Source organism: Poecile atricapillus, chromosome 2 (assembly GCF_030490865.1).
Source record: "Poecile atricapillus isolate bPoeAtr1 chromosome 2, bPoeAtr1.hap1, whole genome shotgun sequence".
NCBI lineage: Eukaryota > Metazoa > Chordata > Aves > Passeriformes > Paridae > Poecile > Poecile atricapillus.
Genome location: NC_081250.1, coordinates 125,573,731 through 125,681,681, shown reverse-complemented (window position 1 = coordinate 125,681,681; position 107,951 = coordinate 125,573,731). Strand labels below are relative to the sequence as shown.

At 39.9% G+C, this 107,951-nt stretch overlaps 5 protein-coding genes and 1 long non-coding RNA gene across 8 annotated transcripts; 4 read left to right on the top strand and 2 right to left on the bottom strand.

Moving 5' to 3' along the window:
• Positions 1-6,784: 6,784 nt before the first annotated feature.
• On the bottom strand, positions 6,785-22,689 carry CHMP4C (charged multivesicular body protein 4C). Its single transcript, XM_058833482.1, has 5 exons — positions 22,323-22,689; positions 15,653-15,830; positions 14,352-14,466; positions 11,679-11,787; positions 6,785-9,505 (listed from the first exon to the last, which is right to left on the bottom strand). The coding sequence occupies exons 1-5, from the start codon at positions 22,516-22,518 to the stop codon at positions 9,441-9,443; spliced, it is 663 nt and encodes a 220-aa protein (XP_058689465.1). The 5' UTR covers positions 22,519-22,689; the 3' UTR covers positions 6,785-9,440.
• A 1,107-nt stretch (positions 22,690-23,796) lies between these two features.
• ZFAND1 (zinc finger AN1-type containing 1) lies at positions 23,797-31,710 on the top strand. Its single transcript, XM_058833616.1, has 8 exons — positions 23,797-23,868; positions 24,901-24,943; positions 26,202-26,241; positions 26,600-26,727; positions 26,813-26,904; positions 27,711-27,835; positions 30,683-30,838; positions 30,982-31,710. Exons 1-8 carry the CDS (start codon positions 23,814-23,816, stop codon positions 31,150-31,152), a joined length of 810 nt encoding a protein of 269 aa, XP_058689599.1. The 5' UTR covers positions 23,797-23,813; the 3' UTR covers positions 31,153-31,710.
• Positions 31,711-34,842: 3,132 nt separating this feature from the next.
• Positions 34,843-44,800, top strand: IMPA1 (inositol monophosphatase 1). Its single transcript, XM_058832866.1, has 9 exons — positions 34,843-34,998; positions 35,094-35,175; positions 36,494-36,627; positions 38,509-38,613; positions 39,868-39,913; positions 40,058-40,166; positions 40,880-40,988; positions 42,426-42,577; positions 42,992-44,800. The coding sequence occupies exons 2-9, from the start codon at positions 35,113-35,115 to the stop codon at positions 43,108-43,110; spliced, it is 837 nt and encodes a 278-aa protein (XP_058688849.1). The 5' UTR covers positions 34,843-34,998; positions 35,094-35,112; the 3' UTR covers positions 43,111-44,800.
• A 21,922-nt stretch (positions 44,801-66,722) lies between these two features.
• On the bottom strand, positions 66,723-91,023 carry LOC131575833 (uncharacterized). Of its 3 annotated transcripts, none has more exons than XR_009276869.1 (3): positions 90,707-91,023; positions 90,480-90,576; positions 66,723-69,658 (listed from the first exon to the last, which is right to left on the bottom strand). It is a non-coding gene; the product is annotated as an uncharacterized LOC131575833 (long non-coding RNA). The 3 variants fall into 3 exon arrangements; XR_009276870.1 differs by lacking the exons at positions 90,480-90,576; positions 90,707-91,023 and adding exons at positions 73,034-73,175; positions 82,938-83,168; XR_009276868.1 differs by lacking the exons at positions 90,480-90,576; positions 90,707-91,023 and adding exons at positions 73,034-73,168; positions 82,938-83,168.
• On the top strand, positions 77,472-80,920 carry LOC131575831 (fatty acid-binding protein, adipocyte). The gene is made up of 4 exons (XM_058831826.1): positions 77,472-77,679; positions 78,913-79,085; positions 79,306-79,407; positions 80,687-80,920. Exons 1-4 carry the CDS (start codon positions 77,607-77,609, stop codon positions 80,735-80,737), a joined length of 399 nt encoding a protein of 132 aa, XP_058687809.1. The 5' UTR covers positions 77,472-77,606; the 3' UTR covers positions 80,738-80,920.
• On the top strand, positions 85,102-89,381 carry LOC131575832 (myelin P2 protein-like). The gene is made up of 4 exons (XM_058831828.1): positions 85,102-85,501; positions 87,026-87,198; positions 87,456-87,557; positions 89,129-89,381. The coding sequence occupies exons 1-4, from the start codon at positions 85,429-85,431 to the stop codon at positions 89,177-89,179; spliced, it is 399 nt and encodes a 132-aa protein (XP_058687811.1). The 5' UTR covers positions 85,102-85,428; the 3' UTR covers positions 89,180-89,381.
• Positions 91,024-107,951: the final 16,928 nt, after the last annotated feature.

Sequence of the window (107,951 nt, the reverse complement as noted above, 5' to 3'; positions counted from 1 at the left end):
CACCAGACATTGATAAAAATGGTCTTCAATGCATTTCTCTGGTGTATAACCCAGATCCTCACAGTTTTCCTGCCTCTCTTTGTATGACTTGTGTCTTTTCTGTCTCATTAAGGGTATCAGAGCATCCAGCCCAGGCTAGAATTTTGGTATGACTTGCAAATATTGTAAACTGCAAAGCTAAGCAGCATGGCTCTGGAGAAAGGAGGTGTGGACGTGGGGGTGCTGAACTTGGAGTGATAATTTCAGTCCTCAGAAGTCGCTGCTAGCCAGAGCTGAACCCTTTGGCTCTGGGAGACAGGGACATGTATCACCTGTCAGAGAAGAGATCACTCCCCACAGTGCAGAAACCCTTAGCATGGGTCTTCCTTCTAGCAGAGGCTAATTAAAGCACTGGCCTAATAAATGGGATTCTGGGATCAGCAATGGCCAAGTCTCATATATTTTAAGGGAAGTTTCAAGGTTCTGCACCTTAACCCTTTGCTGACCCTTCAAAAGCAGTGCTCCAACCTCTGTTTTCCTGGCTTCCAACACAATCTTCATGGAGACCCTTTCCCTTTTAGCCCTTTTAAGCTCTTCACGGAGCTTGCTGATTCATACTCAGCACTTTATTGACTTGAGGATCACCATAGTGCTCACCAAACAAAGTTTATGCCCACTTTGTATCTGAGAGATAGGTTTTGTATTTCCCTCTGCTGTGCAAACAAGGAACCTGAGGAAGAAAGCAATTACATGATTCACCCTAATTGCACACTAAGTCAGTTGGAGTAGTCCTAGGGTTACTGCTGATCCCCTTGACTTGTCAGCAGGTTAAAATTAGATGATTTGCTGATCCAGTGAGACTTTTGCCTGTACAATACAGGAACTTTGTCTTGAGATAACTGGATTTCAAGTAGGTTTAAATGTCCTTACTTAAAAATTACTCACTGCTTCTAGATTTATAACATTCCTTTCTTCTACCAGTTCAAATTGAACACACTAGGATGCTTGCATGTGGTGGAAAAACAGGCCACTGTTTTCTCACTCCCATGTGGATTAATTCTTTTCATTGGGAAGAAACCACAGCTGCCACAGCTGTTTTATGAGGATGTTGAGGATGACTATGAAATGCTCCTTGGTTGTTTGTTTGGCACTTAATGTAGGTTTGTCAAGCATTGTTCATCTGGCAAGTACCTACAATGAGAAGGTTGCACATTGACCTTTCAAGATCTCATTATTGCCTTGCATTGTCTGAAAAACAGAAAGACAGAAAGGAAGACAGACAGATGAGATAGATAGATAGATAGATAGATAGATAGATAGATAGATAGATAGATAGATAGATAGATAGATAGATAGATAGATAGATAGATAAGAAAGCAGCTGCAAGATGTGGCAAAACTACAGACTCTCTCCCCAGATTTCCTGTGGCTTGTTTCTAGGCATTTCTGGTAACCAGGTTATGGGTGTGATGGAGTGTCCATTTCCCCCTCATTCTACAGGATAAATACACCTGTTACAGAGACAGAGGCAATAGGCAAGAGCTCTACCTTGTTAGGGCAACTGCTTTGTACACTTAGAAGTCTTGCCCTGAGAAGTTTATTTTTTGTGTGTGAATGTGCAGTGTGAATTTAGAAGTCTTGCAGCTCAGCTTGTAGGATAATTGTAAACCTAACAAAAACATCAGGAGCTTCCTCTTAGATTTCAATTTGGCAAGGGGATAATAACTTGCATTGGAAAAAACAGGTGAGAAAACTGTCTCACTCTGTGTAATTTTTTGCAAAAAAATTAAGATTCAGTGAGGTGTTTGTATGCCTATAGAGACATTGATCCTGCTTAGGTGTACAAAAGCAGCCCAAAAAATGTGTTTCTCATAGAGATAACTGCAGAGAACACCGGTCAGATCTGACTCAGTTGTTACTACCTAAATGGCCAATTAAAAATAATTTAAAAATGCAACAAAATTAATGTGCAAAGTAATGTATGATGAAAGTGGATTAAACGATCAAAAATTCAGCTTAACTCTGCTGTGAGATGCATGAGAAACAGAACACATGCAAGTAATTACTTTCATCTATTTTTGCTGCCAGCATGCTGTAGTTCACTACTGGCATCCTCTGTGAGACAAGTTTCACATCTGAATCTAAAAAACCATGGAAAGACCAACATCTTTCACTTTTCAAATGACGTGAGTTACACAAGACTGATGATTATCCAAAGGTCACAGGACAAGATCTCTTGTCTTAACAAAGAGGCTTCTATGTTCTGCTCTGGTGAAGCAGCTGTTGACTCAGATTTCAGTTTATTCAGACACAATATGTGCTCTAGACAGATTTTCAGGCTACATAAATTAGTGTCTCAACTTGTTATCATTTTCCTCCATCATTTCTTCTCTCTTATTGTCTTCTTTATAAAATTAAATCCTTTGTGTTCAACCACAACTGTCTGCTACAATACAGATAAGATCTGTTCTCAGGTCAGTGCTGTTACAAACTTCTTCCAGATCTACTTGGTTCACACAGGAGGATTTTTTTTCCCTAGCTCAGTAAACCAAATTGACTAAAATACCTTGCTAACAGCTTGCAAAGCATTGGGAACTGAAGGTTTTAACCTGAAAAGTGAAAGGTGGTATCTCCAATCTATGTTTATCTGTGAACTTCTGAAACTGCGTTACAGCTGTAAGAAGGTGTCCGTTCAGATGGAATTTCCTGTATCAAATAAACCCTCTCCTCGGTAAAGTTACCTTTTAAGATCCAAATCCTCAATAAATCAGAGTGATTAGTTTTACACATCAACATTTACAGCCAACATCAACCAGCAGCTACAATACCTCACTATAGGCATGTCCCAGATGCTCCCACCTAACCCAAAGTAGCACTGACATTACCTTATGTCATGAGGTGACTTTATCTTTAAGATAGCTTTGGGAGCTAAGGAAGTTGAAGCTGTTGGTGGCTGATGGGAGTCTTTTCTCCTGACCAATTATCGGTCATTTCTAAGAATTGACAGCAGTTTTGACCATTGAAATGTGAGATCAACTTGTGAACACCACCTTAAGATGTAAAGCCAGAGCTCTCTCCTTCTCTTTGTGTTTCCAGCTTCTGACAAGGTAACAAGGCTCTGTCTTGGCCTCCTCTCTCCACTCCAGGCCGGACAAAGCTGCAGAGGGTGGGGCGGGGGGGGGGGGGGGGGGGGGGGTGAAGAAGAGAAACGGAGCTGGCCAGCTTGGCTTAGTTTGTAGTTTCTGCTGCTGGACTGAAACCTGACACCATGAACATCTGCAGCTTTCCAAGACTTTAACTCTTTTACTACCTAGATAAAATGTACAGATTATTCCTTTTTCCCAGAGAGACAGAGAGAGACAATCAACATGAAGAAGACATCATAAAATCATCAAAGACAGTGAAGAAAAGAGTTAAGTTTTAGATGGGGAAGGGAGAATAAAGAGATGCTTTATAAGCTGAAATATTTTTCTGTTAAAGCTATGGAGATGGACAATAATGTTCTGAAAAAACTCCTTTAATTCATGACAGAGGATATTGGGAGGAATGGAGTGTTCAAAGTTTGGATTTTGAGGAAAAGGTGGAGTAATTGTGATACAGTGAGGTACTGGAGCAGAGTGAAGATTTGAAGCCTTGAGGGCAATGAGAAAACTGTTTTTCCAGAGAAGCTCACAGAGACAGATGAAAAGAACTTTTACCTTTGAATAACTCATCCTTAAAAATGCCATCCCTAGACTCATGACCCATACATACCTCAGAGTGATGTGAAATGGGAGGAGACATCTGATGACAGATTTCCGGGCAGCTGGCATCAGAGAAATAGGAAACTATAACAGAAATAGCTTTCTTGTGAGAAGCTCCATAGATTAGCAGAAGAAGACTTCTGTTTCTCTACAAAGGCTGAGGAAAAAACTCTAGCAAGAATCGGGACTGTTTTAAACACCAAAGTTCCAAAGTTGTTTGTCTCTATATTGTCATGTGAACAAAGGAATGGTGGGTAGTGGGGGATAAAAGGGTTTTCTGGAAGTTTATTCCGGTGTTCTTATTCTGGTAGTTTTGTTAATAAACTTTCTTTATTCTTTTTAAGTTTTAAGCCTGTTTTACTCTTGTTCTAATCCATCTCTCACAGCAAGAAATAAGTAAGTTTTCTAGTAATTTTTTAGTTACTGCTTTAAAACCACGACACCTCATTACAATGACCGATGTGCTCTGAACCGTCACAGCATCTGAAACAGGCTTGACTGAGAAACCCCTCTTGCAGTTCAGTGTCCTCAGTGTGTTCCATGACATCCAGCTTGCAGCTGGTCACTGCAAGGCATAAATCACTGAACAAATCCCTGAAAAATTCTTAAAAATTAGTATTTTTAACAGATTTTAAGCTTTGAGGTTGGTCTTAGCTCTTTGCCTTGGCCTGAGTGTGTAGAGAGGGGGCTCATAAACTGCTGCATGAAGATTTGCTTCTGAGCTCCTGCATCAGTCCAGAGCAGGGAACAAAGCTGGGTGCCAAGGTGGCCATAGACAGGGGAAGGGAAGAAAAGAGACAGAAGCCAGAGAAGCAGCTGAGAAGGTGGGTTAGTATTTAAAAGAGCATTTTACCTCTTAACAAGTGGAAATTTGTGGGAGGAGGGGGAGGGTTTCACCCATGGTTTTTGAACAGCACTTCCAGGCAGGCCTTTTCCTCCAGCATGAGCAATATGACTGAAATCAGGTCCTGTAAGAAAACCGCATCCTGCTGGAGTTTCTTGCTGTATGCTGAATCCAGAGCTCCTCCTGGAGGTCCGCAGAGTCCTGCTGCTGATGGAGCTCACCACTGCTGCTGGGCAGCAAAGCAGCTGCACCAGGCACTCCAAAACCCCATATACACACAGACAGTGGGTAATACAACAACCCTACACATGCCTGTACATCACAGTCCCAGCTGAGTTTAGTTTGTTCATCAGCTGCACCAAGGTCCCTTTAGTAAGCTGAGTACAAAAGTAAAGCTAAGATATCTGGATATATTCATAAATTAAACATATTACATATAACACTCACTCCTAAAGTGTAAGTTTAATTTTTTGAGGAAAGAGTGCTAAGCTCAGGGTAGAGTTGGGGTGTCCATGTTAATCCTGTTTGAAACCACTAAACACTCCTTGCCCCATAAGACTTAGTGAATGCTGATGTCACAGCAGTGGGAATGAGAGGTATTGACACGTACCAGCTCCATGGAAGCAGACCAGCAGCTCAGACAACTAGCCTAACACTTATTTGATTAAATTTAGCTCAAATCACAGATCCTCAACTTACCTTCAGTCTTAGCGAGAATTGGATGCCAGCCCTGCTGAAAGCCAGCTGAGGGGTACCTACAGTGCCCTGCTGCCCCAAAAACAGCCTGGGTAGTAGTGGCTGCTGAGACAGCACAGGTTGTAAGGGCCTGGGTGAGCATCAAGCCCACACTCCCCAAGAAGGCATTTGCCCAAAGTTTGTCTTGGTAACAAGGAATTTGACAAATAACCGTAGCAAACAGCAACCAGGGAATTATCAGAAGACTTCTAGTTGCAGGGGGAAAAGTCAGCTAGCATACATACAAACAAAACATGAAAACACAAGTGTAGTGTGCAGGAGAGGAGGGAAGCAGGGCAGCAGAGGGGCACGTGTGATCCTGCCAGACACACTCATCTTAGGTATGTATACAGGCTGTTCAGAAATTTCTAGGCACATATTAGCATTTCATAACTATATAACCTAGTTTTATCTGCAGATATTGATCCTAAGAGTATAGTTAGTGGTGACCAGGCAATTACATGCTGATAACACAACAGACCATTTAAGCTATGATCAAAGTCACATAAACCAGCTATACTTTTCCTACAACATACACCTGGCTCAACAGTGCTATGAAGGTGGATCTTGCCACAGTCTCTGCAATCGGGACAGATGTGAGAAAATATGAGAGCTATCTGAGATTATACTACTTGCAGTTCTTAAGATGTGCTTCTAAATAATTTTTGAGACTAAATTTTTCTCCTTATGTTTCTAAAACATCATGAAAGATGGTGAGATTGTCTAAATATTGCCCCTGCACACTCATCCTGTTCTTCCACCCCCCAGAGCTGTAGACACAGACAGCAGTACTCATACCACAGCAGTTCCTTGGCATTTTGCGACAAAACCCTTAGGATTTACAAAGAGGAGAAGAGAAGCTGCCCAAGCAATTGAAGCCTTTCCACACCAGATAATGAATCGTGGTCCTAAATCTCTGCTCCAGCATTTCATACATACATGTAAATATATGTGCGTGTACATAAAAGGTGAGACACTATACACACACACAGACTTTAAAGAAATTTTAATAAGATGAATGAAAAAATGCATTTTGTATTTATCTCATTTCATCCTTGCCTATCATATTTTTTTTCTTTTTCCTTTTTAAAAGACCAGATCATGCTTCCTTTCAAGGCCTGGAAAGTGAAAAGCACATATCACTGAAACAATGATAACATCTTTGGGTCAGAGGGGAGGAGAGGGAGGTATTTTGGATATATTAAATTAAAAGAATTTCTTGCTACACAATGGTTAAGTGTGAAGGAACACAGCCCGAACACCACAGCTTATACTGGGGTGTGGTTTTTTGTTGGTTGTTTTTTAAAGCAAATAAACTTAAAAGAATTCTTGAATTCTAACTGGCTGCTGAAAGATTAATACATCAGAAAAATGTTTCAAAATATCCTTTGTAAGAGCACTATATCCTAATGACAGTGTAAGGACAGTACTTACAATTTTGCCTGATAGGAAAAGAAATTTAATAAAATCATGTAACACAAACATGACACCAAAATATTTATTTACAGTGTGTATATATATATATATACATATATTAATTAGTTCCACTTTTTATTAATATATTTCCCCTTTTTAAAGTTATCCAGGTTAAAAATTTCTAAGCCTGTTAGGAGAAAAAACAATCTCAGAATAAATAAGCAACCAGAAGGAAGTCAGTTACAGTACACCATCTGCTACCATAGTCCTCCTGTAAAATATGTTCCAGTTAATAGGGTACATTTACAATAAGACATTGACACTATTCACTCTCGACTACTTACATACTAAACAAATACCATCTTGGCGTGAAGAGAGGCATATGTTCAAAGAAGAAAGAGCCATTTGTCCCACTGTTATCTGAATTTACACAGGAAAGAGCCACTCCTTCAGCTGAGTTAAATCCCTACAACCCCTTTGCCCTTGAAGAAAATGGGTGTCCCAAAAAAATATGGCAACAAACACTCCAGTTATGGAGGTCCATGGTGTATTTTGGTTTCTATACATCACTACAGTATTCCAGAGTACAATTTCACCAACTTCACATCCTGGCCTATGAACTGGTACATGAGTCTGTCTTTCAGGATCACCAGCCACTATACATAAGCCTTCAGAGCAGCTCATCTGAACATGGAGTTTCATTTCTTCACCTTTCAAACATTTTGTTTTTAAAGTGCTTGATCTGAGATTAATAAGCTGAACACACCTGAAGCTTCTTCAGGATCAACACTTGGCCAAAACATTGCTGGAAGTCAAACACTGGTTAGCAAAGAAGATCTCTACAGGATTTTTTTGTCTCCAGTGAGGGGTGTTCACATGGAAAGTTCTTATTCAAAAACAGCAGGCCCACATTTTCCAAAGTACACTTAAAAGTCACTTTAGTTTCAAAATGGAAGCTTAGAGATCCATTAGGTTATAGAGTACTCCAAATATGCCAAGGGCTGCATAAGAGCTAAGCACTGCTAAACTACTAATTCAACCAAGAACAGAGCCTGGAAGCCAGCTTTTCCAAACTAACCATGAGATTATGTAGGCATGGCTTCATATTTAGAAATACTAGAAGTGTCCAGAAGCACTGCCAGCCTCGCATGATCCTGCACCCAGTGTGTGCTAATATGTTTTGTATCCAATTCAGAGACCTACATAAACTACACACTTTGAACACAGGATTCAAGCCAGAAGGGTTAGCAAATGGGTTTGAAATAATTTAGAATATTTTCTATTTTACTGAAACCTATTGAAGCTGAATACCCAGCAAATCACAGGCTAAAGCCTGCAGGAGAAGGGGTCAGTCTTCTGTTGCTGAAGATCTACAGAAACCAAGTCCACCACTATTCCCCAGGTGGTTCAGTCACCACTAAATTTAAATTCATTTGAAAACAAGAAACCTAGATCAAGGACTCTGCTTCCTACACCCCTAAGAACTCCATAGCGTCTTACTATTTCCTTGTGATTGACAGCAGGCTACTAGCATAGACCTTAAGAGTTGTTTAATACTTCATTAGTACAAAGCAGCCTATTTAATTTTTGGGTTGCATTTGAACAGCAATTCCTCCATATATGTAATAGTTTAGCACTCAAGAGTGGCACGCGCTCCTCAGGCTAAAACACTGTCAGTTGGACAGTAACACACCAGCTTCACAAGTAACCCAGAATCAGCTTTTAACCAGGGTTTAAAAAGGCAACTGCAAATGCAACACACTGGTACTATTACCATTTACAAGCTGAGTAAGAGAAAAGAACCAGATGCTCAGAAATTAAAATTATTTTGAAATTGTATAATTAAAAATGTATTGGTAATTCCTTCTGTGAGGATGAGTATTATCATACTAAGTAAAGACTCATCCTAAGTAAAGACAATGAAGAGGATAAGAATACAGGAAGGTCAAATCTCTTCTGGACTTCTGACAGGGTTAATGAAAATCAGTAGTGTTTGGCAAGAATCTGTAAGAACCTAAGTGTTTTGCTTTCCTCAATCACTGTAATTCTGTAACCTAGTCAGAAATAGTCTAAAATACAATTCAAGTAGACTTAGAGAAGTGCATGGGACATTGTGGCCAGTTAAAACAAAACAAGTAGCACATCCCACTTCAATAAGCCTACAGAAGAGCTTCCTCTTAATATCTAGGACACCGTAAGTTGCTCCCGGCAGACTGTTTGAAGCTTCATGTCCAAATGAATTGTTAGTAATTCTTGGGCTCAAAGAACTTGCAAGTGAGGACATGTATTAAGTTGTTTTGCTAATATTAAAATAGTCTGAACCAAATAACCCTCTAGTTATAGGGCCCTGACAACTTACTTAACTTCCGCATTTCAAAAACGAATCCAGCTTTGAGCATAAGTGAGGCACACAGGTTTTACAAACCAACAGATATGGTAAGATAGTACCTATTAAAAACTGATACTAATAATAAAACAAATCTCTTGACAAGGCTGAAAAAAAATATATGCCTGAAGGTTTAGGCAACTACTTAATTATTTTGTTTGCTGGTTTTTAAGCTAGTTTTGTAATATGGCAGTTAACACCAGTCTCAGCAAGACATGCCATAAAAAACCCCAGCCTGTATGAAATGCAACCACACTAAATCAGTGAGATTGTAAAACAGCAGTACAGCTCTTTACATTCTGCACTATAATGTTTGGAGTTTTAAAAAGACCATGCTGTTATGAAGCCCAGGCAGCCAGTTTCTTCATTTCATCTTCATCTTCTGCTCGTTTCCTGGTCGATGCTGCAGATAAAGAGACAATAACAATCAACTAAAGTAACAATCAGAACCACTATCTGTTAGCAAGAGGACTTGCATAGTGCTTTTCCGTGTGAAGATCTCAGACCAATTTACTGAGTAGCAAGCTAAACATGAGTAATGCAGGAATGAAGCTCATAAGAGATGTGACTATTCTGCCCCATCATATTTCCTACAGAACCTAAACTTCATAATACAGGTCTGATGTCATTCCTTCTGAAAGACTCACATAGAAAAAACATTTAATTTCTAAAGGTTGTCACAGGCAGGAAAGGCCCACAAGAATGCCATCAGTTCTCTCACCCCCATGTAAACAAGCAAAAGTGACCTATCCTGGCCAGCTGCACATCCTGCTCCCTTTCCAAATAATGCTGAGAGGTTCTGCACAAGCAAGTCTCTGAATGAACTCACCCTGTTTTAATGGGTGGTGTCATTTATTAAATGGAGAAAGACATTCCTGAACTTGCTTTGCTCAGGTGACATCAGTTAACTGCTGTGTTAACAGCAATTCCCAGCGCTGTATCGTGGCCCACACACACTTTGTACCCAAATCTCCTATCACACATCACCTGCATTCACTCAACTAAAACCTCATCCAAATTGTCTTCATTTGCTGACCCGCAAATTAGACACCCAAGAGCCCAGGTTCAACCTCAGGCTGCCTCCTCCATCTGTGGGCTGTGCACGTCAGGACTGGCATCTCTCCAGCCACCAATGGAACGCTGCTACTGGGTCCAACACCTGTGTGTGCACCTTTACAGCAGCCAGCTGGCTCCTGCCTGGGGCAGCCACAGGGCAGGAGCTGCTGTCTTGAGGGGAACTGCAACTACCCTTCAAGGACTAAGGGTGGGAGAGGCACACGGGGGACCACAGGTTCAGTCCCTATTCTGCAAGTGTCACAGGTTCACTTTGTAACCGGGGAAGGTCATTATGCCTTGCTCATTGCAGTTTCCTCATCCTCAAAATCAGGAGGGCAACATGCATCTCCAGTTGATGCATTATAGATCCATCAACTGGTCTGTTGCTGTGCTGTTTAAGTAAGCAGAGAGTTTCAGAAAGCATAAGCCAGTTTTTCACATCTTTGAACTATGTAATTGCAACCAGCTCATCTTGCCTGAAGCAGCCATTCAGATGCATGAAGTAGAAAATTAAAATAGTGAGAATCACATGGAGATGGTCTGCATTTAATAAAAATGTCAACTGGCACAGCTGGATCTGGAAGGCAATGTATGAACAAATCATAATGGCCAGACTAAATTTTCACTGTTTTTCTAAATCCCTTTTTTTTTCCTAACTGTTCTGCAATTGAGTTCAGTAGATGAGGCCACAGTCTCCACTTGAGTATTTTAAACTGCTTCTCAAGATTTAAGTGTCATCTGCCAAAACACTTATCATAGTACCTGAGTTGAGCTGGTCTAGGTAACCTGTTCTGTAGCAGAAACTATAAACAACCTGTGTCACATGTGTGCTGTCCTTACCATCAAGTATTTATATTCTTTTACTTATGTCAGTCACAGCAAGTCTTTCAACTGGCAGTGAAAAGTGTATTAAAAGTTGACTGCCTCTGGCTGAATTCAAAACGAACAGGGCAGAACTACAGAAAAATAAAACTACAGCTTAATACCGGGAATAAACCTGTTCAGTAGAAAGAAAGCAAAGGAATGAAATCATGTCTTTAAATATGTGCTTCCCGATGCCTCCTTCATTTCTAATTAAAATACCAGTAGAAAATATCAAACCACTACCCTGCAAAGCTGGATCTTTATGACGTAAACATTTGGAATCTAGGTCAGACTCTAATTGAAAGAGACTAAAAATTTAATTGCCAAAAAGAAGGAAAAAAAAGGCAAAAAAAGATCATTCCTCAATGATCTTACTACATTTCAGTAGGAGATTCATCAGTATATGTGCAAGGTAAAGTTCCCTGAGTTTGTCACCCCAAATCTACAGAGAATTTGGTCCTAAATGCTTTCACAGAGCAAAATGGAATCCCACTCTGCTTTTTCTGTTAAGCAGATACAAAAATAGGAAAATTAATTTATAACATTTGAAAAGTTAGAAAAGAGCTAAATGCATATCTGAAACACTCTTTTCCTCTCCCCTTTCTCATAGCATGGCTTAATCATGAGAAATATAAAATGGCAAGCAGGCATTTTACCAGGGCGAGAAGGAAGCGATGTGGATGGAACACTTGGCAACCTGACATCTCTCATTCCCTTGTTCAGTTCTTCTTGCTCCAGTTCCTCTAATTCTGCCATCAACTCATCCTAAATTCAAGGAAAACATGATTTACAAATACTGACAGCGATCACATGCAAGGGCACATTCAACCACTGTGAAGCAAAGTACTACAAAAAAAACCCAGTTTACACCTGAAAGGACATATCAAGAAAGAGAACATTAAAAAGTGTAATTTTTACTAAGTATGGGCAATTGAGTAAACCTTAATTGAACACTGAAAATAGGATAACAAAAGTTAGAAACAGGACAAGAAATAAAATTAGAAACAAAACTAACAGCAGTACAATACATGCCAAAAAGGCAAATACAGACTAAAAAGCCTCACTGCTGTTCTCAGGTTTGTTCCAAATCTAGAGCCTGTACTCTTCAATGGATTCTTACTTTAATGTACCTTTTTTCCCATTTTAAAAGGTAAACACCTTCCAGTTGTTATAAGGCAGATTGTCATTAAACATTATGCTTCAGCCCTATCATATAAATCCAGGATTATATGTGATTTCAAAGCAGCACTGGAATCAAAACTGTCCTTTGGGTCCTGTTATTCACTCTTGAAGCATGCAGCACTCATGGGCTTTTAGGTGCAGAGGCTGATTTGGACAGACGATCTAATCCACTCATACCATGCTGAAAATAAAAAGGCCGTATGCTTTTTTAAAAAGCAAGGAACTTATTTCTCAGCTGAAGCTTCATAAAGAAAGGAAGCTAAATGTTACATATTTGTAGAGAAATGGATCTTTGCCACACTGATAAAATGGTTTCAAAGAAACAATGGGCAAAAACAACTTGAGAGGGGTGGGGGAAGTTTCAAAAAAGTAGTAAAGTAGGAGCTATTAGATACTGAAATGGGCTTTGCCTACACATTTATACTTTGTTTATCACCAATGTCAAACTTAAAATGATAGTTGCATAACCACCACAGGACTTTATACCTGTATTTACTTTCTCATGGTTTTATAATTTAAGGCAAACATACACTGTGCTAACCCAGGGAAAAGGAACTCTTATGTTTCTGTGCCTGTCTGGAGCAGGAGAAATCACATGTTTCCATGGTCTCCTTCGAGCCACGGCACACATGTTAAGAGAAAATGCATCCAAGTGCATGGAATAAACATCTTTAAAAAAAAATTAAATTAAATATTATCCTTCAACACAAACCACCTTATATCCCAGCAATTAAGTCACTGATTCTAGCACTCTTAAGGCAGAGTAGCCTACAAACCAGGTTTCCCAGTTACTGCCAAGTGCTGTAAGTGTTAGGCTCCTATGCAAAAGCTGGTACGACTACACTCCAAGTGACAAGGGCTTATTTCCCAAAGGAGAACAAAGCACATCAGCTTCAACTGGTATCCCTTAGGAACTTCCTTAGGTCAATCTATAACATGCTTACTAAGCCTAGACTACAAAAAGTTAGCACTGTTGAAAAGTAAGACACTGTATAGCTGTTTGGGGTGGCAGGATGTTTTTCAATTGTTTGAAGCTCAGGCCAAATCCCATTCTTTGTGCCAGTAATGAATAAATGTTTCTTGGAAAGTCTATTTACATTCTAAATGGAATTACAGGAAAGCAGGTAATGGGAACAAAATACAAAGAATCATTCTTTTTTTCAACAAATTAGAACTTTTGAATGAAACTTCCAATTAAGGCAATATGTGCAATATAGCATTTATATTTTTCTTTGTTGTGCATTTGGGCACATAGGAACAAATTAGTTGGGAACAGAATGAATGGTTTGAGCATTCAAGACATTCTTCAAACCACTCTTAGTGCTTGGCCACTTTGAAACAAAATTGAAAAACAAAAGAAAACTGGTTGTGATATTGAGCATGATACCCATCTCTGCATTCCACAGATTACATGAATTTTGAATAACCTTGACCCTTGAGTCCTCAACCATGGTTCAATCAGAAATAAGTTATATCCTGTTTAGATGTACAAAATTAAATCTGGGAGCACTGGATGAAAGCCACTGCAACGAAATTTGAGAAGGTCCTAAGTGCCTTGTGGGGGTTTCAGAAGAAAAGAGCTTTAGAATGAAACCTTACTGCCTCCAAGAGGTATTACTTCCACCTATCAGAGCTACTTCCGTGGTCTGGGCAACAGGGAAAGGACCTGCATCTCTAAGCACCAAAAACGACCTTAAAAAATGGTCCAAATATTCAGAATTATGAACAGCAGCCTGTCCAAGACATAGGGACCTGCACTCAAGTCAAATGGATGGCTATTTGGAGCAACAAAAAATTATATGTTTTAGTGTCCACTTGGAGTAGTACAAATTACATGTTTTAGTGACCTTCTTCCGATGCTCAAATGAGAATAACTACAGGAGTGTACTTAAAAATGCTTTTCTTAAAATTTATACAAAAAATAAAAATTATTTTTATATTTTTACATGTGCATATTTTTATTTAGTGCATTATATATTTTATATATAGTATTTTTATTTAATTTTTATATTTATAATAAAATTATCCAGTTGTCCTGGAGAGGGTAAGCTAGAACCAAGGAATTTCACATCCACATTTCTTGAGAAACAAACCACTGCACAGCAAAATAACTATGGAGTTAAAACTCACAGGCCTGAAGTACTAACCTCGTCAAACTCATCACCAAAGGTGGCTCGGTTTGAGATAGCATCTGAAATTTCCTGGGCAACATCTTGCTGTTCAGTGATATCTTGCATCAAATCATCAATTTTGTTCAAATCCCTGGCAACGTAACATGGAAACATTTTTTAAAGATATATCATTCAAATCCTACAGAACACACTTGAAAAGACCCTATTTTCTTTTTATGCCCACGACTCCTTAAACAGCAGAATTCACAGGGAATAATCTTCCTCACCTACACCCAGTCCACCTACTTCTATGCTGGGATTACAACAAAAGTCAAACTGCAGTAGACTGTATCTCTCCCTCTCTGTGCTCCTCATACCTCTGCCAGACAGTCACAGCCCATGACCAGACCCCCATGGTCAGCATCTTTACAGGCCTTTTGGTACCTAAAAGGGGGTTTATAAAAAAGATGGCTTGTTTTGAAGGGCAGAGGGTAACAACTTTAATCCAAAAGCAGGTCAATTCAGATTTGATTCAAGGAAAAAGTTTTTTACAATGAGGGTGGTGAAGCACAGGTTGCCCAGAAATGGTGGATGCCACATCACTAGAAACATCCAAGGTCAGATTGGATGGACTCTGAGCAACCTGATCTAGTTGAAGATGCTCCTCTTCACTGCAGGGTGTTTGGACAGGATTATCTTTAAAAGGCCCTTTGAACCCAAATTATTCTATGATTTTATGAATCATTTTTTATGTTAAACTTTCACCAGAACTGGGGGGAACTTGACAGAATTGTACCCCATTTAAAGGTTTCCCCTTATTGTTAACTTCATTATTGTTTCAGTTCCTGTTTATTTTTCCCAGAACAACCCTTCTGATTTAACTCTGTTTATTCAGGCAGAAAAACATCCCTTGAAACAATATAGGACATATGAAAATAAAAAAGTAATTCTTTTTCAGAAAGGGCAGGGGGGAAGGGGATGGATCTAATTAGTATTTTGAATCCTACAGTCCAGCTTATGGATTCTGAGGAAGAGTCCACCTAGTTTCTATTAGACTTTCTTCTAGACAAACCAAGGGCAGAGGCCACTCTCCAGTGCCAAGACAGACTTAAGAAAACAGATCTCACTAGTTAAGTGAATTTCCTTCTAGATTTATTGTTAGGAAAAGATATTTTCCTGCCAAGTATAACACTACAGCACTAACAGCATTCCTGATATTCAATGCCCGAACCAAAAATTAAGTCAAAACTATCTAACTTGATACAACAGTCTGTAGTGATGGAATAATTTGAAAGTGGTTAGTAAGTTCAACTTGGAAGCTACTAGAAAACACTTACATATTTTCATGTACTTTTTTCATCGCTTGTGCAGCATAACCCATATTCTTGAGCACTTCTGTGTTGGTGTGGGAATTTTCCAATGCCTCTCTCTGGAACTCAATAGTCGAAAGTGTCCCATCAATTTGATTCAACTGTTTCTCATATCTCTTTTTTCTCTTCAGCGCTTGTAAGGCAGCTGGAATGGGAAGAGGCAAAGTGCACTGTGTGTTTTCATAGCAAATACAAGGACAAGTAGTTCAGCACCAAGCTGACCTGCAGAATTCATAATTCTCACCCTCCTACCTTACTATGAGGGAGACAAACTTTGGCCACACCAGATCGGCAGCCTGTTAATCACCAACAGGCTGTTGCATGAACATGCTGGGAAGCCTCTTTTAGATTAACTCCTTTTAGCACCACAAGGAAAAGCAGCGTCTTCCTCCACTGTGGGAGATCTTGAACTCCATCCTGTGCACACAGGCAAAGCAGGGAAGATGGGAAGGAAAAAGAAAAACATCAGAGAGAAGTCAGAAGGGAGGAAACAGAAGAGAGAAGAAAAGAATAAGCTGAAAAATATAAGTAAAACCTAAGGAAGACAGTGTAAGAAGATCTGCCATGATAACCACAACTCCACCAAAAGCGCTTTTTAAACTTTGTCTCAGCAGCAATAACTGTGAAGTGCAACAGGGGGCCCAAATGGCCCAGCCAGGCAGATGAGTTACATCAGAGGAGGATTTGCATTACTCCATTTTTTAGTTCATCTATTTCTTACAATCACTTAGGAATGTGATCTTTAAACCTTAGAATTTGAAAACAAAGAACTTTGTAGACACAGGCACAGTCAAATCCAGCTACACCCCATTATCTTTGTAAATTGTCAAGATTAGTCTTTTATATTCACTAAGTTACGAGCAGAGTACTCTGCCCAGAGTAAATCATTACCAGAGTAAATGCATGTGACAAGCATGAGGAGAAAAGAACTTTCTCTTGGCCTCAGGATGTAGAACACACAGTTTTGCCACAAGCATTTCCTGATGAGAGCCCTTTCCAAACTACACATGTGCCAGGCAAAAAAGCCCCACCAAATGAAACCAAGGGACTGAGTTAACCCATTGTTTGGTTTCTTCCAATGCTATTAGCATTGAAACCCCCATTCCTTCCCTTGTCTCCTAGAGTTAATTTTTTAAACAGATTCAGTGCCTGCAAGCCACAGCAGCCCTGTGCCCCCCCAAACTCAACCAACAGCAGCAGCTACTGTTGCAGTCCTGTTAAAATTGCCCATGTGCAGTAACACTGAACCTTGACACTGGGTACACAACTTTCCAAATTAAATTAGGATTTCCCCCAAGGAGGGCACAAAGATTTATGGTGTGTAACAGCACACTAAAAAAATCAATGCTTTGTTGACAAATGTTTAAATCAACCTGATCAAAATTACTCATCATGAGGTGCACAAGGACAGGCATTCACACAGGCTAAGATGCCTTCCACCATCTGCAGTGAGATGTTTCAGGACAGCAAACCACAACCCCAACAGATTAATCACAGCATTCAAATCCAAGATTTTCCCAGGTTTTGGGGGATGGTTCAAAGATCACGCATATTCTGAAGAAGTTGCACAAACTCCAGATGATGCCATGCACACAGCAAATCTAAGAATTGTAAAAGTCTCAATGGCAATTCTAAAATACTTAATATTGATTTAATCCTTAACAAGCTTTACCTACTTATTATTTCCCCACTTATTTATGCTTAGTATTCATAGAGTTAAGACACCAGCCACTTCCTTTCTTAGCTTCCATTGGATCAAATTTGATCCTGGATTCTTAGTTTAGGAAGCTAGAGGTTCCAAACAAATGTAACGGTCTGAAACTGTGCATAACACCGGCTGGGCCAGAGCAGAGTCTGAGGCCCTGTGGACTAAGAAGCACTAATAAATTGATGCAGAAAGACTTCAGCTGGAACAAGCATCTATCATGGGCAGTCTTTTTAGTCAGTGTTCTTCAGAAATGGGACTCTGCAATGCTGCTGTTATTATTGGTTGCTCACAGAGAAAATGGATTTCCTCAGTTACACACAAAGCAGTTGTTTTCAAAATCTCAAGATCATTTAATTAAACCACACCCAAATCAAGCAAACACAGAGAAGCTAAACTCTCTGTGACTTCAGCTATTCATAAAGAGCTCTTTGTAATTATTGTGGTGCAACATATTATCTTCCTTCTCTTTAGTTTTACCAGTGACTTACAGAATAAAGCACTTCATAGGAAATAAATTCATACTCCTTCCTTATCAACCAAAGCATTATAAATTCACACCACGCTATATGATTTTCCTGATTTGTGTTAAATGACTGCCCTTTATTGCAGAGTATTTCGCTACAGTAGCTCCAACCACTAATTAAGAGGATTTTATTGTTATTTGGTATCTATTTTTCTGTGTTTTACAAAGTACCTAGAACTTTTAGTGCTTTTCTACTGCATATGGCAAGCATTTTTAAATATTGCTACAATGCTGACACTTTATTAAGGAAGCAGAAATGGCCAGCTGGGCAATAAGAATCCTGGCCACACTGAATATCCAGATTTCAAAATGAAAAACAGCAGTAATGACATAATAAGAGTTGTGGCACCCTTCTCATGGTTTCATGACAGGTCAGACTGAAAAGCAACAGTGCAGTAATACCACCTTTACCTGTCAAGCCCACCACCAACACCCATCAGTACAGAAAGCACCAACAAGCTCATCATCTTCTGAAGCAGAAATAAACCTGTTGTCTAATAATCCTTATAATTTCAGTGAGAAAACTACGTAAGTAGGATAAGACTCCTTCTTCTGAAAATGTAACACCACTGTGAAAATACGAGGTCTCATTCTTGGATACAGTTCACAAACCTCCACCTCAGGCCTGCAAAGGATTCATGGACTGCAGCTTCTGACCTCCCTCACTCCAGGGACAGCCAAAGACAATGCTGCTGAGGCCATAAAAATGATAGGACCCTAATTAGGCTCATTTTCAGCACTTCATAGTCCTTAAAGCCTTGTGGAGGAAGCCACATGCAGTTACAACTGAGGAGCAAAATCAAGAATAATAATGAGCTGGACCAGTTAAAAGTATTCCAGTTCATGGCAAGACACTTGAAACGTGATCATGAAAGTCGGAGAACAATCACTGTAATTCACAGAGCAAAGACACGCCAAGGACTCTCCTTTATGACCCTGCCAAAAGCCCTCACTCCCAACCTGTCCCACAGCCTACTGTAGGCATGACTGTCCTGTCCATCATAACACACAACTACCACATCATTGTTTGGCTTCCACAGCCTCCTGGTTACACCTCATTGAAAAGGAATGCTACACGGCTACATCAGCCCTGCCCAAACATAACACACAACATGTTTAACAGCATCTACTTGTGAAACCCTCACTGTTATTCCAACTTCTTCATAGGTTTTGTCCTCAGTAGCACTATGGGATTTTTTACGGTTAAGACTGAATCACATTCTGGATGGCTTAACTTTATTCTTTTTATTAAGTTTTTTTTAATATTTTTAGGATCTGTGAAAGACACCAGGCTGAAACAACACACATTCATGTGTATGTTATTTTCACAATTACAGGCATACTTCAGAAAACACATTTCATTTTAAACAAAGTTCTCAAATATTCACTATCACTTCCTGTTCTTTAAATTTTCTTCTAATGTTGTTGAAAATAATGGAGGAGAAAAGTCAATATGTAGATGGAGTTGGGAGCTCTGCACTGGCTGAAACTGAGAAACCCCCAAAAAGCACAGCAAGAGATTAAAAAATAATTTCTTCCTGGAAAGGAGAGGCATTAGAAGTCAGTACTAACTGTGTTAAAAATATTGCTTGTCATGATATAACCTCTTCAGAAGGAATTTCAGCAAACAAAAACCCCTGAAGTGGTCTAGCTACAATCAGATATTAATGGAGAATGCTGGAAATGTATCACCTCAAAAGTACAGGTAATTCCAGATTAGGTACATGAACTGCAGAGATTCTTCATAAAGGAAAAGCCAGGAGTATTTCAGTGATGTTTCACATCTATGGCATAGCTAGTACATTACAGCTTTCAAATCAAGTTAAGCCTACTGATGTCACATGAAACCCATTCAAGAATCATATGAAGTCATGAGAAATTGCTGGTGCTTGAATCTGCTCTCTCTTGTGTTGGTGCAACTGACTTAGACTCATGCACATAAAAATCAAGTGAGATCATACTAATTTGGTACATTTTCTATCCCTACATACATCTTGCTCCAGTTGCAGACAGCCCCATTTTAGTTTACATAGGCTTCTACACAGATGCAATGGAAAAAAAACAAAAACAAAACAAACTACATTAAAATTACCAGTGTTGTCCCTCTGAAAAACTCACTCCAACAAGGCAGTGTAGATTTTATACTCTCATTTGTGTGTATGTTTACGTAATATATTTACAATAGATGGTGGTCAGCACAGATTTTCTCAGAGCTATACAGTACTGTACACTTGCTAATATGCTGCCATATGTAAATCAACAGTAATTAAACTGCAAAGCAATTGACATATCAAATGAAGATATATTATTGGGGTTTTAAGTTCACTGACTATCCTGCTAAATTTAAGCACTTTGGCACAGTAGGGTTATATTTTAAACAATATATGGCTCATATTGTTTCTCCTCTGACTGCACTTAGGTTATCCCATTTTGGTTTTAGAAACATTTTTAGCATGAATAAAAACTGTCACACTGAACTTTTAGCCCTACTCTTCCCTCTTCGCTGTTCTTAACTTTTGGTCCCTGAGCAAATGACAAAATAAAAAGGCAGTTATTTTTAACCACGATTAGTTTGCAATACAACTCCATGAACAATTTCGTAGATACAAAACTAGGTGAATTGCACATTGAGCACTGCAGTGGAAACAACGATCTGGGAGAAAAGCTTCAGATATCAAATGCTGCACGCCTGAAGCAAAAGGCCAACACACACCTGAAACCACTACCAAACAGCTGAGTTAAAGGAGAAGCAGATCCACCTTTTCCCAACAAGTTATTTTTCCTGTCTGTGCCCCACCCTCTCCTTCGCAGGTGCACAAGCACTCATGTAGCTACCAGGTCAACTGGAAAAGTGGAACTTAAACTATCCTGGGTAAAAATAACAGCCCAAAGAAAACCACAGTATTTTAAAATATGCAGCTTTCTGAAACACACCCTTCAGGGAGCTCTGCTAAGGAAAAGGAAGGGAGCAGCACAAGGGCAGGAGTGAGGCAGGAAATGTTCCTTCTCCCTGAAAATGTGCCAGCTTATAGTTCGGCTTTGGGAAGAAGTTCCAGAGCAGCGTGTTGGAATTTAACCAGGAATTGCTACAGTCATAGGAACCAACCTTTTTTCTTGCACCAGCCTGGCAGCTCAGGCTTTTGCACAATGAATTCAGCCCTAGGAGCCACCTGGTCACTTTGTCCCATAGCAAATTAGCTTCCAGCTGAACTGTGACAGTACAGAGGTGCTTGGAGAAGGAACCAAGAGACACTCCAGCTGAAGCCAGGGGAGTAGAAAGTGTGAGACCGGGACAAGTGTGACAACTCCCATGCTCTTAAACAGCTGGCTCAGTTAAGCTCTCAAGTGACTTTACTCCCCCTGGATGTGCCTTCAAATCTGTCCCATCTTAACCCAGAATTTTAAACCCATTCTAACTAAAAGTTAGTTTAGTTAAACTGCCTTTGCTAATAATTTTTAAATGCTAAAGGATTACAAATACATTAAAGAGCTAACCAAAATACTTCTAACAGCTCCTCTAAAGTTTGAACTTACAGGGCATTATTTTTTAAATTATTGAGTAACAGAAAGAAGAGGCAAAAGATCTACTTTCTTGTTACATCACAAATCTTTAACTCAAAATGTTCTTCTGTTTTGAAGCATTGAAATTAAAATACAGCTCAGAGTACACAAATAGCTCTCCATGTGACTTCAGGAAGTAATTAACTTGTTTCTCTGAGGCCTGTATATCCCCAAGACAGTGACTACCATCATTTGCTTCCCAGGGATGACAACATCAGTATACACAGGAGCCAGACCTTCTGACCCCCTAGCATCCTCTCCTTTGATAGCTTAGAGCATTAGTGACTACTGCTTTGTTAGCTACATTCTTTTTTTGGTTGCACATATAGTTCTTACATTATTTGGACAAATCATTGCATCACTTTATTCCTCAGTTGTCAACAATGGAGATAATGTGCATTTATTCGTGAATATACAGGAGATCCACACATCCTTCATCTCCTCTGCCACCTGCCCAGCCAATGCTGAGCCCCCAAACAGCAATTCCCTCCCCTCGCTGAGGAGCAGTACTTTGCCCTCCGTGTATCCAGCCAGCATCGACTATGGTGCAAAGCACGGACAGGTGAATCGCACAGGAAACCACAGACAGTAAATTTGTGAGGAATAACAAATTCCCATCCTGCTATATTAATTCACAGTTCATTAAACACTAATAGATGCCAAAGACCCAAAACCACCATCCCGCCTCGCGTGTGGTGATACTTGCGCGGAGCCCACAGCCGAACCACACTGCACACCTGCGGAGCCAGGTGACCCGGCCCAGCCCCGGCGAGATCCGAGTCCCCGCCGCAGCCAGAGCGCTCCATTCCCGGGATTTAATCGCGCGGGGCCCGGCCGGCACTCACCTCGCTTGTTCTTGGTGCCGTGCTGCCGGGCTACCGCCAGCTCCCGCTCGATCCGCGTCTCCAGGTACTCCTGCTTCTTGCTGAGCATCTCCTCCGTCTCTCGCAGCCGGGCCAGCGCCTCCTGCGGCGAGGGACCCCTGCGGCCCTTGGAGGCGGCCGAGCCGCCCCCCTTGAAGAACTTGGAGATCTTGCTCATGGCGGAGATCCTGGCTCGGCACGCGCCAGCCCGGTCCTCAGGAGCCTCCCTGCCCGGCACACGCCGTGACTGCGCTTCCAGATCCCGCGGGCGGCGGCGGCACCGCACCTGGCGGCGGGGCGGGCCCGGGGGCGGCCCCGCGGAGGCCGAACCGCCGCTGCCCTCAGCCAGCGCCGGGCAGAGCGGCGGGAGGAGCCGCAGGGGCTCGGGCTGGGCCGACGCTGCGGAGGCGGCTGCCGAGTTTGAGCTTCCCCCCTGCTTTTTTTCCCCATGTCATAGAATCGCAGAATGCACTAGAGGGTCATCTGGTCCAACCTCCCCGCTCATGCAAGGTTATCCTAGAACACACGGCACAGGGTTACATCCATGCGGCTCAGGGAGAGAGATTGCACAACCTCTCTGGACAGCCTGTTCGATTGAGTGGTCACCCACACAATAAAAAAAAAAGTTCTTCTTCGTATTCATGTGGAAATTCCTGTGCATCAGTTTCTGCCTGTTGTCTCGTCTTATTGCTTGGCACCACTGAGAAGAGCCTGGCCCCAGCCTCTTGGAACCCTCCCATAAGAGGCTTACAGACATTGGTGAGGCCCCCTCTCAGTCGCTTCTTCTCAAGGCTGAAGAGGCTCAACTCTCTTCTTCCCTCCGAAGAGAGATGTTCCGGTCCCTTGATTAATTTTGTAGCTCTCTGCCGTATCCTCTCCAGGAGCCCCATGTCTCTCTCAATGAGGAGCACAGAACTGGAGACATGGTGCAGGAAGGTGTTTCGGGAGGGCATCCCGCTCGGACACAGGCGTGCACGCGGGTCAGGGCTGGGAAAATAACACTGAATTCTGAAGGCATGTGGTTTTTTACAAAAGTGGTGGGTGCGCCGCTAAGGAAACCTCAGTGGCATCAACAGGTTACAGGGTGCCTAAAGTGCTTCGGGATATCTCCGCTCTGCCCCCGTGAACGGCCTCTGCGCCGAAGGACGACGCAAATAGCGACACAAATAAGACACAAAACATGCCCTTTTTTTTTTTGCCTGAAACGGGCCAGGAGGAGAACCAGCCGCGCCTCTGGGCCCGCTGAAGTCTGAAGCTTGGACCGACAAGGGCTGCTAAGAGCAGGTTTTCCTGAGCCCGGAGATGCGGCCGATCCCACAGCCTTGCCCACAGCTCCAAGCCCGCGGGGCGGCGGTGAGCTCGGGCTCAGGCGCTCAGGCTCTGCCCCGCCCGCCCCGGGGCGGGCCCCGCCGGCCCCTCCGCAGCGCGGCCCCGCCCGCCCCGCCGCTTCCCCGCCTCCTGCGTGCCGCGGACATGGCGGAGCTGGAGGTGGGGCAGCACTGTGGGGTGCCCGAGTGCCGCCAGCTCGGTAAGGGGGAGCGCGGCGGGTCCCGGCGGAGACGGGGATGGTGGGCCGGGGACGGTGCGGGGGCTGCGAGGAGTGCCCCCCCCCAGCTCGGGGAGTTCTCTGTGCTGCTGCAACCCTGCCACAGTCCGGTGCCAGCGCCTGCCACCTCGGTTGTGTGACTGGGTGGTTAATAGCCTGTCCCTTCCTCACACTTGGTTGCCTTCAGTGATCTCGGAGAGGTGTGACTGCAGATGTAACCTCTCAGAAAGAAGCAGCAGAACCGCCTGTACCGAAGGCTTTCTGAGGGACCACTCAGAGATGAAGGGATTGAGATGATCGCGACCTGAGCTGCACGGTCCATTGCGTGATGGTCTGTCAGAATAAAATCTGAAGGATGGAGAAGCAGAGTAGTGGGTGGGCTGGACCTGAAATTTGCTGCCATTAATGATGTGGTGGAGTTCGGCAGATAGTGAAGTGATTTTATCTGTAAGAATTTATGTGGTAGGCAGGGGATGTGTACAGAGGCTTAGGAAGTGTGTGTAACTTTAATCACCCAAGGTCAGTATGTATGATATGATGTGAAGAAGGGGCAGGATCATTATGACTATCCAGTGGAGGAGATGCTCTCCCTTCCAAAGAGCCAGCATCTCTTCCAGTTGGCAACTCATAAAATAAAATGTAAATTGTTCACTGTCAGTAAATAGTTTTCTGAGGGATCTCGCAATAAATTCAATTTTTAACATAACTGGTAATTTTGATGGTTAGCTGAATGTTCCAGTATCATAGCTTGATGTTGAAAAAATTTTAATTTAAAGCCTAATTCCAACTTCTGGAATGTATATTATTTACCTGCTCATATGTTTTTCTGTAATACTAATTAGGGGAGTTAACAAAAGCTACTTCTAGCTAAACTGTAGATGCAGTTGCTAAGTATTCTTATAAAGATTCCTACCCTGTGATGTAAGCAAAAGTTAATAATGTGAAAATAAAACTAGAAACTTAGCAAAACAACAACCATGTTGTGTTAGCTGAAAACAAATATCTTTGTTTCAGATTTTCTTCCCTTTGTATGTGATGGCTGTTCAGGTATCTTTTGGTAAGTTCATAGAATCACAGAGTATCTCAAGTTGAAAGGGTCCCACAAGGGTCAACAAGTCCAACTCCCTATTCCTCACAGGACTATAACTAAAGCATACAACTAAGTGTCATTCAGATAGTCCTTGAACTCCAGCAGACTTGATGCCATGACCACTTCATTGGGGAGCCCAATCTAGTGCCCTACCATCCTCTCTAAGAAACTTTTCTTGATGTTCAACCTGAACTTCCTGTGACACAGCTGTTTTCCATTTCCTCATGTTGTATGCTGTCACCAGGATTTCCTCATCCCAGGTGAAGAATCCTGCACTTGCTCTCATTAAATTTCATATGGTTGGTGACTGCCCAGCTCTCTAGTCTATCCAGAATCTCTCTGTGTGACTTCTCCACCCTTAAGGGAGTTCACAGCTTTTCCTGGTTTAGTATGGCTGGCAACCATAACATGTATCCAGATAATTTATAAAAATATTAAAGAGCATTGGTACTAAAATTGAGCCCTGTGGAACTCCAGTTGCCACCAGACTGAAGCAATTGCATTTACTGTGGCTCTCTGAGCCCAAATCATCAGCCACTTGCTCACCCATCATACACCAGATTTGTCTAGCTGTGTGCTGGACCTTTTGTCAAGAAGGACACTCTGATAGACAATGTCAAAAGCTTTGCTAAAATGCAGAACACCACATCTGCTGGCCTCCTAGTGTCAACTAAATGGGTGACCTTGTCACAAAATGAGGGGGCTGGTTATGTTTTTTTTCTTGAAAAAAAGTTTGGGGTTTCTTGCAAGGTTGAAATCAGGGCCTGCACTTTGATTTACACTTCGGATTAGCAGAGGGTAGCTGAGAGAAACTCAGAGATTGGGGGCAGATTTCACTTCTAACATATGAGAAGCCTTCAAGGGATTTCTGCCATTTTGGAAGGTGATTGAAAATCCATTTAAAGAGAAAAACTCTGGTTGCTTTGAACTGAACTTTTAAGCATGCTAGTGTCTTCATTCTCTTGAAATTGTTTGTTTACCTTGACGAATAAGTTCCAAAAGCTAAATGTTTTACATGCTGAGAAAGAATATGATCTATCCATTCAAGAAGTGAAATGCATGGGGATAGAACAAACTTTGGAGAAGATTCATTATCTAATTGAAGTTTTCCCATGATAAAACTTGTCAGATTACTCTTTAAACACTTAAATGTTTTCACATGCAGGTTTTTTTTTTTTCCTGGAATGTTGATAACAGTGTGATATTTTCTTCTTTTTCCATAAAGCCTTCAGCACAGGAGCCGAGATGCTCATGGGTGTCCTGAGGTAATTTAATAATATATGACAGCCTTAAATTAAAATTCCATGCAACTTAGCTGTGTGTTTTCAGACTAGATGAATGCATATGGTATATAAGTATGAATTATTTAACTGAGAATGTGAAAAGCTTAAAGAAAATGAATCTACTCTTTTTCTTCCTCTCGGAAGTAAATTGACTGAGTAGGATGACGGTTCTTTTTCTGCCTCTGAGCTAAACATAACCAGGGCAAAAGCAGGAGGGAATAGCCAGACCAGGTTTGCCCATAGAATGGAGAGCTAGGTCAGATCTTTGGGGAACCTGGGATTGCAACTTATATCTGTGGTATCTGTTGATTTACACAAAATATTTTGTACTTACTCCTAGGTGAATGTGAGAAACAGTTCTGTGAAACCCGATCAGCACAGATCTTACCCATGCTCATACAAGGACTGCAATGGAAAGGAGCTTTTGCCAGTGTTATGTCCTTATTGTGAAAAGCATTTTTGTCTCAGGTGAGTGGAACAGAGTGTTTAAACATCAATATTCATTCACTGATGTATGGAAAAGTCAATATAAGTTTTACTTTGTTGTTTACAGGCATCGTCATCAATCAGACCATGAATGTGAGAAGCTGGACATGCCGAAACCCCGAATGGCTGCCACCCAGCAACTTGTTCAAGATATTATAGGCAAGTACAGAGGGATATATATTCTTTTTCTTATATCTTTTTCAGAACCCTATTTGAGCTTCTGGCCTCCTTTGAGGGGTCAGGTTTGACCAAATGAGAGGAAATGATAGGAGTTCCTTGGTTAAATAGCCCTTAACTTACATGTCAGCATTTAATACTGTTCATCTAAACTGAACCAAAACAACAGTACAAGGAGAATCTCTAAAGAATAAATAGGAAGCAGGCTTCTTTCAGAATTATTGTCTTGTTGTCATTCTACAAGTACTATAACATAATGAATTGTACTTAGCCATTATTATTTATATATTAATTCATGTGCAAATAATGCAATTGTGTTGGATGCGCATGTCAGTCTGCTGGGATCACACCTACACATTCAAGATAGACAGAAAAGTGATTCTACCATGTAATGTTTTGCAGGTTTTGAACAAGCTTTAGGATGGGAAAGAGAATAAACAGCACTGCCCAGCTGGACAGTGGGGTTATGTGTAGAACGGAGGACCTGAAATTGTTGCCATATGAACACTGTAATGGCCATAGGTGTAGAAACTTAAGAATTTGTATCTATTTGGCTTTTGCAGCTTGTGTTTACGTGGTGATAATGTTAATCTACTTTTCAATGTAAAGGAATTCTGCTAGAACTAAAAATTCTGATGTATGACTTTGGGAGAATATGAACAGACACAAAAGGGGATGGGATCCTTGGCAATACAGTGAGACCCAATAGACTAAGTGGGTGTATGTCATATAATATGGTCAGGAAACTGTAAGAATGTTCACACTAACAGGAATAATATTTTTCTCAGATTCTAAAAAAAGTGATGAAGTGAAAAGCAAAAAACGTAAAGGAGCAAAAAACAGTGAGACGGCAGCAAAAGTGGCATTAATGAAACTGAAAATGCACGCATGTGGGGACAAGTCCTTGCCTCAGGTCAGTGATGTTTGTTTTCAATAATTGAATTCTGAAAGGAACTGGAAAGTTTTCTAAATTGCTTGATCTTCATTGAGTTCCCTCAGCTTGGTTTTGGATTTAATTTTTCAAGACCACAATCCCTTAAATGTATATTTCAGCCTGGTACCCAAAAGCAGTCTCACTAGTCTTATGTCCGTTATGTCTTTGTGGGGTTTGGAGCAGTGGAGTCAAGTTCTGTTATTTTATAGCAGAAATGTATTTGCCTGCCACATGGCTGTTACATAGCCCTGCAGGGACAAACAGGGTCTTTTGGGGATTTTTGGCAGAAAGATGACATTACTAAGATTTAATAAAGCTTATCATTCTAGCAGAATTTGATGATCAGCAGAGCATAGAATTTTATTATTAGACTAGAACAGGATTTCTACAATCACTGTCACACAATTTTGTAAGTAGTGCAGCTCAGAATTTTATAGCACATCTTAGCTTGTGGTTTCTTAGCACCTGGACGTTTGCAGATAGTGTCAAATCTTAATACTTGGCTAGCAATATCAATATTTACGATCATCTAGACCTGAAACATAAAACTGCTTGGTTTTCCCATCTAGACTGAATTCATATGTTGGGGCATTGCAGTGGACAATGTAGTCTTATCGTACGAATGTGCCTTAAAAGTTTGAGTTTGCTAATCTTGAGAGTGTAAAGGGATGAGTATGCCAATTCAGATTGGTACCAAGATGTTTCAGGTGCAGATTCAGCTACTCACCCAGAATTAGCATCTGAAGATTGAGAGTGTTGTATATACAACTCCATTTGTATATGTAAAAAACGCATTGAGAAATTATTTTCATAAACTGAATGACACGATTATCATCCCATTCATGAAACAGGGAGGAAGGAGGTATAGGTAAAGGTCAGTACAATACAGTGGGTGTTGTGATCATCTTTTTACAGCTGAGTTTTCTACAAAGGTAAAAGTAATGATTCCTTGGGCATACTCCAGGTTTGCTCAGGCCAAAAAATCTGTCCAAGTTTCACTCATTTCCTGAGTGATAATGATAAATTATAAAAATGATAAGGAATTATTCATTCTTGGGAATTATCCAAACCTCAGTGAAGGTAAACAGAGTCCGCATTTAGAAACAGTTTTTTATGTGTCCTTTACTTTGGGAGTTAGTAAAGGGACAGACAGGTATTTAAACTTCATAAGGGTAGTTAATAAGAACATTGTCACCCTGAAGAAAGAGAAGGACTGATGGTAGGGGGTTCATTTTACTGGTTGGAGAGCAGGAGAATGAGTTTTTTCCACTGGGCATCTGGTGGGTGTCTACTGGTTATTTTAAACATCAAACAGCTTTTAAGTAGAGCTTTTACCCCATTTTCCCATAAGGAAACTTTGCCCTGGAGCCCATTTCAGTGGACATTCCACTTCTTGACTTTGAGGACAGGGGGGACACCCAGGCAACTCCATCATCATCCTACCATTCCTGGATTTTTTTTCTTTTTAATGAATGCCATTGTCAGATTGCACAGCAGAGGGCATGGGAGTGTCAGCAATCTGTTGATTAAATCCTGCCAGAGTGGTATGAATATCAGCTTTACCACAAGCAAAAGCTTTCCCTAAGCTTTCCTTATTTTATCTCCAGTAAGGGTGTAACACCACCCTTCAGGTGTTCAAGGGAGAAGTCCAACATAATTAACATAATTGCCAAGTGGACCAGGGGGCTTATTTCCTGCTCACAATCCACTTGGTACCCTGAAAAGGTGACCTTCTTTGTGAGGCCCTGGCATTGTTTCTTCATCAATTGTTTTAATGGCTCAGTAGGTGTTCCCCTGAATGCAGCTCACAGAATATCCATATTGAATGTATTCAGGTTTCCCGGTTGCATTTGCTGGTTTTGGGGGATGCAGGAAGACAAAAAAAGGAGTTCAAATTTTACCATAAAAATTGAGTAAGAAACCACTGCTCCATTTACTCCAGTTATACTCCAGTTACTAATATTTTCTGATGTTTCAGAGGGATAGCTCCAGGACATTTTTCTCTTTTCTTCTGTGTGGAGAACACTCAAATTTCAAGGAAAACGTACAGGTTGAAATTCAGAGCCAGTTCTATGAACATGGCTGAGATAGTTCCATATGTTCGAGGGAACACATAAATAAATCCTTTAAAAAGAAGACTTCTGTCTTGTCTTGTTTCTGACTTTGACTCAGCAGGGATGATCCTAAATGATGAATATATAGCAGTCATCCTTGTTATATTTTACCCCAATCCCATTCAGAATCTCTCCCTCATAGATTACTCTTCACATTTCTTAAACAAATCTTTCAGTCTAGTAGAAAGAGTGTTTAGTACATAAAAGGAGGATACAGTAGAGGATGAAGGATTATCTGGTCATGAATGAAAGCTGGTTTGTGAAGCAAGCATTTCTAGTACAGTGAACTGCTCTAACTGCTTCTGCATTCCAATTTGAGACACTATACTGCTGCCAAAAACAAATACTGCTTATTCAAACGCACCTTTTTCTCATGAGGGCGGATACCTTTTCATGTCTGTATATATATAACAGTGTGCTGTAGGACTGGTGGGAAAAGATGTTCTCTCCACCTTTAAGAACTTACTGTCTGTCCTATCCTCTCCTCCTGCAGCTGGAGACGATTTGATTTGATGATCTTGGTAATTTATATTTTGCAGTAAAAATAAAACAAATTTCCGTTGGTAATTTTGGGTCTGAAGTTTTAAGTTTTTTACTGAAAAACTTAAAAAAGTTTTAAGTTTTACTTACAAAAACTTACTGGATGTATATGACTGGAATTATGTGTTTCTTCTGTGGGTAATTTTTTGTTTTGTATTTCATGTTTTTCTAGACAGAAAGAATTTACTTTCAAGTATTTTTACCAAAAGGGAGCAAAGAGAAAAGCAAACCCATGTTCTTTTGCAGTAAGTGGAGTATTGGCAAAGTAGTAGATTTTGCAGCTTCCTTAGCAAGTCTTAAAAATGACAACAACAAATCAACATCTCAGGTAAGTCAACAATAACAAATATTTTCTAGATTGTTGCATTTTGGGCTCAGTTTTTCTTTTGCCTTTTGTGCCTCTCCCACCCCACTTCTTTCATCTTGGATAGGCAACTCTTGATGTTAATTTCTGTGCTATTTGTCTTACAGAAACTGAGATTATGCCATACTGCCTCTGGAGAAGCCTTGCCATTTGAGCACACACTGGAAACATGGCTATCTGATAAAGACTATCCACTGTACAATGGAGGGAATATAATTCTAGAGTATCTTGATAATGATGTTCTGTTTATAGAAGATACAGAGTCCTACTTAAGTTAGTCAATAAATTTTCACAAACAAAAAAAATCCAGTATTTTTTGGAAGCATGGTATTAAAGCAAGTCCAGTTTTCTTTTAAAATCACTGGTATGCCAGAATCTATCTTCCATTGTAAAGACACAATTCCCATAAGTTTCTCAGTTGCTTGACTGACAGAAGAGCTATTTCCTGAAAGGAAAGTTATAATAACTAATATTACAGAAATTTCACATTCTAGAATTCTTGCTGTATTGAGCTGTATAATATCAAGAATGTTTTCTTAAATTCAGTATTTATTTTTGTGTAAGTGGTGGGACAATACATCTTAATAAATACTGAAAATGTGAACTTGCAGTATGACAGTTTTCTGAAGGACAGAAACATACTACGCTATTGCAGCATCTTTTCTACATCTACACGAACAGATTTGATTGCATTTGGAAACCAGCACTGTCCATACACTGGGTCCACATTTTATTCTTGTAATGACATTTAGAAAGAAAGCTTTAGGGAGCAAAAGTAAATTCACTCAGGTGAAGTGAATTTAAAAAACTTCATTTACTCCTGATTGTAAATCTCATTCTGTGAGTAGGTGAGGATAAAGGATCTTGGTAAGCCTGTCACTTACTTTGTTTTACAGTACTCTTTACTGTAGTTTTAACATTACTTAGGTATGAATAAATCACTTTACTGGATATAGTGTGGATGTCACATAAAGGAAAGTGGTTTTGGTTCCCATGAAGGAAAGGGTTTTCAGTAGCTGGATATTTTGGAAATCTTTGTCAGATTTCCAAAAAGAAAAAAGTAGAGGAAAGTACAGGAGCATTTTTCTGCTTTCCCTTGCCTGTCTCCAGTTGTTATCTTGCTTTCCAGGACAAGAGGAACAGTTCCCTTTTACCCTGTTTTTTATCTTCCTCCTTTTCATCTGCAATTGTCTATTCATCTTTCTTTTTATCTTAGGCTGCTGTGGTACAGAATATGCAGTTAGAGGCCTACCAGCATTGTGGAACCAGTGAGTTGAGAAAAGCCCTAAACAGAACTTGTTCCCCGCACTGTTGCTACAAAAGCAAGTGAAAAAATGCTGCTGTGCAACAGGGTCATTTCTTTTTAGCAGAAAATCTTTGTTCTCTACTTACACCCTTCTTCCTGCCCCTGATTTTTCTGCCTTAGCAGTTGCAGGCAAAATAATTGAAACAACATTTTTTTTGTGGATAAAGAGAAGATAGATTTGGGATGCAGGAATTAAATATTTGGGGAGACCTCAAAGGTTTTACCAGGGTGGTTGCTTTCATCAATCGCCAGTAATGGCTAAGGGCTATCAGCGTGTAAATGACAGTACAAACATGGCAAGTCACAGTTGGTAAGACTCCAAAAAGTTCTCACTATCATCTTATTCCAGGAATGTGTCTAGGATTGTACACAGAAGCTCATTCCAGGTAGTTTTCAGAAACTGAGTAGCAAAATCAAATTAGTCTGACAGATAATTGAGAAGAGGTGAAAACTCCACCCTAATCAATGGTGCTAGGAACAAAAGCAGAAACTTTCCCAGACCTTTAGGATCTTGCATAGGCTAGCATTGCTCCCATTTCATCTGTTTAGATTCCAACATATCATTACTTAGCTTTTTGTTTTTGTTTTTAAAACATGATCTTAGCACATTTTCATACAGAAAGTTCAACAGTTTCATTTGGAAAAAAAAACAAAAAACAAAAGACTGGAGGAGGTAGTTCACATTTGAATCCACTGTTAATTTTACTGGCCTGTGCTTAGAAGGTGCTGAGCTGTTTCACTTGAAAGTTACTAAATCAAACTTTACTTTTTTTTTTTTTTTTTTTTTTTTTTTGCATCTAGAAGTTATGCAAGCAAGAAGAGGAATTTATCAAAAGAAATGCTTTGTGATTTTTACAATAAACAGTGCTTTTAGCCAAATTGCAAAAATAGGTGAATACAAGCATTTTAGTTGTTCTAGCTGTAATTTTAGAGAAAGCACAAGGTCAAGGACTTACTAACATTTTATGAGATACTGTGGTAGCAGCTCCTGGCCTTGTTCCAGTTCAAACTCTGCTACAAGGTTGCCTGGCATGTTTTTGTAATATATACAACATTTTGGAAAGGGTTGTATTAACACCAAGAGTTGATTGTGAGTGGATTCTTCATCTGTTAGATTGGCTAGGCAATGCTGTAGTAAACAAGAAATAATATATCACACTAAGAAAGCAGGCAGTAATCTCTCATACTTTTATTTGCACCAAATTCTATTTCTGTGTCTTTCTTAGAAAAGTATGCACCCTGGAGTGTGATCAGTCTGGTTTGCAGACTTTCTATCAATAAATCATGTTTGTTCATTCAGTTTATCAGGTGACACATAACAATACACCTTGCAGCTTAGTTCTCTACCTAGTAGCCTTGTACATAAAAGACAAAATTTCATTTCAGCTGTAATAGAAATTGTGGTTTGGATTAGGAAAATTGTTATACTTTTTAGGAGAGAACTTCAGGCATTCCTGTTTTACTTCTGCTGATTTTAGGGTGAATACAGAATTTGAAATCTCCTGTAAGACCCTTGCTGCAATGTTAAGTATAAAATAATGATGTAAAAAAGGCCATTTTTCATAACACTCGTGTAGTCCTATATAGGTTGTACTGAGTCATGTCCAGCTGCTTGCCTCAACAAAAACCAAATCTGAGCCAAAGGACTGTGTGCTTTTGGTATAACCTTGTAAAGAATTATTTACAAAATAATCAACAAAAACACAACTTAACACCTCTGTAGTTCTTTAATGACTCTAAATCCTTAACAAAGCAGGCTTATTCCTGTTTATGAGATGGAAAGGAAATGTGGAATTGCACAGTGACTTGCCCCACACAACAGATTCAGTGAGTGGAAACTGTATCTTCAGTGATGAAGAAAGGACAAAACTAACCCCCTTTGGCCTAGCTCTGCCTTGGGTTGGCATGGGGGCAATGGGGTAAGACTGCTTCTTTTGGTGTAGTAGGCGTTTTATGATTAAGTGTAAAGCAAGTTGCAACCCTTGCCCTGTTTAGCCAGATCACCATTTTACATAGGACAGTCAGTTACATCGCTTGCAATTTGTAAGGACAAAACAAGCCCTGAATGTTTTGATGAGAGACAGTAGGCTCAAAAGACCACAGGAAAAAAAAAAAAAATAAACTTGTATCAGTCAGGCTTGGAACGTTTTTCTCCTCTATAATTTTAATTAATATTGATTGCATCAGTTGCACTGCAAATCGTTTTCAAAAATCGTCGACCTCAGTGAACCTGCTCTCCGTGATGGTTCTGAGGCACTGGCACAGGTTTCCCAGGGATGATGTGGATGTCCCACCTCTGAAAGGGAGCAAGGCCCAGTTGGATGGGGTTCTGAACAACCCGGTCTAGGGGAAGGTGACCCCAGCCACGACAGAGGCGTTGCTTACGATCTTCAAAGTTCCCTCCCACCCAAACCATCTTTTCAATTCTATGGTAAACTTCAATCGCATGCTCCATGGGAGAGCATTTACGGTATCTCCGCCCCGCCACGTCCAATTATTAACAACGAGTCGACATCAAAGTCTAATTTCAACACTTCCCCTGCACATTTTGGCAGAGCCGGCGCCGAGGCGGCCGCGCCCGGCCCTGGGCTCCCTCACACGCAGGCGCGGCCGCCACCGAGCGGCGGCGGCGGAGGAGGCGGGCCCGCGGCGCGTGCGCCTGGGCGGGAGCGGAGCGGTGAGGGCGGCGCGCGCCGCAGCCGCCATTTCGGGCGCCGCCAGGGGCCTGCGCGTCCTGCAGCGCCCGGGACGCGTCCTGCAGCCACGGGGCGGGGCGTGCGCTCAGCCTATTTCCTCATTTGAGCAGCGCTTGAACGAGGTGAAGCAAAAAGACTTCGAATTGGTAAAAAAAAAGAAATTAAAGAAAGAAAACAAGCCACACTAATTTTTTGCATTAATCTCTCCTTTTGCTAGGCTCTTTATCTCGGGAAAGATGGCAGATCCCTGGCAAGAATGTATGGATTATGCAGTTGGTTTAGCAAGGAAAGCTGGGGAGGTATGTATAAGCTCTTCATAAATGATAACGTGATTTATTGAGTCTAATATGTGTATGACTTTTGAAGGAGGTTGATGTTGGAATTTCTTTTGAAGAGTGTTTGTCAAAAACCTAAATGGGCATTATAGTTTGTGATGTTCAAGTGCAAGATTAGAGTGTCTTCTATGTTTGCAGCTTGGTTAACTTAACAAAACAACTTTGTGCTTTTCCTCGACCTGGAGTCCGATTAAAGCCTAAGGAGTCACTTATTCCTTGAGTTTGATTTAAAAAATAAAATTCAGAACTGTAAACAAAGAGCATCTCGATTTTCACCCTTAAACTACTCCTGTCTGCCTTAATATTTTTCCAACCTGAAAGCTGGTGACAGTCGTTCTTGTGAACGCCTCAATCAGCTTTATACAGTGGCTTGTTGATGGCACACAATGCTGTGTTGTGTTCTCTCCATCCTTGGAAGTGTCTGAGGCCGGGTCAGCTGGAACTCTTAAGTCTGGTCTAGTGGAAGGTGTCCCTGCCCATGGCAGGAGGGTTGGAACTAGATGGTGTTTAAAGCTCCTTCCAACCCCAACCATTCTGTGATTGTTCCTCTAAGTGAAGACTGCTTTGCTTCTGTAAATAAGAGCCATCCCTTACCGTGATGATACTTTGCCATTTGTGATCTAAAATGGCCTAGAACAAGAAAAAGTGTGTACATCTTGACAAAGCCTCAGCACGAGTGGTTACGAAATGTTTTGGTTCTTAGTAGTTTTGCTTAGTAGACTTGAAGGCTGTGGCGGCCAGACAAGATGGCACATGTACTAATTCTGTCCCCTGGAGCTACAGAATCTGGAACATTGTCTCTGCAACAACCTCATTAAAGTCTTTCCTCAGAAAATCTTTTTGAGCTACAGCAAAATAATTCTGTGGGTTGTGAAGCCTGAATTCTTGCTTAAGCTGATACTGATAGTTTTAAGATCATAAATACAGGGTGTGGCTAAAAATAGCTGACTTGAGCTCAGTCTTAGGTGTTTTATTCAACTCTGTTATTTAAATTTGTAAATCTAAAACTTGTTCTTACAAAATGGACCCTAGTTTCATCTACCTGGAGATCTTCCTTTTTTACTTAGATTTAAAGCCATATAAAACTTTGTACTGAGTAGGGACTAGAGATGCAAATCCCAGCTCCTGCATTTAAATCCAGTTTATGTCACTGCTTGTGTTTTGTGTGTGCAGTATGGAAAATGATTGTAAAAATTATACTCAAGTTCTTCTGGAAAACTTAATATTTTCCGTAATGTTAACAGTGAAAGATTTTTTTTTCTATTTGTTTTTGTTGTAACAGATAATCTGTGGAGCGCTCAAAGAAGAAAGATCTTTTATGACTAAAAGTTCACCTGTAGATCTAGTGACGGAAACTGATCAAAAAGTAGAAAACTTCATTATTTCTTTGATAAAAGAGAAGTATCCTTCTCACAGGTATGGCTTGTTACCAGTATACTTTTGACAGAAGAAAATTGAAAAGTTTATGATTTTACTTGGAAAAGTTTTATTACAAGTGGCATGCTGGAAAGTTGAGGCATTCTCCTTCAATAAATTAAGTATTTTAGAGTAGAAGTGGGTTGAAGTTTTGCCCAGGGCTCTAGCAACAAAACAAGGCGTCCCCAGGACTACTGACATGAGACAAAACTTAGGCTGAAAGTCACTTGCAGTTGAGCCAACTGTAAGAAACTTCTTGGTTATTGTGGTGGAAGATCAAAGATGGCCCCAGGAGACCTGGAACACAAATTTCTTGTCTGCTTTTGAGACTAGTGTTCCTTTGCTGTCTGTGTTGGATGGGTCCTGTGGAACTGAGCGTGCCTTTTGCAAATCTCATACAGTTTTACAACATAAAGCATCCTTAAAAGAAGACAGGATCTTCTTGCTTTGCATAACAGAAGGACTGTCATACAAAATACTGGTTTTCTTAATTGCCTTTCACCTTTTTTTCTTTCTCCTGCCCCTCTCTATACCACTGTCGCCCACCTTATGAAAAATGTATTCTTGAAGTGTGATCTATATGTATTTTGCTTACATAGGTCTGTCTTTAGCATTTTGACATAATGGCTCAAATTTAATACAGTTTCCTTAAAGTCAGTTTGCTATCTTTTTCTTTCATTTTTGCGGAGATTTTGTTATTGTAGCTGTATATGTGAAATGTAAGAAATCTGTGTAGAACTGGAACAACTGAGGTGGTGCAAAAGTTCAGTAACCAAATTGGTATATGCATAAGGCTTATGGAATGACCTTGAAATAACAGTTTCTGTGACATTGATAAGCATTTTAGTCTATTTTAGCTTCTTTTTATTTTAAGTAACCAATGTTGCAGTAGACATAATGATGCTGAACTTCTCCTAGTGAATTACTCATCCACCTGTACTGAGTCTCATTTTTCTGAAGGTCTGCTGCTTTTTGGAAACATGCTGTTTCTTTCTGATTAGTCATCTTCACTTCTGTAGTTAATCATAAAACTCCCAATCAATATTAAAGGGACTTCATTTGTTTCCCCTCAGCAGTTATTTTACATGTTTTTGAAGTAAAGTGTGCTGCAGATTTTTCATAGGTTGAGTAATTTGTGATAAATTGTGACAACCTGCAAAAGGCCTCAAAGAGAATTCCACCCACTTAAGTCATTCTAATAATTTTGCAGTTTAAAACGCATTCATGAGTAGCAAAACTTGTGAAATTTGGGGTGCTGTGGCACTGTTACTTCTGTGTCCCTGGAGTTTAGTACTGTGGCTGAGCATACACTTATCCATCTTCTTCAGGAGCTCTGGTTTGAATTTCATCCCTTTGTCACGCTTGTAAAACTAAAGTTTTGAGATTAACAACTTTCTGTCATATCTGGGTTGAAATCAGTCTTGAAATTCAACAGTGGCTGCAGTGTTCTAACCAGGTACATAAGACCACAAAATCTTCACTGAAAACACAAGCTACAAAGTAATGTTGTATAACGCAAATAAGCTGAAAGGTGTAAATAGCTATAGGTATTTTGAAGAAAATTTGATGATGTTACTGGAAAAAAAAATGATGAAAACATCAATATTCTGAATGCTAAATTCTGGTATTACTTCTGAGTTTAAACATAAAATTATTTTCCCAGCATATTGTGCTTATCCTTGACATTATAAATATTCATGCAAGCTTGATCAGATATGGTTGGTGCTTTCCGGATAAATAATGTATTTCTCAGCTTTTTGCATATGATCACTGGTGGTACTCAAAGCTTCATCTCACTTTTAAGAATTTCAATGTCAAGGACAATGTTGTAATTCAGATATTTTAAACAATTTCTGTCTTTTAAATGTGTTTCAACTGTAGCTTTATTGGAGAAGAATCTGTTGCAGCTGGAGAGGGCAGCATTCTGACAGATAACCCCACATGGATTATAGACCCTATTGATGGAACTACCAACTTTGTACACAGGTCCACCTTTCTTTTTCTTTTTTTTTTAATGCAATCTCAACTGATTACCCTTTTTATTTCTCCAGTTCCGTGCATGTAAGGTTGTTTTTAATTTTTAAACTGCTTTAAAAGAGATACTATGAACTTGTTCATAGTTACAATTACTGCATATTGAGAGCCATTGGGCAGTTTTTGCAAGCATTTTAATGTTCCTGTGAGTATTGTGACAGTCTTGCTCTGTTACCTACATCAGTTCCATATAAGGCCTGTATTATATGGCAGGGGTCAGCAGCTTCTGGCATGGATTCCAAAGATAGATTGGCAGATTTCTACAGGAACAGGATTCAGAATAAGAAGTTGAAGCAACTCAACTTTAGGAAAGGAATAACAGCTCCAGGTGCTGATTTCGAAGAAATTTCAAATCCATTGACATCTAGGAGCCCCAACTATGAAGGAAAGCAGGATATCACCAGTAGCTATCAGTGATATTTCGCAACAAGATGAGGAGGGGACTTGTATAGTAATGCTGACAGCCTCTTTTAAATGTGACAAATTTTGGCCCCTGTGAGCTTTTCTGAGTCTGTTCGATTTCAGTTTTGAAGCGACTGTTGCTTTGTGCATAATGGCTTTTAGACACCTTTTGAATCATGCTAAATAACATATTCAGGAAGTTGTAAGAAAATAACCCGTTCTGCTGAATCTACAGGCTTAAATATGGTATTTTTTGCAGAAAGAATAAAAGCAAATGTCTGAGAATTAAAAAATAAATTAATAAATAATTGGTTGATTGTTTCAAACTAGACTGAGATGCAATCCACCATGTCTTGGATGGTCCTACTATCTTCACTCTTCCTGCATTCTTCAGTATCTGTCTTTGTCATAGCTTTGGTGGAGAAGGTGGGGGTGGTAGGAGGTAACTTGGTTCTTTTTATGAGAACGGTTTGGCCAGCTTATTCCTTCTGAGAAAGGTTAGTAGCATGAAAGCTTGTTTGCATTCTTCAGCTGTAAAGAACAGTCCCTAGGATAGGAACAGCTGTTACAGAAATGGCAGCCTCTGGTGGGTAGAAAAGTTTGTGTTTCAAATGGTAATCAATGTTGTTGACTCTGTTTTCAGCTAAATTGTGCAAATTCCAGAAAACTATGTTTTATATAATGCAAGTTTATTTTTGAAATATATATTATATTTAACTGAACACTGTCTTTATTGAGATTAAGCATGGTAATAAAATAAACTTAGTATCTCACTATAAATTAGTGAAATGTTTTGTTTTGTAGGTTTCCATTTGTGGCAGTTTCAATTGGCTTTGTTGTAAACAAAAAGGTATACTTTTTATTACTTAATATCTAATCAAATCCAAATTAATTGCTTGCTTCTAGTTACAACTAAGTTCTGTAATTTCCTATTAAACAGTTAATAAGAAGAAAGGGAAAAAAACTCTCAAGATATTTTTCCTTTTTCTTGCAGATAGAGTTTGGAATTGTGTATAGTTGTATAGAAGACAAGATGTATACTGCCAGAAAAGGAAAAGGTGCATTTTGCAATGGTCAGAAACTTCAAGTATCGGGCCAAGAAGGTAAGCTGAACTGAGTAGCTTCTTTCTGGTAATTACCAGATTGCAAGTGAGACAAGAGAAATTTGGGACCTGGATGTATTGGTATTACTTAGCTCATATTTTTGTTTTGCAAGACTTTCTTTGGCTGTGGGCAGTTTAGTTTTGAGAAACACCTTTTATGTTCTCTTTGATGCATATGATATGATCTATGCAAAACCAGGACTCGGCAGTTGAAGATTTTATTTCCCATGTATTGTGGTTTTGTTAGTTTGTTTCTTTGTTTTTAATTCCCCGTATGTCTGCAGTCTTTCTGAGATTGTTCTTTAGAGTGAAACAAATTCGCCAAACAATTAATCTTCTCCCAGGTGTGACCTATAAGTCAGTACCACTCTTCCGTGCTTACAACCCTACATCAAGTGAAATCCATGCTTCAAATGAGCTCTTCAAGTATCTCAAGACTGTGTTAATTTTTACAGCAATAGAATTTTATTTAGTAGTGGCATCAATTCGTGCATATGCACAGTTGGAGCAGACCATGCTTCTTTCATTGTATTTTATTTTTCCTGACCTTTTCCAAATAATAACAGACTTTTATATGTTTGATATATGTAATATTTTATTAAGATACCTCACTTTTATTCTGTCTTGTAAGAAAGCAATGAAGTAAACTCTGCTAGTTACTGTGACTATGTAAGCTGTGCTGTTGGAAGAGCAAGGTTTTTTTTCTTTTATAGACATTACAAAATCCCTTTTGGTAACAGAATTGGGGTCAAATCGTGATCCAGAGGCTATAAAAATAATTCTTTCTAATATGGAAAGACTTCTCAGTATTCCTATTCATGGGTAAGATACTTCCTATTTTCATATATATTTATATATATTGACAGAGGTTATTATTGTAAATATGATAATTTTTAGAGCGCTTTGGTTGCATTATATTTGACATTAAATATGAAATATGATTTAAATGTTTCTGTCTAGTAGCTTCCACAGAGAAACTGTGTTTAACTTTTTCAAGCTGAGACATGCAGAAGAGAACCCTAGCAATCAGTGTTGAGAAGCAAAGCATGTTTGGGCTTGCAGGACTACAAAGTGTTGTATTTAGTAGTTAGTTAAAAAAATTAAATACAATTTTGTGCTTTATTTTTCCCTATATAAAACTAGATTAACAGAAGCTGTATTGCATTTATTAGTTTCCTTTACTTTGTAATAATGAAAATTGTTTTACATATATATTTATAACACAAAAGTAGAGCTCCCTTTCCTCTTTCAAAACAATACAATTTTGAGTAGTTTAAATTGTCATAAACTGCTCTTATTTTGTTTGCATTCCATGCTTCTTTTCCTCCAGATAAGCCAAAGTCTGCATTTCCACAAACCATTTTGTATAAAGCTGGTTTCAGTAGACAGTTTTTCGTTACTCAACCATATTCATGTTTCTGATCTAACAAGTTTTATGCTGAAATTCTCAGAATTCTTGTTTTAACACTTAACATTTTTCTACTTCCAAAAGTAGAAAGTAGTTGTTAAAGAATATATGCCAAGATGTAAGTAGGAAATACATTTGTGATTTCAACTTAGGCATTTTATTTGTATACAATAGTTTGAGACTGGAGTTGATTTAAGTTGCTTCTTGCAATAGTTTAGCTGCTATCAGTTACAATGTAATGTACAGTTTACTGTTAACTGAAATAACCGGAGTTTTTTGTACAAAAAACAAGTCACACTTGCTAAGTACATTGACATTTCCAAAAGAAACTGGAATTTGTGACACAAGGATTTGGTGAAGTTATCCAGACTAAATTTATGCTGTGTAATTTATTTTTTGTGATTACCGTTAGAAGGTTTGGCAAGTCAGAGATGTTTACTGAGCATCACCAAAGAAACTGAAAAAATACCTGCTTTCAGCACTGAAAGGTGTATACTCTCCTTGAATTCTGATATTCAAAGAGCAGAATAGACTGTTACTGTTTCGTGGGACATTATCTTTCATAATATGTTCTAGTTTAAGAAATCATTTAAGATGTGTTTAAGCAAAAATTGATTAACAGAATTTGTAAGTGTAATTCCTCGAAATTTAATGTATTTTGAAAACACTTCAAGCTACTTAAGCAACACTTAATTCCCATTTTTTTATGTTTCACTGCAGCATTTCATCATACTTGCTCTAGTTCAGTTCACCTCCATCATGACATTCCTGTGTTCTCTGTGCAGTGTACACAGATGCTGTAACTTTTTTGCAAACTTCTCAGTTAAAACAACGTCTTGTGTCTCCTTTAGGATTAGAGCTGTTGGTACAGCAGCTGTGAACATGTGCCTTGTGGCTACAGGCGGAGCTGATGCCTATTACGAAATGGGGATTCACTGCTGGGATATGGCAGGAGCTGGAATCATTATTACTGAAGCTGGTGGAGTACTGCTGGATGTAACAGGTAGGTACATGGGCCTGCATAATACTCCTTTGTCCTTTTAAGTGGCTAACAGGGGGCAAAATGTAGCTGAAATGAGAAGGCAAGAAGTTCTTTGCAGTCCTCTTTCCAAGCTACCACTATTGAACAGTTCCCAACCCATTAATAGGTTGTATGTTCTTAAGCAACAAGACAACCTTTACTCCCTTGGCTGGATTCCTGGAAAAGTGAAAAAAGACAGTAAACATGCATTGAAGAGAATTTAAATGCAGCTCATACAACATACCTGTTGTGTTAAATGCATTTTTGTCCAGAGGAAAAATGTGGTCCTAAATAATAATGTATAATTTACATTCAACTTTTTCAGTGCTTATTTTCATACCTACTTTTTATTTTCTTCATATATAAACTGGTTGCTTTGTTTGCTTTTCTTTCTAGGTGGACCATTTGATTTGATGTCTCGAAGAATAATTGCAGCAAGTAGTCGAGCTATCGGAGAGAGAATAGCCAAAGCACTTCAAGTAATTCCTCTGAGAAGAGATGATGCAACCAACTGAACACCAAAGCTGCACCATAAATGTCCTTATCTAATGTTGTCTCATATCCCACATGGTGGTTGTTCTACACCTTGAATAGATGGTAGTCTTTCAGTACTGATGTGGCTGCTAAGTAGAGCTTTGAGATTGAACAACATTCTAAGTAAGCTTTAACTGTTGAGTATTTTATTTAACATGACAATTAGATAAAAATCTAGAAAAATAAGCAAATATATGCAACTAGTATTTTCAAGTTTTATACTACACTGGAACACATAGCAAGAGACTCTTTGATGTATAGATAAATAAAGATCTCTAGTTCTGTAAGTGACAAAAATAAAACCCACTGTCCTAATACCACATCATCATATCTGATCCTGAACCCAAAAAGATGAAGGCATTACTGTCTGTACAGTCTTTCTCTGTCCAGTCTCCAGTGTATTGATTTCCTTACCTCATTGCAGTTTTTGTAGACGTGGTTCACACATTTCCAAACTTGTGGGTTGCTTGTAGTTTTGGCTACAATTTAAAGCCTTTATTACTTACCTATCATTGGTTTTGTAGTCATCATTCTTCCTTTCCAATGGTAGATGGACACAATCTCTTCCTTAGCCTCATATGTGGCCAGTACACTTGCAAATCCATTAAAATTTCAAAAGTAACTGTGCCAGAAAATAATGTGCATCTTCCAGAATTAAGTTCTGAGCACACCTGTCACCAAATGTACTTGAAATTAAGATGCAGTATGATTTGCATTTTGTTAATTTCGAATTGGTTTCTTCATGGATGAGTGTGCTTCAAAGTCTAAGGAATCATTAAATCCAAGAGAGTTTTCAGTACTTCAGCTGGCAAAAAATAAGCCCATAGTATGTATTTACATAATTTTCTAATTTTTCATAACTTTTTATAAGCTACAAAAGCAATGACTAACCAGGACCAGATTTACATTGTGTTTTACAGAATGTACATAGAGGAAGATACATACCTGAACCTAAAAGGTTTATAAATTAGGAAGTACTAGTGATTTAATTCTAGGTGGTAGTTGTTGTAAACTTTGAAAATTATACTGGTTCTCTGCATTTTTTGTATTTAAGATTGTTAAAAGCATCAGCGCACTGTTCAGATAATTAATGCACTTTAAAAAAATTGTCAGATTGGTTTTTAGACTGATTTTTTTTTTTTTTTTTCCTGTTGAAGAGAAAGTTGTCTCATTGGTTGTTTAGTTAAGACACAGCAGTGCTTTGGAAAATCTGACTTTATGTACTGCTGTCCCACTAGTTTTACTTTGAAAAATGGTATATTGAAGTTTTAAACGATTGCGTATTATAAATGCCAGGTTTTTATATCAGTTTATTTTGTAGATTTTTCAGAAACATTTAATTTTAAGATATGTCTAATGCCAGATGATTATTATTAACAAGGGCAGCCTCCTATTTAAAGGTCTTCCCAAAAAGCCAGACTTAAAATTAATTTACTTTTTTAATTCTTGTTGACAAGGATGTAAACGTTTTGAGCATTTCACTGTAACTTTATTGCTGTAAACTATGTGTGTGGGGTCACAGTTATTTTTAAGATGTCTTCTGTACCATTTCTGTGGCTTTTGTATAACAAAATCTGCATAACTTTATTTGTGAAATGGAGGTATGTCTAAAAAGTACTTAAGGTGGGAGAAGATGTTAGAAATAAATATACTTCAGCAGCAGTGGCTTTAGCTGTGCTTCCTTTCTTAGTATTCATAAGGTCCAGTGCTGTGGCCCATCAAGCTGGATCTGAGTTGAACACTTTGTTCTTGGCCTCAGATGTTCACAGATCATAAACTGTTGTGCCTTTGGATGTAGGATTATGTGTGCACCTGCAGTTGGGTTTTGGAGCAAATACTTCTACTTGTTCCTATTAGATCATGGTTCATTAATCATCTCCAACCTTAGACTCAAACTTTATTGATTATCTTGCCAGTCGTTTGTGTTGGAGGTCTATCATCTGACTGAAGCATGTAGTTTTCTCATTGTTAGCTTTCCTAATTATGTCTGAGGAAAAAAAATTTATTATTTTCTTTTTTGGCCCTCTTCTCACTATTTGTGTTGCATACTAGCCATTTTGCTAAGCATTACCTTCTCAGATACCTCTTCAATAAGTGCCCACTTTTTTTGTCATGTGAAAGGACACTGAAATGTAATTATTAAGTTTGAAAACATTTTGTTTCTTTTCTAGCCTGCGATTTTGACAAGATTTTGTAATGGAACAGAGAAGTCAAGGTTGCTGTGTATTCTAAATGCTTTTGCGAGTTTGTATAGGAGGTAGTCCCTGAATGTTCAAAACTACAAGAAGTGTGGTTTTGTTGCTTTGAAAGATGAAGTGGCAGAATTAATCCTCTTATAATTTTTCTAATAATTTAAGATAAAATTGCCTGTTTACAAGATAGCTTTTGCTGGGCAATGAGACAATTGGAAAGGAAGGGTAGTTACCACAGGTCGAACAGACAAACTGTCAAATTAAGGTCATGAATATTCCTTACGAAGGACCGAGTATACAGGAAACTTTCATGCATAGCTTTTCAGTGAGTAATAGGGGACTTCACCTGGCAAATTCCACTGTGGTTTGAACCTCAGCTCTGAGTGGAGAACACTCAAAATTTACAGGTGCAAGAAGATGAAAAGGATGGAGTCAGCAACGACACCAAGTGAAAAAAAAATTTAAAAATACTACTGGAAATTAAAGGACTATATGAGTAAATTTAACCAGTCCCTTTGCCTTTGAGAATTTAAATGGTAAACATTGTCACTACACTTACTGCAGAGCTTACTACTCGTCTTAACAAAGGTTTTCAGCATAGGGGACTGATTTTTAGCCCTTATTAGTTACTAATATACTTTTTAGTTAATTAATAAAGTTAAAATACCAATAACATTTTGAAGCATAAAATTTTTACTTTGGAAACCAGACACAAATGGTAAACACTTAAATGGGTATAAATCATGCCAAATCCATTGTGGGCCTTTCTCTCCCAACTGGCTATGGAGAAAACTTACTAAATATCTGCTGAATACATCTGCACAGTAATATAAGACACAGTAATCGTTGTAAAAATTCAATTAGAAAAGAAATCAACAACTTCAGGAATTCATCACTATCACTGCTACTACTAAACAAGTAGTGCTACAAAATAGGTAATAGTGATTTCTAGCACTGCTGTGTATGCAGGAGGGGAGGTAGCTTTCATCTAGTGTCCTGTCAATCATCCATCACTGACCGTTTATTGATTTGCTGATAATTTGTGATTGTTTCCTATGACTGTGGGCTGTGGAGCTTTGCTCTAGCTGCAAAGTAGAATATTCCAGTAGATGCAACCCTCTAGAGCTTTTCCCACTATGAAATATTGCCATAGTCCCAAAAGGCTTCAGGATCTGCTCAGCCCTCTTAAACAGCCCTGCAGAAAATCCCTCCTCTGCCCCACCTCCCCTTATGGAATATGGACTATCCCTCATAATATCTGTGACCTAAAGCTGTGGTGTAATTTTGCTTAGTCTAATGTCTGTGGGAACTAGGCATTCTGACTAGATATAAAATGTCATTCTGTGGCCTTGGTAAAGAAGCATTTTAAATAAGGAAGCTCTCTTTCTTTTCCTGAGGTTCTTCCCATCCTCTCAAAGCCAGCTGCTGATTCAGTTCTATTCATTACCTGTGAGAGAGGTAATTACTTCCTTCACAAGTCTGATCCTGTTGCTAAACTGCAACTCTCCAACAGCACATTGGTTTTGGATCTACAGCAGCTGGCATGGCTGCCTTTATTTGCAGAAACTCCAAGCATCACAAGGATGTCAATGATGTGACACCTCAGGAGTGTCAGCCAGCTCTCCTGGATGGCATAATCCGTTCCACCTCTGGATTACTGCTTGTCCAGCACCAAGAGCAGCAGTGGGTGTAGCCTGTCACATCACTCTCCAGTTTACAATCTTCACACAAAGATCTGCAGCTTCTTAAAGATCAGCAGGAGCTTCTGAAATGTCCCCTGTGCCCACTATCTGCTGTCTGCCTGCTAAAACAACAGGGCAAAGAAAATCAGACACACTTCAAAGCCATGTGCAGCATTTGGAACAAACAAATTGGAGGACTGTGCTCAGCTGAGAGCACATTATGGCACTGTATGAAAGAGCTACAAACTCCCACCTGTTTGAGGAGGAAAATGGATTAAAGAATGGAATGCTTTCTCCCAAAACAAAGCAGAACTAAATTTCTAGCACAATTCAAGCTATTAAGATGCTAAAAATAATGGTGACTGTACATCCTGTTCCAGAAGCTTACAGCCTGTCTTGATGACTGGTACATTGCCTGCATACACTGTGTCACACTTGGTTCGCACAATCCCAATGATGATTTTTACACTGAGGTGATTCTCTCTATACAAAAGTTGCTTCACCTGGGAATTGGGCCTTCTGTACTCCCATTAAATGGGAAGGAAAAGAGGAAGAAAATACAATAGCAATGTTTGTGCCACAGCAATAGGCAAACCAACCTCCCCTTTTCACACACTGGAAGATTAAGGTTTGTATTTTGTTATGTCTTTCCTTAGCTCTGCAGAGACTACGTTTACAACCACGTGAATCACTTTATTTAGAAGTGGTTGTACTGCAAATACTTGAGAAATCACTTCATATGAGCTCTTCTTCAGCTTTCTGGGTTACATCTTCCTCTGCTGCTGTCCCGGGAGAGGTGGTTCCGTGTCGTTCCATCCTGCCCGCGGATGCAGGCGGAGGGCGGGCTCGGGAAGATGCGCAAACCCGCAGGGAGCCGCGCCCCTCACCGCTCCCGGCACAACACTAGATGGCAGCCGGAGCCAGGGAAACACCAGGAGTCCTTCGGAGAACATTCTCCCACGCCTCCCGTTCACCCTCCTCCTGCTCCCTGTGGTTATTGTCGGATACAATAACTGAGAGCTATTCAGAAGAATTATGCCAAAATATTTTGTGGACTTTATCTCTGTTTTTCTGTGATTTGAGAAGGAGTGTGAAACAGTACTTGTGCCAGCAGAATTAACGTTCCCTCCTTTTCAATGTATGTTGAAGATTGTGGTATCAATCACAAAAGATCGCAATTCTGAATTCTAAAATAATATAAAAACCATGCAAGTCACTAGATTATTCTGCATTTAATTCTGTAGGAATTTCCCCTGTATTTTTTGTTGTCATAAATTAGGACATGGTTTTTTAAAAGCTTTTCTTTAATCCTACCAGATAATCTTCTGGGCATGCACATATTAATCTGCATGCAGATACAACCCTGGGACAACAAGCCCAGATACAAATAAGCAGGTCTTTATGAGTTTTGAGATACAACTGTTTTATTTTCCAGAGAGAACACAAGCTCTATATTTTTGCCTCCAAATGTGTTGTGATGATGTAAAGGAACTATTGTAGCTGTGTCTGCATTGTCCCTGTACAATAGTATATTGAGACTATATTTTTCAGGATCTGCTCAAGCATGGACAGGTAACACATCTGCTTATTTCAAGGTTCCATGGTCTCTGTGCTGCATCCTGTAAAAAGTTTATTTGTATTTATAACCTTGCCTACAAAGGCTGAGGCCTAGAGGTTGAATGCCAATGCATTGACAGAAGGTTCATTGTTTATTTCAGTGTGGCTGTTGAGAGGTGCTGCCTCCCACGAAAAGAATTTTCTCAGGAAAAGACTTTCCTGCCCTGCCTGTAACACATCTGGAGATGCCCTGCCAGGGCTCACCACCCAGGACATGCCCAGCATAAGGACACAACCGAGCACATCTCCACAGGCTGTTGGGGAGACCCCAAGGTACTCTGCTTCCTAAAAGCAAATAGTGAAAAGAGAGAGATGTCCTGTAATGTCTGCAGTGCTCTTTAATACAGCTCAGGGTGAATTAAAATAAGTTACTCTAGCGGGGTTCAGCATGGTTTTTCTCTTTTGTACTATGACTTCTTTATGGTATTGCAAGATAACTACACTGGCCTTCCTTCCTCAGTTGCAAATTTCCCTTTGGACAAAGCTCCTAATGCTGTTTCTGGCACTGAGGTTCTTGGCCAAGGACTAATAGCTGAGGGAAGAGGGTCCCAGCTGAGATGTGTTGACCTGGGGATTGCTACGGTGTGGGATCTTGGGGAAGGTAGGAGAGGAACTTGGCCAGAATAGGCCAACAGCAGCAGGGATGAGAGGTCCTAATTTGGTACCACCTGATATTGGTGGTACCTGCAGGGAATGTTTCTGTTTTAGGAATGTCATTCCAGCTCTCATGACAAACAGGCATGATGACATCTATAGGGGTATATAGAAAACCTCTGCAGGGATTTCAATTTTCTATAGTTTTTCCAGAATTAAAACAAGTAAATTCAGGTGTAACAGTTCATCATAATGACTTTATTAATGGCATAAACCTCCACTTTACTGGATATTTGCATTGGTCTATTGTAGGCAAACAATCACCTCACCACTGAAAGCTAAAAACAATAAAAACACCCTTTATTTCTGCTTCATTATACTTGAAATTGTGGTTTCAGTTCTCAACAGTCCTCCAGCAAAACACATTAAAAAGAGAGTAATGGTTAATGTTATTAGAAATTCTTGTTTCAATATTTATGTAGTTGTAATTAGCAATGTAATAGCTGTGTAAAAGTAAATTGTACCCCCACTTCATCTGTGCACCTTGTTCAGCTCGCTGTGTTGAAATGGAATTCATAATGACAAACTGCCATAGCAGAGGGAGGTAAAAAGCTTTGCTTCTGTAGGCACTTAGATGTTAATAGCAGTTTCTACTGAAAGGAAGTGCAAACCTGGACATAATGACTCCCATCAACAGTCATTTATGTGGCTGACACTGAGAACCACTGCTATTCAGTTAGATGAATCAATTAGTAGAGAAAATATGTTTTCCACAGTACACATTCCAGTCCAGTTAACTTCTCCTATCTTTTATTTAAATATCCTGGAAAATTTATAACTAGTAGTTATTAGCCAGAAGTTATTAGTCAGAAGCATTTCTTTCTGCTGGTTGTACCTGCCAACTCTTAAGCCTAATACTTGAGATTCTAGGAAATGCCATCCCAACTCTATATTTAGTTCCTCCAGTTCAGCAGACTCTGTTACTAGTGTTAATTTCTTCTTCCCAAAGTTTTCATTATAATCTTCAGTGCATCTCAGCTGAAGTCAAGTGGATTATGTCTCCTGGCTAATCCAGACTGGAGAGTTGATTGTCTAGGGTTTGTTTTGGTTTTGGTTTTGTTTCTGTTTTTTTATTTAAATGAAAGAATGATGGACAAAATATTCAAAGAATGGAAAGGAAAGCGAGAAATCACAACCCCATTCCCTCTCTCAGGTAAACATGTCCTTCACTGGAGTTCTTTAGGATAGGATACCCTCCTACCTTCCCTTTTAGAGTGATACTTCAAGAAGTGAGAAAAAAAAAAAAAGTATGCAAAAATACATCCCTTGATTTACTTGAAATGAGCACTAAATCCAGTTACTTCCAACTCCACACATGGTTCTGGTCCTGAAAGGTCTGCTTCTATACAAAGCCCTGTGGATCAGATGTAATCCATAGCAAAGATTTTAGACTGAGTTTTCTGGAAAACAGATAATTTGCATCTCTTTAAAAAAAAATTATTTTACCAGAACATCTATGAAAATAAGTAATTAGTTAATTTTTCACAAATATTAAAAGCTATTTAATTGGCTGAACTTTCACAAGAAAAGGCAGCATCTGCATAGAGGATGGAACAGAAGATAAGAAAGTGGGAAAAACTCAGTTACAGTTTAACCTATAAAGAGACTACTGATTTTATAAAACCGGCATCAGTTTACAATAAAAACCCCCAAATCAAATTACAGCTATTGAGATAATGTAGACAGCAAAAGAAGACAGATTTTTCTGCTCTGTTCATCTTTACCTGAACATACTCATTAAAATTTTGTTTCATTTGATGTCTTTTTTTCTCCTCACTTGCTTCATATGTTTCAACACAGTCATGATGACACACGGAGGCAGTGTCTCAGATGTGTGACTCTTCCATTACAGTCTGTGAAAATTTATCCCTAGCATTTCCAAACTCAGTGCAGGAACTGCAAATCCACTTCCACCCTGATTGTTGCAATATCAGTGACTTCAGAGACAGCATGAACTTAATGAACTCAGACAGCAACACCATTGACAGGATGCATTTAGTTTTAAAAAGGGCATGTAAGAGGGGGCTCTCTTATGGTGGCAGAGATCTTGCAAGCTAATGATAGAAAGGGCAATTTGCGATAGCTTTCCACCAGAAGGAAGATACTTGGGTAAACAGAAAATTCATGCAACAGAATTTGCTTGGTTTGGTTTAATTTTGGCTCTTAGTTCACTGGCTTTTTAAAGCAAACATTCACAGCAGGTACGTAGGTGGGCCTGAAGAGACACACAGCAGGTACTTTGCCACGCTAAAACAGATTGTAGTTGATGCAATTTGAACTAATTAGGTAACTGAAGGCAGGGGAGGAAACCTAGATGGGCAAGGTAGTTCTATGTGTAGCTCTACTAATTTCATGCTGGCACATTCAAGAGCCATGGAAATGACTCCTGGTAGCATGAGGAGAAAATGTTATGTTAATCTACCAAATTCAATACATCTATACTGTACATATTTATTACCTAGCTATTTTCCACATACATAAAGAAAAAAAAAAAAACTGGTTTGGAAAAGTTAAATTTTCCCTACTAATCCATGATGATGAAGTTTAAATTCTTAAATTTTTACTTGATAAATACTAATTTAACTTGCCCATTAATTTGCTTTTTTCATGGCTAGGCTAGGAGACCTTGAGTCAAATGCTTTCTTCTCATCACGAAAAAAATGCTTTATATCCCTGAGCCTCCATTTTCAGCAGTGACAAACCAGCACCGTGCCAGAGCCATTTGATTAATGCAGCTGTGCTTTCCCTTTCTTGAACCTCCTATGTGATCCTGTAGTGGGATGTTACTGATTTTTACAGCTTCGTGCACATCCAGCAAAACATTTTGTCGTGTCCTTACCTGAAGGTTCACTTGTATTCCCAATGGCACCAGGGAACATGTTTAGGGAAACTAAGCACATGCCTGGGTATGTCACAACCTAATGGGTTACCTGGCTTGAGGGGAGTAGGGATCATGGCTGTGGTTTCTAGGACTCCAGAATACACAAAGGCATGGAGACTTTTACCCTCTAAATTTCTCTACCTCATTACAGGTTAGCACTAATAGCACAAAAATCAACAATAGCAAATGGATATGATTAATAAAATTAAGATGTACATATATCAAGCAATAAAAATGATGACATAGAATCAATCATTGGCAGATGGCAGATAATATCAGCAGACAATTCTGTAGTAGCAACAAAGGGGGTATACATTATTGCAGGTTATTACAAACATAATTAGCGAATAGATTAAAATCGATTATTTCTATGGGTATATAATACTGGCCAGTATCAGGTGAATTAGACAGATTTCAGAAGGGGCCAAACCATACCAAAGGAGAGGATAAACTGACCCCAGAGGGCTACCCAGCCATCCCAAAGGTGGTAGGACAATCCCCCAAAACCATGATGGAAGGGAATTCAGTAAAATAATTATGCAAAGTTCTCACTTTGGAGATAATCTGAGTCTGGAGTCAGCCAGACATCTCTGGTGAGCATCTAGGTGCTTGCTTAAAGTTTCTGTGGGATTTAACCTGCTTAGGAAAGAAAAACAAGTGAAGCATAGGAAGTACTCAGAGACAGTGGCTTCACTTTGGACAAAAATGCCTTTTAGATCATAGAGGCATAGAGGGTATGGGACATCACCACTTCAAGCAGCCAATAGATGCTGTGAATTTCCACTTTTGCACAGGTAACAACCAACAGATGATGCTGTTTGCTGCTCCTTTAGAACCATTTTGTTTTCCCAAACTGTTTCAAATTTTTCAGACAGTATTTTTCAGACTTCTTATTTTGGGGCCTATCACTAGTGTCTCAGGATGTCTCTGATTTACAGGTACACAGGTGTACTTCAAAAATATCAGCTTCATTTCTCAAGCATGTTTCTTTTTCCCAAGTCTAGTACCCTGTATCACAGTTCCAGGCTGGTAGACTTTTCTCTGTCAATATTTTTCAGCAGAACTCTTTAGTTTGCTCAGCAATTTTTGTCCTTCCTCTCTTATGGCTGTTCATATCAGGACATGCAAAGATTTGAGGGTGTTGCTGGAGCAGAGCCCTCTATCCCAGGAGGCAGCAGTGCACATGCTGAGTCTAAGGAGGCAACACTGACATTTCTTTTTAATAACTGGATCTGCTGAAGCTCTGTTGTCGTGTTCACTCATTGGAGTTATTTTCTCCATGTTGCTACTGCTTCTCTTGATAAATGCCTGCATTTCTATATAGGTCTTTTTCTCCTACAACAAACCCTTTTTAATATTCTCTGCCATCAATGTTCATTCTTTAATTAATATCACCAGAGACTAATAGGTGTCTCAGCTATGCCACAGCAAAGCAAAAAGCTTTAACATGAACCACAACAGCAATGCTGGAATTTAATTATGATTGCAGCTGCTGGAAACAAAGATAAAAGATACAGATGAATAGTGATCTTCACCTACATCACAGATATTTGATGTGACAGAGGTTTCAATTCTCAAAGCTGTGCAAGTGCATGACTCTATGAATTTGTGGGAGAGTTTTTCACTTTCTAGAGTTAGGAAAAATTATTGCATTTGTAGTCAGTTTTTTTCTTTGAATGCTTCTAATTACAGCAAAAAGGGAGAGAAGAGTCAGAGTCAACTACAATTGTTCATCCCCAACAAATGTGGTAGCTTCAGTCTGAAAGAGGGTAGGTTTAGATTAGCTGTAAGGAAGACATTCTTTACTGTGATGGTGATCAGGTACAGGGACAGGTTGTCCAGAGAGGCTGTGGATGCCCCACCTCTGTAATTCTTCAAGGCCAGGTTGGATAAGGCTTTGAGCAACCTAGGTCTAGAGGAGGGTGCCCCTGCACATGACATGGGTGTTGGAACCAGATGGTCTTCAAGGTCCCTTACAATCTAAACCATTCCATGATTTTATGTTTGTTTAAAGTGTTATTACAGACTTCCAGGGACACAGATTCTGAAGGTGTTCATTCTCTTTGTGACACAATTAGAAATGTTTCTACTAATGTCTAAAATGAATTTTTTCTAAAACTTAAGCTCATTACTTCTTGTTACATTCCATGGCAGCATGGAAAACAAAAATTATTCTTATATCAAGTAGAAAACCGAATTTAACCTAAATGATGACCTTGTAGAAAAATTATTCCTTCCATTTTGACAATGATTCATGGAGAATTACAGTTTTGCTTGTGCCTTTCTTCTGTTTCCATCCTCTTAAATACCACTGTAGAAACATTGAAAGGGAGTGTCAAAAGTCCCTATTAAAGTCAGGACAGATGGCATATTACTCCTTCCTGAACTGTAAGCACAATTTTTCTTTTGAAGAAGAAAATGTTGAAATTACATAATTTGTTCTTGACATGTAGTTTGGCAAGTAATAGAATTTTTTTCAGTATCCAAATACTTAGAATTAGTTTTTAATTGTTGTTAGTAAGAGCCATTATTCCCTGTCTTCCCTCCAGTTCTTTAGTTCCTTTCTTGTATGTTCTCCACTGAGGTTACCTCAGCCTGTCCTTAAACATCATTCTGAACAATTTATCAGCCATGCTGAAACCCCAGACATGTAAGAATTTTACCTTCCAAGATCTCCCTATCCCATCCTTCACCTATGTTGAAATCTTACACTTTTTGGACTTAATTAATACAGACCTGCCCATTATTGAAGCAAAATTATTTTAAGCCCATTATTTTAAGCAAAAGCAAAAAAAAGAACTGAATATTTTGGCCTTCTCCACATCAAGCACATTTGCAAGTGAAGCAGAGGCCTTCCTCTTTCCTGATTCTTCCCTTACTAAGGCTGTTTAAAGCTGAATTTCTTGTTATTTGACATCTTCTTTTATGTCTAGGTCTTTCGGATCCTGTCTGTAATTGCTCAACCTCATTCTTCTCTTCCTGTAACTATGAACATGACCTCCTTTTCGTTTCTTCTTCCTCTTCAATTTGAGGTCAGTGATGAAATGACAGGGAGGAAAGCTGCCTCTGTGTTCTGATTGTTTCTGTATCTGTCTTTCCTATTAATTCTTTCTGAATGACAGCCATTCTTCTTATCTTAACCTTCCTTCCCATCAACTTCCCATGAAATTTTTGGGATGCACTACCTGAATTTAGTCAAATTTACCTTTTTGAAGGCTGTTGTTTTGCTTTCCTGGTCTGCCTTTTTCTTCAACTCTTTCTTTCTTTTGTCCACATTTATGCAAGCCAATTTCAATATCAGATTCTCTCTACTGGTTATTTAGTAATTTCCAGAATTAACTTCATGACAATAGAAATTAAAACAACAGAGATAAGAAACTCTGTGAGAATTAGGCTCTAAAATATTTCTGAATGGCTGAATTAGAAACGTGTATCCTTAATTAATTCAGCACACCTAGCAATACCACAGTCTGAAACTCCCTGAGGAAAAGTTTGTAGTAAACTACTATAATTAGATAAAATTTCTTTGATGAAGAGCAGTAAGAAGGTTGCATTAATTAATTGGTGTCCTGATCTCTAAAATGCAGGATAACATTTTTAAAAGCAGTCAGCGTCCCCTAACACATTAGTGGTATTATAAGGCTAATTTTCATTCACCAGGACATGAAAAATTTTCAGATTTCTACTTCTTTTGCACATTCTTAGGAAGACAATTCAAATTTAACTCCAGCTGTTTGCAGTAAATTTAAGTCCAGTTGTTCAACCCTCAAGACCTGTGTTTGTTAGTACTTCCCCATGAAGGAAGGGGAGTTTCTGCAATGGTCTCAATTCTGCAACTCCATTTCTGGGACCACTGGGATGGCCGTGTGCAGCTCAGTCCCTCCCCTTGCTTGTCTGTGTCCCCCCAGATACTCTTCTGTCTCATGCTGAGGTCATGCTGAGCTCTCAGCATTGGATCCACATGAAGCCAAATGGAAGCTGCTATTCTCCTTCAAAATGTAGCTAGATAGAAAGTATTTTAAACACCCTGCAACAATCACCAAGAACTGGGATACAAGGTTTGTGGGAAAGGATTAAAACCACCATTACTCACCTTCCAAAGGGTGTGTAACCAAGGGCAGGGAAGGCTCTGCTTCACCTGCTGAACTTGTTCCACTGTGTGGAAAAGTTAAATGCTGAGTGAGTCACAGAAAGTAAGCGTGATTCCTGAGAGAGGCAGTTGGGCTGGAGGGTGATGCTCTTTCAGCCAAAGTTTGTGTTTGCATTTTATATGAAACAAATATTGCATAAAATATTGATGCAATCCTTGTGGCCAGACCCAAACCAACTGTTCCAAGCTTTACTGTAAGAATCTAATTGCAATGCTGTAAGTCACACTCTTGCTTTCCCGTGCAATTAAAGTTTTTTCCATGTCAAGCAGGGCATTGCAAAAGCGGAAAATTGTGAGCAGTCTGAAGACAGGGCACCTGAGTGCAAACTATGAGTCAGGACTCACTAGGCAAAAGAGGGCATTGAACCCAATTTTCCTCAGCTCACATGAGTGCTCCACAACAGAGTGATTTATGAAAAGAGTTTGTTCCTCCGTCCAATCTGTGCTGATAAACGAGAATGAGCTCTGCACTTGCTGCTGAAGGAGATGTCCCTTGTGAAGGCCCAGAGCTGTGAAATCTACATGGAGAGAAGCATTACTTCACAGCACTGGCTCAGCCATCAGTGACCCAGAGAGGGAGGAACTTCAGTAAAATGTCAGAGCTCAGCACTTCCAGCCACCTCGTTTGCATAACTCCCTGTCAGTTTTGCTGCTGCCATGCTCAGATCCACGTATGCTTATACACAGGTCTCTCTGGGTTAGTGTTTTCAAGATATGTGTGTCACTCTCTTATTGCAGTTGTACTAGTGATAAATAAAAATATTACCTTTCTCTGATCATACTCTTTTTTCTTCCAATAATTCTGTCTAAATTACACATTAGGAAAATGACTGAGTATAGTTAAACATTGGAATAAATTGCCTGAAGAAATCTGTGAAAAGCTTTATCATAGAAGACTTTTACCAAGACACAAGACAAATATCTGCCAGGAAAGTTGTATGTAGAATTTATCCAGTGTCTGGGTGGGAGGTAGAATGGCTGATCTGTGGAAGCTCTTCCCAGCCATAACTTTCTATGATTCAAGCACCTCTGACTGTAAAGATTGCTTCATACTGCATGTGTATAGAAGCCTCTTGATCTTGATAACAGCACTGTATCTTATATCTTATAAACTTACCATGTCATTTTCAGGTTCACAGTTCATAAAACTTTATTTAATGAAAATAGTATCTAAAACCTTTCCAGCACAATGAAGTTAGCTCTGTGTCCAGGCAGCAGATAAGTTGCACTGGAATATAATTAATATATCTGCTGAGTTCTCAACAGTCTGCTGAATTGTCAGTGTAGGTAGAGGAATGCAGGCAATAAATGTTTACAGGGAAGAGACTACGTGATGCAAATTCTGGGGGTGCTCTTAGCATTTATCCCATGTAGTTGATGTAGTTGGGGCTCGATCTGCCTCAATCAACACAAGTGATCACATGTGTCAGGAGCACAGGCAGGGAACCAAGCAGAAGCTCCTGCTTTATTTCTGGTGACATAAGGAGAATATTCCGGTCATGGAGAAGATGTCCCAGGTAGTGTTTGAATGCTTTTAACCAGCAGAGTTAAGACTGAGCATTCAGTATATTGTTCATACAGTTTCAAAGAATCACCTGTGTATTTAAATGGTGCAACCCCCAGATCTCTCTGGTTAGGACTAAATTTCTCTGGTTAGGACCATTAATTCCTCATTTGGAAACTAATTTCTTCAAATTCTGCTCATTTTCCTGACAAAGAACCTGCCTCTCCTTCTACACATAAATGAGTCTCTAATTGCCTTTCCTCCTACTTGCAAGTCTGTACATGGAAGAGTTTTGGAGCTCTTTCTGCATAAATGTTGTTGTATTTCTGCCAGAAGGATGACTAAGAAAACAAAGCCAAAGATTGTAACTATCCTCATAATCTGGTTTTATACATCTCAGAATAAAAGTATATTTTAAACTGGTTTCTGCAGAAGGACCAGCCACAGAGTCATAATGAATTTTTTTGCTAGTACTTACTGAAAAGTGTGTTTAGCACTGACAGAAATAAAGAATCAGCAAGTTTATAAAGACCATCTTACTGTGTCTGTCTGGGAAGGTCAGAAAAAGGCAACAAGAAGGATCAGGAAAAGTTGTTAAACAGAAAGGAGAAAACTGAGGGCATATTTAATATTACCTGAAAAGTTCAGGCAGCCTCTGCAAAAAGTAAGAGAATGAACATTCAGTGAAGACAGAACAAGAAATCATGGATTTAAACTGCAGCAAGAAAGATTAATTCTCATCAGAAAAAAAATCTCTGAGAGAGTGGGAAATATCTCCTTGCAAGTTGTCAAAAACAAGTTATGCAGCTATCCATCAGAAATGCAGTGTTAGTGCTGATCCCTTCAGGGCCAAAGTCCTCCCAAGGTCCTTTCCAGCCATATTGCCTGGCTTCTGACATTATGATTTCTATGATAAGATAGAAACAGATGTAGATTTGACAGGAGAAGTTAGCAACTGGAAGAAAATACAGCTAAAACTTTAGAAGATCGTTCTCCTTCACTTCTTTGCCTCAGGAGATTGGAAGTCCCTGGGACAGTGTCTGACTATAAAAAGCAAAAAAACATGGAAGCAGAAATCAAAACCTCTGCTTATATGGTAAGTGTAAGGACACTTAGAAGTTGGAAACAGACTCTACTTTCATTCCTCTGGGGCTTGCTGCAGAGTTGGAAGATGTATAAATATTTATAGTAACAAGTAATAGTAGGCTTCTCATCTGCAGTGGCACCAGGAGGGATGGAGAGATTCTATAGTCATCATTCTGATGTTGTTCTGTGTGCATCGCTACTACAGCAGTCAAGATTCCAACATCTATTATGGCAACACCATCAGGGCCCTAGGTATTAATTAGGGAGGTAGTTAAACCTCTAACAAAATGGTAGAATTGAGGTCACATACAGAAAATCCTGATCTTGAACAGGCATGTTGCACCAAATGCAGTGACTTGGTTTTTGTCCAGATGAAAGTGGGAAAAATGTTGAGAGATTCATGAAGGAAGTGAAAGGTGTCACATTTGTTTCTCCAGCTCAGCTCACGGAGCTGTCAGATGTGAGCCACTGGGAAGAGAATGGAGCAGTTACACCACCTGGGCACTGAAGTTTATCCTTTGTTGCTGTTTGCACACTCAGCAAAAAGCCTGTAGTGGAAGCAACTGGCTTGTTAAAACAAGACCTGCTGATTTCTGATCTCAGGTTTTGGACATTCCCTCTCTATTCTCAGCTACATTTGAGCAAAATGCAAGCAGCCCAGCCCAGGCATTTTGTAATACAACCAAACTCTCTACCTGTTATGCAATGCAGGGAAAATATAAAGAGATGCTCCTGTTAAAAAATAGAAAATTGTCCAGAGTCATGCTGACCTGAAAAAAATTTGAAAAGAATTTTACAAGTATTCTGAAACAGCTGGACTGAGCTAAAAGGGCTCACAGGTACTCACTGGGAAACTGGAGGAATAGGACCTAAGTTTCAAAGCAGGAACTGACAGAAATACAGGTGCACAGCTGGGTGGGATGCTGTGGTTTATCCCCAGGCAGCAAGCAGCCAAGCAGTACACAGCCACTCACTAACACCAGGGATTGGGATTGGGAACAGAATCAGAAGAGTAAAAGGTAGAAAACTCTTGGGTTGATAGAAAGACCAAAAAAAGCCAAAAGCCATGCATACAAGCAAGGCAAAACAAGGACTTAATTAACTGCTACCCATGGGCTTGCATGTGTCCAGCCATCTCCAGGAGCTGGGAAGACAGATGAGATCACTCCAAGCATACCCCCACCCTTCCTTCTTCTTCCCTCGATTTTATAAACTGACCATGATGTAATATGATCTGGAATATCCCTTTGGCTCCCTGTCCTGGCCATGTCTCCTCCCAGCCTTCCAATACCTCCAACTTCCTCACCAGAGTGACAGTATGAAAAGCAGAAAAGGCCTTTGCTCTGTGCAAGCCTCACTCAGCAGTAATGAAAACATCTCTATATTATCAATGTTGTGTCTGGCATAAATTCAAAACACAGCCCCATACCAGCCACTGTGAAGAAAATTAGCACAATGCTAGCCAAAACCAGCACATAGTGGCTAAAGTGTGTGCCAGCAGGCTCCAGGGACCCTGACTCCAGCTGCCTGGAGCACACAGTATCTTGTCTCAGGTCTCCTCTCTTTAGAAGTCAGCAGAGATGGCAGGAACAAAGAACCGGGGGGAAAAGGAAAGGTCATAGAGGCGGCACCCACAAAAGCCAGAATGCAGAGATGAGAGTAACTGAGCATGGTTGGAGGCAACTCAAAGTAGGCAGGGAGTGGAAGAATCCCCACACAGCTCAGATTTACCTGATTTTTACCCAGGTCAGGGAAAAGCTCATCCATCCAGTTAAATACCAGTTCTTTTCTTGGAGTCAGAGAATTTCTTGCTTGTGCCAGGAAACAGTTAATGAGGAATCTTGGATGTCCATATCTGACATAGTTTGAAATGGGAAACCCAGGTTAAATTACTTTCTACCCCTAATTTGGCACATCAAAGCCTCCTTTTAAGACTGATGACCTAGCTGAAAAGCTTTAGGAAACCAGCTATCTCAGCCCATCTCTGTGATGCTGCTCTGCTGTGTTTGAACCACATTTTGGAGCAAAAAAAGAGAGATAAAAATTACTGGTTAAGTTATTTGGATCTCTGCTATTTTTAGGAAAATGTTTCTTCCTAAAAATGCAGTAAAAATCTGCTGCACCTAGGAACAAACTGTTTAATTACAAGTGGGTGTTACTGAGTATGATGGATGTTCTGTAGTACTAGTATGTAAGAATGGAGAGATGTAGGTTTATAGGAATTCCCTGAGTTTAGACACTTCAATTTTCAGTGCTCTTAAAATGAGCCAACATCAGTAATTTCCAAAGGAAATCACACCAGATTTCACTTTTATATGTATGTGCTCTGCTTGGATCAGGCAGCCCTCACTCAGTAAGATGAGTGTTATTCACACTGTTCTTAGAGGCTTTCCTCTGTCCAGGTATTTTATAATTCTCCTACAGTGAGCCAGACCCTTTCTTTTGTTTTTCTCCTTGTTTCTGATTGTCAGACAATAATATATTTGACAATAATATATTTTTCTCCTGCCTAAGCCATCAATCTGACAGGATCATTTGGCTTCATAAAAATCTGCTACCTTCTTTTTATGGCTACAGTGCAGCTATGCTAACTGTATGGCTAACTGTACTAAGCTTATCCCAAGCTGAAGAATGTTTCATAAATTCTGTGCTTTCTTTCTTGATTTCAAGGATTTTTGTCTTCTCAAAACCCAGTCAGAAGCCAAAAAATGTACACTTAAAACTTCTATCTGAAGAATGTGTATCTCACTCTCCTATATGCAGAGAAATTCAGAATACTCAGAAGGCAAAGAAGCAAATGGAGCAAAACCAAACTATATTATTAAAATTGAGTTTATTTTAAGGTAATTTCATTTAATATTTCATATTTTTCATTTTGGTGAGAGAAGCAGAGAGGCAAGGGACTGGTTTGGGGTTTATTTTTTCTGTTTGCTGAGTGCTCTGTCAGAGTTTGTCTCCAAAATGCAAAAATGCCTCCCCTTACTGAGCAAAATCAGGGAGCAGTAGGTTGGGCCCTGTAGTTTTATTTCTCATGTAGTAACAAAGAGAAGGCAAACTTTAAAGAGCCTGGGAATTGTTTTTCACATAACCCACCCAGCTATCTGTGTATACATGCACAATGCATGAAGGTGAGAAACCCTTTTGAATCTGTCATTATGATGATATCAGAAAAGTATTGCTTTATCACCAGTAACTCTAAAGTTCCTTGGATAATGGGTGCATAAGATTACAGGTCCTGTTGGTGTAGCTTATCTGGTCTGCTCACTTGTTTCCCATTACCAGCTCACTGCATCTGCCTCTGTTCCTGGGACATGTCCTCAGGAGAGCTCGCTGTGCCGCGGAGGCTGCGGTGCCCCCAGCCATGGGTGAACCCAGCGGGGCTCACACTGTGAGTGTGATCTGGGGAAGCCAGGAGGGGACACAGCCCAGTCATGACTACCATGGCAATAACACGGGTGGCCAGTGCCTCTGGTACTGTAGGGCAGTGTAGTTGTTCAGGCTGACCATACTGCCCATGGCTGGGAACACGGCCAGGTCCAGGAGCTGACACCTAATTTCCCTTGAATGAGCCCTGTGCAGCCCTAATGCCTGGTGGGAAGCCCTTTGAACAGAAGTGAGCAACCCAGCTTGCCAGGATCTTGCTACAGCTTGCAGAACTCATAGACACACTGACAAAACTGCAAGTTTTGGAGCTGCTGGTAGAGTTTGTGTGATTTTGAGCAGAGAGTCTTTTTCCCACAGGGTCGATGTACCTGCAGTTTGGTACGTAAAAGACTGGAAATCAAAGACAGCTTTGGGAGAGCTGGTGGGCTCAGAAGTTAGTCCACTTTTTTCTTTCTGCAGATCAGGTTTTCTGTAAACACTGTAATTATGCTTACAAACTCCACCACTCTCTTACATGTCTTCATGGGTTTGGATCAGCAGAAATTTAGAGTCTCTGATGGTACAAGCCAGAGGAGATTAGGTCACATATTAGCAAAGATGTAGTCAGTCAGCCCTTCATCACCAACCTCTGACTAGTGACACTACAGAGAAATAAATATATATGTAAGGAAACTCAGTTCAGTCAGTCCCAAATATTAAAAATCCCAACATACAATGGTGACCTCATATGGCTAATTTTAAATATATGTATTTTAAATTGATAAATTTAGGTGCTATTTCTTTTCAGGTACAGGTCTTTAGCGGGGTTTTGGTTTGGGCATTTTTGTAGTCAGCAAATCTATAAACTCAGTTTTTAAATGAAAGGCTCTGTCTCCCATGGGCCTTGAAGGAAGCTATGAATGAGAAATATGGGTAAAACCATCAGCTGGAAATACTGCTAGCAGAGTAGAGATATTCTGTGCAGATAGTGTGGAGAATAACTCCAAAATTGATGGAATTAGAAAATAGTCACATTTCTTAGGAAAAAAATAATCTAAAGAAAGCTACAAGAAAGGTCAGATCTGTTATAGTGCTTTGACTGGTTTTAGATGCTGTTCAAAATCACTTGATAATAGTAAAGAGTAATTCATATTGAGTAAAATAAGGTGATAGCAGAAAACATCAACATCTGTGTCATAGCAGAATTTCACATCTTCTGTGAAGGCAAGAAATGCTTGCTCTGTTGTTGCACACAGCATAAGATATCCTGTTTTTCTAGGAACATAAATGGTAAGGTACTTTTCTTCAATCTTTTTTTTATTCACAGCTGGTTAATCTTAGCAGTGACAAAGCTTCCTGAGCACAGTTATGCTCACCAAAGGAGAAGACACATAGCTACAGGCTCTTTTAATCATCAATTCCTGTCAGGGCTTTGGCACAGCTTGGACTGCTTTTCTTAGCAAGGCACCTGCTACATTTTAAAAAACAAACAAACAAACAAAACTTAATTTCTCTGGGAGGAAAATGCTGTGGCAGCAGCCTGCCAGCCTTGCTGGTACATCTGAGACTTTTATCAGCCAGCCCTGCCTGCACATGTAAGGCTCCCATCAGGTACTGGAGGGTGCTAGTATTTTTCCAGATATGTTCCCAAGGGCAAACTGCACATTCTTGTGAAGGTGTGGGAAGAGTATTGGGACTGTTATGCCCTAATGGGAATAAAACCGCTGTTTAAAGAGTCTCTTTAATAACAAGTTTTCACCACATCACAAAGATTTATCCATCACCAGGTTTTGAACATCATTCAGTGTTTTTTATACACGAATTCTATGACTCAGATAAGGATTTATTTTAAACCTTCAAACTCAGAGTACTCTTCAATTTCCTCAATAGGCTCCTACATGACTGTGTGGGGTAGTGTGCTGGGGAGGACAGCCTTAGAGGAAATATCAGCAGGTTGTCAAAATCCTTTTAATCCTATTCAGTGTAAGTAAACTAAATCTTAACAGCTTTCATATTTGTGAGATACCTTCATTTTTCTGAGTCTCAGTTCATTAGAAGATCAGAATTTTAATCCTGCTTTACCTGGTACTGCTTTCTCTCTTAAGTAATTGTTTAGAAAAGGATTTAGTGAAAAGAAGATTACAGAAATGATAAGGGCATGGAGAGCTGGCCACCAGAAATGACACACTGGTAGCTTGAATAATTGGTCAGTGTTAGCTGCAGTGGGATTGTCTCATTGGGATTGTGCTTCGATGCACCTGAATTTGCAAAATTCCTTTCAAAAAGAGTCATGAAGCAACAGAATTTCAGCAGGAAATATTAATCTTAGGAACTATAATTGCTTATATCATTCTGTTGCATACATCACTCTCTTGATTTGAGCACAAGCCCTCTGTGGGTGTCCTCTTACTGCGCAGCGCACTGAGCAGAGGGCCATCCATCCTCATTCTCCCCAGGCATGGGTCTAACAAAGCTTCCTAAATCTCCAGAGTGGGGGATAGGCTATGTTCACACAGCATATCATGCACAATTTTACACAATGACAGATTTGGACTGTCTGAAAACTCTTCAAGGTGACTCCCAAGAAAACAGTAGTTTTCAGCTGTGCTGTGTGATAATAAATTACTGTGAACCTGAATGTAACATGCAGGGGGAAAAAGGTAATGTGATAATTGCAGCCATTCAGAAGTAAAAAATTCCTTTGAGAAAATCTTTGCTTCCAAACCAGCCTTACTTTTTCCAATGGTTACATCCATTCCAGATCCAAAGAAAAGTCTTCTGAAAGTTGAACTAGGCTTGTCTTTGTCCTCAACAATTGCAGTCGATTTAGATTATCAGATAATAAATATATTAAAGATAGCACATCCCCATGGAAATAAGCCACTTCAAAAACATGAAGGTTTTTGCTGATTTCTAAAATAATTATTTGGTCAATTTTTAAATTTTTATTCAACAGACATAAAGGATGAATTAATTTTAAAATGCTGTGTACCCGATGACCTACATTAAGTGAAATAATTGGAACCCCAATTGTGATGATAGCAAAAGGTCACAGAATGAGCTGCTGCTTCTAACACTAAGGAGGGACCTAAGCAATAGAAAGCACAAATAAGAATATCAGCACATTTCTCTATGCAGCAAACTTATTTTTGCTTCAGTTCCTCTATTGGGGTCCTACTCAGAGGTTAAATTATTCACCTTCTCAATGGCTATTGCAAAAAAGGCAACACTAACAAGCACTGTGGTACAAAATGTGTGGTATGGCCAGACAGCCTGATGGAACGCCGTAATGGAGAAGCAGGATCAAAACCACGCACCATCAGCAGAAGGCAAGGACAGCTGCTTAGTTAATGTTTAAACATATACACAGCTTTCAACCCTTGATGACAGCATCCCCATTAATTACACAGGGAATACTGTCTGGATAACTCCCAACTCATGTTCCTTCTCTGGATATTTGAAGGTGTTTGGGCAGATTTTCTCCCAACCACTCAGACTATTTGAGTACAGCTCTTAATACTTATTTTCTTTTCTGTTTGCTGCCAACATACAGGAGTGATTTCACCGTTTCTCTACTCATAGAAGAACTCTGAATCTCCTCACATCCTTTTCAATAGCAATTTCTCCTTCCCAGAGCCCTCAGACATTTCACCTCTACTTCCAGAAAAATTCTTTTGTCATTGTACAATCAAGTTCACAAATTCTTGTCCTTTGAACATTCATTTGTTCCTCTGCTCTTTTCCTCAACATCACTGTACACCAACTTTAAGCCATCATCTGCCACATCTTAAACACATCTTAGATTTACTGAGTATCCCCTTGTCTCACTCTGATATTTCCTGCCTATTGCTGATGCTCAGCACTGAACATCCTTGCTTTTGAGAAGCCATACCAGCATCATTAGCCTCCCTGCAAAACTGCCAAGTCACCTGTCTAGACTTGCCCCCTTATGCCTTTGAGAATGGAGCAGAGGAGTGAAAAGCAGATGAAGATTGTTAATGAGAATTCAGACTCAGCTGAATTGTTAATGGGAAAAGTTAAATACTCTGGGTTGAAGACTGAGATATGAAAGTGAATGGCTTGTGGATTGGCTTCTGAGACACTTTTTCACATCAGTTCTGCCTAAGTAGCATGTGTCATCTTTCACCAGAAAATTTTGCTTGTTATGTGTCACACAGATAGGGTCGCTTAGGGACAGAGTGTAAATGAATTTTCTTTGGATCGTGATACTGAAACAGTTTCTTTTTATCCTTCACCTTATCCAGAAAGGTCATTCATCATCTTTCAAGAACTTGAGATCAACCTCCTGCAAAATATTATTGTAATATATGAAATAACTTAAAATACATGTTTTTTATGCATATTTTTATATGTACATACACACATACATGTATACATATATAAGTATAAAATACATGTGAGTATATGTGATATTATATTTTAAAAAACTCTTATTGGCAACATTTAAAAATAGAAATAAGGGAAATATGGATAGAAGAGAAAGGATGAAATAGTTTACTATCTTATTTGCAAGAATAGGGTGGCAGTAACTATGAAGACAGAGAATATCCATAGACTATCTTGTAGGCAAAGAAAGAATAATAGAGGTAAGGAGCAAAGGTTGGAAATGAAACTGCAGGGAGTCACCTGTTTTGTGAAGTTTACACAAGCTGTGTAATCTGCTTCACTTGTAAGAGAATGTCAACTCTCTGCTATTAAATTCACTTACTAATAGCCCGTATGTCAGTCATCTGACACAAGCAGTTTTGGTAAGAAATGGTATGATTCTCACGGAAATAGTGTTAAAAGGTAAGCTAAGTTTTAATATCTTAAGCATCATTTTTATTCTCCATAAACAAAAATGGGTCATATTTTTGATGGGAAACATCAAAACCTTAATCAAAAGGATGAAATTTCACATCTAGAAGGCAAGGAAATAATGTTTTAATCAAAATCCTTATAAATACCAAGAACACTTAAAAAAGTGTAAACATTTGAAGGACATAGAAGACATGAGCAGAGACACTTGTTCTTCATTTGCTAGAAATAAGAAAATTATTTTTCATTTAAAACTGAGGGAGGGGGGTGGGGGAGTGTTGAGTTTAGTTGTTTTAATCTCTTTTGAAATGTTCCCGTTTGCAATCTAATATAAAGATATTTACAACTAATCTCAGACATCTTTTCTACCCAGAGATATGTTTATTCAATAATAATTTTCTAAATCTATCTGGTTCTAGGAAGTGTTCCCTGAACACTGACCTGCCCCAGATTAAGAACACGACTGCTTTTCATTCTTGAAAAATTTTGCTCTCCTAGAGTTGTAACAGAATATCTCTAGGGGTTTGCAAACAAGATTTTCCTGTGGCGGTCCTTCATTCAGACTTGTCTTTGTAAGGCATGAAGTTTGAAGAGATTAGTTTGTCTCGGTTTTTATGAGCTGTAAAATAAGTGATACTTGCAGGAGAAAAATATTTGCAAAACTATTTTCTGTAAAACAGTTTTACACAGCACTGAGCAAGCCAGAGAGATGGGGTTCAAAACATGCTAGCAATGCTCAGGAGAAAACCTCATCAAACAGCAGACTTAATGGCACTTACCATAGCAGAAAATATACATTATATAAATATATATATATTATAATATAATATATAATATATATATTTATTTTTGCTCATCTACCACTTTTGAGAAACTCATGCTGGAAATAAATAAAAGGCAGGTGTGATAGACCAGGCTCTGGAGTAGCTTCCTAACAGCTTTCTACAAAGCACACAGAGCTATAAATGTTGCAAATATTTTTTGTGAGGTTGATCAGTTGGAGCTGTTTCAGCTTGCTCAGTCTAATTAGCATCTCTGGGAAATCCTGGATTTTTCCTTCAGGCTTGTGGTTTGTCTTCAGTTGGCTTGGGAGAGATTTTGATAGTGCAGGCACATGGTCAGGTAGATGCAGCTGTTTGCACAATGTGGTGCTGGCTGGCAGGGACACCTCTGCAGCTGTGAACAGCCTCCCGTCTGAAGCAGATTCTGCATTCTGTGAGCAGCACTTACAAGTGCCAGTGTGGATACTGGGTTCAGCATCTTCTGCTTTAATCCTAGAACTGGCTACCAAACTGAAAGATTTTTTTTTTAAACAGTTACCACAGTTATGTTCTGTATCAGCAAATGTTCAGGAAACATATGGGTAATTTGCTGTACCATTTAAGAAAGCAGTCTCCAATATTTTCTGCTTCACAGAGCAGAAGATGTTATACAGCTAGACTAGATCATATTAGGCACATAGTGTTTCTGTGGTGCCAACCAACTTGAATTGTTTGGGCAGCTATTCTCACCCAAGAACATTGACCTGGCCTAGTTTGTATTTAGCTGTAGCTAAGCACTTCTAAGTGTAGAACAGATGTGTACCACCACTTACCCTATGGAATCAGAGAGATGGTGGGAGTTTCCTTAGTTGTGTCAGTATGGTCTGCAAGACAGAGTAGCTTCAGTACTGTCCCAAATCGCATACCTTCTGACTAGCAGCCGGTAGCATAAATCTAGTCATTGTCCTACTAGACACTTGCTGGAACTGGCAAATAAACCTCTCTGGCTTGACTCTCCAACACTGTGTTTTGCAGCCAAGTTCCAAGTTCTTTTATTGCTAATGGGATCAAATGCTTAATACCATGTTGTCTGAGAAGTAGTTGTAAGGCAAGATAAGAAGGATATAATGCTGTTTCCACTTCAGAAAATGTATATTTCTGTGGGGGTGAGATAGTAAAAATTCTCTCTCATCCTTTCTAAAGACAAAAAGAGTTCAGCCTAAGCAGATATCATGGTAATCAGGGAATCACCCCATGCAGTGTTACAGACTGAGGGAAAAATGTCAGGAAAGCAGCCCAGTGGAAAATGACCTTGAGTACTGGTCAATAGCAGCTGAACATGAACCATCAGTGCTCAGGTGGCCAAGAAGGCCAGTGGCCTGCATCAGAAATAGTGTGGCCAGAAGCATCAGGGCTGTTCCCATGCACTGGGCATGGTGAGGCCACACCTCAGGAACTGTGTTCAGCTTTGGGCACCTTATGGCAAGGACATCGAGATGTTGGAGCATGTCCAGAGAAGGGCAATGGATCTGGGGAAGGGGCTGGAACATAAGTCCTATGAGGAACAGCTGAGGGAGCTGGGGATGTTTAGCCTGGAGAAAAGGAGGCTCAGGGAAGACTTTATCCCTCTCCACAAGTACCTGAAAGGAAGTTGTAGCAAGGTGGGAGTTAAGCAACCAGACAACCAGTGACAGGACAAATGGACACAGCTTCAATCTGCATCAGGGGAGGTTCAGCTTGGACATCAGGAAAATTTTCTTCACAAAAAGGTTTGATAAACATTGGAATGGATTGCCCATGGAGGTAGTGGAGTCAACATCCCTGGAAAAATATTCAAGAGACAACAGACATGGCATTCAGTGCTATGCTCTAAGAGGAGATCAGTCAAAGGTTGGACTCAATGACCTTGGAGGTCTTTTCCAACCTAAATGATTCTGTGATCTGTGATTCTGTGAGCTGTTATATAGACAGAGGAAGAGCTATGTAACAACTATAAGTAACCAAAACAGCTGAACAAAACTTCCCTGTCTCCCACTCTCTGAGGATCAGGAGTTGTAGCTTCAGTAGCCACTTCAGGCCAAGGGAATTCAAGCCTGCATATCTCACCTCCCACTAACACACCCAGTGTATCAGGCTTCTGGGCAGGGGTCTTCTTCATGGAAGACCTGGAGACTGTGCCAATGACTGGGCACAGTCATGCTGTAATTAGGGTCAGCAGTTTGAAGGAGCAATAAGCAAAGTGCTAGATCAAAAATGACAGAAGATATTTTCAGATACTTCAATACAATTTCAGCAAGTTAGTATTGAAGAATCTACATTAACATAACTAATACAGAAAATACTAACAGAACAGAGATATGTACAACCCAAAGCCATACCAGACCATAAAAGCAGTTATGTTCAGTTTAAATAATTTGTCAGCAAAACTAAAATGATATCAGAGACTGAGGAACCTGCAGGGTCTGAGGAAGAAACAGTATCTGTTAAAAAAAGCATGCATTTAGCCTCATGGAACGCATCTCCAATAGAGACATACAATTTGTCAGGCTTTCCAGCTGTGATGGAATCCTCCTGAGGGGAAAAACACAGAGAGCATTTTAAAGTAATTTTTGGGCTTCAGAGTAGCAGATTTAGAGACTCTGGGCACCAAAAACTTGGATATAGTTGGGTATTTGGGCAAAAGAGTTGCAGGGATACCCCTTGCCCACATCTGCTGAAGATGGTGTTGGGAGGGATGCAGCACATATGGTAGCAAACTCCACCCTCCCTGTGCAAGCTGCCCTATGCTTGCACACAGCAAGCTCTGTGCCCTGTGCCTGTCCCTCCACAGCATGTTAAACAAGGATCTGCATTACTACCTTACATTCAGCAATGCATTTTACAGAAATTCCTTTACCGGAGATGTGATGTGAATTTTCACATGCTGAACATAAACAACATTGAGTAGTTCCTGGCAAGAAAGCTGTCCAGAGCAAGAAGGGCAGGTATGATGGATTGCTTTAGAGAACCTTAGCATTTCTTTCTTCAGAGATCCTTTTGATTCCCAATCTATTATATCTGGCACAAGGTGAGATGAAATGAGATTGGCAGTGACAGTGGAATCCAGCAGCGAGGCTGCAGTGCAGGCAGCTGCAGGAGGCCACTGGCCCGGGCAAGGTCAGTGGCTGGGCAGGAGCTGCTGGCTCCTTCTCCCTCCCTCAGCTGGCAGTGCCCGGGGGCAGCAGTCAGCTGCAGAGCATTAGAGATCTGCTGTAGAGAGCCAGAGAGCTGCCAGCCTTCACACCCATCAGCTCCTCACCACGCTGCAGGGAGAGGGCTGTTCTCCGGAAGGCTTTAACTCTGAAGCACATTTAATATTTGAATTTTTTTACTTTCCTTTACATAGAGCACTAGGTCTTTGAATGTGATCCAAATGCATCTGTAATAAAAAATATCTTTCTGGCAGATGCAAGGAGGAGTTCACTGAAAGTTTCAGGGCAAGCTGTCAGATTGAAAGTATAGAAAGCCAGAAACTGCAGCATGCAGAAAGAAGACATGCATAAACAGGGCTGCCAAACCCATGTATATTTTACTGAGAGTGCAGGTTCAGCAGAGCTTAAATGTTTTGTACAGGGTCTTTTTAGTCTTGTTGAAATATTGCTCTTACACTTTGTTCTTTCTTTGCTGGGTTTGAAACAAGTGAAATTGTGGGAGTGCTCTTGCTTCACAAGAGGGCAGCTGTTAAGAGAACGACAACCACTGACAGGAATAGCTTAAATTTACAAGATATTACATATTACCAATATGCTCTACTCTCTCATCCCTATTTGAAGGTTTTTTTCTTCAGGAAGGACTATGAAGGGATTTTCAGAATAACATTAGCAAGTCTAGTTTCCTAGAAAGTCTTCAAATTGCTAGAAGAAACCCAAAAGAGCTTTGGGAAACATACTGCTTTCTTCATTTGCAACTCTGCTGCAATACCTAAATTTAGAGTGAAGTCTAGGGATAAAAAGTAATAAAATAAAAGAAAAACACCTTTTTATTTTGGGGTTGGGGGGAACGTAGAGGGGAAGAACAGCAAGGATTTATGTGCTCTGAGGTAAGTCCATGGAGAAGACAAAGCAAGATTCAGAAAAAGACCAACTTTCATTATACACCCTCAAGAAGAGATGTTAGATGCATGACTTGTACCATACATACAAACAGATGGACAGATTTGAATATCAGAACAACCTTAGACAATCTTAAACTTGTTCTTTAGATCAGGGAAATCCATATATAGTTAGAAATATGAAGCATCTGCAATGCCTGCCAGAAAATTAAGATCTTCTCTCATACAAACATTCATAAGTCATGAAGTTAAATTTATCACTAATCCCACTATGGCATTTGTTGAATACAGGCTATATGAAGTGGACCTCTGACATTTTGAATATTCTTATGCAGAAATATTCACATTATTACCTGCATGTTTGAAGGAGTTAGTGTACCTGCATTTCTTCTTATTGCAGTGAAATAAGCAAACAGCAAACCCAACATGGAAATGCTCGTCCTTTATTACTTTTCTGATATTCTGATATTCCTTTTAACTCGCAACCTGCAATTCATAAAATTCACACTGCCAAATTCCTTGCTCCAGGAATGAGGGACATACACGTTATAGGAGAGTATGAGAAGTCCAGGTTTTCCTCAGGAATAGAAATCACCTGTATGAGCCTCAGATGTTTGAGAGCTTATATTATTGACATGCCATCTGCTGAGAGAAGCCAGAGTCTCAGCTGTCTTTCAGGAGAAGGCAAGGGCCCAGAGGTTTGCTGTACCCTCCAGACATATCTGCATATTTTCTTCATCTTTAAAGCAAGTTCAGAAAATGTAATTATGCCTATTTTAATTGCAAGTTAATGGAGTCAACCACCTGGTTTTGACTGGGGATTGATCTTGCTATGCCTCAGAGTTATGAGATTTCATTTCTGTTCTTAAAAGCTTTACCACAAACTTAGCTTAGTGTTTCAGAAACACCTTTTAAATGTTTTCATTTTCAGATACTGGAAATTTATTAAGGGTGTGGAGACTCACTGGTTGGCCTAAAGTTCAGGAGGAAATAAAAGAACCCAGAATCACAAAAGGTAAAAAAGCAGGTGCTGGGGCACACCAGCCTGTGGTCTTCAAATGTCACAGCCTAGCAGTGTAGCTGGGTAGAGTGGTGCCAATACCTACTCAAGGAAACAGCAGATCTGCTGTTGCTGACAAATCTGACTCCTTCAACAAAGTGACCATTTGCAGTCATTAGTACTTCCAGTTCTGAGTGAGGTCTGAAGCCACGATCACAAATGGGGGAGCATCAGCTTGGTCCTGGGGACTGAGCACAGGAAAAAAGACCTGTTATTTTGCCTGCTTACCTCCTTCTCCAAGAGAGAGAAAAATACCACTGAAAAACCAATGGTAGCCTCTTGAACTTTCAGGCCAACTGAAGCCAGTGTTTGGTAACGTCAGTGTGTCATATTATGAGTACTGAAGCTTTAGGTACACCTTTTCCTGACTAAGCAAAAGTCATGGCAATTCACCTGTTTCAAATGTTAATCAGAAATGAAAGTAGCAGCTTTGTGAAGAGAGGTGGCGTTCCTTTACCTATTCTTGACTGATCCAGAATTAGATCACCTTTCTTGTAGTTACCTTGGGGGCTTAGAACAAATTCCCAGTCTGGCACCTAGCCAGACAAGCATTAAGAAAGGTTTTTGCTTTGTCTGAGTTGCAGCAGTACCAGAAGGTGTGATATGGTCCCTCCTTCCTAACATGAGTACTTTATAGTCCATCTTGTCAATAGGTGTTATTGTGCCTGAACAAGAAGCTTGCATCAAATCCACAGTTCCCTCCCTGCATAAGCAAAAATCTCCATTTTTATAGCTTTGCCAAGAATACGTATTTCTTCTTACTATGAATATTGCCACCTATGCCCATAATAACCCCATACAGAGGCCAGGTTCCTTTTAAGGAAGTGTTCAGTGGGAGGCATTGTCAATGTCATCAGCCATGGAAATGAGCATGGATGTCTTTCCATGATGGTTTTTGACCAAAGAGTAGCAGAACTATGGAGACAAGTGCCTAAGCACAATACACTGCTGCCCATTGGTAGTCACCAGTTTGACAGCCAGAGCACTCAAAGGAGTTTTACTCTGTTGCCCTTCTGGGGCAAGGAGGAACTCGAGAAAGAAACCTCCTTTTAAGCAGTCATTACTGTTAACTTACGTTTTCACATTCAAGAGTAAGATGTGTTTTTACTTTAACAATACCATACTTACATAAAATATCAATCAAAAGGTCTCTTAAGTGACAGATCTTCACTACAGGAATAAACATCCTCTTTTTCACATACTCTAGTGGAAGAGCGTCATTGCTCCTGCAAGCCCGAAGAGCCAAAGGGAGGTTACTATTGTGCTTTTTGTAAAAAGCAGTTTATCTCAAGTAGATCTCCACCTTTGGTCTGAGTCACAGAGTAAGATTTAACCCATCATTGCTACCTTCCCATCTAGGGATTTCCCCTGCACAGCTGCTGCTTTGCTGTTACACTTCATCGAACCACAGAATTCTGTGATCACTTCTGCATATCATGCATCAAGAACTATCCTCAATGTCACAGCACCCCAAGATCACATTGCATACAGTGTATCATTGTTATTTACTTGAGCTGCATCAGTTTATATCAGGGTTAAGAGATTAATTTTCTTTGTCAGCATTTCCTTACTGGACCCTCACCAGCTTCCTCTTCTTGGTTTACCTTTACCTGCTGTGGTTTCTTTGAAATTTCTGCTTATTTTGAAATAGGTTTCTACACTTTTGAGGATGCCCTTCTTTTTGGTGGTATGAGATCACATCTGTGTCAATAACCATGAGGCTGCTTAGCCAGATTACCCAGTTCTTGCTGTCAAGACACTTCTGCAAGTGACATGAATCACTTGCTTAAGCTTCCAGGCTCAGAAGCCTCACTGATTTCTTCATTACCATTAAAAACTCCAGTCTTTATCAGCAGACTGCATGTGTTTGCCCCAGAGAGTAGGCATGATTTGTATTAGATGACATCAGTGCCATAAGTTTATCTCTTGTTACTGGAAGTCTCTCCTGAGGGAAAGGATACCATTGGTAGGATACTTTCCAAGAGAAAGCCATAAATGTGCTCCCACATAGCTGCTTGTCGAAGTGGACATGCCAGTTGATCCACAAGCTGGCTTTCTTCTTGCATTTTTGAGTCATCACGTTTGCAAGATATCTACAAATAGTTCAGATTCACCTTAAATAAGTGCAAGTAATTGACTGCCTGGGGAGGGTGCACTTGTCTGCTCCAAATTGATTTTCATCGAAAGGTGCTTCTACTCTACCCAAAAATTCTCCCAATATCACAAGCATTGCAGACAGCTGTTAATACCAAAGGAACGCAAATTGCCTCTCCCAGACTGTAGTTTTGAATATAAAAGCCCTATTTCCCCTCCAAACAAATGGTTTGTAAGGGTTTTTTTGATGGCTGCACACAGAATAGTTCCCAAAAGTCAAGAAAAGTACGAACAGGAACTGATTTAATCCACATCACAGCCTTTCTATCTGGCCCACTGCAATGATCCTCAGCTGGTACTTTCAGTTCTATTTATTTAAATGCTGGATTTGAGTTTTCATGTTCCTACCATCTGCTCACACACAATACAGAGTTTCTCAAGCCAATAATCTGAAGTAAAAATACCTCAAGATAATGACACAAACTTGAGGGACCTCAGAATTTCCTTTTAAAGAGCACTTGAGCGTGTGACATTCTGCAAAAACCAACCAGGAAAGGCACTAGCTGCTTCATAATTAGAATATAGTTTCCCTTATTTTGAGATTAGGCCAAAGTCAGTGAACATGCAAAAAAATTTTAAAAGAATAGGCCAAATCTAAAATTAGCTATTCTAGTCCCCATAGACTGACATCTTAAAGGCACAAGGGGGTAACTAATTATACATGTACAAACTTGCTCAGGTCTCAGAGCAATCCAGGCTGGGGACACACTGCCTAGGGAGGAGCCCTGCAGAAACTGCCCTCAGAGTCCTGGTGGGCAGTCAGCTGAGACCTGGCAGCGAAAGGTCAAAAACATCCTGCGCTGGATGTGCAGAAGTACAGGTTGATGGAAGTGGTTATGCTCCTCATCTCAGCAGTCATTAGGGTGTACCCAGAGTACTGCATCCAGTTCTGAGGTGAACTCAGCAGAGGACCCACAGGATCTTCAGGTGTCTGGAGCACTTGCCCTGTGAGAAGAGGCTGTGAGATTGAAGTGGTTCACCCTGGCTAAGCTTTGGGAGTGCTTACAAACAACCCTCACACCTGTGGGAAAGTGACTGAGGAGCTGGAACCAGGCAGTGAATAGTGGGGGATGAGAAATTGTGAATAAAAGCTGAAAGTAGAGAGGTTCAGAGAGAAGATAAGGAGACCATGTCCTCCTTGGGACAGCTGGGCAGGGGTGTATGTTGCCTGGCTGCATCCTGGAGTTTTCTGATCCACAAAAGGGCACAGCTCTAAGCAGCCTGATGTGGGCTCAGAGGTGACCCTGCCTGAGTGGCAGGAGGCACTGGAGACCTCCCCACTTCCCTTTCCTTACAAATACCCCTATGATCTTGCAAGCCTATATAAATAATTTCTATAGCATTGTTACTTACAAAGACAACAAGCAGAAAAATATGTGGCCCACAATATCGATGCCTAGCAACTAGCAGAGTAATTCCAGGAAAACCACATAAAGAGAATTGCAGGGGCTGGACTATGCATGTATTAGCTGCTTTTTGCCATTGGAAAAGCACATTACAGACAAAGGAAAGTCTAAGAACTTGCTTGACTGCTTTCTGATTTTTTTTGTGAACTGAAGTATGACAGGGTCTAGAGGATCAGTCAAGATGGACCCATTATGTCAGGCCTGTGCACAATTTGCCTCAAACAAATTAATGCCTGAACAACACAAACAGAAAAGAAATTAAGTGTCCAGGGACATTTGGCAGGTCAATACTAGAGCTTAGCTATATGCCACAACTACTCAAAATGCTAGTCATTGGGACATACATCTTCTGAAAGCATGGGAATAAAAGGGAGAGAAATCCTCTGTTTTGTTACTTTTCTTCTCACAGAACCCCGTCTTTATTATATAAAAACATATTACAGACCTATTGTTAAATTGATTCAGGTGGTGCAAGGACAAGCAGATCCCAATCAAGGAAGCAATTTTGTTGCCTTAGCCTTCTATAACCCCAGCATTCTCTCTTTGTGCTTGAAACCCACTTCTTCCTGTAGTTCTGTATTTCTCTAGAGGAAATTTCTGATTGCAGGGGGGCTGAAAACAGGCTAAATGATCCCAATGAGCCTTTTGGATCTGAAAGTCTAGGAAGTGAGCTGTGTCCATTTGATATAGTAGACTGAAATGAAAAAGTAGGGGAGAGAACATTAATTACCTTTATATTCTGAAAGGTAATTTGATTTAATTATTTGCCTTTAAGGTAGAGTGTTCTTGAATGTCAAAAATAATTAAATAAAAACAAGACAGTGATCTTTGTGCTAGTAAGGGCATATGAATAATAGCACTATGACCCACTGGCAGAGGAGGGGTAGGGGAGGAAGAAAAACACTGGGTACTGGGACTCCCTCTTCATTGGTCATCCCAGAGCATCATGTGGCCACAGCTCCTTTTTAAAGATAAGTAATCTTCCCCTGGAGCTCATTATACTCTCCTGTCCTGCATTTCTTTTGGAACCTGTGGAAGACATCTTTCTAGTCTGACAAAATGTGCGACCACTTTGTGGGAACCTGGAAGCTCCTTTCTAGTGAAAACTTTGAGGACTATATGAAAGAACTGGGTGAGAATTGTTATTTCAACTTCTTGTATCTGGAACAGGAAAGGAATGCCAGTTTTGAACTTTACTCTTTACTTGCTTTTTCTGGTTTTGCTGTTTATCAGGGGGGTTTTAATCAACTATTTTGATCAGATAGTCTTAAACTGGAGAATTCATCTGTGCCAATAAATGGTGTTAAATTCCTATAAAGCAGAAAAACTTTGATTGATGGGAATAATTTCAGGTAAGCCAGGTCTCTGCATGCCTTATTAGTAGTCTTATAAATGGAAGTAAAATTCTGTGTGAATTAGCTTTTATCCTTGGACATCTAGGTGTGATGCTAGAAAGAAGCAAGTTTCCTTATGTCTATGAGCAACACATCTAAACAATTTTAAAATGCTACTGGATTAGGACATCAGTTAATTGCCATGGCTATTATATTGAATGAAACTCTTTAGCTGCCTCCAGTGAATATTAACAAAGACAATTGCATGGATTCATTGCAAGATTTGATGTCTAACACTCTTCTCTAAAGGTGTAGACTTCTTGCTTAGAATTAAAATTGGGATTTTAAAGGTTTCAACATTCTGTTAGTGTGGAGGAAGCAGGAGTTAACTTGCACTGATTCAATTAGTACGTGCTAAAATGCTGGGGGGGGGGGGTTATTTGCAGTTTAGAGGTAAAATACTTACCGTGACTTATCCTGACAGCTTTCAATGAGTGACTCTTGCACTCTTAATCTTTACTCCAGATTTTACTCAGGACATAACCATTGCCAACTATTTCTTAATCATTTCCTTATATTCAACCTACCCACTTGTAAATATAAAAAGCTTGGTTTTTTTTCCTTGTTTATTTGTTTGTTTTGTTGCTTTTGTGGCTCAGAAACTGTCAAATATTCCTGCTTATTTACATTTAGATATAATTAGTATACAAGTTGGAGTACAAGCTACGAAAGTTATTCTGAGTAAGTCTATGTGCAAATATCTGGCATTCACATAATCTCAGTCTTCAAAATACAGCTTCTACTATTTATAGAGAATTTAATTACATCATTACATCAACCCACCCAGCTTGATCTATAGCAGTACCAAGTGAGATTTTACAAAAGAAGCCCTGTAACATAGAATTATTAACACTCAGAAAGCAATAGGGGAAAAAGTACTGAGGGTTGTATTTTTATTTTTTTTTTCCAGTGTATAAGACAAAAAGGTTGAGGAAAGATAAAAATTTCATAGTGCCCTACCTTATTTACAGGTGTGGGGTTTGCTACCAGGAAGATGGCTGGTGTGGCAAAGCCTAATGTAACTATCAGCATCAACGGTGATGTGATAACCATCAAAACAGAAAGTACCTTCAAAAATACAGAGGTCTCTTTCAAGCTGGGTGAAGAGTTTGATGAGACCACAGCAGATGACAGAAAAACAAAGGTGAGTCCCAAAATGGCATTTTGCAAATACATCTCTCAAAAGGGATGTGGGAGCAGCAGGGCAGAGTTGTGATTTTGACATCCAGAGCAGAAATGCTGCCTCCACAGGTAAGACTGTTATGGGTGCTTTGTGCTTAGTGCTGTTCAGACCTGGAGAGTCTTCTCTTGAGACCAGAGCACCCTGATGAAACAGCCACACTTTGTTTTTTTTATTTTGGTAGAATGTCATAACCCTAGACAATGGTGTGCTGAACCAGGTGCAGAAGTGGGACGGAAAAGAGACTATCATAAAGAGAAAAGTGGTGGATGGGAACCTGGTGGTGGTAAGTCAATTTTTGTTACTTAATCACTGAATTCAGTGTGCAGAATTCATGTTTAGCTGATGAATGACTTTGGATTCAAACACAGGAAGAGAAGACTTCTAAAAGGGCTCTGTGCACTCAGTGAGAAGTCTCTCTGATTGACCCTAGAGTGTAGGTTAAAACAGAAAAGTTGTTAAACTTATGGAATGGTACGGGAGGTGCCTGTTCTCCATAGCAAGACGTGGTTGGGGAAGTGTAGGAAGAAAAACCCTATAAGGAAAACTTACATATATCAGAATCTCTAAGTCCTGGACAGTATAGAGGAAGCATTAGCAAAGCCCACATGAAATGTGTCCACTCTAGGCTGATGAACAGAATACTCCTGTTCATCTTCAACAGAGGCTTAATCTTCTGTGGGAAACCTGCTATGTTTCACCAGCAAGTGTGTTAATAATATGATGTTGGAGCAAGGGAACGTGTCCAAGCTCTGTTGCTTGGTTTTATCTGGTCAGGGACTATTGTGCTTGACTTGGTGCCAGTAAGGCCCACCTACAGTCTGGGACTTCCCAACTCTGCTCTACAGCTGTAGAAAACACACCTTGAAGAATCTGGGACAGGACTTACATTCGTAAGAGGCAGCTGAGATTCCTACATGCTGCAAAAGAATACACATACACAAAATTCCTAAAGAGTTCTGCCCTCCCCTAGGGAAAAATAATGTGTCCATAAATCCAATATTTAAATTTATTTGAGTAGAAACCAGAGGAGAGGATATAGAAATAGTTTTTAATAACAACTTCATTAAGAAAGATTGAACAAAACAGAGTTTGATCTAACTGAAAAATAGATGAGAAAAGAGCTTCACTTGCAGAGGCTGACACTAGAAGCTGCAAGTCTGAAGGCTCTCTGTGTGTGCTTGTGTTGTGCTCACATGTGTGAGGAGGACAAGCCACAGCTGCAAAAGGTGAAGGGATAAAAGGTTAATGCCCAATTCCAGGGTCCAGTCAGCCTCCACAGAAGTACAAGGAGCCTTCTGTAGAGATTTTTAAGGAAAGATTAAGAATCCCCTCGGCGTCAGTAGAGCAGTTCTTGAAAATTCTTTCACTCCTGTGCTTGTTTTTCAGTCTTCCGTTGCTGAAGCTCTCAAAACTGGGTTCCACTCTTTTAGCAATTGCCTTTAGAGATGGATAAATGCAAATTTTTTTTATACTGGTTCCCAATGGATAAGTAATTCTCTACCTTCTGACTAACAAACATTTAGTAAGAGTTAAAAGCTTATTGAATTATCTTTTCCTTCCAGGAATGCACCATGAATAATGTTTCCTGCAAAAGAGTTTATGAAAAAGCATGAAGAAACCACCTTCACACAGGACTAATGCTTAAAGCTGGAGTAAAACAACTTAACCAAAGGAGAAAAGCCCCACAAATCTGTTTTAAAGAGAACTGTACCTTTTTTCAGATGTATCCCAAAGCAGTTACATACATTTAGTCTAATTCGTTGTGCCTATTCAATAAAAGGTTCTGCTTTCTATAATGTGTGCTTATGCTGGAGTTTGTCAGGAAGGGGCTTGGGGGCAGTGCAGTGTGGGAAGGGGTGCTGTGCAGGAAAGCACCGTGTGGGAGCCAGTGCCACACTCAGCCATGCCACCATCTCCCTGCAGAAAGAGCATCGGAGCTGGTCCAGTGAGTGGCACTTGTGTCACAGGGGCAGAATCACCCCTGAACACAGAAACATCATCTGCGTGTGGGCTACCCCCACAAGGAGGCTGTGCACAGCCAGGGAAATAATAGGGCTGCTCTTCTCAGCTGCAAGCAGAGCTGGCTGTTCCTGGGGCAGGGAGGAGCATGATCTGTGGATGTCCAGTTTTGGCTTCCAAACATGAGCAGGGTACCAGGCACCTCCTCTGTGCACAAATCCAGATTATTTTAATACTAGGGACCACTTAAAGCAGCTTGATCTTGTCCTTTTTCACCTCAAGTGTGAAGCTATAGCAGTTAGAGCTTTCACCTGTGATTATTTTGTCAATGTGCCTGTCTTGAACATCTCATTTTGTCCTAGATAGGCTAAAAGCCTTGAATTAAGAATCATAGCTTAAAAATACTCAGGTTTACTAATAGCCTGTACACATTTGCTAGTGGTACAACCTCCTTTACTACCTGTATGTATTTTCTACTAGCTCATTAGACTTAATTAGTCTTGGGAACATGAGCCTTTTGTAGATACAAAGCCCTTTGGACACCATGTTCTTTGACTTTGCTTGTTTTTGAACTACCATCGCCTACTGCCCATCAGCCTGGTCTCCTGTTTCTAAACTTTGCATCTATAGAAGCCATGATTTCTACTCCTGAGAGGGCTTAAATTGAGGACAAAAAGAAAAGATAATCAAGATTTCTAGGGAAAACCTGGACAATAAATATCAAAATGTGTGCCTTAAATGTTCCCCTAAATGGGGAAATGACCATATCTATAGTGATATAAGATCTGTGAACCAAATTCCACATATGCCTGACATTCCTAAAGTCAGCTGTCAGAGGTGATGGTGCTGAGTCCCTACCGCTAGCAGCAGAGACCTCTCATACACTTGAACTTTCCTCTGCATAACTCAGATTGTTCCCAAGTTTTTGCACTATTTATACAACCGGATAGGGAAATGGAAGGACTTTTACATTGTACATGAGCTGAGGAGTCATTTAAAGGTGATGCCAAAGACAATCAGTAAATTCTGCAGAAAATGTTGAAATAACCATGAACAAACACCCCCTGTGTTTTAACCTTGGCTTCACTGCTAAAGAAATCTCACCAATTTAAAGGACAGCAGTTGCATATGGGATGGAAGAATGCTTCAGCGTACTCCATATATACAGTACTAAATCTACTTAGCACTTAACAAAACCTAAATTATTTATGAGAGTTACGATACAATTACAGTTTAGTGGTAGAAAATCTACACGAGAGTGATGGCTGTAAGGAGCAGAAACATTGACTTAAATAAACTACATATAAACATTAAATATCAGCCCATAGTATTCTATCATCTACACATTTAGAAATACGCTGTTAGAGGAAAATTTCCAATATTCTGATATTCACATAGCAGATTTTATTTTCCAGAAATCTTACATTCTGAATGCAACCAGCAGTTACAATTCTAAGATGCACAGTCTAATATTTCAGCAAAGGGTAATGTCTTTTAAAAAAATTACCATTTAGTTTGTTACCTGGTGAATGACTTTGAAATTTGTGAATGCATGAAACTTCAATTTTTGGAAATTTCAATAAAGTGACATTCTGCCTATAAACCTGAACGGGGACAGCACCATAAGGAAGTATTAGCGATACTTTTCTTAGAATATGAACATGTTTGGAATTTATTCTCTGAAAAAGGACAAAATTTATTGTCTGAGAACAGCAGCAGTCTAGTAACTGCTTGAATAAACAGATTTTTATGTGATTTGCTCTCTGTCAAGAAAAGGTGTGTGCTCTCAGACCTAGATGGACATGGGAGCACACATTTCTAAGGGCTAAAGTCAAATTGGTGTCTTGTCCTTACCTGCAGAGCAGCACAGGTCTCCCTCTCTCTTCTGTCATGCTGAACTATTGTTCAAAGGTCAGTAACCATCCCAGAGCATTCCTTTCTGCCAAAGAAGGATCTTACTAACCCCTTCAAACCCATGGGCTTATCACAGCAGGCACCTTGAATGCTGGGAGGAGATCTCTGCCCCTCACCACATTCACTCACTGCTCCTTACAGGTTTCTTGGATGACAAAATGGAAAGGCAACTCACACCCACAGTTTTGGCAGTTCAGCAGAAAGATGAGGAAAGGCTTATTTGAGCATTGACCTATCAGTTGTTTTTCTCTTTTTCTTTTAACTATTTGTTTCTGCTGGAAAGAACTTGAAGGACTTTTGTGTCCTGGCCAGTCAAACCCCTGTGTGCAGTCCAGTCTGACCTCATTTCCCCAGCCCAGCTGTCCCAGTCTAGTCATGTAGGATGTTCAGCTGAGGGAACAAGAAGCTATTTGCACCCTCCAATGTAGATATTGGGAAAAGAGAGGCTGCTGGCCCCATGTTCAGAGTCGATCCTTCAGCTTCACAGAGTCAATGCTAAGACATCCTTGGTTGTCCTCACAGCAAGTCCCTCTTTGACCTCTGTTCTCCCCTTCTATTTCTGTTTTCTTCATTGCTCCCCTGGGAATCTGTTCAGACTTTTTTTGGCTTTGAATATGCCTAGATCATATTTCCTTTAAAGAAATTCACATAAATTTACTTTCTGCATTTCTTTAAACAGTATCTTTATTTCTAAATAGTCTCTGAATTTTTAGTTCTATTTTAGTTATATTTCTATCAAGTTTTACCTTTATCTCTTGTGCTTCTTCACAATCTCCAAGTTCAATGTTTTAAATCTTGTTTTACATCAACTAGAAACAAAACAAGGGAATCAAGGCTCTCCCTTATCATATGTGCTCGCAATCCTTGACACTTTTTTCCTCTTTAAACTTCAAGAAAAGATTGGTTTCCACAATTATTTCTACTGAGATATAATTCTTTGGTCTTGTTCTTTCTAAGCTGCAAATCCTTTAAATGAAAGTACTGATTTTTCTTAGTGACAAAGAGATAGATGGTAGCAATGTCAACATTGTTTGAGACTGCTTAAGACTGGGGTTTTGTCTGAATAAATAATTCTCTGTTACTTTTGTTCTTAAGGTTACTGGTACTGCAGTGTGGTTGTTCTATTCTGACTAATTTGCTTTTCTTGCATTTCTTTGGGCCTGATTTTACAACATCCCAATCATCTTTTATTTCCCAAAGGCACCAGCCTTGTCTTTTAAAAGTGCCTTTATGTAGATAAGACAATTAAATAAAAGAACAAAGAATGCTTAAGAGCAAGGGTAGAATATTTTCATATTATGTCTTGAGTAATAATCTATAGTTTCATTTAGAAGTAGTTTTCTAATTTCCAGAGATGGGAAAAAAGAGCTAGCTATTCTTTATTCAAAATGTGATATTATGCATCTCTGCTCTAGAAGAGTTTTGTGTGGACAACACCTTCAAAGACTGACATTTACGTATTACAGGTACAGCATCTGCTTCCAGCTGTAGGGGAGAAAGACATCTCTGCTTTGTTCATCTTTTCAATCACTCCAGACTTTTGGTCACTGCACTGAACTGTCATTAGACCTGTCCAGCAAATGAAGCTCTGTTCAGCTTCCCCCACTGATGTTATGACTGAGGGGTTAAAGAACATTTTGCATATGCCACCAAAATATGTGACTGAAGACCTTCTTATTTCCCACAGCCCATAAACCAAAGACTACAAAAATTTCACTCCTGAGATTCCCCTCAGTGGAGAGGAAGGTGCTGATCTCTTCTCCCTGGTATCCAGGGATAGGGTGTGTGGGAATCGTTCAAAGCTGTGTCAGGGGAGGTTCAGATTTGGCATTCGGAAGCACTTCTTTAGTGAGAGAGTGGTCACACACTGAAACAGGCTTCCTAGAGAGGAAGCCCCAGGCCTGAGAGTGTTTAAGAGGCATTTGGACAATGGCTTAACAACATGCTGCAACTTTTGGTCAGCCCTGGATTGGTCAGGCAGCTGGATAAGATGGTTGTTACAGATTTCTGTTCCATATGGTGACAGCAGGAGAATAACATTGGGAGGACAGTTGGAGCTAGGTTTTGTGGGGATGCAGTGCTCCTGTGTTGCTGATGTCCCACTGCAGTGTGCCCTGACTGCTCTGCAGTGCAGTGGTCCTGTCCTGTCCTGTCCCCACGTGCCCCTCGTGTCCTGGTGCTCTCAGTGAAGGAAGCCAAGGCAGCGTCACCCCGAGCCTTGGTACTGGCACGGCTGCCTCGGACAAGGTGCACATTGTCTCTCCCTGGTCCTGCCTCCCCTATTGGCCACCCCCGACTGCCACATGGACCAGACCTCTTTAAAGGGAGACCACTAAATCTCAGTTGGGCACACAATCTCCCCGACTGCCACCAAGAGCTGTTGTGGCCACTGCCTCTTTCTGCAGGACCAGCGCCTCACAAAGCCTGTACGATGTGTAACCGATTTGTGGGAACCTGGAAACTCATCTCCAGTGAAAATTTTGATGATTATATGAAAGAATTGGGTGAGAAATGTTCTGGGTTTGGTTTTGTTCTTATTTTATTTTTTTTCTTTTTCTTTGTAAGCTTCATTTGGGAAGGTTCTCACAGACGGTGCCTTCTTTCTGGCCATAAAAAGCACTTAATTACTCTTCCAATATAATTTAATTTATCTTTTTTAGCATCTAAATTGAAAAAGGTAGGTGATGAATTGCTGCTATAAATCTACTTCCATTAACTAATATGATCTGATCTAATATGTTTTTCTATAATGAGAGTAATCTATGGAGATACAGATTTTTTTATGTTTCCTCTTGCTTGCACTATTAAACTTGTGACTTACGATAATTTACAATACATAATGGAGCTGATGTCTCATGACACTGTAGTTTCAGACATCTAAATACTATGAATGAATCTATCTGTTACTGAAGAATGCCAAGAATGTAACAAATTGAGCATTGTTTTTCATTTTAATGCTGGCTTAATTCCTGTATGCAAAGTACACAGACAGTGAGCTACTGCATTGCTTTTACCATATAAATGATTCACTGATTCCCTTTATTTGAAATGTTAGACTGAATAACAAAAGAATTGCAGTTAATTAATTAGCCAGGGTGAATGTGGGAGGAAAGTCCAGCTGCAGATATTTTTCTGAATGTCTGAACAGAATTGCTTAGTATGGAATAATTACTGCAAACAGTTTTATACTTTGCAGATAATGTTATACCCTTTCTTACAGATCTTTTAATCTGAGCATGGCATAGCATTAACAAAGGCACTAAATGCAGCTACCCCTTTTCTGCTTTTATGAAGCAGTGATATATCACCAGTGGCTTCATTCCTGCTTGCCCCAAGCCTCACAGCCAGTAGACAATGAACTGGACTGGAAAGGACTAGGCAATACAAAAGGCTTTTGGTATGGGATTTTTCTGGAAGCTCTTTGCAGTGGTCAGCCCTTACAACTTGACATTTTTTATATTTCATACTTGTACTTTTCAGCAAGGTTTAGATGCAAGGATCCTTAAGGGATGTTAATAACAACTTAGGAAATACCCAGTCTTCAGTATGTTTTAAGGAACAAGAACCAGCATATTGGAAATTCAGTTTCTTCCGTGCAACTATTAACAAAGGTACAAACTCTCAGATTTGTCAAAGAATTTTTTAAAAGGATTTTTACAAATTTTTAGGAGAACCACACTTCCTCTGAATTTTTTCTGCTTATTCTATCTATATGAAATTAATGCAGATCTGTAACCAACCATGTTTCTTCTTATCTAAATGTGCACAGCTCTATAATAGTGTATATCTTTACTTCTTGCTGAAGGTGCACTCTTATCAGCTGGGGCTGCCTCAGCCCCTGAATACTGAGGTTCCCATTCCTACCTCTGTCTCAGTAGTGTCTCATCTAAAGAATTAGTGTTTCATCTCAATCAGGCATTGAAGTATTCAAGTAGAAACTCTTCTATATTCTTCCACTGAAGAATCATGAAAGGAAACTGAGTTTATTGCTTCTAGAGTGTAATGATTGTTTTGTTTCTGATTTCTAGGAGTGGGTTTAGCTACCCGGAAACTAGGTGGCCTGGCAAGGCCTGATGTGATCATCAGTATGAAAGGGGACATAGTGACCATCAGAACTGAAAGCACCTTCAAAAATACAACCATCTCTTTCAAACTGGGCCAGCAGTTTGACGAAACAACAGCAGATGACCGGAAAGTCAAGGTAAGGCGGCTGATGATATCTGAGTGGTCTGAACATCTCCTAGAAGAACATCAGGGGAAATTTTACCTACTCCCTTAGTGCACCTTGAGTTTTCCAAACCACTAAAATAAAGCACTGAAAGAAGACATAGTGCTGAATATAATGTTATTGAGCATGTCATTACCCAGAGCACATATCTTGCTGAACATAAAGTGAATTGATACACTAATCTACAAAGCTCAAACTGCAGTTTGAAACTCTCCTCTTGGAATTTGCAGAGTGTTGTAACCTTGGAGAAAGGGTCATTGGTGCAAGTGCAGAAGTGGAATGGCAAAGAAACCACAATAAAGAGAAGACTTGTTGATGGGAAGATGGTGGTGGTAAGCCCATGTTCTTTGTATGCTGCTAAAGGTCAGAAAAATACAGCCTTCAGTTCATTTCTGTCTAAACAGACTATCAATTTTTAATTTTACTCTTTGAATAATGAGATAAATTAAAGGAGAGAAAAAGGGAACCAAGATTAGAAAACAACTGGAAGGAAATAAATGTTGCTGCATACAGCATCTTGCCTTTAAAGTGACTATATTGGCAGAGCTGCCATAAATTGACAGCATGCTTACTGCTCTCAACATTATTGTTTTCAAAAAGCATAAGGTTTAAAAATAACAGAAACCTGTGAAATGGAAACAAAAGTTTACAAGCAGGGTACTGCTGACCCTTAAACAGCTCTTTCCTTTTCTCCATCTTGGCCAAGCCAGGGCAATAAAACATCTCAGGGACCCTAGTTGTAAGGGTCACTATTAAAATTAAGATTTCACTTTGTTCATTAAAGTTTTTAAATATTGGAGTCAAACTTCTTTTGGCAATTTGTTTGCAGTCAGCAGCACTACACTTTTACGTGTTAGCTTGTTCTAACTATCTTCTGTTATAAATTCTCATACACAGAATCATAGAATGGTTTGGGTTGAAGGGAATATTACAGATTATCTAGTTCCAACCCACTGTCATGAACACAAAGACACCTTCCACTAGACCAGGTTGCCCAAAGCCCCATCCAGTCTGGCCTTGAACATTTCCAGGGGTGGGACATTCATAACTTCTCTGGGCAACCTGTTCCAGTGTTTCACCACCCCCATGATAAAGAATTTATTCCTAATATCTAATCCAAACCTCCCCAAGCCATTCCCTCTTGTCCTGCCACTACACACCCCTGTAAAAAGTTCACTCCAAACTCTCTTGAAACCTCCCTTTATGCAGGAAGGTTGATTTGTTTTTGCATCTCCTCATGGATGCATTTCTGTGTAAGATTTCTAATTATTAAGCCTTCTTCCTGAAACAGAGTGTGCCTCTTCTGTCAGCATCCTGCTGTCTGTCCCTTGCCTCATCCAGGGTTGTGGAGGACTCCTTATATTTTGCAGACCAAGGAAGTATTTTTTTAACATCCTGCCACCTTTGTCGCATGCATCCTGTGGCTGTGAGTCATCAGCAACCACTGAGGGCCACTGGGGTGAGAGGGTCAAGGGAAATATTTTGTGAGTCAGAAAAGTAAAGTTTAGGCCAGAAGCCCAACCTTTGAAACACCCAAGCTACTTCTCCTTCTACACAAAAAAACCTTACTACTTTGAAAATTTGAAAGTGTTGGTGGACCATGATATAAAAACTAAGTGGAGCTAATATTTCTGACAAGCCAGCAATAATACCAAGAAAAGGAAGCAGAGCTTGATTTTGAAATCCTTTTGACATTAAATGCCACTAAATGAAGTTTAAAACGGTAAAAATAGAAAATATATTTGCAATACAAAAATAGCTTTGCTGTTTGCTCCAGAAGTTCTGTAAATATGTAGAGGTCTAAAACATGACATCTGGATTTTCATTGACTTCAGAGATTACTGCAGCATACACAACTGCTGTCAGTAAAAAGTTTATATTAATATTTTCCTTTATGCCCTAGGAATATGCCATGAAAGGGGTTGTCTGCACTAGAGTTTATGAAAGAGTGTGAAGACGTTTCCTCTCTGCACCGGACTGGAACTGGCTCTAAAACCTTGGCTTAGTTCAGTGACCAAAGCCTCATGCACTGTGCTTCTTTATTTTATTTCCTTTTATTGGGAAAATGATTGCACCATAATTCGATATTTCAGAGCCATAGTGTAACTAATCCAAAATATTGTGGCGATCCAATAAAGGCTTCTCAACACAGAAAATAGAGTGTTTGGCTCCACATGAATGATTTACATTTACTTTCTTGACTGGCGCTATCTTTTCTGTTGATAGTGTCTGTACAAAAGGTCAGACTATTTCTGACTAAAATGGTGAAACACAAGTAATCCATATCTGAGAAAGGGCTAACACTGCCTCTATGATATGTGTAAAAATTATAATCTCCTGGACTCAATAGTATTTTCCTGCAAAAGATTTTATTGCTGAATAGCCCCTATAGGGAAAATTATCTTTACTACCAGAATTTTTGAGTTTCAGTATGATATGTCATTGTAGCTTTATATTCTTAGTACATCATTGTTTCATACTCATCCCAAAAAGCTTATACTTCTTTTTGTACCAGGATTTATATACTGGCTTTTATTTGGAAGAAAACAGATACTGGAGGGGAAAAAAATTGGAATATATTCCATATTTGTCTGCCAAAAGAGCAGATAAACCCGTAAAACAAAGTGTGGAGCAGGTGTGAATGAACTCCAGAAGTTTTAAGGCTAGAGGGCTTCATTTAAAAAATGCTCAGCAATCAAGCCTACTTCCAGCACAGTATTTAAGTGTACACTTAATATTAAACACACAGAGGAGTCACATTGGATAGAGTTTTCTGTCAAGCCTAACTGAGTAGCTAAAGCGTTCATTTCTTCCACTGAACTTACTCTGCTTTTATCTAAGGAAAAAACCAGAAAAAGCAACCCAAAACTTCTGGAAGTCTATTTAACCAAAGAGCACTGTGGCAGGTTATTAATATTTGCATCCACTGGCCAGTGTTCAGCATCACGGCCACATTCACACTAACCATGTTATTTCATCCTGTGTCATTGCCTCTGTGTCATCACACAGAGCTCCCGCCTCCTCTGTAAGATTAAAACAGCTGTGAGAGGCTCACGTGTTTATTCTGGCTCATTAGGAACAGCAGAGCTGATATGAACCTTTGCCTACTGATTTTACAGGCAAGAACACAAATTCTCAAGGCTATGACAGATCCTGAATGCCAGAATCTAAACTGGTTTAGCCAAGCAGAGGGGGAAGAGATTGATACCATATGCAAATGAAAGATATAAAGGTCACCTTTCTTCTCTACCCACCACTGGAAAAGCCAGAATCTGGGCCCAGCTTTGGATACATTTTTATGTAGATGCAGCCTAACTGCAAGCAGCTGCCAGAAGGCAAACAGGATGAATCCTAGAAAATACAAACAGTGAGAGAAAGCTGTGAGATTTATGAACAGCAGTTTTAAGGAATAAATTATCTTGGTCGCTAACCTGGATGGAGGGACAAATGTCCCATCTCTAACCTTACCATTAAAACTCACCTCTATGAGTGTCAGAGTTTCTGTGACTCCAAGTCCTCAGTGATTGTAACAAGGCATGGAGGCAGAATGACAGAATGTAATTACATATTTTGATTGAAGATGTTCTACCAGGCTTCCATAAGAACAGTCATACATTGTGAACTCTCATTATACTTGGCCCTCCAGATTACTCTCCTAGTCTCTTAACAGAGAGCCAAAGAGACATTTCTTACAGCTCAGAATCTGCCTGAAATGGACTTGTGAATCCAGATTTTTGCTCTGCAGTTTCTTCATTCCCTTCCCTTGCTGTACATACAACACAGTCCGTGAGGCTGCTGGAGCTGCTCACCCCAGCCTGGCTCTTGGAAGCTGGAACTTGTCCAGAGCCTTTTAAGCAGAGCTCATCTCCCACCCCTGAGCCACAGGCAAGGGAGAAGATACTGCTGCAAACAAGCTCTGTATTTCCTTGGTTTTTCCTGATGCAATCTGTAAATTCTTAAGTTAAATGCCAAATCTCCTCTCCAATAGAATATTAGTTTTCAGCTTTGTATTTCCTTAGGCAAAGGAAATAAACATTTACTTTAGCACAAACTATAGTTTTTCCTGATCTGGAAACAGTAACAGAATAAAAACAAAGGATTGCTCACCTACTCTTCATTTATTTATTTACTGTTGTCTCCATTTCTGTGACATAACCCATCTCTCTCTTCCTCTTCTAAAGAAAATGTTAGTTGTGGTTTTTTTTCCCCCAGAAATTTGGAATTAAAATAATGATAGCTTTGGGGTTCTAAGTTCCTAACTAAATACAGATATGCTGTTTAGGAGCCTAGTATTTGGAACTTTCACTCTATACAAAGGTCACTTTAAAATGTCATGAAAGATGGAAATATTCCAAAACAGGATAAGTGCAGCAGCACTGATAGTGTTGAAGGCAAAAACAATAGGGCAGGTGGCGCAAATCAGCATAGAAACTTTGGGCTACTGCTGTCTGTAAAGCAATCCTTGGGGTCTCCAGGAGAATTTAGAGGGAATACAATTATTTTGTCTCAAGGTCTTCTTCATGTCTTATTGTAAATAAATTTTTTTCTTTCTTAAACTCTTTATACAGACCAGATACTTCTGGAACGAACATCTAGGCTGAAGTACAGTGTCTGTGTCTTGAACTGTACTTTCACACTGATAAATAAGTCCATATGCTATTTTCCTGACTTGTGTATGGACTTAGCCTAGTAATATTGGCAGGCTGATTCTGGTGTATAAATAGCATTATTTAAAGCAATCAGCTTGATCTAGCATCCACCCCAGGCAACAAAGTCCTGGCTGAGTTTAGAGTACCACACTCAAGATTCCTCTCCTCTCTGTCACTGTAAGTTTTTTAAGGCTCTGTGACACCTCTGTTTCACCTGCATCTCCTGAGATGGTGGAAATCACCTGCACGGGGTATTCATCCTCTGGTTGCTGCAGGTCTGGCAGCATTGCCTGCCTCTGCCCTCTCTGACATCTGCTGGGGAAGGAGAAGCAAGCTGTCATGGCAAGAGCCCCTCTCAGCTGCTGTGCTCCTCTGGGGAGCACTGAAATCAAATGAAAACTGCACCTGGACTCCATGTACCAAAGCTGTTTCCTTGGACTGAGCAAAATTTGGCAATTTGTCATAGAAAACATCTCCTGGTGATGTATAGCTAAACCCGGAATACTGGACCCTGCATCCCAGTCTTTTCCACATAGGGTGGAGCAGAGAATATAGGCTCTCCTACAGCTTTGAACTTCACTTGTCCACCTCCCTGGAGTTCATTTTGGGAGCAACTGTATCCCTGTAAAGTGAATTCACACATATCCAGGTTCCCAATGTACAGATTTGCCATTTTACACAGAAACCTTGTCACCTGCTGGGACAGTTTGAGTGGACAGCGAGTGTGTGGCTGGGCAGTTATAGAAATAGCAAGGATTTTGGGGAGGGGGTTTGGGCTGTGTTATTACAGCAATTGTGCTTCATGAGAAGTCCTCACCACATTTTTTCCAAGAAGCAACTTGTTATGCTGATAAACACTGTGCTGTTCATAAATTGGTCAACTGTGCCTTTTAAGACAGTGCTGCCTTGCCTAATTTTCATTTTGGATTAAAGACATTCTGTTGCTTTCTGGGATACAAGGGAGTGAAAGGTTAGTGCTAAAGGCATAATCAGTCAGAAACAAATAGGCTGATACCATGAAAAAATTGCCTTCAGAAATCCTGGAATTTAGATGTAATCAAAGTCTTTGTTAGGGAGGTAATTAGAGCATATCCTCGCCATTTCAATGAAAAATGTTGTGGTTGGCTATTGGCCATCTGCCGCAGATGAGAAACACAAGAAAATGTTATTTGGACTAAAGGGCGCAACAACATTGGGAATAATACTGTGCCTGAGACACTACACAGAGGGAAAGCTGTGTTAGACAGCATTTATACAGTATTTTCAAAGGAAAATGTGGGGTTTTTTACCTTTAAAGAGGCAAAACAATATTTAAATATAATTTCCTCAGATGTTATGAAAAATTTTAAAACTAAAATTAGAAGAAATGCAGTCATCCAGGGATTATGAGGGGTGGAGTGAATGCATTACAGCTGGACTTTTTTACAGTTTCTCCGTGAAGAATTAATAAAAATATTTTAAAATCTTTTTTATGTTTGCTGTAATGTGATCACCATTATCAATCATACTGTTTGTGAGAAGAAGAGGGAGGAAGAAAGGGTCTTCTATTTAATTCAAACTAAACACACTCCCTGTCACACTCCCTTGTGTCTAAGTCTTCCTACAAAAGGCACCTGTGTATGTGTAAAAAACACTGCAAGGATTCATGTTGTCTTTGAAGCTCATAGCTGTGATGTCACAGCTAAAGCTGCCTCAGGAGACACTTAGAGCAGAGCTGTGGGACATGCCTGCTTCAAGTTTGACACAACTTAGGGGTGCTTTGGAAATCTGTAGACATAATTATGGGAAAGGGGAGATATGTAATATGTCTAGCTACTGTACAATACTTATACATGCCAACAAAAGTCTCATTTATCTCAGATCTTGGTACAAATTTCCCAGGCTAAAAAATCTAAAATATACATATAAGTTTTACTTGGAAGCTTGGCATATTTGATATGAAAAAATGTACAAAACAGTGGTGAGGCCCTCAGTCTTCTTGCATAATCTCCTAGCAGGGGTTTGCAGTTTTCTATGGAGTTGTGCCACCTCCTTGTATCTTGTACCATATTGCGTTCAGAGTTTTATAGCCTATTGACTCCTATGGATCTGTACAGGTAAATGCATTGTAATTCCTTCACAAACGTCCTCTCCACATGAACAGAGGGAAAAGAAAAGATTACAAAGCAATTTGAGACTGTAAGACAACATTCAAGGGCCCTAATTACTCGATCAACACAAATGCTTTAATTTAATTTAATTTAACAGGAGATAGAACAGTCAGATTATGAAAGGCTAGGTGCATAAATGTCTGCGCTTTCCAGATAGGAACTGAGCCCTCTGGCCAGCAGCACAGGAACCAAGATTAAGACTCTCCCTGTTGCTTCCTTTTTCTGGGGATTTTGGTACAATCAAGAAGCATCATAACAGTTTATCCTGGCTCTTTCTCTAGTTGGGCAGAGAGCATGTTGTGAAATACAGAGGCAATCACTATGGTCTAAGTTAATGACTTCAGAAAAGTAATGTCAAGGAAGAAGATTTTTTTAAAGCATGGAGGCCTATTTGGATAAGGAATTTCAAACCTATCTCGTTTTCCTCTCACAGGGTGACAAGTCTGCTTCTTGTCACCTCTGCTGACTTCTGAAAGGTTTTAACAATATGACTGAAGACATTGGTCTATAAGAAGGCCAACAAGAAAACTGGAGAGGGACTTTTTGCAAGGACATGTACAGACAGGACAAGGAGATACGGCCTTAAAATAAAAGAGGACAGGTTTAGATTGAACATAAGGAAGAAATTCTTTACTGTGAGGGTAGTGAGGCCCTGGAACAGGTTGTCCAGAGAAGCTGTGGATGCCCCATCTCTGGAAAAGTTCATGGCCATGTTGGATGGGACTTTGGGTAACCTGGTCTAGTGAAAGGTGTCCATGCCCATGGCAGGGGGCTTGAAACTGGATGATCTTCAGGGTCCCTTCAAAACCCATTCTATGGTTCTGTGTCCATAAATATGCTATAAATTAAACCAGATAAAGCTGCTGCTACAGGAGGGTACAAACTGATGCAAAAACCATACTTTACCAGCCAATGGTTCAAAATGGAAAGATGTATCTCATGGATTTGTGCTGGCCCAGTCCCGTTCAATCTTCTAAGTAATGATGATGTTACTATTTGTGGAATGTACAGAGCTGAAAGAAAGTTCAAGCATACCAGAAGGCAGGGTTCAAACTCAAATGATCTCAACAAACCCAGTATTAGTTTGAAAAGTCAAAGGGAATTTAAGAGGGAAAAAATACACTAGGCAATATAAGCACAAATACCAGATGGAGAACAAGCAAGAGCTACAGCAAGAGCTTTACAGTGTGGTTTTACAGCAGATCACAGACTTGAAAGTGAGTAGTGAATGTGGCCTTAGCAAAAAACACAAACATCCTGTCAGGATGCACAGTCCGGAGGATAGCCAGCAAGCTGCAGTCATCCATGTGCTCTGCTTGTCACTACTAAAGCTCCTGGTTCTGGGCAATGCCATGCAAAATGAGTGGATCAATGGAGACAATTCAGAGAAAAGTAATGAGGCCCAAAAAACATTCTTTCAATGGAAATGTGAAATTATTAGGGAGAAGGGATTCAGGAAAGTGAGACAGATCAAGGGCACAGAAGGCTTGTATTGACACACCAAATTCCTTGGATAGGTAAGATGTGCAGTGAATGTAGATCTACACACACACAGAACTACCTATTCATACACATGGTTTAGTCACATCCAGGGATACAGGACCAAGCTGATGTTCTCCACCTCTGAAACTGTCATGGAGTCCATGCAGCAGAGGCTAACTCACCTCTGCAGCACCTGCTGTGAGAGTCATCATGCAGTGCACCTCTCCTCAGTTTTACAAGTACATGTTCTCACAGGGTAACAGGTCAGTACATGAAGAAGTGGCAATTTGAACAACAACTGCAGAAAAAGAGTAGAATACTCAAAGTACAAACAACACTCCTGATTTTATTCTACTACTCACATTTTCTAACTGATTTGGCATAAAAAATAGGAGATTGAGGTTGCTTGTACCTGAAAAAATATAGGCATCAATTACTACTTCATCCAGGGTATACAAGCAGCTGGATGCTAGATAGCTTGAGAAGAAGGAAAAAAAGAAGACAGAGAGAGAGAGAATCTGAAATTACCTAAAAAAAACCCTTAATCTATCATTGTTTCAGAGTTTATGAAGAGCTTGCAAAGTAGAAGTAACTGTATCTCCTGAAAAATCTATGCTTGTCACCCTGACACAGTTACAGATCAGGTGATAATTAACTCAGTTGGTCAGAGGGTGGTGCTAATAAGGCCAAGGTTGTGGATTCAATCCCTGTATTGGCCATTCACCCAAGAGTTGAAAGTGATCATCATTGTAGGTCCCTTCCAGTTCAGAATATTCTGTGATCTGTAATGTGTCATCTTCCTAATGTTTTTCTAGGATCAGAAAAGAATTACTACACAGTTCTTTGATACAAATTTCAGATTATTCATCGGGGTTGTGAAAACAATTGAAGAATGTACTTTTTGGACTTAATTTTTTTGGACTTAATTTTAACTGTACTCCAAACAGAGTTCTTCTCTGAAATCCGTAAGCTCTGAATTCTCAGAATCTGCCTATGGTACTTATGGTACTTACTTTGGAGTAGAAGACATATGTTGGATTAAATATATTCTCAAGCTCCACGTCAGCAACAGCTCTTCCATCTAAAACCAGCTGGGAAACCCCCTGACAGTTCCTGGTTGTCAACACAGAGGCACCAACATGATTTATATTTTTGATGTAAGGCTGTGCTCTCAGAATGAATATCTTAAAAAAATAGTTAGAGTGATAAGGGAAATGGCCAAAGTTATTTCTTCTCAGTTCCCTCTTCTGTTTTCAGCTGCTGCTGGGTATCTACTAAGCACCTTCTGGAGGCAGAGTTTATGGAGAGAGACTGATGAGGGACTGTCCCCAGCCACTGGAGGAATACATAATTCCTGAAAAATATCCAGCATGGAAGATTGCAATTAATCCAGTCAAAAACAACCCTCAGAAAAAGGCCCTGCAGTGTTGAGGCTGGGCTGAGTGGATTGATACCTCTTGATCATGACGTGCACTGCTCCAGGTGGTGGTCACCTGTTTGCTCCAGTTTGCTTTCTCCATGTGAGACCCTACCCTGTGCACCTGCAGTATTTCACCTCTTATGGAAAAAGGTCTGAGATGTGCCCACACTCAGGCTACAAGTGCAGTTTCTGCTGCCTGACTATATCTATTCCTATCCAGGAAGGCTAAAGAGGGAGGGATTTGTCAGGACTCCCCCAGAAGCTTGCAGCATCCTGGTCTGGTGAAAACACCATCTTAGAATTTATTTTGCCACAAAAAATCAAACCACTAAACAAAGTAAATCCTCTACACAGCATTTAGGTGAGTGGCCATAAACACAAGGGGATGAAAGCACATATTTTCTCCTTTTTGCCTATAGCTCAAGGTTGTTCCTCCTGGCAACCTACACTGCTCACAGCACACTGTCCCCACATCTGTTTTTACCAGACACACAGATCACATCAGCTGTTCTCTGCCTCTTCTTCCAACTCCGTATTTTCCATACCTGCTTAAATGACTGGTTTAAGTTAATATCTCATTATGCTCCTTCATCCTGCTCAGCAGGGAGGGAAACAGAACAGAACCTGCCCATGTTTGTCTGAGTGCTGAGTGCTTCAGTCTCTGCTGGCCATGCCTATAGGTGCATGTGTAGCATGTGTGTGGCCACGTGCACCTTTAGGCCAGTCTTGTTGCTGACTGTACCTGAGGCAGAGATCTGCATCAGCCTCACCTTTTTGGGGCCACTGGATTCAGTAAAACCAGAGAGATATCCCTGTTCTGCCTCCTGTGACTCAGCCATGTCTTCCTGTATGTTGCCATACCTCAGTCAAGCCCTGGTTTCACAGTGAGTTTTAACATGTATACTACTTGATCTGGATCTAAGTGAATTGTTGAATTTAACACTCGTCCCTCTTGAATCCTGGCCTCTGATCTCCTTAATGCAGCATAGACATCTTCCCCTAACCCACCATGGACATCAACGTTTGAAATACATCCTACGACAGTTCTTGGAGTATAACATTACCTTCAGGTAATACTTTAGCTGATTTATTTTGAATATCTGTTTTTGAGATGAATAACAGCTTAGAAATGTGGAGTTTTTTTCACTGCCTAAGAAAGGATCTTTGTTATTGTCTGATACTTGATGTAACAGCTCACTGAGCTGTTGGTAGCTCTCACCACTATTTTGGCTGACAGGGCTGTGGCTGAGCTCTTTGGTGTCAGAACCCCAAGGATCATACAGCTGAAAAGCAGTGGTGTGCTGGTGATGCAATGAAAACCCTCATACATCACTGACTGTGTGCCAGTGACACACCACAGTATCCATCTGGGTAATTCAATCCATGATCTCTAAACAGGATCAATTCTGTTAACATGACTGAAGATCATCTACTGAGATGAGCAGAGATTACCTGTTTCCTTCCACTCGGCTGTGAAAGTGTGTTCCTGATCATAGACAGGCATACATGTTAAATGTTGTGATGGCTTTTTGCTGTCTTGCTTGTTGCTGCCTTGCATTCTGCTCTTTCAATGGATTTGACAGCCTGTCCTGCTTCTTGGGCTAGGTGGTTGGGCAGTACTGATGGCTGCTTTCCAGCTGATTTCCTATCCTAACTCAAAAGTGCTTTTGAGAAAATTTTGTTTTCAATTGTAGTATTAGGAAAATGTGTGGGAATCTGGGGAACTAGAAAGTCCTTCTTGACTAAACAAAATATGCTGTTGTATTGTCATAGCCTAGTTTGGGCTCCCGGAGACTCTCACAAATCTGACAAATACTCAAAATACTGGAAGCAAAACTAACTTTAAATCTTTGTTCCTAATTTGTCTCTAAAAATACTGCAGTTTTTCTACTTGCAGAGTAGCAACAAAAAATAGAAACAAGATTCCCAAGTTTCACTTCAGACCTTTCATCAGGAAATTACTCAGTAGTCTCCAGAGCAGTCTTTGCAATGAGTTTCTCTTCTCTTGGTAAGTCTGTGGAGAGAACTTTCAGCAGACTGGGAAAGGGTGAAACATGGAAATGATGTTAGAGTTCAACAACAGCATGATGTCCCAGAGAAAAGGGGAACATCACCCCAGGGACTTGAGCTGAGCATCCACATTGTGATCACATGGTGGAACATTCAGATCCAAAGCCAGGCAATGGAAATGACCAGCGTCACTCCCAGGTGTGGTGCAAGGATGTACCACAGCCAAGAGGAAGGGAAGTCTTTTTTCAATAGCAGAAAATTCTCCAGCACCATCTGGATTTGAATAGAAGTACTCATTAAAGGAAATAACTTGTAAACGATGACACTACCCTTTGCAATTCACATGGCTTTCCACACACATCCTCCTCATAGCACACAAACAAACACACACAGAGTTGATGTACTCCCACTGTTTACAAACCCAGTCTCTCAAACTGTGACAAAGAGAGGACATGGCCAACAGACAAAAAACCTGAAGTATCTTCTTTAGAGTCTAAATGTGTGGTAGAAAGCATAAACCTGCTTTCATTCAGTAACCCAAGCAATCCATTAGTTTTCCTGAGTTAAAACCCAAGCAATTCATTAGTTTTCCTTACTTAGCCTAAGAAATCCATGAGCTTAAAATGAAGTAATTAGTGTGATTGACTCCTGTGCAATTATTGATGGGGAAGAGGTGACCCTGAAGGCTTAGCAAGACTATAGCACAACTCACCTTTAGTCTTTCCTTCTGAGGGTTTTCTATGACATCTGCCTGGTCTTTGGTCTTACAAAAACCCCAAGAACTCTCAAAAAGGTGAACTCAGTGAGAGTTTGTGGAAAAGTAAAAAAGAGTCAACAATATATAGTGTTAATTCTTAGATCCTACCGTATTAATTGAAAATAACACTGGGTTTTGTTTTCCTTGTGTATTTGATATCTGTCCATAGACTATAAAACAGTTCTTCATCCTTTTGGGAATTTCATCTACAATTTCTATAGAAAACATGCTCTTTTTCCATCAAAATGTGTGATGTTTTTTCTCTAAATATATTCCTATTTTCTCTCTTGGATATGACTTGCCCCCACACTAATAAGACAAAAAGTACAGGATGAAAATTTAAACAAACATTCCTGAAAAGGATGCATTATCTGATGGAGTTATCGTGCTGCTAGCAATATGACAGCAGAACAATTTGTTATCAGATCTTCTGGCTAAATGTGAAGGACATTTGTAATCCAACTGCAACAATACAATGAAACCAGGACTAGCTAAACTTTGAGCTTAACTTTTAAGCCTTTGAGCTAAACTGTACTGACAGAAAGGACAGTTTCTGTCCCAAGGAATTGATGGAACCAGAGTATCACACATGTCTTTTAGAAGGCAGATTTACTGCTGTGTGGCAGCTAAGTAGTAATGGAGAAAAAGTTGTTCTTTTTGGAATCACTGGCTGTAACTGAGAGAGATTCTGAAGTAAATACAAGCAATTTCCATGGGCTGGAGAATATTCAGATGGTGAGGCTGCACACTTGTCCTTCCAAAACTGATTCCTTTCATCTTTTCAGAACTTATTTCTGTTGGGGTTTGTCCAACAGTGTGGTTCGCTCCCTCTTTGGCACAGCCAAACTACATCATTTAAGTGGGTGAATATCCAAAAATGTAACAGGCAACCACTGGTAGCTGCTAATCACAGCATTTGGGAAGTGATACTCATTTTGAAAAAAAGCAGACTAGATTTGGCAGATGATATGTCCTCTCCCCCATCATCAGCACAACATTTGCTGTTCTGTCATCCTCTTGAATAGATCTGGTCTGACTTTGTATATCCACAGCAAGGCAAACTGCTTTTTACTGTGCCATTTTCACAGCCACACTCACCAAGGACAATCGAGTCATACTCACAGAGGTGGAAACTAGAACTTCACAATTTGATCATTGTGATCATCACCACAAGTGAATGGTAGCTGTGGCAGACAGGTGAAAAGGATGGAGTGTCAAGATGCAGAAGGGAAAATTGTTTCATATGTCAAGAGAACCCATAAGCACAGCACCTTGCACTGACTTGTTTGAGGTTTGAACACACAAAGCTCACTGCTTTTCTTTTCCACTTCAGTCAGCATGACAATCTGTCTCCCAAGACACTTAAGGAATTGTCTCTTAATCACATAAAAAAACAATTATTCATTTCAAAGTGAAGGAAGAAAACACTTTCAATGAAATAAAAAAAAATAGTATTTTCTATTTTTCCACTATTAATCCAAACAAAAGAAGTTTGGGTCTGTAGGTACTGGGCCAAAAAGCACCTCAGACAACACTGGTCTTCAGCATGGTAATTGAGTGTACACAGTCACCTGTGGCAAACAATGGCAGGAAATCCAGCCCTCAGGCAACGGAAGGCTCCAGCATATAAAATCCAACACATGTATTATTTATTTCTACATTAGGCATGAAACTCAAGATGGATGAATGGTCAAAGAGTAACTCCATGCAATGTTCCTAGGCAGGAAATAAAAGCTATTTATAAATGTTTAATAAAAACACTTTTTTTTGTTTGTTTGTTTTTGTTTAACAATAAAGTTTCTGTATAAAAAGTGGTGAAATACACCATACTGTTTGTCTTGTGAATGTTCTCCATTCAGAAAAAGAAAAATAATACCAAAAATTAGGGCAACATTTATTAGAAAGTAGTACTGCTTAGACTGAAAATACTCAGAGGAAAAAATCATTATTCAGTCATTTAAAAATACTTTTAGTGAACAGGAAAAGGTAGAAAATAATTCTTCCAAAGATCCCACTTACGTTCAGCATAGTTTTACACTTTCCAACATACTTCACTTTAGAGTTTCATGTCAGTCTGTCCTCTGTCCAGGTAATGTACCCAAGACCTTTTCCTCACTTGTGCATTACCTTATTGGCTGCAGGTCATTTCTTGCTTCATTCTTCCCTCTCACAGACTGAAGATGACAAGTCTGGGCATCTTGTGATAAGGATTTCAGGGGTTTCACTTGGATAGGACTTGGTGTTTTATGTTGTATCTTTTTGTGAATTTTCCCACAGAGCACTCAGATAGTAGTTAGAAATATGATCCAACAGCTGGGATGGCTTCCTGTGTAAATAGATTTCCCTGAATTTTTGTACAGACCTTTTTGGGAGGATGGAATTTCTTTTGTGGTAGCTTATACACATAAATATGTATAACAAAGCCCTGTGAACTTTGGAGAGTGAGTAAGATGACTCCGTTTTACCAAATTTTCCCGGAAGAAAGTAGCTTAGAAACAAAGTGGAGAGGCAACAAATTCCAGATTAGGGCACCTTGAAAAGTTCAGTGAAAGAATGAAAGAAACCTACGTTACTTGTAACTGGAAAGGTAAAAATGCTTTGATGAAATAAAAAGAACAGTTGTAAAACCATTTGCTGGGTCGTGTCCAGCTCTCACCCACCAGCACCCCAGAGTCCTTCTCAGCAGGGCTGCCCTTGATCTGTTCATCCACATCCTGTGTTGACACCAGGGGTTGTTCTGACCCAGGTGCAGCACCTTGCACCTGGCCTTGTTAAACTACTATGTACAATATTATCGATAGACAGACACTATCAAAATGTATTTAGGAGGTCATGAAGGTAAAAATCTGTGACAAATATTTGCTATCACTTGTAGAAAAAATGTAGACAATGTGTATGACACATCCAGTTGGTGGGCATGAGGATGCTATTACTAAAAGCAGGCAACACTGGTGGTAACTTGACAGTCCCAGCACAACTTCACCTTATCCGACTACAAAATGTTTTCATCCTCTACACAAAAAAGGTGCATAGACAGTCTTCATTCATACCCCACATTTTTTTAAAAGCTTCATTTCCTAGTTTGCTTTTTGATGATTTTCTGAAGTTACCATCTTACTGTTTTGCTGTGTCTATTGGAAATTTTATAAACTATTTTAAAAGAGTTCTGAGACAACATGTTGTTGGAGGAAACTGGAATATTGTTCTCCAGACGGATGTTTTAACACAGCCAGCTGCCTTTTATGTAGTACAGAGGCAGAGGAGGTTAGCAACAGACCTGATGCCACCTTACAGGAAGGAAGATTTCTAGAAGTGCAAATCTAGCACATGTTGCATGCCATTGCACAGAAATCCCAACTCTCAGAAATGCTTAACTGGCCCTCATTATTTCATTGTCATCAGTCCCAAACATACGGAACCCTAAAAAACTGTCCAAACCCACAGTACTTCACAGTCCTTTCATTAGATCCAGTACAGCAACCACATTTTCAAGCTTTCTCTGCTAATAGATTACTGTTTCTTTCATTGTTTTTCACTGGTTGTTTTGCAGGTTTTTTTATGAAACCGAGGCTCTGAGATATTAATACTGCTTTGGGGGAGGCAGTTTTAAGAACACAGGAGCAGAGTTATAAACATGTTTGAATAAAGTTAAAAAAAGATGTGAAAAAAAAAGTTGATTGACTCCATAAACACAAAAACTAGACAAATTCTGCTTTTACACATATATAAATAGAGTGTTACATGACAGCACTGATGAGTGTATGAGTCGCATTGTACTGAAAGCTCTATTATAAATAAAAAGCCTGACATTTAATATTTTGTCTACTATTTCTAGCCAAGTCTTTCCCAAGCTTCTGAATTCACAGTGTGTATTGAAAGACCAACTATGCCCACCAGTATGACAAGTCTAGGAATTCTCCTTTCTTTGTTTCTCTGTTTCTTTTTTACTGTGTGTGCTTGTGCAACAGTATTTATTGAGAGTGTATTTGAAAGTTGCTCCAACATGTGATAGAGATTCATAAAGTCTCACTGAAACATAGAAGGTTGGGAAAGGAAGTGAAAGAATTAGATTTAATCATAAAAAAACAGTAGCTTTTGAATGTTGAAGAACATTTAAAAAGCCACAAACAAGGCCAGCCCACAGGTTTTCTAAACATACCACACATTGCTTGTTGCCAAACTCTCCTGGGGCGATGAGACTGAGCTCCTCTGGGGTAGTTTTCCAGAGAACAAGAATTTGCAAAGTTGGATGTCCAATAGACATGCCTCTATCACTGTTCCTTTTAAGACCCGTCTGGGATAAAAATCTCCTCAGGTCAGACCCAAGTGAGAAGTTACACAGACACACTGAGGCCAAAAACAGTCTTTGAAGGCTGCAATAAGCTTATCTGTCAGCACAGGACTTTGGTCTGTATTGCAAGGCAGCTGCACATTTTGTGCATAATTCCCTTTCCCCGGGTGCCCAGGAAGATGGCACTCGCAGCAAGCAAGGCTGTCTGCAGGGTCTGCTGGGTCTGTAGTGTCACTGCCCTCTCACTGTATGGCTGCCATCGACACCTCCCTTCATCTCCACTACCACCACCCCTTCAACTGCTTGGGTCTGTGAACAGAAGCAATGTCACAAAGTACATTAAAAACCTCAACATGATTCACGTGCTAATGCAAACCAGCATGTTCAATATGCTGTCTTCATACATTCACTATTTTATAGCTGGTTGTCTAGGAAAGCTTCCAACTGGTTTGCACGGTCCAGTTTAAAGTATTCTGGAAGGATAGGTATTGGGTGAAATCAGAAAACAAAAACATTTTGGCAGAGAATAAATCCCAGATTATAAAATTAATTTCCTATGCAGCAGCAAACAATGTCCCAGAAGACCAGACAAAGCAGCTGAACATATAAAGTGCTGGATTTTTTTACTTGTACAAGAGAGGAAAATAGTAAATCAGTGATTACAGAGTCATGTACTTTTCTTGGTATTTTAAATATGTATTAAATAATCATGTGAGTGCTTCAGTGCCCAGGATTAAGGTCTATGTTAAAAAGTCACATGCACCCTAAGCCAGAAACTCTCTTGATTGTACTTATTCTTTTATTTTAAAGCTGTTTTGGAGAAGATGCAGTTAAACAAACATGACTCACAAACTTTTTGAAGCCAATAAACTGCATTGCAGCAGATTTCTATTGATTCTATTGATTTCTATTTCTATTGATTTCTATTGATTTTGTGTTGGTGGCTGATTAAAGAAACCTATTAAGAATTAGTGCTTTCCAACACTAATGATATGACTTATTATCACACAGAGAACTCATCATGGTACTAAGAAATGGGAGAAATTTCCACGTTCAGAGCAAGTTTATAGTTCAGCATCCCACAGTTACTACCTCTAATCAGACAGGCAGACTTCAAGACCCTACACAACCCGTGACATCAAAAACATTTGCTTTTCAGCCTCCACTCTGAAGGTACCTGGAACCTGCAACAGTATCTGCTGTTTTGAGATATACTGTTCATTTCCACCCTGCCAGTTTCAACAAGAGCAAACAAAAAACCTGTTATGAGAAACAGATAGTTTGATGGGAAAGGAAGAAGTAGGATTTTGTTTATATATTCTTGAAAGTTTCAAAGTACATGAGTAGCCTATAAAGCAGTGCTAATGCATAGCTTTATTTTCTTCCTCAATATCTTTTTATGTTAGATGATTTTCAGGGGTAAGAGGGCATTGGACTTGTTTCTAAAAATAAATATATAGTAGATGAGCATGAAGAAATGTGTAAGTTGACAAATAATTAAAAGAAAAATGAAAAGGCCAGATTTTAGTGCTATGCCTCTCATGCGTCTATCATCCTCAGTGACAGCTCTGAGGAACATTTGTCAGCTAAAAAAACACCTTCTGAGTCATAACTCGCACTGACTGCATGGTACTGCTATTCTTAGTTATCTGTGCAACAGCCCAACCTAATCAGTGCAGTGGGAAAAAATTCCCATATATGTTTGCTGTAAGGATAAGTCATCCCTGGCCTGTTGTTAGGATGCGTATTCCTAATGAGACACCTGTTACCATCCCTAGAAAGACATAGCAGACCATGCAAAAGCTGGCACTGTAGCAAGTCATATGGGAAATAGAAAACTCAGTTCACCTCCTTGTGAGACCTGATGACCAGAACAAGTCATCTGTGTTGGATTCCAGCTGGCATGCCCAAAGTGCAAAGCCTTCAGCTTACTTTCTGTGCCTTGAGTCATCCAGGCTGTATTAGGAGAGGAATGTACTGGTTATCTAAAGAGTATTTTTAAGTGTTAAAAAGCATGGTATGAAGGAAGCGGTCTGGGGCAGTGAGATTTTTGAGCTGTAAGAACACAGTGTGATCTGCTATTAAAAGTACCACCACAGGTAGGGAGCTACAGGCACGGCACAGCCTCTGTGGCTGAAGTTGGGATGGGTGCTCTAGAGCCAGGTCTCACCAGGCAGACTTTGGAAATATGATTTCTTGGTCTGTCTGTGTCAAGACATGAGATCTTGCCAGAGAAAATGGTAAGAAATACCCCCAAACTGTGATATCAAAATGGCAGTGGAAGAAAGGTGGTTAAAGGACCTCCTTTCCTGCAGACGGCACTGGCCTGAGGCCATACAGTAACTTTCAAGAGGAATATTTTTGTTCTCTCTCAGACATCACCTCTTCCAAAATGGAATATATTTGACTTATGCAGCACTAAGGAGTCTGAGGAAATTCATGCATATAATTATCCTTTCAGTACAATTCCATTTCAGAGTGACAACATGGGAAAAGTGAAATGCCTGCTTTCTTTACCACGGTTGCCAGCTCACTGGTAGGCAGGACATCTCCTTTTAAAATTAGAGAGCCCTGAATCATCACTTTGTGCTTCATTCACAGGTCACAGTCACCTTTCTCTAGTTCCTAGGAAACTGTGCTGCTGCATGCTCATAGGATCCTAAAAATGTTGACCATGGAAGCTATGATTTCCCAGGGACAAGGAAACATCATTAAAGTTAGCAGACAGTGCACGTTGGGTAAATGCCAGCATCCAAATCTGTCTTCATGGGAGACCTGTAAATCTGCTCCTCCATCCTCAAGTGAGAAAGTGAAACTATTGTGCATACAGGTAGGAGATACCCAGTAATATTTCATATCTATGATGTTAACTGTTAAATGCCCCGGCTTTTTTCAAACTGGGTTAATAAACCTTCCCAGGCCCCTTCCACACAGTATTGCAAGTCCCTGTGCCCAGCAGAAAGCCGGGCACAACTGATTGTTATGGTGCCTCAGAGGGATGCTGGGGAGAGGCAAGGAAGCCTGAGCCAAGGACACTGGGATATTATGAGCCCACTTTCCTTTTCCAGGCTATATTTTGCACAGGGTGGGGTTCAAGCAGCTGCTCTGGAAAGCAAAGGAAGCCACTGAGCCCCCCACCCACTCTCTTAGGACCAATCTCTGGGCTGGATGTTGAAGTTGAACTTCTTCAGAGAAACCCTCAGTAAGTGGGGCCAGGACTGCAAGCCATTTCCTGAGCAGTTTGACAGCTTGTTCTAGCAGGGCAGGGTCTCTCTCCTCCCTCCTTTCACAGGGATTTGGACCTGCTGAAGTGAGCCTGGCACTTCGCCCCGGGGAAGCTGCTGTCAGAGCCAAGCATGGACTTCCTGCCCCAAGCCACACCAGTGGCATTCCACTCTTTAGGTAAATGCTCTCCATTATACCCCCGTGTGGTTAATTAGCAGCTGTTCAAGTACTGTAAAAATGCAAGAAAATGCAATAAAGATAATTTATAAATAGATAACACCAAACAGCTTGGTGGAAGCCTATTGAAGCCACTGGGAAGATTTCTGCTGTCCTCAGTGGGCTTTGGAAAAGGTTCAAAGGCTGTTCAGCATTAGATAAAGAGAGGTTTATGTCAGGACTATGACACTTATTTTGTGTAGTAGCCAGATTAATTGCGCAATTAAATTTTCATTAATTGTCCCAAATTGTCTTCCCTGATAGCGAGGTTTAAATATAAATTTAAATAAGGTCTTACGGTCTTAAGCTCTGAAACAGTGAAGCATGTGCCAAACCTTGAAAATACAATTGGTACCCTGGAATTTGTGGCAATGTTCCTATTATAGAGAACAGGAAGAGTTTGTAATACTTTTGCCAGTGTGAACAATGATTGTGAACTGATACAGTATTAATTACAAGTAACCTGTCACTAACATGCACACTCATGGTAGATGCCTATTTCTAGTGACTGTGTACTCCTTTTGCT

What these genes read in the sequence shown, in the direction of transcription:
- CHMP4C (XM_058833482.1), bottom strand. Translation starts at nt 22,518, where the DNA reads ATGAGCAAGATCTCCAAGTTCTTCAAGGGGGGCGGCTCGGCCGCCTCC. An exon ending in AAAAAAGTACATGAAAATAT is followed by an intron (nt 14,467 to 15,652) that starts GTAAGTGTTTTC and finishes TTACGTTGCCAG; the next exon opens with GGATTTGAACAAAATTGATG. An exon ending in ATCGCTTCCTTCTCGCCCTG is followed by an intron (nt 9,506 to 11,678) that starts GTAAAATGCCTG and finishes CTTTATCTGCAG; the next exon opens with CATCGACCAGGAAACGAGCA.
- ZFAND1 (XM_058833616.1), top strand. Translation starts at nt 23,814, where the DNA reads ATGGCGGAGCTGGAGGTGGGGCAGCACTGTGGGGTGCCCGAGTGCCGC. An exon ending in GGCTGTTCAGGTATCTTTTG is followed by an intron (nt 24,944 to 26,201) that starts GTAAGTTCATAG and finishes TTTTCCATAAAG; the next exon opens with CCTTCAGCACAGGAGCCGAG. An exon ending in GAAAAGCATTTTTGTCTCAG is followed by an intron (nt 26,728 to 26,812) that starts GTGAGTGGAACA and finishes TGTTGTTTACAG; the next exon opens with GCATCGTCATCAATCAGACC.
- IMPA1 (XM_058832866.1), top strand. Translation starts at nt 35,113, where the DNA reads ATGGCAGATCCCTGGCAAGAATGTATGGATTATGCAGTTGGTTTAGCA. An exon ending in GCTTTGTTGTAAACAAAAAG is followed by an intron (nt 39,914 to 40,057) that starts GTATACTTTTTA and finishes TTTTTCTTGCAG; the next exon opens with ATAGAGTTTGGAATTGTGTA. An exon ending in TCAAGTATCGGGCCAAGAAG is followed by an intron (nt 40,167 to 40,879) that starts GTAAGCTGAACT and finishes TTTCTTTTATAG; the next exon opens with ACATTACAAAATCCCTTTTG.
- LOC131575831 (XM_058831826.1), top strand. Translation starts at nt 77,607, where the DNA reads ATGTGCGACCACTTTGTGGGAACCTGGAAGCTCCTTTCTAGTGAAAAC. An exon ending in GGACTATATGAAAGAACTGG is followed by an intron (nt 77,680 to 78,912) that starts GTGAGAATTGTT and finishes CCTTATTTACAG; the next exon opens with GTGTGGGGTTTGCTACCAGG. An exon ending in CAGATGACAGAAAAACAAAG is followed by an intron (nt 79,086 to 79,305) that starts GTGAGTCCCAAA and finishes TTATTTTGGTAG; the next exon opens with AATGTCATAACCCTAGACAA.
- LOC131575832 (XM_058831828.1), top strand. Translation starts at nt 85,429, where the DNA reads ATGTGTAACCGATTTGTGGGAACCTGGAAACTCATCTCCAGTGAAAAT. An exon ending in CAGATGACCGGAAAGTCAAG is followed by an intron (nt 87,199 to 87,455) that starts GTAAGGCGGCTG and finishes TGGAATTTGCAG; the next exon opens with AGTGTTGTAACCTTGGAGAA. An exon ending in TTGATGGGAAGATGGTGGTG is followed by an intron (nt 87,558 to 89,128) that starts GTAAGCCCATGT and finishes TTTATGCCCTAG; the next exon opens with GAATATGCCATGAAAGGGGT.